Consider the following 142,511-nt stretch of genomic DNA (forward strand, 5'->3'; position numbering starts at 1 on the left):
GTATACGATTTTCAAATACCGTGTAGTTTTCAGCTACCCACTGTTTGGCACATTTATTTGTATGTGGCACTAGATTACATTGAAGGAGAGTTATTACGACGTAAAACAAACGTGGTACACTTATATTAACACTATCCTAATATTTTTTTATGCTTTTCGCTTTTATTTATTTGAGAAATATATCGCTTACCGCTGAACTATCTACACTGTCGATCTAATAATATGAGCAGTCCGGAGAGGGTAATCGAATGAAAATAATTCTATAAATATAAACTAGTCGACAACTACTCTCAAGAATAATTTAGTATTTATGCACAACATTCATAATGTTTAAAAAAACTTCAACAATCTTTGGCTTTGATCCCTAAACCAATATTAAGTACGCTCGACTCTCATATTTCTCAGCCGATCCACGTTAAAGAGATCTTTATAATATCATGTAAGTAGTAAGTACGTTAGAAGACTATCACATTTAGCAACATAATTTTTACATAATCTAATGTCTTTTGTGATCATATACGATTAAAATGATATAATGTATGTCTTCTCTGTCTCCTCTTTTATTGTAAGTTTCTTAAAGGATTTGATCCCACCGGTTGCAATAACTGCGCCGCTCTGTGTCAACGCAGCCGTTTGATCTCACGGTCTGGCCATTACCGCACCGAACGTTGCGTCAAACTAGTTTTCGCTAGTTAGACCACGATAAGTGGCCACATCGTGAGAATGTTGAGTGTAACACCTAAATTTGTAGGTTTACAATTATTTTATATACAAATATTGTCTTTAACCCTCTCACTCTGTTCGCTATTCTAAGACTACGCTACATCAGCGGGTCCGAGGTCGATTCAACGCAACTAATCCTACGCCGACACTCGCTTTAGTATAAATTACCATTTTGAACATTACATTGCGATCTGCCTGTACCGACCGTAACCAAATAAATCCAGCCGTTAATTGAACTTGATCGCTTAAGTTCATAATAAATTCGATCAGCCATAACCCGATGTCGCTCCGTGATCGGTGAACGAGTGACGTCATTCGCCGTTCACGGCTGGTCGTCAGTCATTCAAAATTTAAATATGTCAAAATCTAATCATCAATTTTCTCTCGATAATCGATTCTATGATCGACACGTCGCCCTCCAATTAATTAAATAGTGGAGAATAAATATAAGAATATCTAAAATACTTATAAACTCGTAACAAATGTAAACATACATTCAGCTATTTGCCAATTGCTTCCCCTCAGAGATTGGTCGCGTCATTTGAAGAAGTATATCGGAGCCAGAGTCCCGTGGTGCTGGAGGTAGTACGCGCTAGGGCTCTGGTCGCGGAGCCCCATTCAATGGATCGGAGCCTTCACGATGTGATTCGGGGCGATGTAGTGGTAGCCGGGCAGGGGCAGGCCTGCTGTCTCCATTGTGATCCTGAAACGCCACATTACAATTAGAATCTCTGAACCGTCTGGAAACATTATCTCAATAAAACTAATACTTTATTGGATGGATTGAGCCGGTATAGGAGTAATGTTTATAGAGATTATACTAGGACGCAAATTAAAATGTAAAGGAAACTTCTTACCGGGATGTGGGTGATCCAGTGAGCTGAAGGATGGGTTCTCGGTGAACCAAAAGTCAGCGTTTCAGGTATCGCGGGAGGTGTGAGCCTGAGTAGGCAGGATATGGCTTGGGTCTTGAAGGAGACTTTACATTTAATATTACATATTAAACCTGCTTAATAAATTTAAATTAGGTAGAATAAAACACGAATACCTTTATGATTTTATTATGTACTTAAAACAAAAAACTGTCCTTAACGTTACTAGCGAGTAATACGATTTCCTGAAAATGTATGAAAATGTTTATTACCTTAAAAAATAACATGATTTTTATTACAAAGTAAATTACAATAGCAGGCAAATGATCTGCTTTCCCACACTACAACTATTATTAAACAAGTTCGAATTGGACCTCGATTTTATGTTAGATCTAACTTATCAGATGACGTAAAGGCCAAGCGAGGGTGCATCTTTCTAGCGCTACGAGACTAAACTACCCTCGTTTAGCTTCACCTCAAAAGAATACAAAACATTCCATACTAACACTACGAGAATCTTCCTTAAACACGATAAAAATTGAATGAGCTCAATTGTGCAAACACACGTAAAATCGAATAGACTATTAAGTGGATTTAAGAATTAAACACTTATATTGGTAAGATTAATGACGAAATAAACAAAAGCCAATCGAAACGCTAAAAATTGTTACCGTTCCTTATAATTTGTTATACGTAGAGCTAAAGAAAAACTTAAGACGCTATATAATTTGATTGGCTCTTGTGAATTTTGACATTAAACTGGTAAACTGTTTAAAAAATCGATCGAATTTTACTGTAACCAAGGCGATCGTTTGTCTATGATTATTAAGACGATAAAAATATTTACGCCAATTATAAATATCACTCGACTACACTACTTAAAATATATAGAGTCAACATGTTATCTGCAGTAGTCAAACCATACTTCTATTTGATGTTTTTTTTATATTCGTAGTCAAGAAAATATATACATTAATTGTACATGTAAATAAGAAATAAATAAGCTTCGTGAATCGATAATTTTTTCTTCATCAACCTTCATCTAATGAAGTATAGTTTGAAGTCGTAACCCTGTAGTTCGGTTTCATATAGACTCTTAAAGATTGGCTTCCACCGAAGATAAGAACCATTACTCACCCTGGTGGTGGAAACCGACCCAAACGAATCCGCTGAGAGCGTGAATTACTAATGGATAACGGCAACATTAATTTCTAGAAATCTTTGCCCAAAAAAAAAAACTAACCGGGCTTTTGTATGAAAAACAAAAATTTATAATAGGAAAAACTTCCAGTAGAAATATATTTTTAAAATAAATATATTACAATTTACACGTCTCTCAGTACGGCTGTATACAATCAAACGCAAAGCGCTCTAAACTTTACAGCCTATAAAGCTTTTCTTAAGAATACTACTACTATTGTCACAATCCCTAGTTATTGTTATTTTTTATTGAGATGCCAGGTAACACTAGTATTTAGTTTTGAAGTAAATCAATCTTAAAATAAGGACATCATTGAGTGTATGTTACACGATGTTTCACTTATTATCGTGATTATTTCATAATTATTTTTTCTAAGTCTTTATTCTTAAAAACTAAAATATAAAAAAGAAATTTTGGTCCTTTCGGACACACACATCTTTGGATGAGTTCAGTTCTGATTTTACCGCGTATTAGCGACGTAAACCATGACATAAGTCGACCTTTACAATGATGCTTTAAAGTATTTTAATTTTTGTAGTCAGGAATATATTTTAACGTTTCCTTTGTAAAATAATCTGCTAATATCTATCAATCATCAAATATAAGATCAACTTCGTTCCTGTTTTCAATAGTTTCATATGTAGGTTAGTGGTCAAAATATGTTCCTAACTAACACCCCAACAATCTCCATACCTAAGTTTCTAATAGGGACTGAATTTCTTTCTTTCTTTTGATGTTTTAGAGGGCTCGTCGTCCTTGCGCCTCGAGAGCTTGCTGTCAGCGGGTTTCACGGCCGGTCTAATGAGAGTATCAAATTATAGATATCGAAATTCGCGAAGACGCACCCCGCCCTTCGTCAACCCTATCCGTCCCGTATCTATGTTCCCTATCTACTTTTAAGCCATTTGGAAAGGCATCGTTAGAGCGGGGCGCGCTTTCGCGGTCGGCTTTCCCGTCACCGCCTATGAGGGAGTTAGTAGGGGCTGTATTTGTTGCGCTCTTTGGAGGTCTTTGCGGGTTCGTCGTCCTGCCTGCGGTTGAACTTGTGCGAGCGATGCACGCCGGTGGTCTGCACGGGCGCGGGTCCGCCGGCCAGCAGGTCCGTGAGCCCGCCGAGCGCCGAAAGGGAGCTGAGGGCGCCCAGCGCCCCGCTCTTGCTTAGCAGTTGCGCGAGCGGGATGGCCGAGGCCAGAGGGCTAGCGGACCCGCTCGAACTCGACCCACCCTCGAGATTCGCCTTCTGCAGCTCCACACTGCGGGAGCGGGACAAGGATACCGTGACGGGACGCTTCGAATCGACTCCGACGCGAGACATTGTTAGGGAATACGGATCTTCTCGATTCATTTATTTTTCATATGATGTACAAGTACATTTATCGCGATATAAATACAGGTAGCGCAGTTGTAAAATAATAAACAGTAGCTAATGTATTTTTGAGTTACATTTGAAATTATTGGACCGGACATTTGATTCATATACTAAGGAATATGTGTAGCAACAAAGAAAAGCCATTTAGTTTATGATAAGACAATTTATCATAAAGATACGCGTAATACATAAAATGTGTTTAACTAACGTTGTCTCGGATCAGATCTAAGCTTTATTCAGACCTCGAAACGCCCCAATAAAGGTATAGATAAAACAGGAATAATACAGGATATTTCAACCGTTTATGGTGGACTAGGCATGTACAATTGTGGACGTGATCAGGTAAAAAATTCAAATGGATTTCCGGATGGAAATAATTCAAGGATAATTTTGTTATTAAAAATACTTAATATAGGTGGGACTTACCTCATATTGATGAGATACTGCGCTAGCGCCACTGAGTCGGGGTTGCCAGTTATGGTAATTGTACGATCAGTGCTGCCACCCTCGCGCTCTTCACAGTTAGATATCCTGATCATTGCTCCGGATATTTGACGAATTTCAGCGATTTTGGTGCCACCCTGTAATTTTTTTCAGAATATTTTTGTTGAACTGTTTAAGATCTAATTAAAACTAACGCATACAAACGATAGGTAATTTAATTATCTACATACGACGTGTCTAGTGCTTTTCAGCAATTTATACTCTCATCATAAAAAATACATTAGTCTAATCGCACCGTAACTTTAAAACACCCATCTCTTTTGAGCACAGCGTAAACACAATTTGACAGCAAGGGACAAACTTTAGTTAGAGGAATAGGAACTGTCAAGGTATGTAATTTAAAATTTCAGGTATGTCCTTGATACTAGACTAAAATAATTATATAATCTTGGCTATGTATGAGTATTCTCTTGTATCTAAAATACAATGAACGATATTATTATACGTAGGACAAACATTTATTGATGCATTAAAAGAAAAAATTACCTTTCCAATAATGCAGCCGATTAGCTCATTAGGCACGGTCATTTCGTGAGATTGCTGGTTAGTCGCGGGTTGGTTACGACCCTGGTTGGAAGTGCGTAGCTGCGATCCCGCTAAAGCGGCCAATGCTGCAAAAACCATTTATATATATATATATATATAAAATTCTCGTGTCACAATGCTCCTTCCCATACTCCTCCGAAACGGCTCGACTGATTCTGATGAAATTTTTTATCCACATTCAGTAAGTCTGAGAATTGGCTACTATCTATATTTCAAACCCCTAAGTGAGAAGTGGACCCCAAAAAAATGTTTATGTTTTTTGGATAAAATTTATTTCTTAATTTTTTTTATGATATAACATACAAAAATACATACAACCCTTAATTTTCACCCCTCTTCTATTAACCTCTATATTTTATTTGTTTATTAGAAAATTATGACTTGAATTGAGGTTTATGTAGAGAAATATTCACAGAAAAACCTAATAAGTTTTCATTCCGGAAAACCGAACAGTCTCTGGGGTAGGATAGCAAAATGTTCCGTGTATGTACTAAAAAGGTAGGCCAAGTAAAATCACATTAAGGAGAAACGAAGTTCGCGGGGAGAGCTAGTAATATATAAAATCTACGCTCACTCAGACGTATTTGTATCTAGAAAGTAAATAAATTGAATATAATGTTATATTATTAGTTGTTACGTTGTTTTGGCGGTTTAACTAAATCGTAAAAATATTGTTTTAGTATAAGCAATATATCTAAAATCGTTGTTATGGATTTACTACGCCTCAGGATATGAAATGAAATGAAAAATGATTACCTGCTGGGTTTAAACCACCGGCGTTTCCTGGAGCCAATCCACCGAGACCGAGCGCTGCTAACCCCGCAAGTGGAGATTTGCCCAAACCACCCATCTACAAATTACATAAATGTCATTATTATATGAAACAACAGTCATTTCAGCTTGGCAAAAACCGTTTGGCCTGAAAATTTACAAGTAAAATATGCACCAGGTTTTACCAAGCTTGTAAACGTTTACAGCCCCAGCTGCTTGTTTTATTTTCTTCTGACATAGCCGGGATGGGATCGCTGGATAACAATACAACCTGAAGTACGCTTAAATCAGGTAATCTAACATTTATTCGCTGCTCACATCACCTGGGTTAACTCTACTGTAGGAAAGGTTCGTTATGGACTATTGGATTAGGGCTTCGTATTTTCGGTTTCAATATTGCCAACCACATTGTGAGCCCAGGAATGGTGCTGCCCGATGTAAGCACCTTCAATAGGATAATGGCATATGATCACTAATGACGTAAAAATCGCATAACATCTCATGCGTTCACGAGGTTATGGTTTCAACAAAAATTAATGGACAAAGGTAAGACAACGAGGAGAGGTGCAGTACGGGATTTTGATAATTATGATTATTACATAACCACAGCGCGCGTGAATTTTATAAACATAAAAGCATTTATCACGGCGATGCCAGAAAACAAACAGATAAAGCTTACTGTGAATATAATATAACAAATTCTTATAATAATGTTTACGATGCTGAAAGAAACTAAGCTGTCTAAAGGATGGTACTAAATACTGGGCGAAGGGGTCGTGCAGTACTTTAGGGGATAGTATTCCTAAAAGCTTTGGATGACTAAACATACTATGGACCACATCACCGGGGTATCTATTTAGTTAAAGGGGCAACGCTACAGGGGTCTCGATACCAAACATCCATTTCGTGGGTAACCGGGGCAGCACCAATCAAATTTGTCACTCAATGTTCTACACAACCTCATAGATCCTTTAGCATTAAATTGACAATACCCGTACATACAAGACATTAGGTACAGGCAGGATTGTTTTAACGTGATAATCGACGCCTTGGTGTTAAATATATACGGATCATTCAGAATGGGCGTCTGATCATCAATTCTACGCTGACGTCCTATCGAATAAAAAGCAGATAAACCATGCTTATCAATGTATTCTTACACTTCTTTAATCTCTTATAACGTGAATCGTAAAACAACGTTCGAAGGCGCAAATGAGACGAACGCAAATACTATAATTAACTTATGAAAACCAAATATTTTTTGATCTGATCATTAAAATATCTGGATTCCTTCAACTCTAGATGCAAAGTGTTTAATAATTCTGGTCTTGTTGCTCAGAAGTGCCGATTCGTGGAACATCAGCGTAGGATCCGACGTATGCGAGGTGGGGTCAAGGGTTCTATGAGGTCGCGACTCACAAGGTGGTCGTGCAGCGGCGGCGGCAGCAGGTGATGAGGCGGCAGGGCGCCCGCGAGTGGCGGCTTCATCTCCAGCAGGGGGAACACCGGCGCACACACCGCCTGACAATGCCCACACTAGCTAATCTTTTATATATACCCTTGCGCCCATCATAAGTTTTGCCTATGTACTTGACGAGGAAACACTATCCCTCTTTAAATATATCATACACAAAACTCTTTCGCACTAAATTAAGTACCTCCTATCTGTTCTATGTTTACCTGCGACCTACCCAAATCTTACTCGAACATTCCGACATGATTCATTAACGAACTAAGCCGCAAATAGCTATTTAATGTTTACAACTTTTACGTCATTATAGAAATAAAAACGTCTGACAAAACATGCTTAGGGGCTTCACAAAAATCTAAAGGATTATTATATATAATAAACCTTTAGATTTTTGTTTAGATTATATTATCTTATGTAAGCGTATGTAAACTAAATCTCTTTTAGTACATAAATATTGACAGAGAGTTCGCACTTTAGAGTCGTGTTATGAATAAGGCTGACAGTTGGCTTATTGTTTTCGATTCGGCTAACTTTGGACTCCGCTAAAATAGACACCTTAGTCAATTACTTCGAAAACTTTAAAAGCAAAAATTCTACACTGATTGCCAAGCAAAAAACTTAACAAGCATGTATTCAAATATACTTGATGTATGCAAATAACTTTCATGTTCCGCATAATCTACATAAGCTTTTAAAGTTTCACAAACAACTAAAACAAAATCAAATTATTTTTTGAACAAACATTTTCTTTAAAATTATAGTTATGAGAGAATCCTAAATTCAATAATATGCTATATATAATAAAACGTATAATTCTAATTTGTAGTTACTTTTGGCTAGAACGACACTGCTTTATAAATCTGAGCTGCTGCTATTTAAATGGATCAAAATCAATACTTTTTCAAAAATAAGTCAGATCTCACAATATCATAACAATTATTCAGCATCTATTTGAAATGATCCAAACGATTTAAGATCGACCTAATTTGTTATACAGAAACCTCTTATTCATTAAAGTCACATCAGTTTAATTGCCCTTTTTTTGACTCTTTCTGTCAAATTGTGTAAACACTGTGATAAAATGAGACAAAAATAGTATATTACTTTAGTTAGAATGATTGAATTTTTGATTCCCATATTTTCAGTTCATTCTTTAATTTAAGTTCCAAACTTTTTAGTACGTATACGTACGTACGTACTTGTAAAAATATTTGCTATCTATGGTTGTCTGTAATTTGCTTAAATTTCACCACAGTTTTTTCAAAGTTATATAAGTTTACTACATTTTATATATGAATACTTTGTATGTTCATAATAAAACAAATTGTTTAAACATTCGATTTTATTACGTTGAGTAGCATGTAACTCATCTTACGAGTTCTATATACATACTTTATAAATCATATCACTTGGCGCATTTCAAAACTATTACTGACATTGAGGACGGTAAGTACTTAAATATGGATCGATGTACTACTTACATCTTGCGCGGGCACAGCATAGTTTCCTTGTATGGTGTAAGCTTGTCCTCCGGCCAATATAACGGGCCCCGCCACGTTAGGCTTCGGCCTGTATGGGATAGTTGCTCCCTTTGGTGGACTCTGCAAGATAACATTGCATTTACTGCCTTTGTCTCCGAACGAAAATATTATGATATACATAAATAAAATTATATTAATATTCCAATAAAAAATTTTTTCAAAAAAATTTCAAAAATTATGGTTAAAGATGTAACAAAAAAATATTTTCTTGTTGACATTTGAACTTGCTGCTATTGTGGAACACAAACATTGCGTGTTCATTATGTGTAAATTTTTGATGTCATAGGTTAAAGACACAAGAGCTACTATTGTTGGGTTGTGTACATACACAAAAATCTTTTTTACACAAACGTTATTCAGACCAAAGTTTATATGTACTATATACATCTTAGGAAATATAAAAAAAATATTAAAAGGGAATTTAGGCTATTTAATATAATTTATAGTTTTTAGCTGCCGTCGCGGCTATATGCTTGTACTATTGTAAACGATACACATTTATTACCTAACAATGTGGAAAAACTATTTGTTAGCAAATATATGTACTAAATAAAATAATTATACTTTTTTTAGATTGTTAATTATCTGTCATGTGTCAAAACTGACATTTTATTTAATTATAATATTGGTAATTTGTTGGTTTGAAGAAAGAGTCTTGGCTTGTCACTTGACTTAGTACAAGATTTTTTTGGTTGAAAAATTTGTGGATTTTAATTAACTTTTATTAAATAACAAACTGCAAATGTTCTTTTTATATTTAATTTTTATTGGAATTTTATTTTATTATAAATAATATATTTCATTCATCATATATACATAGAATATTTCTTCTTTTTTCCTTTGAAAACAGGCTCTTTATTAAATTTAAAATCATACCGAAAATTATTTGATATTTAAATCATAAAATATACTAATTGAAACCCTAATTCCACTCATTTAACTGTAGTACTCTTTCTGTCAAGATAAGTACTCAGCTGTGTAGTAAGACTAATTTATTTTGTACGAAAATTGACAACGACATTGATGATCATTCAGGATATAAATATAGATAATATAAAGACTTACCTCTAACATAACACAGCATATGTGATAGATGCATTGCGTTATCGCATCACATGTACCACTGATCGTAACGGCCCTTTCTGTTGAGTTTGGCAACATTTCACTAGCAACCTGAAAAACAAAAATTATATTTAAAGACAAACAATACAACCTGGTTCACCGGTCAAGTCTTCAGCCATTGAACCCATACTTCAATCAATTCAATTGCACTTTTAATTAAAAACACATAGTCTAGTCTATAAAAAATTAACTTTATTCATAAATATATTTGTAACAACAAATATAAATATAAAAAGTAGTCTTAATAATAAATGTAATCAAACAAAAAATCGTGTAAGAAGGTAAGTATGCATGAGTGCATGAGTTTGTGATTGTTTGGTATGAGCGACATAATACACTCTGTATTTGAGAGTGTGGCTGAGACATGTTATAACCGTTCGCTGTATCTGGGTAAGTTTTTGCAACCTCACCAGTTCACATCACAACTTCAAATCATGTATAATGTCCATATACTTCATGTTAATAAACGGAAACATTCAAATCTATTTAGAAAATTTAATTTTTGAAACTATGATCTGCTATTTTCCAATTGCACTACAATATGGACGTGAATACACGACTCAAAAAAAAAAGGTTTCGATCTTTGCCTCAAAGTTTATTTTGCTTCTGTGATAGTTGTAGTTGTACTCATTTTTGAACATTTTTATAAATTTATAAATACCGCGCATTCAGAGTGGGGTATTACGTTCACGTAGGCCGCGTGATAAACTAAGGTGTAAATAAACATTATAATTTAAATGGTTTCATCATCAATTCAAAATTAAAACCACAGATTTAGAAATATCCTCTCCTAATATAAACGCTTACTTTTTCATATCAAGCTTATATGCTTTACAGTAATATTTTGTGTCGAGCCGGGTTAAACTTTACATACAAATTCATGACTAGAATGAACAATACAGACAGTTCTTAACATATAAGGAACATTTGGAGATAACTTACCTGTATATTAGCGCCGGTGACATCTCGGATCTCCTTAATCTTGGAACCACCTTTTCCAATAAGAGATCCGCACTGTGAAGCGGGTACGATGAGACGTAACGTGATGGGTGCACGAGAGCCACCGCCACCTCCCTCATTGAATTGTGAGCACCACTGTTTTTAACAAAAATAAAATGAATACAACAATTTGAATTATCAATGATTTTTTATGTTATAAAAGCCCTAAAGAACAGGGAAAATTTTATCTTTTATAACCTGAAGTAAATGTCTAATTTATTTACAAAACTAAGTGTTTTACACTTGCTCTAATTGTTAGTGAATAATCGTACAAAGTAGTGATTGATAATTTTTCTTTATGGAAAATTAAAAAACCATTATTGTTGTGTCTGTTGTAAAAAACCCAGGACCAACATCAGTGTTTTTAAGCGATGTTTATTCCTCATAAATCTCATAATATTTCTACACACATCCCTTTACATATTGTCTGTTGTGTCATGTCTGGTATCTTAATATACATTATATATTAAGTAATAAAAAACTTCTCATAATAAACATTACAAGATTTTAAAAATTTACCTCTTCAAATTTCTTGCAGATAAGTGTAAATGCTTTGAATATAGCACTAGTTGTGCCTGTAACTGTGACAATGCGCTCTGGACATGATCCATCTGATATGTTGATTTTCGCTCCAGACTGAAATATAAATTTTCTCATGAGTACACAAAATTTCTTTTATTTCTTTGTATAAAACAAATTTGTTTAATTGTCACTGGTACAAAGTGATGGTACCTGTACTTTATAAATACATATTACCACCTTGGGTGAAACTAGTATAAAAATACTATTGTGGTGTTTCGCATGCATCTTTTTCACTGACATTAATTCTAAAAACAGTATTTATTTACTTTATACTGACCTCTTCTCTGAATCGCTTAACAATTTCTCCTTTTTTGCCAATAATACTGCCAACCTCCTAAAAGAAAACAAATTAAACTTTAATTTCAACATGACTAGACTTAAACAGTTTTAACATGATAAAATAATGCCATTGGCAAACAGTTTGTGACAAGTGCACTTGTTATTATGTTCATTAGATTTATAATGTACAGATTTTCTCGTCTAATGTCTATATAGTTTAGAGTCGAATCTTTGCAATAATAGACGCATCAGGGATTCGCGAAGACAGTTTTATTGGCTGAATAGTGGGCATCAGTCAGTTCCTGGCAACATAGCAAGCTGACTCCAACAGAATGCAAGGAATGCGTGAACGTATGTCTAGGCGTCGAAGCCGTGCATCTTAAACGACACAAATAGCAAACGAAAATCAACGACACGATGCAACTGCACAGAGTTCAAAGAACTGTACTAAAATAACGTTAATTACCAACTATAAGTACATTGAACAGGTGCAAATTTAAAATTACTAATTAGAAAAGTTTAAGAATTGAAATGAAAAAATGGACCTTGAATGGACAAAATGATGGTTTTGGGTCATGGAAATGATATTGTGTAAATAATCAAAAGAAAACAAATCAACATGTTTGATGAACAGAGCAAGTGCCGATCGTTGGCTTGCTGCCAAAAATACTCTGTATTGGATTACAGCCAATTAAAAGTAAATATCTAATCCTATAATGTAGATAAGTAACTAACATCAATAAATCTTCGGATGACTAAGAAATCTATTTTCACAGACTTGTGCCTAATATATGTAGCTAATAAATATTCTGTAAGTTTAACAATGTTTTATAATTGTAGCAAATAAATGGTTTATTATAAGGAGTTATGACTTTTTATGAGAATAGATAGATGGAAGTGTTAATAACTACAAAATTGGTGAGAATATTATTTTTAAAGTAGTACAACTATTTATTATTTTCAGACTAAGTAGTTTTAAAAGATATCTAAAGCTAGCAGTAGTTTATACTTAAACATGACATTTTTACTAAATTAATTTTCATTGGTTATCATTGGAAACAGAAGGTTTCTCTCATTAATAAAACTTTGTTTCTTTTAATTATACTTTTAGATGTGTTATTAATGAAGTGTTATGTGAGTTTATTATTTAGATTAAAAAGTAATAGATAGTTGTCTTCTATTTTTTCATATGGTTTATGGGAATAGATCCTTTAACTATTTTTATTAAATATAATAGTAAAGTTTATGTTTGTAATTTATAATTATGATACATAAAAGGAAACAAAACTATTTGTTTACTCTTGCAATATAATGTATTATAGTGAAATATTGTAACATTTGATAACAGAGAAACAAAGGTATAAAAATTTCATATGTACTATGTGTATGTTATTGCTGATAACAGAATTCTTATAAATTAACAAGGTATGGCTATGTTGATAATATTGCAAATCATGCAGTTCTAAATAATACATATCAAGTACAAAAAATGAAATGCAAGTAGGTTTAAAAAAAAGAAATGGGACACTATTTTGTTGTATTGCCAATTTCACTATGTTGATCTATTAAAGCATCATTTCTTACCTTCCCCTGCATAATCAGTCTGATAGTAAGGGTGACTTTGGAGTCTTCCTCGTGAAGAGTAGGGGCTTTCTCCAGATCCATGCTGGAGGAGATATCCGAAGTGTCTCGTGGAATTATGGCTTCGTACAGGGCTACGTGTGGGCAGGGGACACTCCACTCAATCTAATGGCTGGGACTCTGGGGCTCTTGGCACGCACTGCAGGCAGGGTAAGCTGGAAAACAGGCGCACATCTCAAAAGGAAAATTCACAGGTGTCGAGCGTTCTAAAGGTATAGGATATGTGCACTCTTTATTGTTTCAAAGCAAAGCTAAATAGTAAGTAACAATAATTATTTATTTACAGTGATAATTGGCGAGAAGCGCAACGAAATGAGGACAGCTAATGAGGGTCTAGACACTGTGTGGTTCTAATTGATCACAAGTAAGACCGGATTCTGCGGTTGCAACGCGAGCCGTCGCGGTCCGCCTCTGGGAGTTAGGAACCGTTACTTGAACTCGGATACTGGTTCGCGACATAACCTTAGCATTGCGCCTCATGGCTAGCCGACCGGGTTATCGATCCCGACAGGCCAAACAATTTTTTTTATTTCCGTTGAAAGCCAGTCGTCTTACCTCGTAATATACTTCGTTTTTTATCAATAACATAACAAATCGTAACATTAATACTATCACTGGATTGTGTATAAAATCACACTTATCACAATTAATTTCAATCACAAAATATTATAAAACTAACAACGACGCAGATGACGCGTCGGAGTGAAGTTTGCCTTTTCATTTTCAATTGAGTTGAATGGTGTCAAACGTCAGATTTACGTGTCATTTCCAAATACCTACCACAGAGCTACTAAGTATTACAGAGTATGTTATATTAAACTTCGTGGTTTGCGTTGCGGCCTTATCCAAATAGGTTTAGAGTTATTAAGCGATAAAAGTTAGGTGCAGAGTAACTTTGTTTAGTTACTCTCATTATTAATTACTATTTTCTGTATGAACGCTTGTTATATCTAAATGATTTACGGTTACTTTTATATACATATTTGGACAAAAAATCTCATAATATCATGCACCACAAATAGTGTTAAAAATTCTTTAATTTCTGTTTATTGGTCCTTAAAGATGATTATCCTGTTGATATTGTTACCTGGTTAATATAGGCACTTAATGTCACTTATTAGTAATCCACAAAAAATATTGAAACTAATGCATTAGGCAACTTTCAAAAGTTAGGTATTTTAATATTTATTTTATATTTTGAGGGAAATCCTTGATAGTCGAAATAGTACATGCACAGGACTGCTATGATTTTCATATTGAATATATTTACTTTATTTCACATTTAAAGTTATAAAAAATTGGACAGACTCGTAATTTCCGACATAGTAGCTAAAGTCGGTGCTGTAAATATTTGTTAAAAATGCAGGGTGTTTTCAAGCGAGGATCTCCACACTAATGGACTGCTTCATTTCTTGTTTGTACGCTGTAGGATCACAAGCGAAGTGTACCTAACGATGTCTCGTGAAATTCAAATAAATTTCTAAATATAGCCTTATCTTCTTTTGAAAATTTATTTTTAAAGTATCATGCTTCATCAAGTGTTTTTAAATAGGCGCTCAATACTTTTTAACTATTTGCAATTATAATACGTGTTTTATTGATTGGTGAATTATAGTACTATGATGTACTTACATAACACTACTTGCAGAGATGCTACTAAATTTAGTAAACAATAAAGGCGTTTTTTAAACCTTTTAGAATATTACCTCTGACGTTTTCTTTATATATTGGTAATGGTATTTTAATTCGCATATTTATAGGGACCATAGATAACGTCTTTTCGCATAAATCATAATTTAAGAAACATAACCCTTGAAAGTAAAAAGAAAGGCATTGCTAAATGACTACTTTACGGTACTTTTAGTACATTTCTATGCCAATTTTATAAAGAATAAAGATTTGTATTTTTGTATATTATGTTACCTCAAAATTTTCTTGACCATCGCAAAAATCGCCATAGGTTCTAAAATATTTCGACGTGCAAAGCCGGGACGGGCCTAGTAATTTATAAATATGGTTTGTATAAGCAGATACACCCTTTCCATCAAAATTCATCATTGTTATTTTCAAAGCATTACAAGTAGTGAATATATTAGGTATTATTTGCGATAGATATTTAAAAAATGTTATGAATAGAAAACGCCTAATCACTTGTTATTTCATATTTAAAACGCGAAAACCAAGCGGGTGGCAACAAATAGAACAATAATTATAATCCAATGACAACGGTTAAGGCGGGTAGCAATTTATTCACAAAATACCACGTAACACATGATACCAAGTGAAGGGACTTAGTGTGAAATGTCATTATAGCTTATTTAATGAATTCTGAAAAAGGGGGATAGAAATTTTAACAGCGTTTAATCTGTAATAAATTAAACTCTATACAACTTTTTACAGCTTATTTAATATTTGATAATTGAAAACGCCCTTTAAGTATATTTATTACTCATTATGTATTTACTAATGTAGCAACTGAGCCATATTCATTAAAAATACCAAATTATTTGAATAATAAAAAAGATATACTACATTAAAGTCTATGTATACAGCCACCGCGCCGCTTTGACTGGAAAGCATATACTATTTTACTCATTTATAAACCTAATTATATTCTGAGCCACATCGAATAATTCAGACGACAAAAGATAATAAAAGATTCAGAAAAGAAATCGAAATGCCATCGTCCACTTTCTTAAACTAATTAAAGTTAATAATCCCTCAATAAAAAGAGCTAACTCTTAAATTAGGTCAGTGGATTTTGTCATCTTGTATACTCCGCTGAACCGTTTATGCAAATGGATTCAAGTGAAACTGATTTTCTTCAGGAATAATAAATGTCTGATTTACTTTAAGTTTTGTACTTTTTTCAGCCGTCGAAAAATGCTTGCAATATGGTAAATGCAAACATTTCTCGAACGCGCAATGGAAGTCGATTCAATATACTTGTGAGAATTTTTACACAGGTTATGAAAAAAATCCATAGACAAAATTAGGAAAATTTAATTTGTTGACGGCGTCCGTGGACGTTGGGCGTACAACACAAATTCCTGTCTTGTGTTCAATTTCCAGCATCAAAATAGTTTAAGTAGACACAGAAAGACGTTTGATTTTTGTCTAGAGATACCGCAGACGTATGTACTGTAACTGATCAAGCGCAGGTCAGATAACTTTAGAGGAATCACAGTAGAATTTTCAATAAATTTTCAATCGGGTTTTCAATAAAATATAAAATACTTTCTGTAGTTGAACATACTACCATTGAAGCCAATGTTCCACATTTCACCTATTATTTTCAGATAGTCCAGTAAATATATAACTTCCGAGTTATATTTTTAACTCGATCTTACGGTGAATAAAACATCGTGAGCAAAACGGCATGCATTCAACGACGGCATGCCATAAGTCGACGGCGTGTGTCAGAGTAAGCATCTACCTATTAGAAAAAAAAACAGATCACGATCTAGCGCCACTGTTTTAGCTATTGTGATCTACAATATCATCTACAAATATGTAAATGTAGGTGCGGGTTATTACCTAAACTCATTACCGATCGGCATTCCAATTACAGTGACACATCAACTATAGTTTATATAGAATTCTATTAATAAACAGGAATACTAGAAAGCCGCATACATGAATGCGATATCTGTATTGAGAACTTAACTGCTCACACGGATTCCTGTGGCTTACAATGAGATACGTACATTATCTAGGTCTTGGCATCTAACTTACGACAGATACGACAGTTACTGTCTGCTAAGGCAGCGTATTATGAGCGAATTCATCAATACACCTGCTGTGATCAGTGTTTGGAATTACCGCTTTGTTTAGGCAATAATAGTTACGGCGGGTATTGTTATATTAAATTGTAAAATTATTACTATAGTGGTGCCGAATGTCTACAGAAGATTTTAAATATATATGACATCCAGAAAATTGTCTTAATCGTAACATGAAGTCATATGGAAACATTTTGAGTTTGTTATTTTTCTTCAACAATAATTTTACATTAAAAAGAAGCATAATTGTATTGAAAGTGCAGAATTAGTTATTTAATGTGGATTAAAGAGTGTGTTTAATTATAATTCAATATAGGACAAGGCGCATTTCTAAACAACTTCTAAAGTATTACAAGTTATTTTATCTTTAACAATATAAGAAACAATATAAACGCAGTAATACTATTTCCAATAATAATTAATTGTAAGAAGTGAAGCCATCAGAATGCTTAGGCTGATTACCTACTTCACAATTGTGCTTTAGTAAGCAACGTACATAATTTTGTATTCATTGTATTATTGTTTCTAGTAACAATGTCATGTAAATGTAAGTTAATTACAGTTTTAACTAGTATGTCTAACGAGGTATAAACAAAACGTGGGGTTCTAATCTTTGAGGTTCTAACCCCGGCTGTGCATCAATGAAGTTTCTATGTGCGCATGTAACTTATCGTGAGGAAACAGGAATACTTTAGACACAACATGTCCATAGCGTCTGTCAGAAGGCTGATCACCTAATTGACTATTAGAAAAAATAAACGACCACGAAAAAAATACAGTAATCTGAAGCCCAGACCAAAGAGGTTGTAGCGCCATAAGTTTTTGTTGCGGGCGCATTTTCTTTATCATTATGTAACATATGGGCACCTATTGGAACCCGGAGTCTTTAGACAATATCAAACCAATTTTGTTTTGACTGTCCTAATTGTAAAGTTTCTCAACATCAATGTATCCCATTCTCTATTATGTGGAAGAAATAAAAAGTTTAACAGGGATAAAGTATTCATTATCTGTTAAAATATAAAAGCCTTTTTGTTTCTAAGACTTGAAGTATATTTTGAATCCCAATGGATTCAATACACTCGTAAATATAAATTGATTGATTGGATTAGGAAAATCAGTGAGTTTGAAACAAAATTGTAGCAAATATGTATTAAATTTTGTAATGCCCGTAAGTAATTTTATTCCCAAGTTTTGATTAATGACGGTTCTTGGGTCCGCAAACAAAGCAAACATAATAAGCCTTTCAAATATATCTTGATTCCCATTGTTAGAAAATTTGTTACAATTGTTGTAAAACTAACATAATGGCTATAATTTCAATTAAATTTTAAGTATCGTATTAGTTGTCTCTTTTATGTTTACCGAAAGATATAGTTTTATTTCTATTCACGGGAAACAATTTACACTCAATAAGTACTGGGTACATTCCAATGATAATTCTTTTCGTAGGCTTTCTAGTACTAGACGTCTGTCTATTTAGAGTATCTAAATTCAGCAGATCTGTCCTGTGAGCTTCAATTTGGACTGAAAATTCCCTTGAGTCTAAACGCTAAACTTACTAGCATCACAATTTTCACATTCAGTGTGCTAATTGAAATATTCGTATTTCTAACCTTTAAATTAGATTTGTTTTAAGCTCTATATTAATTGTTTTCTTTAAAAACCAAAACCAATTATTTTACTTAATAATTTCCATAATTTTCTTATTATTTTTTCTTACTAATGGTTATTTGAAAAAGTTTATGAAGTCACCGAAATTATTCTTTAAGCTTCCGGGTCGTTTCGTATTATTATCTAAGTGTTAAATAAATAAAACAATATAATTGAATATCAATGTCAATTTATTAACATTGTTTATTAATAATTACTTTGTATAATACTTATAGCAATTGAATTTTTCATTAATATTTTCATATATCAGAACACGTTTGAGTTTAAATACCGCAGTCTACAATATAAACTCGACCAAATTGTAAACAAGAGGTTGGTTGGTTGGTATGTTAATTCTAAACTGTGATGAGAATAACATCACTATCAATATAGGTATTGACATAATATACAAATTTATATTTTAAAAATATTTTTGTCTTTTGTGTCGTGTAGATATCATATACTTCGCGTGATCTGTTGCAAGTTACGCCCTAACAGCTCAGTGATAGTTCGGTCGCTTTCTAAAATTCCTGACTCGAAAATTATGGTGTAGTAATCAAAACTTCAGACAGAAGTACCAATGAAAACATAAATTTCGTTTTAAAGTTTTAGTTAAAGTTTGGTAAAGTTTAGTCTCAACAAATAAGATTTTTCAGTACTGAAATTTAAACTAGTACAGATAAAAAGAGATTATAGTTTTAAACGTATTTCCCCCGCGTCGGATTTCATATTGCGGAGTCAAGGAATCCGATTAGGTTCATCTTTGTCCAGAGCTGACTCTCTTGGCCATCAAGAAACTAAATCCCGTAATTGTCTTACCTATGTTTATGTATGCACGTATAAATTTTATTCCCCTTCGCTCTGAATATTTGTATTTACTACTCTGTTAGGTTTACTGAGTACTCTGTTTGCCTTTAAGTAATTTCAAATTTGCAAAGGGATCAGGTGCAGAGAAGAGCAACGGACAGTTGGCAATTAAGCCCTGATATATTTTTTGAGTATGAGAATGTATCTGCATGAAGTTTTTCTTATTATTATGCAAATAAGCAAAGTTCTTTGTGATTTTCAATTATTTATCACTGAGACTCAGGTTTCAGGCAGCTTAAACATATTTTGCCAGTTGACTACTGAATTATAGAAGGACGGTTTAAAATGTAGCATCGCATTGTTTTTATGCCCGAAATTTTATTGATTTTTCATATGAATACTTTCACTGTGACCATTCAAGTTGTATCGTTTCCCTATCATCGATATAATTTCTATATAGAAAAATAATTACGAAGAATATTATGACACAAATAAATCAGAAAATTGAATTTCATTTTTTATGTTCTATAGAACCTACCTATAAACGTAGTAAGATGGTAAATAAATGTGTTATGTAAGATATTTAAATTGTCGTGATTCCAGTTGCCGTCAGTAGGGAAAAGGGTATTTCGAATGAAGGAAGAAATAATTACCCCATAGACAACTTTTAATTCACCTGGTATTCGGGCCCGGAAAAGAAATGATCACATACCTCAGCCGAAATGAAAAGCTGCTTGATTTAGCAGCGCGTTAAACCGGAGGCCCAGGATCTTATTAACATTACTTTTTATATCATGAAGGGAGCTTAATTGTAACAACGCAGACAGAAATTTAATTAAAGAGTATATTTAAGAGGTGCTAACTAGCATGATTAATATTTAGTGTTGACTTGTTGTTGCATCGTGCGCTAATTTATTCACTTTTCACGGACAAAGAGATTTTTTATACCAAAAATGATAATTATAATCTTCAAACAACGGTATTTTAATTCCCTCTGAAACCTCTGTCACTGTTGAATTTCTTATTCCATTCTTTCTTTGATATCATTGTTTTTATTTCATTTTAATTAAGTCATAAAAAGTTTTGTAAGCGAGATCGGAAATAAATTAAACGTTTTTACGAATCTGTTTTCAAATTATTTTGATCTGTACTGCTATCGTAAAATGTAGCAGATTTAACTCATTATAAAAATTGTTCGAGTTTAAGCGAATTAAAGATATTTGACGAGCCCAAAAATGTTTAAAAATATGTATTTACTTTTGTTTTGTTTCATGTTACTATTTGTATTAAAATTATTGAGTAGTTCAATCAATGAAAAATAATGTCGGTAGAAATTCAATTAGTTGCTCCACGTATCGAGCCGTTTCGAATACAAATTAATAAATCAGTGGCGCTACAAACTTTTTAGGGCCTCAGATCTGTATCTGATTCATGTTCATTTGTTAATCTAATAGGCTAGTAGGTGATCAGCCTCCTGTGTCCCAAGCACGCCGTCGACGTTTTGGGTCGAGGGAAAGCCGGTTTCCTCACGATGTTATCCTTCATCGTTTGAGCGAATGTTAAATGTGCTCATAGAAAGAAAAGCTGGGGATCGAACCTACGACCTCAGGAATGAGAGTCGCACGATGAAGCCACTAGACCAACACTGCTCTAGCTGTTTTGAATAACGACTTTCAAAAATTGCTTAAACATGAATAAAAAAAATCTAAGTAAATGCCAAATTTATTAGGAATAAAAAGTAGAATTGGGACAAAGAGTTCATATCTGGGACGTGTAATTTGGAGCGAGAGCCCGCGGCTATGGGTGCGTACCCCGTCTTTACAACACACATAATTTGTGTTCTTTTGCCTGTGTTTCTATTTAATTAAATGTGTATTAAATTAAAATGGAAATTTTAACTCGCCTGTTAAAATTTCCATTTTAGGTTATTGGACATTTCTGTCAAATTGTTTTAATTTAGTCGTTAAATTCATTGTAACATTGTAAAAGATATATAGGATTGTTTCGATTTATTTACAAACTTTTCTAATTTTTGTTTAAATAATAAATTATAAATTTGGCGTTTATAATATAACGTTTATGAGTAAATACCACCAAATCAAAAGTTCAATTAGAGGTACAGAAGGTCCACCTTGTTTACTATCATTTAATTAAAATAACACAATTCTAAATTGGAATGTGATTTTCCATGCTCGTGGATTGTTAAAATGTTATAAAATATAGTGTATTTTATATAGTGTATTTATCATTTTTACTCTATCCGAAATCTGACATAATCACGTAATTCGGATTTCTCTCGAATTAATTGGTGTCTAGACTTGTGTTGTCAAAACATAGATACCTAAATCCATTTCAAAATAATCCGAAAATTTCTGTTGTGTCCAAAAAGGTAATATTTTTGCTAAACCGCCTATATAGGTCTTTTCATAGAGCTCCCGCTCCCAAAATAATTCTAAGATTGATATTTTTCTTGGCGTACATTTAATCAACTTACACAATAATAAATATTTTGTGCTCATACAATACAAAAGGCTACAAGTGAATTCGGAAAATGTATTTATTTTATACTATTCGAAAATAATACGTAAATTTAAACTGAATGCATTAAAGTATACAGAGGCCACATTTTTCCACTCACTAGTCAGAATTCCACCGAATTCTTCAAGATATTATATAACACAATATAACCATTTTCATTATTATTTATTGTATTATACTTTGTGAGCAATGTGATAGCGTATTTAGATTGTTACTGAAGTTACCTCTCAATTTATCTCTTTTGTTTGAGTCAAAATAAGCTTTCCCGCAGCAATGGGTAGGCCTTAATTAAATCACTATCGCCACAAAAAAGCTATTTAATAGCATTGATATTATATTTTAAAGTAATCCTGATTCTGACCTTTGTTGACTTGTATCGCCAGCTAAATAAATGCAATTAATTAATCTACTTCAATATTTCAATTTTAATATGTATGTCAAACTAGTTTAAAAACATAAAAAAGACTCGACGTGACTTTTAGTGAGAAAATATTCCATTATTGTTCTTGCACTGATCCATATTACAATAGCTGACGTATATGACTCTTGAAAATGGCCTATTTTGTTTACCCGTTGAAACAATCCAGAAAATCCGAATAAATCGTTAATAATCCATCCATCCAATTAAATCAACATTCTAATTCCGTTATAAAAACAAAAATCTTCACATCTGAACACTGCAGTGCGGAATAAAAGGTGATAGAAAGTGTTTTGAATTTTTTTTGACAAAAGTTCTTTCGTATAGCCATTATTTGCGCTGTTACGAAAAGCTGCAATCATAAAAGATTCAATTTACCTTTGTAACACAACGCGACCAACGGCCAGTGCTAGCTTTTATAACTACGATTACCTATGTGAATAAATTTTATTTGTTGTTGAGTATTAAAAGTTTGTTACATTTCGATTTATATTGAGCTTCTGCTAGTATATCTAATATTATCATATATTGCCAAGAAGATTATTAAAGACGACCTTGTCACTTTAAATAAATAATTATGCAGAATATCATACGAATATATTTTGAATATCGATTTTCATATTCCAACTACCATGAATAACATGAATTATTATGATGAACATTACAAAAATAACAAAATCAAAAGGACGTGCTTGTTTAGAAATCTATGCATTTGTTTTATAAAATCTACATAGTAAATAATTACGTAGCAGTAAATTTGCCTACAAAAAAGTATAAACATTGGGCGCAGGAAATATTTGTGACTTCCTACGAGGGTCAGAAAAGGGTCTGGAAGCTAGACAGATGTCTTTAAAATAAAAGGAAAATGAGGTGTATGTGTATTGAGATCGGACCAATAACCCTTAGAATATTCATATAAAATCTACATTGACTTTTCAAAAGAGTAAGCTTAAGGTTTGTTTGATTTAATGTGGTAATATCTGGACTTACTGATCTGAATACAAAACTAGTTTTAAAAATGCATATTCCTTAACTGAGGAAGGCTTCTAACATAGTACTACAATTACGCCACCAGTGAATATTCCAAGCCCTGGTATAATTTTGAAATTGAAACGAAAAAAAAAGAAATTACTTGTTATGTTTTATTAATATTTTATACCATTCATATTATTTAATAAGAGTCTAAAAGGCAGTCAATAAAAGTTATCATAATATTTTATGCATAAAAAATATGAGTGTTTCAAAACCAATATAAAGTTTTGAAAAACGTATAAATTCACTTAGTGAATGCAAACCGACGCAACGCTAAGCTTCCTTTTATATTTTATTGATACTTTCTCTATAAATATTAAAAATCTGTTTTTATTAGTTTAAAGTTGAGTGCAGTGTATGTTAAAGGCGGATTATGCATAGTTTTTCAATCAGGGGACTTTGTTTTGATACAATTTCGTTGAAAGCAAGTTAACATTTTTAAGATGTTTAAAAATTCAAAATAATTTTTAAAGATTCGATTGTTTTGACATAAAAATTTCCATACAATCGTTATTAATAAATTATTTAACGATTGTATGGATTTTTTTTGCAATTTATTTACTATTGTAAAAACGGTGAATTTTAGCTAGGACAAATAACGCTGGATTATTCTCTGAATAAATTATTTAATACGACTGTTAGTCACAAAACCCTCATCATTATAAAACTAGCAGATTCTAGATGCTCAAAATTACATCATTTTCCCAAATTCTATGGTTTTGAATCGCACATGTTAAAGTATACATACTTCAGTGCTTTAACTCCCTAATGTCACGCCTCCACCCTAATAATTTTCCACCGATCCCGATACTTTGCGACCATTTTCCACCTCAATTTTCCAATTATCCTACCTTCAGAAATATCTTCAAACATAACATATTTTTTAAAATGTGCATGCTAAATTTATAACTGTTTCAATAGTCAAAATATAAATTTACGTATCGATATAATCTTCTCTGTTCCATCAACTTGAACCGCATTAATGATGCAAATTGGTAAACATAGTGATCGTTAGCAGGTCCCGAAGACCACTAAACGAATACCCTATCAGAGCCTCGTTCAACTGTTTCTATAGCTTTTGAATTTGGAAGCCTCTAATCTAAAACTTGTAATACTTACATATAAATGAGATTTTGTCTACACAATAGTGAACTTAAAGGCTCAGTTTGGAGTACCAATTGAATCGACGAAACCATCCGAACTTAGTTTTAGAGAAGTGGTTGCAATTTTTAATTAAAACGCAGTTGTTTTGAAAATAGTCGGCTGAATAGTTGGTATTGTATGTTATTTTATTCAATAAAAGCCTCATTTTGTTATCTTGACCTAATCTTGACAAAACCGTGATCTACATTGGCTTTAATAAAATATTTGTACACTTCTATATTATTATAGCATTATCAGAATTTTCTTTTACTCTTTTTATGATCCTTACTTAGACTTTGCGTTATATTTATTAAGGTTTATTGCTTATTTGTATTATGTAAATTAATGTATTACATACATTTTTTAAAAAATATATGTCACGTACAGCATGGGACAGCATTAAAATAAACATTTTCTTTGACATCACAGCTTTCTCTAGTCTAAAGATTCGATAAAACAAAGAAATATGAATAACAAAAGACAAGCTTGAGTTACGAGGTAGAAACAGAAACCGGGCTGAGCGCATTGGGAGAACAATTCCTGTGGTTCATACAGGCTAGCGTGCTCGAATATTACAGCTATTAATAAGATTCCAGAGAGCAGACGCCAGCCGAGAAGAATGGCGCACCAAACAAAGATACCGCGGTAACCCAATAGCCATTCCTAGCAATATAAATGTACGGAAATATTAATAAAAATATTATTGCACGCTAGCGATATCCATTATTAATGTTTTATTAATCGGCGGCCATTTTACCTCTAATATACACAATATTAAAGGAAAAATGACAGGCAACAACAGACACAGACGACCTCGTAAAATGATGCCTTTTCAAAATATGTACTTATGGCTTCTGAGTATTTGAAAATATGGGTAAAGTTTCGCTCTACTGAATTCGGAAACATCAAAATCAGTTTAACGAAAGTTAACCGACCAGTGTACTCCTGTCACTGGTTGACGTGACACGGTTAAATACGCGAAATTGAATGTTCCTTTATGTCGAACATCGCCCAAATGGACTTTTCACATGAGCTAACAGGATCCAGCATATTGGCTCCGAAGATCCAATTAAACTTTTCATCAGAATTCCGAAACTAATTTTCAGTAGTTTGAGTCAGCGCCCGGTCGGCAGGTAAGTTCGCGATGGGCACTGCCAATGGCATACGTGGCCCAATTGTTGATCAAGCTTAATTATGTCGCTCGCTCGACGAAATTGAAATTAACCTATGGCTTTGTTGTTATTTAATAGAATTCTGCCAACATGACCAAGCTATCGCGATTTTAATAGCACACACGCGGCCGCAAACAGGTGCTTTTGAACAAACTTTGCGCTGACAATTTGCAATGAAAATAGTTTTGACATATCGTTGACTCTGATATTCCAGGACATTATCGTTTTGGTTTTAATATGTTTTGATTCCGTTTTGAAATATTTTCACGTACAGGTGCTATTAGTTTTAGTAATTATTTAAATTTGTGCAATCGTTGAAGTCTTTATTTTACTTATAGAAGTACGAATATTTACACACAATATTGGTTCCTACTATTTTACTGTTTAAAGTATTATCATACAGTTAAGTCGAATTATTTTCTCTTTTGATATAAGTTTAACCACGTATTTGTGAACAAAACAGTAAATTTAGTCTATAAACTTTTAAACTCCAGAGATTCGGTCAAAGAGAATACTAAATATTATTAATATCAAAGTTTAGTCAGTGTAGTGTTAGCTAAGTTTAAGCGGAGCGTTGCGCTCGATCTCGCTCCACCCTCGCCTCAGAGTTTCATTGGAACATACCTCTTATTCAATTTGTGAGCGAATCAGTTCCGCCAACCCGATTATCTTTTCATGTCACAATTTATATACTCACGAGCATCTCGAATTTTCGTTATCCCTGCGTTTATTTCCGTTTATATTTTGTAACATTTATAATTCAGGCAATTATGCACAGTACTGGATATTGTATTTCTATGCTACGAACCTACGGCGTAGCACTCCTGATTAAACATTATCATGCCGTAGAAAGATAAAGTTAGTTAGGTTAGCGGATATTTGTCACATTCGAATTTTGTTAAAAAAACATTTTCAGCAAAGTTTTGAAAGCACGGTTAGGTTAGATTTGAAAATCGCTTAATAAATTTAATTCTCTCCAGTTGGAATAAATTAGATAGATATGCAATCAACTCGTGCTTTCGATAAGACGTACTTGGCGCTCGTTTGGAGAACCTCTTGCCCAAACCCATCCAGTTTCGTAAGTATTTGTCCAATAATTGCGAGTTGCCAGCTACGCGCCTGGAATAAATATCCGCTCTCCCCGTGAGGAATTTACGATACGCAGAAATCTCAAAGCATTTCTATATTGGACAAAAAACATGACTTATTGTTTTATTAACGAAATTCTGGGACTACTGTTTATTTATGTATCATGTTTTTTTGTGTACATTAATATAAAAGGGTAGAAATATGTCTCATTACGTATATATGAAAGCGATTTTTATTGAAAAAATACTTAAAGTAAGTACGTTAAAGTAAAAACAAATTTCACCAAATTTATTGCCTATCGTTAACTTTATTAAGTATCCCAAATTGTTTGCTACAATTAGTTTTAAACGAAGTAAGCTTTAGATTAAATTAGTTTTGAGAACAATACAACGGTAAAGGCACCAGCGTTGGTTTTGATTGCCTGGCGCTCATGTTTATTTATCGAATCGTTTACAGGAGCTTACAGTAATTACCTGTAAACTATATTGAGATAATATTGCTCTCTTTGGAGGTTTGGCAGGCCTAGAGAAATATTAAGATTAAAGGTTTATTCTTAGGATGTCTTTAATATATAATCACAAATATATATATCATATTATCTAAATTAAGTACAGCAAGTAGAGTAGTCTGTTCCGACACGGCACTCTCTTATAAGATGGTGGATATTTGTAGTATACGAAATATGTTTACTTTACTGTACAAATGAATGGTTCTCTAAAGGTTTCGACCCACGACTTACGGTACAGAATCTCACTGCTACTTCATAATATCGTATTAAGTTTAAAATATATCTACAATAGACGTCCCGATACAGTTCCATAAGGTGTATAGAATACGTACAATGTTCTGTGGTTATCGAACACCTAACAACAGTGACAAGCATTTCCGTAAGTCTCCTAACAAAGGTAACGCAACACTGCTATCACATTACGAACGACATTCTATATGATTTGTATAGGCTTCCTGACGAGTCGATACTATCTGTGTTGATATTGTTGCGATGAGAGACAGCATCCACGGTGGTACCAAGCATATATAACAATGAGTTGGAAATATGTTATTGAATACAAACCCTTTGTGTCGTGTATTGAAAAAATATTCATTTATTTAACTGGTTCAAAAGTTTTATATTAGTATTTGTTTAGTTTACTCGTAATGTGATACTATACGTGTCCTTTTACATCGAGGTATTTCCTCTAAGGAATTTCAATATTACCTACAATAAAAAAGTTAAATTTAAAAATCTTTAAATTGAAACGACGAAACTTAATATTACTTCGTCGTCAACAAATTATTAACTATAGAATATTAAAACGTAACTAAAGAGATACTTTTACTCACTATAGATGCGGAGATAGGACTCGGGGTACATGATAATTGATGCCAACGTCTTTGTCAACAGTAATCAGAGCTGTTGATTGAAAATAAATGACACATTCAACGAATAGTCCAAATAATGCAGTACAAAGCTTGCTAAGTGAAATTGTTGCAAAAGTTCAAATACATAACTTTTCTCATAGTAGGAATAATACAAGTTTGTAATTATTTGATGGATGAAGTAGAATTTTAATTGAAACATAATAGCTGAATATTTTATCATGGTTGAGCTGAAAATATCAGCACTGAAATAATACGACTTTAAATTTTGGCCCGTTTTTAAGGTTTTATGTGCAAACGAGATACATTTAATTGTTATTGTGAGTTAGAAAATTTGCCGCCGTGTAATTGTGTAAAAATATATATTTGAGTTTAAATTTTTTCACCTGCACTGCACTGGATAGAATGTATATGTATGATCTATAGGTCAGCATTTTTACTACTAAGTCCCAACCAGAAACAGTGGTTACGTTGGAATTTAATTAAGTCTATAAACTTTTGAAGGCGCTTCGGGTTTTTAATACTTCAAAATTATACCAAGGAAACAATATCAAATTAAGTGTATCGATTCTAACTGTGCAACTGCTAAGGTGTAATAAAAAATAAATACATCCCAGTCCGGATAAAATTCTCCAGAAGCGTTCATTACTTTTATCTAATTTAGCGGAAAATCAAATCTTTCAATAGCATTATCCCGGGACCGGTCGGTGTCAAGCGCCGCCTTCACAACTACGAGCATATAGTTATTAGGAAATTATGAGCAACATATGTTTAACATACAAAAGTTTCTCATAATTTCCTTCTATTTTTCTAAGTGGAAAAGTTAAGTTACTTTTACTTTTGCCACCCACCTACCGGGTAAGAAGTCACGTTTGTTTGAAAAATACATCAAAGATTAAATACTGTACGGATATGAAACTTATTTATAACATACGGATATATTAAATAAATTATATTCATTCATTATGTTAAATAGGTTAATCAATGTTATTGTATTTTAGTTAAAAGTGTAATAAGACTTAGCTGTAGAATCATGAAATTGTGATACTTTGCATAAGTAAGCTTTTACGAAATATGCTGAGTTATTCAAGGGTTGTATTGGAAATGTTTAATGGCGTGAAACCTTTTGTTTTCAATTACATTAAAGGATCAGAGCAATAAATACCTTACATTAAGCGGATTCAAAAATCCACGGGATAAGGGTCACCTCATAAATATTTTGACGTGTTACAAACCGTAAATATTTTACATGTATATTTTTTTTTCGAGACCCCAACTTTGTATTTAAGATATGATTTAAAGATATTGATATGATTTAATGATATTCTCACGCTTGATTTGAGCAGCAGTAGATGTAAATTTAGAGTGATTTAATAACTAGCCTTACTCCTAATCAATTATTTAACAAATTGGTTGTTTTTAAATAGAGGAACTGGAAGTGCGAGAAAAGTAATCAACCAATTTTTAATTTTCTAATAGGCATAAGTGAAGCATTTGCCCTAACTCAGCGTGCGTAAACCCAGAACTGAGCATCAATGTTGCACGTTTCATGAAAAACACTGAAAAGTAAATGAAACCAGGTAGATTATAAATCTTGGAGTCTAGGGAAATCTTGCTTAAGCTGTACCGCACAATGACGAGCGTGTATAAAATTTTAACTATTCTTTTTTAAATTCACCCTCCACTGCCGACTCCTGAATGAGAATATTTAAATAAATTAAGAGATGTGTTAAAATTTAGGATTTTCAAAACATGGGTTTCCAAATCCCAAATTATAACACATTTGATAATAGCGGTATTGTAAAGGATATAAACGAGACTTTTAAATTTAATTAAACATCACATTAACTGACCATAGTTACAGTTAGTTAAGTTTTTGATGTTAGGAATAAACAAAACGTTCCTAACTTCAATAAGAATTATTTTTTTCGTGCTGCGATCAATCCATCATCATAAAGAAGTTATTTTACCAAAAGCAAGTTTCAATAAAGCCTCATAGACACAAAGAAGCGTCGAAAGTTCCGAATAACTTCCGGCAAGATTTCCGAGGGTTAATCAACTTTATCAAAAGGTAAAATCACAAAAAGCTCGTAATTTCCGTGATATTTGTCTGTGGTTGAAATCTAAAAGCGAGCTTAACAAACTTGTCACTTAACATTAATTTACGAGGCCGTTTATGACATAAATCTACAATTAAGTAGCGTTATTTTATGTACAATGACATACAATACTTATTGAAAATAACAATGCACCCCGGTAAGCTTAAACAAAGGTCTTCTATATATTGGCGTCTAATTATTTCGACTGTGCTAAAACACAAAGAAATATCAAACAATAATAATAGAGGAATATTGAACGATTAACCACAATATAATCCTCTACCATTTTTTGTATTAACAAGATGCTTTTAAGCATGCATTAGAACAAAGTTGTTTTTTGGTTTTAGTTTGTTTTTCTTCCACAATGTTTAAAACAAAAATAATTCTTACAATTCAACAAATATAAAAATTATCTTATATTGAGACATAATCTTTATGCATCGTGAGTGGCTGACGTCATCCAATTTTAACTCAACACAGCACTCACCTTCAATTCAGGCTTGAATATGGATAAGCCGTACTATATATTTGCTACGGAAGCTTTTTCTTGGTACTAGTTTTACATTAAGATTTTATTGGATTCTATCCATGACTTTGGATTCTAACTAAACGAACAAATATAAACAAACATTTTAGAAATATTTGTATTTAAAGTAAACTTAATTACATTAATCAAATTAAGTTATATTTCCTTTATATAAAAAAGCATAGACTTGTTATCAAATTGTTTTATAAATCTTCAATTCATTTTATTTTAAAATCTACTAAATATAGGGGGAAAATATAAATTAAGCTCCTATGAATATCCGTTACATCGTTATTTTTACGCCAATTTCACCAGATGTGCGGTTATTTGGATTGCGTGGAAATTTTAATTTCGATGTTATTCTCGCCAGCAAAAAATTAATCCATTCAAACGTAGACGAAATTGTAAAATGTTCCCCCCTCGATTTGTATTAATTGAGTTTATGTACCTACTCAAACACTGGGATATACAGTAACGGATAATGTTTGTTGTCACGTAGAAGCTTCGGTATATCGATATTAGTATTTATTACACCCCATCGTTGATATAAAGCGCGAAATTAACAATATTAGTGAAATTATTGCATAACTACTTCTAAGAATGCATGAGAGATTTATAATCAAGGTATTAATGTTCTCAACGTACAAACAGGAAGCATTAAGCTTACAAACTTGCAAAGCTTATCATTAGGTATTAACATTGTCTTTAGTTTCAAACATTCTCTCGAGAAATTTACGAAAGCCTCATGGGACCTGTAGGTATATTTTGATAGAAATAATTCATCAGTGTTAAATTCAATTTTGATCATGGTTTTGTGAATTTATCTTATGTAATTACAATAAAATAAGACCTTAATTGAATATAAATATATTAGTTAATTATTTTGTCAAAACAATATGAAATTATTTTTTTGTAATTAATTATAAAGAAATATCTGTTTGTAATAATTGTAATAAAATTATCATTTAACTAACTTTTTGTTATCAAATTTATTATAAACCCACGGTGCTATAGACGTTATAAGATATTATTAGAAAATTGCGTTTAAAAAATAGAGTTATGTTTAAAATCTTATATGCTATATACACATATATATATAAAATTCTCGTATCACAGTGTTAGTTCCCATACTCCTCCGAAACGGATTTTTTTTAAGTCTGAGAATCGGCTACTATCTATCTTTCAAAACCCAAAGTGATAAGGGGGTCACCTCAAAATTATTTTTTTAATTATTTTTTTATGCAGCATACAAAAATACATACAACCCTTAATTGTCACTCCTCTACGACCAACTTCTATTTTTTCTTATAGTAGATAGATTATTTTTATTGAAGTAAAAAAGTTTCCTTGAAATAATAAACATGGCAAAACGACGTTTGCCGGGTCAGCTAGTGTATTTATATATATATATATATATATATTTCATAGTCAACATTGTCAAGAGATATAAGTACTTATAGTGTTGTTTAGTGCTGCTATGTGCATAAAGTTTGGCCATTGCCAACTTCTCACTTCATGTTTTATGTTCGTTTCTAACGAGTACACACAAAGTTCATTTGGACTAATCTAGATTTACAATAGCCAACACACCTATTGTAATAACGGATAACGAACAGTTTGGAGTTTTAATTAATGTAGTACCTAACTCTGGGTCTCGTTTTACTTGCAGTTAAGTTTTTAAAGATTCATCCAAAATATGGAATTCGTATTAGTAAACCAAGATGGTTTTTAGTTAATAAATTTATTTATTAAGTGATTTACCTAAGTATCATATATTTATTGATTCTCACCTTTTCCACAGCCAATAAGATTATCTGCAACAAAAACTCAGTTTAGAATTTTAAATAAGTTGCATATAAAATATTATACTTTCAACATCAAAAAAATGTTCTGTTATCCGACAACTTTAGTGTGGAACAACCATTTTTTCTAAAATTAGTTAGTTTCCTTCCCAAGAAATAGCAACACATTACTCATCTTAATAGTACCTTTCAGAATCAGTTGAACAGATAATGTCTAACTTAAATTGACTACAACACAACAAGATAAAACATATAATTTTAGTTTATTGAAATAGAATACCTTAGTTTTACTACAGAAAATAACCGTAAAATCTTTTAGTTGGTATCTAGGTACAATCAAAAGTTTGGCAAATCGCCCGAAAACGTAAACGAATAGGTAAGTCTTAGCTGTTCAAAACCTGGAATCTGAAGTAAAATAGATGTTTTGGGTGCACCTAGGACTGATTGCGAGATTTATTTACTAGTCTCCGCTGTAAATTCATTCTATAAATAGTCTGAATGTGGTTTCTGGAGTACTAGTCAGTTCTAGTTAATTCAATTCTAGTCAATTAAACATTTAATACGAAATGTAATAATTTTATAAAGAAGTGTCTATAATTATATATATTATCAATCTTGCGATATTGTCTCGAAGGTAAAGGTTGCATTTTTGAATTGAGCAGCGTGCACACTGGACGTGTTTGCAACCATAACTATATTTTATCTTTCTCTCAACAGGTCTCCAGGAGCTTTCCTATTTAGTCGAATAGTAATTTCTGAGGTAATGTGTGGATAACTATTTAGTCTGAGATTGTATGGAGTAGTATCAGATTACAGTGGAAAAATCTGGTGGAGGTTTTAGTCGCAGGACAAGCAAACACCGATGAAGACTGAATAGATTTATTAATATTAAAATCAAAATATGTAAATTCATAAGATTAGTTATTAGGTGTTAGAACTTGGTTGTTTGAAATAAAGACTTCATTCAATGAATGTATATGGAATGGAATAACCAAGTTTTATTACCTCTTCTGTGACAGTTGAACTAGATATTTATCGGTTAATTATTTTTTTACCTTTTTGATATGATAAATAATGGACAGGATAGATAATAATAATACGATGTTTGAGTTTGTAACATTTATTTCACAGAAAACTTTTAATTCCGATACTTGAAGTGAGGTGTGTACTCTGTGGTTCTTCTTTCTGTCGATCCACCGTCCTAAGTAAACCACTCTTTGACAAGTGTTTACAAACAGACCAATAGGCTGACAGAGATTTCTTCGGTAAATTGCGTTTGCTCAGCAAGTCCGCAAATAAGCCTATTTATGTTGTTATTTACTTGTACAATTATGAATTATATATAATTTTTTTAATTTTCAACAAGATAAGTGTATATAAAATATTAGTAAGGTTTCTTGCATCACTTTGCATCAAGTTTGTCCACTGGTCTATAACAAGAAATGAGCAGCTTTGGCTTTAGCGTGCGACTCTCGTCCCTGAGGTCGTCAGTTCGATCCCCGGTTTACCAATGAATTGTCTTTCTAAGTACGCATTTATTGTTTGACTGAATGTTCGAAGAAAATCTGAAAACACTTCATGTGGGACTAGGCTTGCCTTAGACCCAAAAAGTCGACGGAGTGTATCTTGGCAAACGATCATGAAACAGATACATAAATCTGCAGCCCAGATGTAAAAAGGTTATCAGCATCGGTACTCAAATTTTTATGTAGTTCCCGTAGTATCAATATGGGATAAAAAAAACGGCGCTGCAGGGAAGTGATCTCCCGCTGACTACAACTACTATACAGCGAAATATAAAGTAAATATTGTAATAAATTCGTATCTAGTAAACTACACATTAAAAAAATAAACCCGTTCGATGATATTATAATTAAATTTTCAATTATTTTGTATCACTATCAACTTTAAACATTTGATGACTCTAAACAAATAAAAGAAGCAAGGGATTGATGAATATCCAGACCAAGCTAGTCCTAAGTAAACTTTCCCTGTAACCTCTAGCTTTGGATAGTACCCAGATAGTTGGAAAATTGATATTTTCACTTTTAAAAACCTTTAAAACAGTCTTAACTAGTTTCTTATAGAGAATGCTAATGCATTGAATCGGAGTTTTATATGGTCTTTGTATTTGAATATTTTCCTTTTTATAATTAAGTATTTGTTTCTGAAATAAGGATGAAATCTATATCAAAGTGTGATTATGTTATACACATGAAAACAACTGAAACTCTATTTTGTGTCGCAAGTAAATTCCTAGAAAATAATTGAATTTTAAAAAAGTTTGCCAACAAAAGCAATGTAAGTGAAAATGACGCGTACGAAATACGAAACAAGTTTAATAAAGCAAATCGTATTAACTGCGAACTAGTTAAGCCTTTTGTCACCACGTTTGACGTGAGAATAAAGTTTATCACGTATACAAACGTATTATCAGATTATATTTTCACTGTTTAACGTTCGTACCTGTTGTTAGATGGAATTTTTTTATATCTGTAACGAGACATTATGGTATGATAACATATAAGTTATGGCATTTACAATAATCATAATTTGTGCTTTGTATGATTTGTGCTAAGCCAACCAGTAAGTAAAACTAATGGATCAGTCATGTGAACAAAATTCACTTTCAAATTCTTGTGTGTACAACGGTTTCTTCACTATTTTATCTGTCGCCATAAGAGTCAGTTTTATTTGCGCACGTAGAAAAATATGTTCATCGGTGCATTTCGAATGTATGACCTCTGGATCGTTTAACTAGTAAAAACTATGAATTGAATGTATAATACAAAATTATGACATGAATAGCGCAATAACTAGTTCTTTACTTTATAAATCAAGTATAACTCCTTATAATTTTTTATGAGCATTATTTTTTATTTTTGAAGAGTTGCAGTTTCGAGTTAAAATTACGCAATATAAACGCAGTACACTGGAGCGTAAATTACGGAAGCGTGGACGAGTTAAGTACCTCACTGCTGTAAAATATGTAAAAATAGTGCTCCGTCTACCTGTATTTAAACAGCTGCGGTAAAAAAATCACCATGTTTTGTACGGAAATATAAATAGTGTTGAAGTTGATAAATCAAAGTGTTAACTCTATGTATGTATGTCAAAATGTATCACTATGAACTTTTGTTTGTAAAAACCAGCAAACACCAAATACAATATTAGTAGAGATGGGCTCTGTAACTTTAAATAGCTATACCGATCTCAATAATGAGTTTTTGTTCGCAATTTTGCAACATCAGATCTATATTGACCGAACTACATCATCAAACTTGCATACAAAAACGGGATCGGTATCGCTCTCGCTATTGGAAGTTACAGAGTAATTATATTAGTGATATAAAGATACACTTCCAAAGTCTGTAGAATTAACCTACAATCATATTTTTTTAAATAAAAAAATACAACGAACGAGTGATATGTTTTTTATGTATGCAGTATAAAATAAGACTTGTCAATAAACAAAACCCTATCTAGCCCCTGGGGAGAAGTCATGACTCCCATGATAACCTCTTGGATCCGTCCTTGAAATAGTAATCGCTGATAAGGGCTTTCATATTTAAGTTCATTACTGTCGATAATACTTATTTAATTGGTAATTGTACTTGAAAGTCTCTTTATCCCAATACGATTATATGATATTTCACAAATTGAGCAACTAATTTTATGAGTTACATATCCGATGGACATTTTGATGGATCCGATTGGGATTATTTTATCTTTCTGTATTTGGTGACGTACTTTCTTGTTTATCAGGTTAATAAAGCTAGATGAATAGCTTGTTCAAGTGAAACATAAACAGACATTTCAAAATAAATGGCGTATGAACGTTAGGGAGAAAATACCCTTTTGAAATAAAATAAACCTTTCAATAAAACCGTTCGACTGATTTCGACGACAATGAAATTTTCTGGAAATGTTGAGCCGTGAACTTTACTTTTCATGAATGTAATATTGCTGAAACGGCGTTTTTATTTAATGTAGATTTACTAGAAATTAATACGGGTCGTGGTTTTATTTTGGATTCACAGTTCAATCTGAGGCAGTATATGAATTTAAATTGGCGAGTTAAATTTAACTTTTAAGCTTTATATTACATGGTACAGAAATAATCTTTTGCAATATCGAAATCTTTAGCATAATATTTAGAAATGTGGTAATAAATCGTATCTAATTTGTTTTTTAGCTTTTAAGCCAACTTTACTGATGTCATAAGTTATACCGTCGTTATAAAAATCTATCTAGAAAACAAACTATAAAACCCAAGTTACTTCTGTACTTTAGAGTGGAGCATTGATAAAGTTTTACGGGAATTTTACTTCGAAACTCGCCGTAATAAATCGTGGCACATTCGCTCCGAGTGCAATTAAAGCTGCAGACATGAACTAGAATGGGTTTTCTTAAACAATAAACAGGGAAGAAAAATTCTAATTTCAATTGCAGAAATCACTCAGCGGGCGAGCTGTAATGCGCGAAGTAAAACTCTCAACCTCACCTGTGATGTATTACACTGCATTAAACTATGTAATGGAGGTCGGTATTCTAGATAGTTTTATTTTTCAACGTGGCTTTGCTGCGAAAACTCGTAATTAACGTGGCTTTCACGAGGAACCGACCCCCGAGCTACCTCTTATGGGATTGTTAGGTTGACGTGCACACAAAACTACGACCCTATTGTTATCAGAATAAAAAACTGGACGCCACGACTTCGTACAAATACTGAAGCAGGATTTTTAATTATTCGTAGACACTTGACAGAAATCTTTTAAGGTTTTTATTTATCTTACTCTTACTCTTACAGCATTACGTACGTACTCATGCATTATTTCCGTATACCAGATATAAAGCTTAAAAGTTAATTTGACTCGCCAATTTAAATTCATTGGATTATTAACAATATAAGAGGGGACACAGTTTAAATTTTATTTAACAAAATTTACAACGCTTTTTACTGCCTAATAAATAAAAGTACAGCTATAAAAGGATATGAAAATGAATTCAGTGAGTTCCCTTAATGAATACAATTTATTAAAATCTAAATAAAAGTATTACGACAAAATTCAATGAAAAAAAGCTGAGCGAGATCTATTGCAACATAAAACTTTTCATAAAACCATAACGCAAAACATTCTTCAAGCAGCGAGGAGCAGGCTTTAATGAGGACACGTACCTTGGCTTTATTCAGAGATTATATCATACCTTCATAGCCTTTAGGCTATTTATGTATGTTTTTTATTAAAAATTATTAAGGCTTGCCTTAGTGAGTTGCAAATTTAATTTACGCATAATAACCGCTTAATGCAAAAATAATATTTTTAGTTTAAACCACCGCTGTGTAAGATGTATAGATGCGGGTTTTTGGGTCATTTAAAAGATTCTAAAGTTTTAACTTTCATCAATTGTAAATTTAGTATGATCGTAGTGCTATACGAATTATAACGTAACACACATATTGTGTATGCAACAATTAGTTGGTATAATTAATACCTGAGAGAAATTTACTTGACAAAGAGAGTAATAAAGGAATATCCTTCCAGTTTCCATTGCATCTCATTCCTCATTTAACCGTTCACCAGGTGTACATTAAGCCCGTTGGATAGAGCGCTGTGGCTGTACCTAAATTGAATTTAAAAAATATTACAGTCCCGTGAACTGTTGGCTGCATTCCAAAAGACAATACGTATGAAGCAACCGTCTTGCATATTCATTTTAAGAAATGAATACTTACAAAGAAAAAGAAGCCGTATTGCATCTTATTATACGGATGTACTGTGTACTGTAGATGGTCTTTTGTTTTGTGTTGATTACTGTAGTCTATCGAAATTCATTCAATTGATAATTAAAGTCAATTAATAAACATAGCAGGAGTTTTCCAATATAGGCCAACAACTTGTCAAATAAATAGGAATCCTTGAGAGCTGAACGCGTGGCTAAACAATGTTAAAATAAACTGAATTGTTGATGTTTTAGAAGTAAGCAAAACGCCCTTATTGCTAAAAACTTTTTACATTAGACTGAGTTGAATCTGTTTATTTTGTACCGAACTTAATTTTCAACTACGTCGCGTAAGATTGAGGTTTTAAACTCTTTGCTTTTGGAATAATTTCAATAACACAGCCGTATTGAAATTAGCCGAGCAACTTTTGTTCAAAGTGATTCTGATATAATTGCAGGTATTTTATTACTTTGATCGACAGGGGCTTTAGTTCCAGACTATTTAATTACTAAAAGCAAAATTAAATAAATCGTTGTTAAAGTGTTCTTAATAAGTACCTAAACTTGTATTAAAAATATTGTTAGAAAATTCAAAAACGAAAAAAGCAATTTTTGGTTGTAAACTCGATTAAGCTTGGAAATTGGTCACTGAAAAATAGGAAGTAGGTATCCAATGTCACAACGTAATGGGGTGGCAATATTTTCACATTCAATTTGGCGAAAAACCCGGCAGAGCACTTTGTTTAATGCCGCTAGAGATGTCGCCTGCGTTCCAGCACCTGAATATAATTACTCAAACCATTAATGATTCTGTTTATTTATCCATACCTTCTTGAAAATTATTTTTTATCACGTTTCAATTGACAAATGTCTCTCTAGTTTGACTGGGATTTCCTAAAAACGTTTTTTTTAAAGATAGAAAACACTAGGACCAATTTTTATGCAGCGACTTCAATTTATAATCTTAGTAGGTACCTATTTATCAAAAAATATTATAGAAAATAATCTTGGGCTGAAGGAGGGTAAACATTGTATGGTAACTATTGTTTTTGTAAATAAAGTATTGAACCGAATAAAGCCAAATATTGTTATGTTGTTACATTATAATATTCGATTATTAGGGATTTTCAATTTCCAGAGGAAAGATTAATAAGATTTCTTGGACGGTTAGGGCGATAATGAGTTTGCAGGATAACAGTTTACCGAGATGAGCTTTTTGGGATTCCTCGCTTCATTTAGCTTGAGGTTATATTGATGGAATAAATTTTACGAAGGCTATGTATTCAATTTGTACTTGATGGACAACGGATAAAGAAATCCGACTTTATTTAAAAAAAATATTATACTTCGTTTCTCATTTAAATATAAAATTATATGAACGTGAAAGTTTATTGTTACTTACTTTGAATGCTATGTATCGACAAAATTAATTAAGAGATACAATTGATAAAGGTGTCATTAATTGGGCCAAGAATTCATTGAGTATTTAAAATAACCAAAATGATTAAACGATATATAGAATTAAATTTATTCCCGCACTATAACTTAAAGTCCAGTATTAAAAACACGACCTTCGAAGAAGTGATGTTCTCATCCAAATTCTTTCATTTGTCTTTGAAGTAAATATGATCAATACATGTTCATCTTAATTGACCAGACAATAATATAGAATCTAAAAAAAACACAATATATAATGGAAGGTTCTGGTTTTAAAATTCCCTTTGCCTTGAAATGTAGCTGCTAGCTAGAAGTCGCTGCTGACAAGATAAAACCCGCTGACATGCCACTTATAAAGGGCTTAACCCTAAATCATCACTCATTTCTATGCTTTATCAGTATAATCTAACCAATTGGCGGCTTTTCTTGTATAAAGTGGGGAAAATTTATAGCTTTATTTTCTGAGTTGGCTATGAATATTTAATTATTTAATTAACTTCTCATTACTGCTTTAATTGAATGTGGCCGTATATTGGTAGGGCAAATACAAAATGCGTCCTTTTATTAATATTGAGATGTACTTACACTGAATACGCAATTGTAACAATCACAAACTCGGAACCTAAGTACATAAGTCATTGCTTAAAACAAAAGAGGATAAATAAAAAGTGTTTTCTTAAATAATATTTACTGTTCACTTCCAGTTCCGTAAATTTAAAGTACATGCTACGTTAATGAAAAACAATCTATTATTATGCTCTAATATTAAGAGCCTGACGTATAATTGGGTCAAACAATAAAATCGCCATATTAAGTAGCGTTGAGCAGTTTTAATCACGGCGCATTTTCGGGAAATTAATAAGACCGTTAATTTTCTCCTAAACGGGATTCTTACATAGTATAGCGAAGCTCTCAGCGCCAATTTTCTATAATAATTATGAAATTGTTTAATTAAACTTGAGTTATGTTCTTGTCTTTATGTATATTCATAATATATTTCAGACGTAACCAAGATACGCAATATTAAAAGATTATTATTATATATTATTTATGAGGCATAGTATAAACCATATATGAATTAAATATCGTAACTTTTTTAACGAAAAGCAGAAATTGTTTATTTTATTGTAATTGTAATAATGTTAAAAACGGGTCTGATGTGTTGATTAAAAACTAATAATCTGTCCTTATGTTTATTATACGTGCTATTGTTGATTACGCAAAGAAAAATAAATTTATTCGTGCATGGTCGATGTCTGACAACACAAGTACAGGATGGACCGTCGTATACTCTAACCTTACCTAACACTCCTGCTCCTCCACTCCTCCATTTTATGTTATATTAAAAAAAATTCATTATCCTCTCTCTAGCATCACACATCGTGAAAAACAAAGTGCTGTAACCAAAAGCTCATCTAGCGAAATTGCCATCCGCTCGCTCATTACCGATTGAGCCAACCACGGGATCCGATATCCCGGCACGTGACAGGGAAATTGAAATCTCTATTGGTTAATCGAAATATTCAAAGAACGCTTCAAAATTGCATTTTAATTACACTGTAATTGAAATGCAATCAAATAATTTGTTAGTTGTAGATTTTCGAACTGCTGTAATAACTATATTGTCGTTAAATATGTCAATACTTATACGTATAATTAGTTGTTACCGACTGCGACTACGGTTGGAAGGATCACAGAAATTATTTAGAAAATGCTCTAGCTCTATTATTATAAACTGCACGTTTGGTTATGCTAAAGTACGAACATTATTATACTCAAAAAAAATTTTTTTTATTTAATTCACGATTAGATACATCAATCCTATACAAATCTTTATTAATATTTCTGTGTTGGATTTTAAATCGCCTTAAAGAGTATAATGTATTTATCTATTTTAAAGTTTTATGGTCTGTAAAAAACAGCATAAATGTATAGATTATTACATGTGCCTCATATATCGTTATATTTTAGAATAAATATTAATATTACCGTACAAAAATTTACAGACTACCGATGGCACCCTCTTATTATGAACCAGCACGATTTGCTACTTGAACACGTTTACCGGCCACAATTTCTTAAGATCCTTTATTGCCTTTATTTTTATCTATATTTATGGCTGGAAATTCCACGAAAAATAAAAAGGTTTAACATTTTTAGCAACATGAATAATTTTGTTCTTTAATTGGCGTTCTAAATTTGCATATTATAAAGGAATTTAATCGGTGAAAAGATTGAAACTCAACCCGAGAACTTAATCCATTTTACACAATGAGTCACTATTACTTTACGCTTTAAAGTGATGTTAGTTTTAATTTGTAATTACTTTCTTATATACATTACAATGGAAATCTAAAATCATAACATCACCTTACACAACGTAAGAGTAATACATATATAAAAGACTATTTAATGTGAACCCATTAATTAATGTAAGTAGAGTGTTCTTTCACAAAGCCATTTCAAAATGATTTATTCAATGTTAACTGTTCCAAACGTATCCCTCGCCGGCGAATCAAAATATTGCCGTGTGAGGCAGCCACGTGTGTAAAGTGAAACGATTATAAATTACTAACGAAGTTGAGCACGGTTTTCCTGCATGACAGAAAGGTGTAAATGGAGGCAAATTCATCAATTTATATGCGAAACAGGCTGCCTTTGAGATAGCTTTGATGTTAGTACTCACAAAATTCTATTAGTTTTCTCAAAGCATCCGAGCGTATCAAGATTTTGTAACGATAAAAGCACAAATCAGTTTGTAGTATATAATATTTATTAGTATCTATGTGTTGATTACATTAAATGAATCGGGATAACTGCATGTTACTTAAGCAACTTCCATTTTACACTTACTATTCCAGTGCCACTGTTATTATAGCATATTATTGATATTATAGCATATATAGCATAGCCTTGATATTTGCTTGATTAATCAGAGATTATTTTTATATAACTTATTGACTAAAAATCACTTTTTATTTTACCATATCTGCAATAGGGCTACGATATCATAGATCTGCCTACTCTGGGTTTTCGACTGGAGGTCGACAACCATAAAATTTAGGATAAATCAATTCCAACTTACGACGTCCGTGTTTAGATTCGCATGCTTAAAACATTAGGTTAACACTGCTCTTACTTTGTACATACAGTGTAGTGGAAAGGGTATACATTTTTGATCAACAAAAAACAACAGTTTTGAAGTCACTTGTACAACCTTAAACAGAAGGTAAATTGTACAGAAGAAATAAATAATCTGAGTCTTTCCCCTGTGTTCTCGAATTCTCTCACCGCATCTACATCATGTTTTATCTGTACAGCGTTTATGTCTTCATTATAAATTAATAGAACGTTTTTATATTAATAATAAAGACTTATTACGTGGTGAACGTTGAGGTTCATTAAAATCTCTTTTCACGTTGCTTGGGTTTAATTATCCGTTTTCTTTGTTCTGTTCGGCCTCTTAACTGCATAGTTTGCTGTTTTATATCTTAATTTTGAAAGAATTCGACAAATGCGAATAGGAATTCACTTGAAAGCCATTTAGTGAATGTAAACATCAAGTTTGAGTTGAGTTTAATTTGAGTCTTTTTGTTACTTAAATGTCAATGTATAGAAAATAATTAGGCTGCAGCAAATGCATGCAAAACGAGATTAAACGGTCTCTGGGTAATCGTCGGCGTTCATGAATAGTGGACAAGATATATAGAGATTTAGATAAACGGAATAGTTTCTAGTATTTCTAACTTTATTGTTCGTGAATACCATAGTAAATAAATGGAACAAACATATCATGAACTGTCAAAATATGTTGTCTTTTAAATTTATGCATACATATATAAAAATAATGATTATTGCTATTAAATATACATAAGTTACATTTAGCCGTAAGATAAAATAATATCTAAGGCATTTTATTTTGTATGGAGCAAAAGGTATGTTCAACTAATGTTTTATCGTACCATCCGCGCCGTCTAGGACAGTGCCAGTCCTCGCAAGTCTGTTGCCGGGATTCTCGAATTTGTACGCTGTTTTCTTAAAGTGGTTTTCACAAGTTGTTAATTCCTGATTAGCATTGGTTTGGACCTTCATCATAATCTGGTACTACATAATAGCGGTATCTCGAAATATAGCCTTGAAAACATACAACAACGCACTTAGAGGTTTTGGGTGGGATTTGGCTTTCTGTCATTTTAATTATTCAGAAATTAATAAATTATTCATATTAAAAAATTACGATAAAGTTTAATTTAAAATTATATAAAATAATTTCTCTCTAAAATATAATTTCGCCGTAAATATAATTTCAACCCCATACTGCAAGCGAAATAAGATAAGCCTAGAGACAAAACACAATCTTCACGGATCAAACGACATTTTAAAAGCATACCAAGTGGACAGAAGCCAGTACTGTGTGTACTGTATAATATATTATTAAGAAAACTTTTATGTACAAGTCTAAAATCCTGACGTCCTGGGAACAATGCGACGTTTGAATAGTTCTATAAACAAGTTTGGACGTCCCTATTGCATTGTTTATGTCCTAACTATAATATTAAATATGAGACGGTGAGCTTTTTTTAAAGTTCGATGACGTAATTCAATAAAGTTTTGCTTACCTTACTAAAATAAGTAATTTTAATAGAAAGACATTGTTTAACATATATAAACGAATTTATGTAGTACACTGTAGTTATTGGTGGGTAAAATTTTAAATTATTTATAAAATGAATTATTGGAAATCATTGAAATGGGTTGATATATCTTGCCATGTTTGTTGATTGTTACAGTTTAAAATTAAATAAATTCTATTGTTTGTGCCAAAAAAAAATATATTTTAATTAAAAAATATACTATATATAAATATACTAAATTAGCTTTAACAAAATTGGGGTATCAACATTTTTATGTATGTACAAAGCTTCTATAAACTGTTAACTTTATTTATATTAAATTGTACCAACGATAGCTTTACAAAGCTTTGAACACTATTGTCGCGTCTAAATCCGTCTGGTATAACTTATATAGCAACATTGCGGTGTCGCCTATCTCAATGACTTCCTATGTCATTCTCCGGTTCTTGTCTCATTCGAGTGAAACAAGGCGGTTATTCTGACATGTTACCTGAAATTCGAAATTTGAATAAACGATTTCATCGGACGAACAAATTATTTATAGTAGATTACTCTATGGATAACAGTAGATTAAAGAATAAAATAACATGCTAATTACAAAAAAATATTGGCATTTCTTCAAAGAAAACGTTCATTTAATGAAAGTATGCGTTACAAGTAATTCTTGACATTATAATATATTTTGGTTACTTTTGAAACAGTCGTTTGGTAATTTTGTTCTAGATTTTGCCTACGTGACATTTAAAACGATAAACTAATAATTACTTAAATAATACATATATTTTTCAAATAATAAACAGCCTTAAAGTGGCTGTTAAGAAGACAATGAACATTTTTGAGTGTGAAGTTTCAACAAAACAAGGAAGCAATCTTTAATGAGTTTTGTTCCTTAATTATATTGACGTCACTTGTCCAAATTAATGGGCTTCAACTGAAAACTTTAGCCTTAGAACTCTTAACGAGTTTTCCCGCCATCGTTAGACGTTTGAATTAAGAAAAATAGTTTGGTATAGATAAATGAAGATTTATGGCTTTGAAATGTAATCGTATAAGATAATAGCCGAACGTGTTACGCAAGTTGTCTGTCGGAACAATTTGTAAGGGCCGTTCTTTGAAACGTCTCGCTTTGTGATTCTCGTGAACATAGCGTGAACATTTTGACAAGTGGAATTTGTTTCGAGGGTAGGATACCTGATGAATACCGCTGAAATTACGTCTATAAATAGCTCTCGGAAGTTCAAAATTTCCAATCTCGAGTTTGTTTTGACAGGACGTTTCATTGCGACGTTAATTTCGTGGCTGAAATCCAAACTAATAGTATCTATATCTGTCTAATACGCATTCTCACCTTCCTCTTAGTCATCCTTGTTTTATTTTGATCTCAAAGCCTTGCTCATAGTATTTTGGCATAACTACATACAAATCTCAGGCACCAACACCCATAAATAAAAACTAATGATAACTAGTGGAGACGGAAAAACAATTTACATAAGTACGTTCTACGTTCTAAAACAATAGTAACGGTAGGGATGACAAGTGATACACGCATTTTTCCGACGTTTAATTTCCTCCTGTAAAGTTTTAATTCGAGACATAAAGCGCGCTTAAAAGCGACGTCTGGCAAGTTTCATCATCGTACAGATGCGTCGGTAGGAAGCTTACTTTGCACACAAAGCCTACAAGTACAAAAGGCTCAAGCTCCGCTCCATTTTGTGCCTGACAAGCTGGGAAGTCGAGGAATGAGCGCGTCAACTCCCTAAACTCTCAAATTTTTTCAAGGTACAAACTTTGCGATTAAATCTTCAAAACATTTTATGGTTCATTGTTGGCTATTTACGAAACAGGATTTAATGATGTTTTTCCTAAATCCTACTGCTACGCATTATACAAAAAAAGATAATACTTTAAAAAGATAACGATCTCGAACCCTATTTCGTTAGTTAAATACCTAATATATAAGATAATTATATTAATCTAACTTAATATGCTAATATGAAGGCTTCATTTCCTACATCTATTACCAGATTATTTTAGCATAAATGTACGCATTATCAGTACATTCTCTTAATATGACAGGGAACGTGACGTTGAGTCTCGAGGTGATCCCGTAAGTGCTGGTGTCGCGAAGACAGGAACATAAATTAAATTTAACTTAAAACGTAGTAAAAGATGAAGTAGGATCATGTCGCCGTCATCGTTGCACTTACTGTAATTGATGCAGGTGAATTTAACTGCGTTAAACGGTAAAGTTATTTGAATAATCGTGCAGAAAATTTGAACTTGTTATATATGTTTACGGGTTAAGATAAAAGTATTCATAGAGACAGTTTTGGCTAAAATTACTAGAGCCGTGGCCTATTTATCACTATTTAAGCCTCAAATATTTGTTCTATCGCGAAATATGCTTAAAAGCAGAATATCCATTGCGCTAAATAACCTCCAGCTATTTAGCACGAAAAAAGGAATGCACTAAATCGGCCTTGTGTCAGATGGACAGGCGAAATTGTGACGACGGAGGGTGAAAGATGGCTAGAGATAAGAAAGCTTAAAGATAATTGTTTGTTTATTTTTGGAATAAAATAAAGTTATGTCATTATTAATCCAAACTATTTAGTATTCTCGCAAACCAGATTTCACTCATGCAATATGTGTGGTGCAAATATGTGAATCATATCATTAACCTGAACGAACCTTCATCACAGAACTGGCGAAGCCTTGTCTGCTCTAACATTATTTTGGCAATAATATCATGATGCTTTCAGACGCCACCCCACCCTCCGCATCTGGCAACGTTGAGCTACAGAAATAGTTTTAGAAATTCATAGTCTATTATTGAACGTGTACATTTTCGTATTTAGAGCGTCGGGCTTTTGTGATTGAAATTTTGCACCTATGTCGCTAATGGACTGTTTCCAACACTGATTCTGATTCTTCGTTGATTTAAATTCAAATGTTCTTGATTACCAAGATAACTTATTGAAGATTTAATCGCTTTGTAGTATAAATAAAAGACTCACTATTTATAATGACAATTACTTTAATTTTACCATGGCCAGTTGGTTTATGGTTATGTTTATAAAAAAATACATTTGTATTGTAGTATTAAATGTTAATGTTAAATAGTACAGTTTTCATTATTCTTGTTTGGTGACATAATATAACCCAGAAAATAACAAAAATATTGTATGGGTAATTTGTATCTAATACAAGTCTTTGTACTAAACAATAATCAATAACCTTCCCAGCTCCGATTCAATTGGATTAAAATGTTCAGGTGGTTTGACAATACACTTCCGGTTTCGGCGCCGGTTCACTCGGTGGCGATATTTGTTTTATTTTCCCATTACACTCAATACAATCTTGTTTATTAAGAACTTCTTACATAGATACGAGAACATAACGTTAAAAAAACTTACTTTATTCCAATTACGTAAATAATTTATAATTCCCATTATTTTAAAAAAAACATTTAAATAACATCTGGCTGCGTTATTATTGCAAGTTCTTTTTAGTTTTGCTTGACGGTACGAGTTCTGTATGCAATGCGGAGCTCATAACGTGGCCGCAAACTAAACACTAGATATTTTATTACAATACTCATATGCTTATTTAGCATAACTATACTACGCTATTGTTTAGAATATTCTGAACACATTTACATTGTAACTAGCCTATAGAAAACTTATTAGATTTATGAAGGAGTTAAATGTTTTTAAATTTGACATTTATAGTCGATCTATATTATATTTTTCACTAAGTTTGGTATAGATACGAGACGGTCTCTAATACGAATTTGAATCTACAATTTTTAACTAACTCTGTCATTTTTAAACGAAAATTACTGTACCATCGTTGTGAAAATACTATATATACCTAAGAGGCTGTTCGCAACCCTAATAGCTGAATATTCAGTAAAAACGGAATTGAAAAGTCTGTCTTATTTGGTAGTAAATAACGTCTTCTCTAGAATGTCGAACAGTATTCAGTAAAAATAAAACCATGTCAACCAGGGAAGCTCTAGAAATGTAGAACGAAAGGATGGATGCTAAGGTCGCCGCGCTGATGCGTAAATAACAATCCACTTATTGTTATTACTGTAACGCAATTGTAAGCTCAACTACATTAGTACAACATTAACATGATGTAGACATAGATTATAAACCGATATGCATTTCGAAAATGGCGATAAACGGCATAGTGTTGCCTGTTATCGATGGAGATTTCTGTCAAAGACAAACTTTGTTGTATTTATATAATACGATGTTTGTAGTCTATGATTGCGATATATAATAAAATGCTTATGCCCGAATACAGATCAGGTAATTTCTGCCCTTAATCTTTGGTCTCCCACTTCGATCGGACCTATCGAGTCTTTCCTATCAGTTTTCACTGAATAAATCATCTGTGTGCCAGGACGGAGGGCCCCATGTCAAGATATCAATAAAATAATACAGGAAACATTATAATTATTGAATTGATTGAAGGTATTTAAGTTTCGTGTTTACGTGAAATCTATAATTAAAATCCATTCTCCCTTGAAACAGTGAGTAATATATTTTAAATGTTAAATCAATTACCAATAAATCATGGCGAGAACTAGGAACAATGCCAAACTGCATAGTGATATTCATTTTAGGTCTGGCAACTAAGGGTCCTACCACCTGCGGTGTATATCATTTTAATGTTAAATGTCACTGTGGATAAATCGGTCTTCGACATTTATCATCGATGATTATAACGTGACATGCACTATCGTGTACGTATTCAGTTCTCAAGTCTATTTAGTTTGTTATTTATTAAAGTACACCACATTATATAATAAAAAAATAATCTAATGTTCTAAAATATATGACAATTGCGTGGATTAACAAAAGAAGAATACAGATTAGGTTTTCGCCTAATGCAGTTTAGGTGAATGATGGGTGCACAACGCTCTTCTTTAAAGTGATCAAATATAGTAGTCTAGTGGAGTAGAAAATGATTGCCAGATATTAAGCTGGCAATTCTGTATCTAATGTAAACTATTGAAGAGTATTAGGTTGATGTTACTAGAGATCATTTTTTTCCGCTAATAAAAATGCATATTATAATAATGAGTTCGAGGAAATTGAATTATATTATCTTTAACCAATGCTATTAATATAGCTGTTAATGTTATAAAAATGAATAATTAATAGATCGATAAATATTAAACATTAAAGTTTATCTTGTAATGAATTACGCATTTACTTCTATGTATATGTACATTTTAGGATACAGAACGAAGAGGATCACCACATACTATATATTTTATAGGTCCTTATATTGACGTTTGAGATCAAACGTTTATTAATGAACATGGCACTCGAAATGCTTAATTGGTATTAAGTGTATGAATATCTTTAAATACACATAAATACCTTATGAGAGGAATTATCATTCAAAATTCGTGCAGGTAAGTCATCAGATACCATAAGTTTGTTTTGACATACACAATTTTTAAGATTTTAGAGACAATACATGACATTTTCTCTGATCATATAGCGACACTCGTCTCCATGGTATAATGACGTAAATGTCTGCCCGGTGTGACTCAGAAATGTTCAGCTTCAGCATATATATATTTGAATAAGAACGATGAATGTACTTACGTTTTATATATTTGGGCAACCTCTTCACAATTACAAGCACTCGTACTACCCATTCACTAGTTTTTGCAGTTTCTGTAGGGTACAGCTAGCTTAATGTATTATTGTATTAGTAAGTATGTTTTCTTATGTAAGTGAATATTGTTGTTAATAAATAATATTTTTTTTTACATTTTGGGGAGGAAGGATGTTGTACGGTTCCTCCAACCTAAAGAGAGGACCCTCGATCAGTCTAACCACTGTCCAGCAAGGTGGCCGGAGTGGCTATGTTCGTTTCCTTAGCTCCTGGAATAAATTCGATAGCCTACTTTATAGTATGACGTGTCGTAGTGATAAGGCAGAGTGGCACAGATTATATGTCGCTACTTTTTTTAAATACTACTCATCGTACTGTACATTTTTAGGCGATATTCTCTGAGTAGTTTTAAAGAACCTAAATGAAATTGTAAACTGAAGACTGTTTAATGAAAATTGTAGTGCATATAGATATAGTCAGTTCAGTAACGAGCCATGCAAGAGAAACAAGTACAAAAGGGGTGTTTAACTATGTAAAACTTTGAACGTGTTCCACAAGACTCACTGTATCGAATAGAGGATTAACTAATTTTACATCTTCCTAATTTATGGGTAAACAAAGTTTTCGTGTAAGTGTATTAAAAGAGGGATAAGATACAAATTTAATTATTATCCCAATATTCTATGCTCTGTCTTCGTATAGGATTAAGCCTATTCATTAAACAGGTATATATTTTTTATTAGTTAAGGTTTGTAAGCGTATGAAAAGGACCGGAAATATTTGCTATACTATTGAAAATTATTTTATCATTTTCTTTCTTACACCATACCGTTTAATATAGTTTGAATTGAATACGTTACCGTTGTATCTTATCTTTTTAGAACCTCGATTTAGTGTAAATTTGTGAAGAGTTTCAATTTGTGTGTTTTTGATGATTCTGTAGATATCATATATCATTATTTTTTACTAAATAAATAAGTGTTACCAACTAGAAACTATTATTGCAGCTATGTACTTAATTAATATCGAGTTTCAGTATATAATTCATACTTACTATTATTCAGTTTTTTTTTTATGTAATAGCAGGCAAACGGGCAAGAGGCTCACCTGATGTGAAGCGATACCGCCGCCCATGGACACTCACATTGCTAGAAGGCTCGCAAGTGCGTTGCCGGCCTTTCAAGAATTGGTACGCTCTTTTCTTGAAGGACCCTAAGTCGAATTGGTTCGGAAATACTTCAGTGGGCAGCTGGTTCCACATAGTGGTGGTGCGCGGCAAAAACTGCCTTAGAAAACGCTCAGTTGTGGAACGACGGACGTGGAGGTGATACGGATGGTATTTTGTATTTTGCCTTGACGTCCGATTATGAAACTCAGCTGCGGGTATTAGACCGAACAACTCTTCTGAACACTCCCAATAGTAAATGCGGTAGAAGATGCAGAGATACCCAACATCTCTACGCAACGCCAAGGGATCAAGCCGCACGGAAAGTGATTGGTCGTCGACGAGGGGAGTAGTGACAAAGGGAGTTTTTTTTGCAAAAAAAAATGTAATAGAATAGAAAAAGTATAATGGCCCTGCTAATAAATGCTTTTTAACGATATTTACTCAATTAATAAAGAATTTGTCCATAATACTGCGACAACGGAGCATAATGAATAATGATAAATGTGTAAAATGAATCTAATAGTATCTATTAGACATTTATAACAATTTATAAACATTTTGTTCTTGGGAATGCAGCTAAAAGGCATGCGAAATAACAAAATGTTTTCACTAAAATAAAATCTATTGCTTTCTATTCAGTGTACCTGAGGCAACCTGGAGTAGAACGAATTTGTTTGCTCTAGACAAACTATTTTGTGTCAGGCTGTGAGTGGCGTCTATCCAATATTGCTTTTCGACACTATACTTTAGTTATGTATATACCAGCAGTTGTCAACAACTATATTTGCGTATACACATTCTATACAACAGGGAATAAAGCACTGTCCTTGTATAATATGTTATCAATTGACATTTAAATTTAAAATTAATATTGTTTTAGGTCATATAAATGTTTCCACGCGTGACCATGCTTGATATCAAGCGAAATGCCAGGTGTGAGAATGTCAAACGAAAGTGGAAACGATATCGCGTTCCGTTTGATTCTGATTGGTCAACAGCATCTGTAGTCAAACAATTGACACGCGACATGATGCGTCATGATATTGTGTTCAATCACATCAATCATTTTGTGGTTCATATTGTTTTTAGTAAATTTACAAGCGAAAAATGTTTTTTTTTAATGTTGTGAGCCTGAATTCTATCGTTAGGTAATATACAGTATATTGTGCTATACTGACAGGAAATTTTAGAGGTAACGATGCTTTTGATCCTCGTCTACATTCCTCGCGAAATTAATATTTGAACAATTCTTCTTGATTGTATTTTGTAAACAAGTCCTTTATACGACCGACGTCTTACATAACAAATAATCAAGACAATATGAGTTTTATTAAAGAAGAAATGGACGATTCATCTAATTCAAATAAATGTCACTCATTTTTCAATGTTTTGTCTTTAATCTGTTTTCTTGTTTATTTTTCCTATGGCTATTGATAATCATGTTTTATATAAATAAAAGTTTGAATTAGGCCTTCAAACGGCAAATGTTGAATTAATCCTGAATATTATCACAACTTCAACAAATACGTCATATTTATTAAAAAAAAACGATTAAAGGTCTAATTTTACTGAGTTTACTTTTAGTGTAGGTTAAAAAGTATTAGCCGTCAGATCTTAGTAAAAGTTAAATTAATGTTTTAAGTTGCCTTATAGTACAATTTATGTGGAAGGTATTTAGGTATGTGTTTCAGTATATACCTATAAAACAAACAATACCGGTGTCAATACCGATTTCGTAATCGATCGTAGGTATACTTTTTTCATTTGATTGATTTTACGGTTATGGTGGACGATTTTTGCATATTAAGCATTTTATATTCCGTTCAAATGTCATTGACGAGTCATATCTGAGAAATCCCTCCCTCAAAGCGCAGCAACGCACCCACTGGGTCTCAATCTGCTGCAATGACTGGTAAGCTAGTTTGATCCCCCATCCATTTGTAATACAAACCAATTTCCTGATTCGATATTCGTGTAGCCATAATATTCCATAGAGTAATTTATTGTTACATTATGCTTACATTTTATTCATGGTAAGAATGCATTCTGTATTTTATCGTAGAAATCATAGCTGCAAACAACCACTACATTTGTTAAGGTGAAATGTGGGTGTACTTTTTTCTCGCTATATTAAAATAATAGTATTCAATGCACATTTACAAATACCTACATAATGTTAATTCCAACAATGAAACTCGAATCGCGAATTGACGTAGTGTAGCTACTTTTTATATTAATTAAGAGCCAATTACTCCACACAAAAGATTTCTGACAAAAGAGACCGTTTTGACTACATTTTTTCGTTTGCAATATACGGTGCTATAAACATTTTAAATTATGTATTCGTGAATAAATTTAAGAAAGAATTATCACCTCCAATGTTGGTTTCGATTTCTGCATAACAATAATATTTACGGCAATATTCATGGTTTAAACTAATAATAAATCAACAGATAAGACGCAGCAATTTATCAACCTAGTCTTAAAGTAGTTACAGTAGGGCATCAAAATTTTCAAAAATACGAAGGTATTTTTGAAAACCTTTGAATTAAGCCTGAATATTCACATAAAACATGATAATGCTTCATCATAAAGTATAGATTATAATAAATGAATAGCCATAGGGAATATACATTACATCGCAATAAAAATCAAACGAATGAATCTCTCGATAGCAGACATATTGATTTTTAATTTGTGTTGTTAAATCTAGATTGCGCAATCTGATTTTATTAATGGCGCTAGGTGAAGGGTCGTACAACATTAAGTTAAAGTTAACGCCAAAGGATAATGGACCTTATGTTCAACTTCCGGCTGAGAAAATATTAACTCAAATTATTACTGAGTGCCGCTCAGCTTATGTTCTGTAAAACATTTTAATATTTCATAGTTTACTTTTACAACAATGCTAATATACTCTAATGATCAATTAAGGAAACTACTTAAGTTTCAGGTGTTTTTAAACATCATAATATTTTTCTTAAATAATTTTATGGCCTTCAAACATGTCACTTATATTACAGGTCTCATATTAATATTCAACTCTATTAAATATACAAAAACTGTGTGTTTTACGAGACAGTTTAGGTGTTTCGGGCAATTTAAAGTATAATAAAAAAAATCATAAAGCCTATTTAAAGACTGTAGCCAGACATACAATCTGTTACGCTGAAGATGCTATTAGGGCCGCTAAAGATATAAACAAAATCTCGACCTTAGCCAATGAAGGCTTCGGCCGGCCAGTCAGTAGTTAGACTGCTCAATGAATAGACTGCTGGGTGAACAGTACACCATCCTCTACAGTACTATAAATATCCATTCCTTTTTGTTTTAATACTTATTCACTGAATGTTTAAGTAAACTGATATTATATGTATGTCAAATTTTAAACAAGATTCGACTGCATTCAAACAGGATCAATACAATTATCAAGAATATATAACGAGTGCTTCGTATATCATAAAAAGATTTATACATATAGGAATAGCTCTTGTCTGAAAATAGTGCTTACATTAAAGTATACGCAAAATAGATTGTTTGCAGTTGCAGGTGTTATGTTTATGGCACCAATTACTTACAACTAAGAGTGACGAGCGGGCCATTGGTTTGACATATTAGTAACGACCTAACACTACTTTGTCACCCGTGTAAAATTGTTTCTAAAGGGTATAGGAACAAATAAATATTTGCATCATCTTAATTTGTGGTTTAAAAACCTGTAAGAGTTTACAACGTGTATTTTTTGCGTACATATGTGGATCGATTCTGATGATTGAGGTCCCTAAGATTTATTCCCCTATAATAAATATATTTATTCACCAGTCAATGAACTAATTAGTACATAAATAATTTAATTCTCATTTTAAGGTTAGTTTATTTTTGCTCATATAGAAGCCCTGGAGTTTCATGTCTACGTTGTAGACATCTCCAGGTACCGCACTGCACGATTTAATAGTTTCTTGTAACAACAGCAAAGGAGTGAAACTCCTTGCTATCTACCATCTTCTCTAGACAGTTTAATATGGGGTTCAATTATATAGAGATTTCCTTGACAGGCGTGCCCTCCATTAGGCCACATCTGACTATAGAACAGGTGGGATTGTGGCCTAACGTCTGTCCAGTTCGGGTTGGTGTCTATCAACCTAATAGCACAGTAAACAGTAGTCTAAACACCAGTCGTTAATAAAAAACTAATAGAAGAAGTATTATAGCAGCCCACATAATATGCCATTGGTGTTGAAGAGACATCCTTTGGTTTTGTAAAGTTAAATGTTAAAACGTATAATATTACAAAAATATTGAAAAACAGGGCACAGAGGTGACATAAAGTTCTCAAATTATAAGGGTTTCCACTAACAAGCACACCTTAAGTATCACTTTTTCCTTACGGGCAACCTCAATACTACAGTACCTACTCTCGTAGTACCGTCTATTATAAAGGAATGATATTTTTGTATTAAAAAAATTTAATACATTTTCATACTAATAATCTATTTACACGGCTCTTACATTGTCTGTATCTTTTAAATTATCGGTGTCTATTTATAGTCTTGGGCAGAAAAGTATGTTCTGACAGTTAGATTTGGCGCACCAATTAGTGTCAAATTTGGCATGATAAAAGACAATAAACATCTACCAGCAATATTAATCGCCGATAGAAGAGACCTGAAAATATATAAATGCGATTTGCTTTTAGGACAAATTACCTATATCCCTTTTTAAGACAGCAATATAACCTTTTAACAATAATTACCTAAAAATGCTGAGCAATTAATGCCAGATCTGTGGTGACAAACAGTGATGCGATCCTTTGTATTCCAAATTCCGGTAAATGTTTGTTGACAACTTAATTAGCAATAATTATCCGGTGGGGAAATGTTTCGCCGATTATTCGTTATAATCTGTAATAATACGGAAACGTTATTAAAAATGCATTACAACAACGCAGAATAATAATAAGATCTACAGACGTTGCCATTAGTCACAGATATAAAAGAAATTACACTCGGACTAAACGCGTTATTGGACATTTATGCTGTTTAGGTTTCTTTGGTTTGCCTGGCTGGATATAAACATCAAATAATGTAAATAAATAGTGTTAAATTACATTTTATTCTAAACTTGAAAAAACTCGTTACCATCAAATTTAAATAATCGTATTAAATTAATATTATGTATACCAATTATTGCGTCAAATTCTTGCGTTATACAGAAAAATGTTTTATACAGCAAGTAGGAAACAGTGGAAGGACTTTCCTGCACTTAAAACTAACAAGTACGAATGATTGGCATAAACAGTTTTTAAAAGTTTTTCACATATCCAAGTAATGTAAATGAAGTCTGTAACAGGCAGGTGTGAAGTATGCACCAAGTTTATGATTTAGCTCACTGTGGCTTGTTGAAATCTCAACTATCTTCGCCTAACTTAGCAATGTGTTTACCTTAAATAATTAATAATATATATATATAGATATTGTAGATTAAGGCAACCATTGTGCACCCAAGGATAATGTGGCCATTTACTTGAACAAATACGTGGATTATAGTAGATTTGTAGATTCCAATAATAGATTTTTTTCAGATTTACTGATTTAGTTTATAAGTGACAATTTTATCGATGGGTTTCTGAGGGCCCTCGGGTCTATAGATATTAAAAAAAAAAAGGATTTTAAAGCATGAAAAGCGAAACAATTTAAGGTTATTTTATTCCATTTTTAAATATCACGGATTTTTATAAGCCGGTACAATTGTAAATATCGTTAATTTTGTCGTATGACATAACTATTGTTAGTACGATCATTAATTAGTTTATCTGTATTTTTCAATTTTAGGATCATTGATATTATTACTATAGTTCTGTTAACTGTCCACTGTCTACTGTCAACCAAAGTATTGGTTTGCGTCAACCATAATGCCGGTTGCTGTACAGTTTAATATCATTCTACCTGTTATATCTTTTATATACATATTAATTTAACTAAACCAAAACCAATTTATTTCTCCGGCGTACATAATCATAATATTTGTTCTAGTCATAACTCATGAATATAAAAAGGCTAAACTGGCAGGATAAATACAAAAGCAAAAAACAGAGAGGAAAAACATTGAAAATAATTCCACCCTTTCCGAAAATATTAACAAAACTTAATAAAACAAAACGTACTATTTTGAACTGTAACAGAGAAGTTCCATTACAATTTTCTCGGGACACTTTCGGAAAGCGAGTCGATCTGCAGAGCTAAATTAGGATTGACGCCGACAGGTTTTGTAAAAGCATTGCAATGTTGAATTATTAAGCCAACTCCGGCAGGCTATATTCGTAGGTCTGGCAGTCAACCGGCTATACGTGGGTTAATAGTCCGTTTACGGATCCCTCATTTTCAATTCTGAGTTCTGACACGCCAATTAAGTGGCAACATACAATGGGAAAACTTTCGCTAGTTTTTTTTATATTTACGAACTGTATTGAATGTTTTATTTGATGATATTTGGCTATGGAGTATAGAGTTCCACTATTTAACCAAAGTAAAGTATATTACCTTAGATGTATACCCGACGATTCAACCCATACGATAACTATATAGCCGTCTAAAGCGTCTAAAACCGTCTTTACTTAGAAAAGCAGAGAACACATAGAAAAGCATTTTTAAATTTTGGTAACGAAAGTATTATTTTTAAATCAATAATATACAATGAGGGAGTAATTGCATATAAATTACACTAATTAATTGTCAGGTAATAGAATGAATAGGGCTGCATACGAACAATAGACTGTACTCCAAGATCAGCCAAAACATTAAGATTTAGGCTCGAGACTTAGTATGAAATTAAATCCATATATTGACTTGTAATGTAGCATAGGCGGGAAGGGAAATAAAGTATCCCGGTGATGGTAATTAAAACGCAACAGCTAACAGCATGACGCAAACTATGCCTTTAGGAAATTGAGTTCAGAGCGTATTGAGAGAGGAAAAGTTTGGAAGCAATTTCGTGAAAATTTAATACTCTTGAGAACTTACTAGAATGAGGAATTTGTAAAATGAAGCCAACATTGAGAATGTCTAATTTGTTACCAGTCATGAATAATATAGAGGGAAAACTGGACCCTTGTATTGAGATGAAATATTATTTTGTAATGATATATTTTTTCATATTTCTATTATGTTCTAAGAATTATTATTTTGTTATTAATATGTTTTAGATACATTAACTGGTTTGTCAGATTGCCTGGTACTGGATTAGTTTGGTTGTTAAACTCGTTACTAAACATTTGTTTTATAACTTGTTTTTTCTCATGGTGTCCACGATATATTTAGATAACCATCATTATTCAGAAATCTAGTTTTCGTATCAGTTAAATTTTTGTGTCCGATATCCAGATTGAGCATTCTGATAAAAGAGCTAAGTCTGGATATAGTTACTCCCCTGACACTTTGAAATCGATTTTCCTTTAGTTTTCATAATTTAATTTCTTGATTTATAATCTTTTTCTCTATCTGTGTGTGTGTATTGGTTTTTCTTGTACCAATGACAGCCGATTAGCAAGCTTTTATAAATGAATAAATGTGTTATATTTATAAATGATTACATACTTGAAATTCCGCCCGTTAGAAACAAATAATAACTTACTTAAGTTAAATAAACAAAACATTTATTAATGCCCATTAAAATTGATATAACGATTACAAAATGAATTCGCATCAATTCGCTTCCTTACCTACTGAATCTTATTAACTGATAGATATTTCACCATTGACATCCGATCTTCAGCGGGTCTTAAATAAGACAATATAGACTGATTCAATAACTTGAGACTATTATTCAATGGTGTGATAGGGAACGTCTTGAATGACTGAACAAACTAATTACACAGTTAAACTATTTACTTTGACATTGTGATTGCTTTGTCGCCTTGTCTTGGAAAACTGAGATCGTGATATTCTAGATATCCAAGATTGTCTTTTATATGATTCCTTTCATTGATAAGTAACAAAGATTATTCCTAAATGAACTTAACGTTTTAATATCTTTCGAAGACATTAAGAACCTTCATAAAAATGTATAGTAACGTCTTTATAATTAAACATATAAAAGTATTTTATCGATTTGCGTAGGTAAATATTATTCGCGTTTATGTCCAATGAAGAATATATTGAAATAATTAATATAACTAAACAGCAGATTTTTAATATGGTTCCTAATGAATATGAGTCCTTAGTGTACACATATTGTAAAAATATACCAGCGTTACATTAAATTTACTTTACTCCAAAATAAGTTCAACCAGCTTGTGACTCACGTATTCCCAAGTCAGTTAGTTAAATGCTACGTAAAATGTATCTCCAGTTTTGATTTAAAGCTTGGAGGCAGGTATAAATTCAACCGCCATGAATCAATAAACACACACATAGACTCATGACGTGTGGGCACGTCACACAAACTTACTCGTAGACGATGTTTTGACGGCAAGCTGAATCTCCTATTAGGCATACACCGTGAAAGCACGAAAAACCGAAACAATTGAATGTTATTTCAATTCCATTTTCAAAATGTCACGCTTCTGAATTGAGTTGATTTTGACAGCTTAACATATGACATAGAAGGATTCTTATTGCGACATTGGTTTATCTGTAGTTTTCCATTTAAGGATAATTGACAATGAATAAACTATAGTATAGTCCTGTGATAATTTTTTTGCGTCAACGATTCCAACTGTGGTCGTGTTTCAATTGAGTTTCAAATACTGATATTGACCGCAACTTATGCTTACCATATAAAAAATATTATTATTAATTATATAATGTTACGAATACCACAAACAATAACCGCATTCAATTTGGTTATATAATACTCGTGTTAAAATTTTGAACAATCGTATTAGAGGACATATTTAAATGATAATTATACTGAAAAAGCATATCAAACTGATATTTACATTTTATAAGTATTGGTATTTAGGAATTATCAACACAACACAACTCTATTTTACCAAGATCTTGGATTTTTTTTAAAGCCAAGAAAATTGTCAGTGTCATTTAAAGAAGATAATTTTCAACTTAGCCTCGGGTCATAATACCTAATTAAAATAAATTCTGTCTTTTTAACCCAACTAAATTGTTAAACTTATAATTTTTTACGAAACCTATGTTCTGGTGGTCAAAGCCACAAAGGTTATTTAATAGAATAACATAATGTATATAAATAAAAAAATATTCAAAACCGCTTAAAAGTTATTAAATTGAAAAAAAAATACGTATTACTATATCAACGTTGATTATAACGCTTTTATTTTCATCACGGAGAAAATTTTATCATATTCGATCTCGTTTATCTGTTCATATTTAATTTATAATGAGAAAACGGGCTGGAGATATTTTTCAATTTGAAGGGTGGGTAAATACGCTTTGTCAATACCTAAACAAACATTAATTTTTCAAATCAAAACATGTGTTAAAAAGATTTTTAAAGAAGTCTTTTTGTACCTGTGTGGTAGTGTCTTCGGTTATTAAACAAAATATGAAAACTTAATTGCCACGAATTTTGAAAATTGTTATAAGATTATGAACATTATGATTTTGCTCTTGCAAAAATATACTTTAGGTTTTATGTTAAGGCTCCGTTACTTATCTATCGAATAAAGTGATATATCAATCATACATACATGAATGTGTCCATTTTGGGAATCAGTACTTCACGCAACAACAAAATTTAACAATGTATAATATATTCTAATAAAATAGTACTGTGTAATTCGGCTTCCAAGGTTTAGCCCAGACTTTAGCTTTATTTTGTAGTATATGTAACATCGGTCGTTGTTATCAGTTACTTAGCTACGACGGAAGTTAAATCCTCTCCGTCCTGATAGAGTTTAAATTTGTGGGAATTTGCCAAATACTGAGAAACGAATTTACTTTCGTGGAACTTTATAAATTGACTAAAAATAAATATAAAAAGCTCTTTATCGAAATTTGAATTTACTTGTTGTATTATATTGATTATAATATACCTCTTTGATTGAGTGATTAACATATTTTGTGTAAAAACCTATTGATGTTAATCTTTTTATAAATCGTCTGAGCGAGTTTGTAACTGAACTTCTAGACGGAACGAATTTGATGAATTTTTTGTATTTGTTTTTAGTTACGATAATGGTATGTGGAATTATTTAAAATAAATGCGATCGTGTGTGGAAGTATATTAAAATCATCTAAAACAAGGTTTTTGTAAATTGCATAAAATAGTTTTAAAATACCAAATAAATTAATTTACATTTTAAATTTGAAATACGTGTAGAAGGCGTTGATAAGTTTATTTAAGTAAATCTTGTTGGCGGAAAACATGACACGGTGCTTTCCGGAAATGAGGTCATTACACGAACAAAAATACAGATTAATGGCGGGAAGATTATGTTTGATGATCTGTCGATCTGTAATGAGTTTTTATCTCCCTTCTTAGATACACATGTATACAGTATAGCTAATATTTTTGTCATATATATATATGTATGTGTAAAAAAATTGTTTATATAGCTCTTCGATATAGCCTCGACTGTCTGAAGGAAATTGTTAAGGATACTTTTAGCGGATGTTATTGCAATAAATATATTTTTCTACCTCAATCTAGGACTAAAGTACTCTTTTAACCCTTTCTCACAAATTCTGTTTAGACTGTGATAGAAAGAGGCAGTATTATTTTCTGAATAAGGTGGTTGTTCAAGTGACGTTCATTAAAATGATTTTATACGTGAAGAGATGACGTTCAATACTAAAGGCACAAAAACCTATTATACCAAACAAAATACCTTTTATTAAATCTCGTACATATAACTTCCCAATAATTCCAATAAATTAAATAACACGTGCAAACAGCAAACTGCATTTAGCAAATGAAATTACTTATTACATGTATTCCCGAGAGGTGATCTGAAATCGGGCTGCTCACAGTTTGAACATGGAAATTGAATATATATCTATAAGTCTTGCATTTAATTGTGAATAAGATACATTTCAGGCGGTATTTTATCAAATAATTTACGTATTAAAAATAATCTGATTTCTAAAATAAAATCTATATCACATATGGGAATCACAACTATCACGGAAAGCTAAGGTTAGCGCTCCGCGAGCTTTAGTAGAACTTAGAATATTTCAGTAAACAAACGAATTACGCAGCATCCAGACCTTCACTGAGTTGCTCTTCATCGTGTGATAGTATTATCAAAACGTCGACGTCAATAGTAGTAAACTTGTGATTATTTTATTCCTAGCTATGTTCAGAACGGAAACCAAAGTTGCGTGTTTAGAGATTTAGATTATTCTAAATGTTGCAAATTTATTTGAAGTACGTCCTAATGGAATATCTGTCATATCTGTCACCTTAGTTTAGTACAGATAATAACGCAAATTACCTCAATCTCACAATGAAAATTGCTCGATTAACCGTTAGACTTACAACTTGACAAATAATACATTAAAGAGTGACGTGACGTGAGACTGATCTTGAATTGGATTATCGTGATTCATGAGCACTTTTTACTTTTCATGTATCCAGTATCAGTTTAGTTTAATTTTTGTTCCTGTTTAGTGTCTTCTTTGTAACTATATGTAATATGTATTTTTGCACTTCTTCCCTACCTTATGTAATTTAATACATTTTTTTTTCTTTACTCACCAGTTGCCCTTCTTTTAATTTAATTATGTTCAATTTTTAATATATAAAATAAATAAAGTTAAACTAATTATTTCAAAACAGTTTCAGGTATCGCTACAGTCCAAACATGTCCCAAGGGGTTATCACTTATATAATAGAATGTCTTTGTTCTTTCAACATCGTATCAAGCATATCACATTGGCCTTAAGTGACTGTTACAAGTTGGAGTGTAATTTAATTTGGAGTACCTGAAAGGCAACTAAATGTCAATAGAAGACCAAATCAATCTTAATTACTTGCGGTAACATTCAGAGTTCAGCCATTATCTAAATGAAAGTAAGAATAGAGGTTACTATACGCTCATTTTTCTTTTCGTAAAATGATTATATAATTTTTAGTTAAAATTATCTAGTTGCATATTTAACTCAATATTTAAAAAAAATATAAATGCTATGTTTTAAAAACTTGATAGAGAAGTATTGGCCAAGTGGCTTCAGCGTGCGACTCTCATTTCTGAGGTCGTTCTGTGCTAATCAATCTCATTTAACTTGTTCGTACGGTGAAGGCAAACATCGTGAGGTAGCCGGCATGTCTCAAATAAATTGAAATCTACGATACATCAGAGAGATCAGTACCGGCAGATCACCTACTTGTCTATGAAATATAAATTATGAAGGAAACGGATTTGTATTTTGTATTAGTTGGGGTTGGGTCGGGTCGGGCTGTAGCGCAACTGGATTATATTAATAAAAACTTGATGTACATTAATGTTTGGTATACCAGTTATTGAAAATATGTCTAGAACGGTATATAAAAGATTCTTGCCTAAAAGATAAACTGTTATTGAAAAGATTTTTATCCATCTCACGCTTTTTAATTGCTTGAGTAACTAAACAAAGCTTATTTCCCAATACGCCTCTATTGTCTATCGTCGTATACGTACTACATATATCATAAGTATTAAATAATATTATTACTCCATTAAGGAGTCATTGAAGTAACATTAAACAGATCGGAAGGCACAATAAGAAGAAATACGTAAATGGCTATTAGAGATACTAAGCTCAGCCGATTACCGCGAGTAGCTTGTACATTTTGCCGGGTATTCTTGTCTGAACAGAGTACGGTTTCGGTTTTACTATTTTTATTTCAGAGCCAACTTTACCGCTGCTAAGCTGAATATTGGGAATTTTCAACGCGATTTTCCTCACTCTTTTGTATATGAAAATATTTGTACATTAAACTTATAAGCCGGATTGAAACAGAAGATTCGAGCTGAAACTAAGATATAATCCAAGCTAGCTTTATATTCATATGGATTATTTTTGTTATGGACGTGGGTGAAAATGTTCGTGATTCCATAGGATGGATGTTTTATTACGTTTTATTTGTGCATGTTATCGATAATCGCTGCTTATTTCTTTATATCAATTGTGTTTATATTGATGGCGAAATATATTTCATATATTTTACCTAAGGGCATAACTAATTAAACGTTGTAAGCACAAACGAAATGCTGGAATAATGAACTCAGTGAGCTTACTCATATAAACATAACAAGCGGGTTTTCAACTTTCAACAACGTGGCAACATCCGATAAACGGCAAACAACTGGAAAAACAATTTGAACAGGAACTTCATTTGAAGTATTTTTTACTCATAGCAACATAGTATTCGCTGAACAAATTATTATGGTGTTTATCTACAATTTGTTTAATAGGCTAGTTGATATCAATGTTTATATAATTTATATCTACAAAACTTATTCGAAAAAAATTTCAAATTATAGAATCAAAAAACAGAAAAAAGGTTTTTGTTTCTGTTTTGTGTTTGCTCGTTAACTCTGTGTCCGTAACCCTATAGTTCAGCAGAAAAAAAGGCTTTTAGTCCGCGCTATCTCAGTCGGGACGATCAATCAGGGTCGACTAAGCCGATTAAGTTAATAGAGGAGATTTATAGGTGACTATTTGGGTCTTATTGCGTATGCTGGCTATGTAGACCTAATGTTCGGTTAGTTCACAAACCGCATTCACCGAGCAGCGCAATTCTACTCTAATTTCATACTGAAAACAAACAATTATCCCAAACCATTTCATTTGTGGCTGCATTTCGTTACTGCGAATGGATTTGGGACGTTCTTACGTACACTATTACGCCCTCTAATTAGAATTAGCGACTATTACACATACTAAGCTTTTCACATAATCTGTTGGGTTATTTTATCCTATTACTGTGTTTCGTTAGAAACCGTTGGGGAAATGCTTAAATAAGTTACCGTAGCTGTGACTACGAAAGTCTCAGCGGAAGTGATTTTACTGTGCTTTACATGCCATGGCATGCTTTTTGTTTAGTGAACTGACATAATTTTCTAGAACCTAATACATTTTTGCCGAATGTAAAGACTTGAAAATATTGTAATTTTGAATCATTTTCCTTTACATTGTCGGTACTAAATGGAATCATTAAACCAAAGTATCAATCAGGTATGCAGAGAATACGAACAGTTGGGCGTTTGCAAGTAATTTGGCGTAAGGCCAGAGCGTCCCTTGACCTTTGGGTTCAGGGGGCCCTACGTGACTCGTAAGCAATTCACAAGTTTATTCAAGAAAGATTTACTCCGTACAAAAACATTCAAACGATAGAAACAATAAAAAGCTACATGTTATTCGTTTAATATCAGATGTCTGCTTATTCGATATTAGGATAACGTAGTCAGTAGAACAAAGTCAGTTTACTGATCCAAAGAATGAGACCAGAAAAACTTCCTCCTACATTATAAGGAATTACTTTACATACAAACAACAGCAAATAATAAAGGTATTTTTCACTCAACAATTTTCATAATTGATGCGAAAAATAAACAAAGGAAAAGTTTGGAAACTTTGCGAGAGCGATCCCCGAGTGATATCTAATTTTTACGTCAAAGATTCTTATGAAATAACCTAAATATAAGAATAAGCGTGTCTTTATTATATTGTTCTCGAGAGGGGAAATTCTATGATCAGCATTTTATGTGGCTTGAGATATAAAGGGTGCACCGGAGCGAAGATTCTTTTTGTGGGAGGTTAATAAATATAATCTTCTATCACATTATGTTGTACTTGGTTTATTTTTGTAATACAAATTTCAATGCTTGCGTAAGTCCGTGGAATTATGAAAATTAAATTGGTAACGATTTAACACTGTGAGATGTTTGGACTGCTATATTGAAATATTCCATTTTACACGCCACATAGAGATTTTTTTTTAAATTGGCATCTGGTTCTTAAACGATTTGTGATATTTTATTTACGTTGACCAACTTTGATACTTTTACTACCTTTTGGAGCTTTGGCACAGGCTATCCACAGGCTTACTGAGTTGGTAACAAAAATGAATTATCCTATACGACGAAAATGGGTACGATTCGTCGTCGTAAGTACGCCTTGTCTAATAAAATCCAATTAATAGCCAAAGAGAATTCTCTGTGGACAACCAGATCTAATAATAATCAAATATTTATTATATATACAGACAAACCTATACACTGAATGAATGAGGTTAAGATTGAAGACAAATATCATTATTACAAGAGCTAGTAACCATCAATAATCGACAAGCTTATGGAACCCCCTTAAGGTCCCTAGATCCCTAAAGGTAGGCCTCACTAACGAGCCAAGCTCAAACAATCAAATGCTAAAATGAGGTAGTCACACTGCTATAACACTTCTCCCCTTTAATTAAAATCTTTAGTCATCTGTGACTCATTATATTTGTTTTAAAATTGATTCTGAAGGTATACAATCTTGTAATGATACAATGAAGTATGCAATTATTATTTTCTAATTTTATTTGATCCGTCGACGTTGAATTCGTATATTTCATGAATTGTGAATTCAAATAAGCAAAAAATCATCGCAAACGTTATATTAACGTTGTAATCAGTGAGGCTGATGTGTGTGTGAGACTTTAGAGAATGTACAAAATATTCCAATAATGAATTCGATATAAGAATATAACATACAGTACGAGTTCTTGAGTATGGTTTGATTTTAATGGATGAAGGTGCCGTATGATGATACCCCTAAGGTGGAAGGAATAGGCACATTTTATTTTATAGGCAGCTTCTTGTCGTTGACATATAATATTTCTTGAATAAGTATTAATTGAAAGGCAAAAATACATCTGTGCACAACTAGGTTTAATCTACTTCACTGTGTAAAACTAGAAGAAAATGTGTCAAAACTTACCTACAGCCAAAAGGTATCTGTTCTGAAACAAAATAAAATAATATTAATATCAACAAGTTATCCCAAAACTTACAGTAACTTGTATGTCTAAACCCTATCCATAATATTGAAACATATCACAGATTAAACCACAGGCGCCACATTGTTATCCATAATTGCATTATCTACAAACCTTCCATATATGTTTAGTACAATTGGGTCAGAAAAGGCAGGGCATAAAAGAGGCAATATACTTATCATGTCGTTAAAGTGAGTAACAGTTTATTGACCCTTAAAACGTGTTATCGTTACATTTGCATAGGGCTCAAGATATCCACAGCCCCGCACTACCTCACGTTTTTACGATCTCAATACTTCTCCTACGTGTTACGATAATTTATCACATATGGCTTCCTGTATACAACTGGGTAATACACTATAGTAATGAAGACTCGCTGTATACCAATAACGCTAAATGTTTAATCTCTGGATGTAGGGCGTAGTGTCTCGATAGAAAAAAAATTAAAATTCTTAATTTAAAGGTAACATACCATATAAATTAACGGAATATCATAACTTAATTCGTACTAATAAAAACCTTTACAGTTCTATATATTTTTTTAGTCATATTTTTCGGTTACACGTCACATTTTTCCATTACGCGCAATTTTTTCTTAACCCTACCACGCATGATTCGAAGTACGAGTACTTTCTCCGGCCGAGTAGGAATAGCATGTCGTTTAACACCGATAGTATTAATTCTATTACAATTCATGAAATTCTGTAATAATCTACTAAGATTATAATATATAGGAGATAAGGTAAAATTAAATATTTGTATTAGTTGTATTCAAGTCTATGATAATAAAAGCCTATTGTTCAACTTTACATAATTTAACTTTTTTTAACCAATTTCTGTAAAGTTGCATATAGTAGATCATTTTTCGAAAAATGATTCTCTTTCGAATTATCTTATATGATAAGATTCACTTCTTACGTGTGTACACTAGTACACGCACACATTTTTTTTTTAGTTATACGCCATGTCAGTTTCGATGTTTTCCTTCAAAGAGAGAAAAGAAAGGACTATTAGCGCACAGCCAAATGCAAAGTAAAATAACCAAACATATAAGCTTTATAGCTTAACAGTAAAGTAGCGAAGAAGTTATTATAACATATTAGCAATGTAACAATGAATTTGCTTGGAATTGTTAAAGATTCTAACGAACAGTCTTTTATTTCGTAATAAGAGAGGCGTTTGGCAGATAATGAAGTTGTAAGATAACTTTTATAATTTGGGGATGTTTAATCGTATTTAAGCGCTGTTGTCGCGCTCCATTGGGACAATAATCCTCGTTTGGATCTTAATTTATCTTAATTAATCCAGCTTTAAGGAACAATTTACTAAACAATGGTAATTATTAAAAATTGAGTTTCGTAATTAGCTCCTTTATGACGGTTTTTCCCAATTAGCGGAAATTAAAATTCTTTGTATAACCTGATTATTTTTAATTATCCACGGCTTATAATATTTCAAACTTTATGCAAAAACATATCTAGGGTATATATTTATTATCATGCTAAAAAGTAACAAATATTCTAACATTCTATAAGATAGAATTTTAGAATAATATTTTCAATACAGTCAAAATCTTATATGTTATAAGTAAGAAAGTATATAATATATGCTTACGCATCTTTCTTTTCACGATTATTGTGAATAATAAAGGAACCTATATAAAGGACAGTATATAAGCTTACATTCTATCTTCGGTCGGTTGCTCATCTATGAGCGTCGTGGTGAACAAGAATACATCTGGAGCGAACCATGTGTTTCCGCCGGTTGCCGTGACGATGAGTCTTTCACTTGATCAGCCCATCTGGTAGGTGAAAAGCCACGTAATCCTTTACTTTCAGTGTTACCAAGCACGATCAGTTTATCAAAGTTCCATTTAAGTTGATTCAAGATGTTTAATTTTGATAAAATATATTAGTTTTTATCAAAACCCATTAAAAAAGGTATACGATTTTAAGACAGTATATTAGATCAACATATATCGTTTCCCAGCCCAATACAATACCAGCATTTAGCTACATGCTAATGTATCGTAAATTTTCACGTAATATTAGCTACAATTCATGTAAAATTTTCATACTGTATTCGCGGTTAACTGTTTATAACCTATAAATCATTCAAACATCACCCGAGAGTGGCTGAGCCAGATAGCAGAGGTTTGCGATGTAACTCGTACACATAGTATTTTGATTGCAAGTGCAGCTATCGGTGAACGACTATCTATTTACTTACTGAAATATTGCTTGTAATTTACTAATTTCCTTATTAAAAATAAATTATATCACTGATAAACGTATCAATATTTATAAACTGTAAACTTAGTATTTGCGTTAAAGGTAACGTCAGGATCGCTAAACTTACCGACAGCGTTCCTGAAGTCACTGTTTTCATATACCTTACATGGTCTTGTTGCAGTATACATACTTAAAATGTTGTAGTCACAATCAACACAGGAGCGTATACAAGACTTTACAGGAACATGTTAATTATTTTATAATTTTCAGGGGTCAAAAACGATTGAAATGGAATTAACATTAATCGGGGCTCTTGTTAACGATTTTGCAGGTACAGTGAATAGCTAATGAGCCTGCATTCTCTTTGTTACACCACATTCATTTCCAGTTTTCATCGTTTACAAAAAACTGCTTTGTTCAATGCCCCTTTCAGGGAGACAAACCGCCTCACAATTATAAGCTTAACGTTGATAGAAAACAAACGAAAGATCGTATCGCTATAACTTCTCCTTTGCGTATATTTTGAATGAAAAAGTGCATCCTCTACTATTTATATACAATAGACATGTAATAATATGACGCACGCATCTTTTAAAATATGGTATAACAGATTAATGTACTAGAAACCATATTGAGCAGTTTTGGCCTTACGTCTTTAACATGCTACTCTCATCCCAGAGGTCGAAGGTTCGAACCTTAGCTTGGCCAATTATCTTATCGTTCCGCATCTCTCCGCATTTAGCACTCAGCCGGCTGGCCCTACTTGCCTATTAGAAAAAACAATACATCTCGAAATCTGTACACAAATCTAAGGCCTAAACCTAAAATGATGTAACCCTACTGTTTTTTTTAAAACTAATGGTTATAAATCTTAGACGATTTTATAGCTTCAGAAAATTTTTGCTTATTTAACGGCCCCTTTAAAATAAGCAAAAGTTGAAGAAAATATTATCAATCACATAATTATTTGCCAGAACCGTTTAAAATTTCATAAAATTCACGTTGATCTTTTTGTGAAAACATTTATGTGGTTTGATCCATAACGTATTAATATTTGAATCTGAATTCCGTTAATATTACCATCATTATAATAAAATCATGTACGAATGTATTTACAAGTATTAAATTTCATTATAATTAAAACATAATGTATTATTTACTTACACCTGCAAATTCCAATTTGCAATTCACTGATGTATGATTAATTTTATGGTAATCATAGATTGAGTGGAATATGTATGGTTAAATAACATTTAAATTCAATTAATCGTTGCGGTAGTTTTATAATACAGAATGTTTGATTACTATTTTTGCTGCAATCGAATTAATAAATATTCTATTTATTAATAAATAAATATTAGTTATATATCTGATGCATCTGAAAATACCACACACAAATAATGAAAAACTATTGTTTTTTAGTTTACTTCAGTAGTAATTAGTAAATATCATCATAAATTCATGTATCCTTTTTTAGTTTACTTTTTGTTCTTGTTTAGTTGTGTAATATGTATTTTGCACTTCTTGCCTACTTTATCTAATTCAATATTTTTTTATTCTCACAGTGGCTGCATGTAAGAGATCGCTCGAAAGCGATAAGGCCGCCAGTCCTTTCATTTAATTATGTCCAATTTCTTGTAATGCAACGAAGTGGTAATAAAAAAAAATACTATTTAAAAAGTAGTTTATAAAAGTCAGTAACGAAAAAGTTACTAAAACATAACAATATTCCATCCTATATATCAGAATCACCTAGTTACAATGTTCCACAACCGTAAGTTTCAACGAATATGTGGGTGGGGCTGAGATCTATGATCGAATACTATGTATACTAGTAGGTACTATCTACGTCAGTAAATTAGCATTCCGTCCCAAAGCATATAATATAAGTAAACATACTAACGTTACGTTGTAACAAACCAATATCTGCTTTAAAGGAAGATATCTAAAGTAAATTGAATGTTATCTTACCGCAAGGAAATATTACAATAATGTCACACACAAGCAGCACACAAATTCAATCCTTTCTCAAAACTTATGCATTACAGCATTGATAAACGCCGTCTAATAAAGTTATGTGAAGTGACGACGTCAAGAACATAGTACTGGTGCTTAGGAAGTTATGAATGGAGTTGTATTTACTTACAAAGTTTGCTCTGCTAAGGTTTATTGCTACGGTGGATTTGTTAACAGCCCGTGGGGGTAAAATTTGTGTTTAACTTCTGAAAGCGATACTAAGTGACCGTTGAATTGCTTGTATTTGAATATCATTTGTACAGGCTGTATTATTTTGGAATATTATATTTGTATTGTCTTTTGTTAAAATAGCTTTTACACATTAAGAAAAACACTTTTTTGAACGGATTAAAGCTTAAAGTTTTAAAAATAATACATAGCTTTAATCCGTTCAAAAAAGTGTTTTTTTAAATATTATATTTGAACGGCTGTGCTGTACAAAGTCCTAAAGATTTCTTTCAAGGTTATTTATTAAAACAAACATTATAAAGTAATTCACTATATTCTAAGTATATGTTTGCAGTAAATAATAGGACCCCAACTCCAGGGAACTAATTCTATATAATAAAATAAACGTAATAATATGTTAACATCGTCTACATAGACTAGTGCGGTACTAATACAAAGTCATAGTAAATTAGCAAACATAAACTAAGATTTACTTAAAGTATAAATATATCACAAAATAGCGAAATCATGTATTCAAATACACAATACATTCAAAGGCATAATTTGCAAAAACCTTTCTTTAATAGAGCAAGGGTCTTTTGTAGTTTCTTTGTACGTCAAAAATAACATAGGTCCCGACGAAAAACATTATGTACATAAGTAAATAACATGTATTTAATCCGATAGAGCTTGAAAATTGGAAGAAGTGGTTCCCACGCTCTCCCTTTGTAGGTTATTCGTTTATTTGAATTGTTTTATGAAGGTTCCAAACTATTTTCGACCTAATGGTCTCTAAATGGTAAATGGACCTAATGACCCTAACATAAGCTTAAACTTAACTAAAACGTCAGAAGTTACGCTGATCGAATTGTTGTTTGAATACAGAATACAGCAAGTCTAAATTTAAAAAAAAGTTAGTACATTAAACTAAATAGGATTAAAAAACAGGCCTGATGTTTACTTCTGTATTTTCTACTTCTACGAGTCGGAAATAAAATAAATATTGATGTGGATTTTGTGTGATATCTTAGTAACTGCTTCTAAGTGTTTTATTTTTATTGAATTCTGATGGAGATAGGAATACAGAAAGAACTATATTATCATTAAAATGAGACGGGTAAGGTATATCGTGAATTCGATATATAAAGTCATAATAAACGTAACTAAATGAACTGCACACAGCTTATAACATGGTTGGTCAATTGCTCACGTTCAATTTAACGGGTAACAAGTCGTAAATTTGTATTACGGACAAACCCAGGTTACAGCGCATATTAAGCGGTAGAGCACACACACATAGATTACACGGCCGCAGAACAATCCCTAATTTACTTGCTCACAGAGCTACAAATGGACTAAAATATTAATGTGGCTTCACCCTCGCTTTGTGATTACTCCGCTAACTACGGATTATTTCGATAACTTTTATCGTCTTTACTTTTGCATGTTTAGAATATTAGATCATACAGTTTAAAATATGCTTTTAATTAAATATGAACATGCTTCTAGACAAATCTATATATATATATATATATAAATTCTTGAGTCATAATGTTCGTTTCCATACTCCTCCGAATCGACTCGACCGATACTTATAGCTACTATATGTGGGTATACTAATCGGCTACCATCTAACTTTCAAACCCCTAAGCGATAAGTGTCTACCCCAAATTTTATTTTTTTATGATACAGCATACAAAAATACATACAACCCTTAATTGTCACCACTCTACAATCAACCGCTATTTTTGATTATAGTAGGTAGGTTATTTTTATTGAACTAAAAAAATGTTTCCTGGACATAATATACATGGCAAAACGATGTTTGTCGGGTCAGCTAGTATTTTATATTTATTCATAAGCTAATTCACGACGTGGAAAGTCTAAACTAATGATAATAAAAAAGACTAGACTACGGCGTTCATTTATAACTGTACAAGGGATAAGGTAAATAATGCTTTTCTATATTTCAAGAGAACCAAACAGAAGTTTAAATTTTATATGTTGTGGCAGCTTCAATAAAACCAAGTTTCAACTAGGCATAAAATGTATACAATTTCGCGTAAGCAATAACAATGGTTATCTCTAATTAAGGTAAAATGAGATGAACAAGGAATTGTTCGCAAATTAAAGGGCGAACGTTTCCTCGACAGGTTAAAGGGGTGTACCCCTACATTATAAATTGTCAGTAACTCATGTTTTTGTAATTATTCATTAATATGATTCATTCGTTACCGAATAATGATGCTTCATAAAATAAGGTTTCCTTTTCAGATCACGTTACATTCGTTGATGAATAAAAATGTTCTTAAATATTTTGCTTAAAAGGTTCGCTATAAAAAGTATTATTAATAATCTTATTCTAATTATTTCGATATTTATTAGATTTCAAATGCTTGTATCGTAAACTTAGCCTAATAATTTATTGTTACAAAAAAGATAAACAAATACTTTTTCAATACTGACAGGGACTAAAAGGACACGAACAGGTTTTTATATCCGTCATCGGGAATGGTGACATAGACATATTAAATCCTATATCTATCACACCTGACAAGTAAAGTAATTGAATTTATCTAACACTGTAGTACGTTAGTTTATAATTGCTCTATATTTTGAAAACAAGCTTCAAAATCTCTCAATATTAGATTTATATGTAAAAATGGAGAATACATCTCTACGTGTTCTAATTGGTTATACGAGGACCCCTTTTAATAGGTTGTTATAGATGTCACAAGCACGATCTAACCCTCGTGTCCTACAGGTAACCCACCAACTTACTGGGTTTCGAAACCAGTCCTTGTAATCCTAATAGTTTAATTAAGTTTCGAATCTTTGAAATCCATTCCTTTTTGTGTTTTAGTGATTACTAAGGTAACATGTTATGCGTCAGTTATATTTTCTCTGTTTATGCCAATTCCCATTCATTGTCTTAAAATTATTGAACAAAAGCGCGTTATGTTAAATGTGTAAATTTTATGGATTTTGTAAGTAATTTCTTAGAAAATGTATTGTCTATCTTACTGCTTAAGGGGTCTACCACCCACCTTACTAGTGGTATTATTATATTGATTTAAAATAAAATAGTGATGTATCTTGTCTCATCACGCCGTAAATACAATGAACCGAGAGAAACAAAATCCTCTAGTTAATGCAGTTATTACACTGAATTCGTTTCTATGAATGGGATAGACCGACCGCATTTTGCAATAGTAATTACAATATTATTTAAAGCGTATTAGTCAATGAAAATAACTTCAATAAAGCATAATTTTCAGGTAAAATTGTTGCTATTCATGAATTCATTTTCAGTTCAATGTACATTACATTACAATGTTACTTAGTTTATATGTGAATATGCGTTTTGAATAGAATAAGGTTTAATTATTTAAATTAATTAACAAGTTGATGTTGAACTTTGCACACAAAATCAATGTTTTACATAATTCCCTAGAGCATTTGACGAGAACTTTCGCTGTGTTTATCGCGTAATTTTGACTCGTGACTAATTAAGTTTGTTGCACTACGACTTATTGTGTAAGAGTTTCTATGAAGAGGATGTGTATAATTATAACTTCGTTCTATAACTATAACATCTATATCGAGTTTGAGAGAATCTATGCGCCAATGATAAAGACGGCTACTGCAATTCATGCTCACCCTTTTCTGAAGATTTACGAGTACATCTTCCATGGAGGAGCAGTTCTATTCCATTTTCCCAACTCACCTTCAATTCAATACAATATGCTTCGTTTGTAGAACTAATGTTTTAATAAACTTAACCTTATTAATATATTTAAAATTTATTCATAAGCTTAAGTTAAAAGTTTTAACCTTTTTTAAGATGCCTATAAAATAAAGTACACAAATTAGAAAACTTACTTCACAACTTATTTAATGCAAATTACGTTAAAGCTTAACTAACTTTATCGGACTTGATTCTTCATTCAAGTTATCCAGGTAATGTTAAATTTGCATAGAATTCTCTTTCACTAATCTAAAAAAAATATATTCTTTGGGAAAATTTAAGGAAAATAAGTATTTAAGGATTCGGCCATTGGAGTTTGAAGTAATTCTTAAGACCCATTCATAGCGTCGCTGAAATTATATCTTATTTGACAATTTTCTTAAGTCTTTGAAGTTGTTCTCAATTGAACGTAAATAAAAATTTCAAAGGTACATTATGAGTATGAATTTTCTATTTCCTTCAGTCGCAACATACCTTTAAAAGTAATTTTATTTATTATATATTTAAATGCAATAATCGAATGGTAATTATGAAGTCATAAATTGGATTTCAAAATGTTAAGTAAATCGAGCAATTGATAATTGACTGACGAACCTTGTAGTCACAGTGCTGGCCAATATATTTCCGTCTCCATTGACCTAACTAAGTATATTTACGTATACCTGATATATCGTTACTTAAAACATAAATATTTTATTCTTGTTAATTAAACTAAGACATTCTAGTTTCTAACTTTAAAATTTGCTGAGCGCTGTTATAGGTGAAAAGAGAATTGATTCAATGCAGAATTTTTCACGCATCAAACACCGTAAAATAAATAATTCAGCACCCACGCGCACTTAAAAAATATATTTTAATATAAACAGGTACGCTTTAAATTACTAAATTAATTTAACTGGAAGCCATGTTAGCCATGTAAATTTAATCAGGTCGCAAACAAATGACGAAGGTGAGCATTATGGTGGATGCCCGGACATCGTTTATTATGAAAATGCGGCTAACCAACGAAAATATGACAGTATTAATATAAATTGCACTTAGTCCGCCACCACAGTATGGAAAAACAAGTGCTACGAGAGCGTGGGAAAGGAAAACTGTGGAACTTGATATAATCGTCCCATTAGCGCCTTTACGTGAAATAAAGATGAATTACATGCACTATATATACTACACTACAATATCCAAAAACTCCTTTTTAGAAAGACGAAATGTAACACATTTAACACAAGAACTACGTGATACTCCATACGTTAATAACTGCATCAATGTTAATTTAAACATAATACATTATTGAGTATACAAACTAAACATTCTGATATAGAATTGATAATTACTATTAGCATATTGGACATAAAAGTAAACGTCAACTATCAGATAATAATTCACTCTATTCGCTTAATGGCTTATCTATAGAATAATGGATTTCGGCAATTAGTAATTCACTAGAATACATTTAATGTTTTTGTTTCAATTTGCTTTCGATCATTGAAAACTAATATTGCAAATTAATACGAATAAACATAACGTTCAAACTCTGCTGACAGTCGTAACATATTATAACAAGTACACAACGCCATTAAAATAGTATTGCCGTAAAGAAAATGTGTCAATGCGACAATAATAATTTCTGTTTGAAACGTGAAAGCGGCGAAGTAAACATTATTTTTCTTTTATGTTAAAAAGTATCGAGGTTTCTTTTGATGCATTCTCTTTTATTTTAATCTTGTAAAGTTAAGTATCAACTTCTTATGTATAGCAATAACTATGGTACTGTCAATAGGCCTATGAAATCCTAAAAATAATTTAATATGGCGAATATTAAAATTAAATGAATTAATTCTAGTCGATATCGATCGATATATTATTGTTATCCCTATTTTGTACTATAACTTAATTTCCCAGGTCGTAACCACAAATTATGGGGATAACGCCTTGTCTACATCAGCACGTCACGACGTTGTCAACGTGGAACGGTACGGTATCGCGACGCGGTGCGTTGACGTGACGTGAAAATTTATGCTACCGTAACGTAAAAATCGTCATGATTCCGCCATGTTACACGTCGCCGCGCCTTGGAAAATTCCGGTACATTCTTCACTAGGTGCCGGAGAAATAGCAGTCTTGTACTAGATTCACCCACACACGAAGAGATATGTTGGAGAAAAAAGATGTGAAAGGACAATACTGGGTGCATCCATATCTTTCAATGATGAATGTGATGGGAAAAATTTCACTAGAAAATACGAGGCGTTGAAAACATGTGAATACAAGTTTTGTAGTTATTTTAGAATATGTGTATGAACTTTTGAAGAATTATTAACAAGAATCGCAAAGACAATGAAACATTAACTGAACGGGCGCATCAGCCACACGTGGGCTTAAGAAGACGTTGCCATACCGCACCGTTCCACGGCGACGACGTCGTGACGATGTGGACAGGCCCTAACGCCGTTTTAATGTTTTACATGTACGTGTATTTGTTTGTTATATCACAAAATAACGAATTGTTATATTATTTGTCACTTAAAAATTGTCACACAAAGTAACAGTGTAAACCAAATAAAAATAAACCGTCTTACTTAAAATCTCATTAAACTCAGTGTTAACAGTATAGTATATTTTACAATACACTTTAACCGCTGAATAAACTTAATTATTGCTTACTTTTCATATTTTTAAAACTTATAATAATATAATTAATTTTCTAAGAGGTAAAAGCTTATTTCGATAAAGCATTACAAACAGCTTCCTAAAATACCGAATCTGTGTTGTTCAATAAGTTTTGTAATTTATTTATTAAAGTCGAAGATAAAACAATCAGTTCAACAGGAGAACAAAGATTAAACTCTAAACCCCTAAGATTCCAATAACAGTTCACTGAGGTGATGAAATTCAAAACCTCTCCAGTCTATTTGATGTCGCGTCGAGTGGGTATCGACATGGACTGACGTAGCGCTCAAAAGTGGGACAGTAATGAAATTTCTCACTTGCAAACGGTATTAAAAGTATCGCAGTTCGTAACGAATGTAAATTATTTGTTATGAATAGAATTGCGATAAAAATACATTTAACTGTAATACGAATATTTTCTGTATGAAGAGGTGATAATAAGGTTGCATAAATATGTGGTCCCGCAAAGCGTGAAGGATTCTATGAATGTACGAGAACGGATTTTAACTAGTAATCACTTCACTCGGCTCAGCAATTGGTCAAAGATGTATTAACGCTAGATGTTAGGTTTCCAAATTAAGCTTAAAGTCAAATCTTAGAGTCAGAGTTAACAAGGAAATAAAGAGAGGCGATGCGACAAGCCTAATATATTAGATTAATTTTTTTAGCTTAAAACTAAATATTGTTAATCAATTTCTAAAGACAAGCATTATCAACAATTACTTAGTAGTATGTGGTAGTACGAGTGAAACTACAGATTAATCCCGCTATATCAATATATTGGAACAGCTATTGTTACATAAGCTATGTTTTCCTAGTTCACACTAGACTTGTATTCCCTCCGATAGCCTGAGGCTGACCACAAACCACAAACTAACAGTATACATATTATAGTAATGTGTTTTGCAACTGCAATATTACGATACTATATACTTATATTAATGACCGTGATAACCCGTAATGTATTTCAATTAAGCTCTATCAATTGACAATAATGTCTACTCGTTAATGTTAAATGTAAATCAACAAATTGAAAAAGCGAATAGATAAATACCTTGTATGTGAGACACGGCAGTGGTAAGTATATGCTTATAGATGGATATCACACTCTATTCGATATTCAGGTGTATGTGGAAATATAAGCAGTAATCTTTGGATGGTTGCAACCAGTAAAAGTCTCTCGGGTACTTCAAACACTATCGCATTCAGAGGCTCTCAGAGTTGCTTTCGAACACTTCCGTTTATCGAGGGCTATTTCAGTGCATTTTACTGTTAAATGGTTACAGAACTTATTTTTGAGTCGACTAGTCTGGACTAGCTTGCAATTTTTTTTGCCTTCGTGATTAATACGGCAATCATTATTTAGACATATGGAACGTTGAGTTACTCAAATACTCGATGATACCACATAGAGCATAGCTTATACTTTATTGCAATACACGCAATATATTATACACACGTGTGTGTAGGTTCTTTCACCCTTCATAATATTAACAAAAAAAAAGGTAAGTTGCTAATCATTTTACACATATTCATAATATAAAAAAAAATTCATTGTTTTTTTAAAAGTTCGGTGTTCGGTTCGGTACTAAAACATAGAATATAACTCCAAACGTCCAATCACATTAACTCCAGCATTAAAAGGGAAATTTTTCTAGTCCATTGAGTGGAGAGTTCATAAAATATGCTAATCAAGGTAATAAAATATTTAGATATTCGCTTTGAAATCGACTCTGTTCAAACTGATTTCACAAAAAGCTTCAACTCTGTACGGACCCTTTGGAAATAAATGAAAAAATCCTAGCTTTTACCCCTTTTATCCTTTTTATTTTGAATCCTATGAACGTTATAAAGGAAATGTGATCATAATCTACGATGTCCATGTTTGTGACACATGTATATATATCCATAGGAAAACTTGGTCTGGAAAAAGGAACATTTTACGAAATTGTTATCGACACAACAAAACTATCACCTGAAGAAATCGATAATATTTAATATTGGAATTTTGAGTCGTTACATTAGCTTTAACAGATACAGAGTAACTGAAAATTTTCAATATTAAAGAATAATCCTTCCAGTTATTGTTTTATACAAGTTTCTAATGACTAAAACTTTTAAGAAAAATATTTTCAAAACCTAACGTTCATTCATTATATTTAAAATAAAAAAAATCTAGAACTATATTTTCACCAGCATCACTCGAGCGTAAGTTTGTGCTTTTAAGTTTAAAAATGGATTTCCATACAACCTACGTAAAAGCATAAGGCATGAACCTTATGTTTTGGATGGAATATCCAAAAATATTTATTAAAAAATTACAATTTAAATTTAAAGTTTTAATCTTGTGCGACCTAAACTGTATGTTGATGATTGAATCACTACTCAGTGTAGCATCAAAGCAATTTATTATAAAACATTTTGCACTATTACATAAATGCAACAAGACATAATCGTTTAAAGTGTTATCAACATATTGAAATAATATATGGCCTCTTTTAGCTAAAAATATTAATAAATCAACAAGCTCTTGGATGCGGAGATTTATGACATGTCTTGTTGAACATCGATTTAAAGTATAAAATGAAAATTCAAATGTTGGAAGTTTAAATAAGGGTTCATATAAATTATGATCGTACACGTTACAGAGTACTAAAGACGTTGACACTCTGACGTTAAATATACAAGGAAGATAAATTCAGACGCTGTAACATTTCACTATACTACTTCACGCCAAACTTCTTCACAAATTAGTCACTGCCACGACCGCGTATAAATAACTCAATGATGCCTGCACTTCTCGAAATATAGTTTACAATGTAATAATTATGCATTTTAGGTTGGACGAAAATTCATATTTACGTTTTATCAGTTTAAATCCGTGGCTAAAACGCTTACGTATCTATTTATTCATTGCTAATTGCAAGGCACAAAATATACACGGTTTGACATAAACGTTAAAATAGCAAACGCATGTCAACACTCAATTTGACTTTTGAAGTTCTGTTTACTATAGACCATTTATTTTGTGTTTTTATAGTACCAGTCTCTTTTACAAACAAGCTGTATGTTTACGGCAGGTTTTGTTTTCATCAAGAACCCTGCGGCTACAATGTGAGCGATAAGGAAGTAAGAAGACATTTGATATTTCTGTTTATTTTACGTACAGTACCGTCTTTCTATAGATAAGTCTTTAATAACACGTTAATGAGACGGCAAAAAATCCAATTTACTCCGAGGTGTGCCTAATCGTTGGAACAATTTTTAATTAAACAGAGCGACGCGTTCGTCAAACACGACCGGGCACGATGAACAGAAACCTATTTTAATTTACTGAAGGTAGGTCAGATGAACTGAAATGAAAATAAAGTGCACGATATCGGAATTAATCAAAACTTTCCAAAAGAGTTGAATGCAACTGGAGAGGCGTTTGATTAAATAAGTACGAGCAAGTAACTGATAGGTAGAGAAACTTGCACCCAATCATTGCACTTTAACTATTCAATTTCTTAGACGTACTTTTCACATTGACTTGTTTTTAAGGTTTTAGTTATACCTCTTTCGTTTGGTAGTTTGTTTAAATTTAGTTATTTGCTGTATTCAACTGTATGCCTCTCCGTTATCGGGTTTAAGAATAAAGACTGCCTTATCCCGAAATTGCTAAAAATCACTTATCCGCAAGCGTACATATCTTGAATCAAAGTTTTCGCTTATTAATATTGTCTGATGAAAATTACCAATGCGTTGATCGTTACCATTTGCTTTCACTACAATTGAGATAAAGAAAGAAACACGAAACAAAAAAGAATCATATTCATATTAAACGACCTTACCTTTATATAACGAATACATATAACTTTTATATCTTCGTTTTATTATGTAAACAACGATATTTTAATAGCAAATATGAAGCTTTTATATTTTATGATAACTAAATCTTTATGGTTAATAACACATGACACATAAAAGTTAAATGGTGCACAAGTGACCTCCGACCCGAGTCATATTTGTGTCATATGAATTTTTAAGTTCCGGTTTCACCGTTCCATGTTTATTCCTAAAGGACATTACGTTTTATCCAATCGGTTTTAGTAATTGACTTTTAGATAGCGTCGTATCGATTGGATATGGAGTCATATTAACTTTTAAACGCACATAAAATTATACGCTCAATATGTTTGAACGCATACGAATTAATCCGTTAATGCTTCATAAAACATTCTACTGTTTTTGTTCTTACCAGAACTAACACAATTTTTTTCATGCTATATGCGTTTTTTATTGATTTATTATCAATATAAAATAATACTCACTTGTCGTTCATGGGGTGGCTAGCAAAAAAAATTACTTTTCATAGCGTGTCTATTACCCGTCTTATTCGTAGAAATCATGACCATGTTTAGATCGTCCATAGTATGTAGTAGATCTATAGATTGACCGTTACATTAAAATATTCCGTAATGTATTCTACTTGAATTTTTTTTAGTGTAATAGGAGGCAAACGGGCACGAGGTTCACCTGATGTTAAGTGTTACCGCTGCCCATGGACACTCACATTGCCAGAAGGCTCGCAAGTGTGTTGCCGGCCTTTCAAGAATTGGTACGCTCTTTTCTTGAAGCCTCGACCCTAAGTCGAATTGGTTCGGAAATACTTCAGTGGCCAGCTGGTTCCACATAGTGGTGGTGCGTGGCAAAAACTGCCTTAGAAAACGCTCAGTTGTGGAACGACAGACGTCGAGGTGATACGGATGGTATTTTGTATTTTGAAATGAAGTATGTTATGCGTAAATTTAATAAGGGTTTCTAGTGGCAACCAGCACTTGTTTAATTATGAGGTACAACACTCTCTCAATGAACATGGACATGACGTCAAGTACCTTAACTAGGTCAAATGTCACTGGAGGCTGTATTAAGCGGTAATAGGCTGCAAAATTAGCGGATGAGTTCATCAAATATATTAACAATGTCATCAAGATATCAATTAATAGTTCCTAAACAAAATTTATAAGCTTATGCGTCTTTGCTTGCCTATAAGTTTTTTGTTTATGTTAAAATTTAATATAAGATATCTAATCCATATTTTGTCTATTCAGAAGGATGTTTGAAATCATAAATTGCATGGAATTATGATATTAAATAAAATGAAACATAGACAAGCAATATTTAGAAGTGTATGTTTTTTCTCAAAAACTTTTCTAAGCAAAATGCATGGTTTATATTTTTTTATACCCTGACTTGAGTTGCAAGCTCAGTCTGCTTGGTGAAAATCCTTTTCAAATTTAAAAGACCTTTTTCATATTTTCCTGAAGCAATAAGTGAAATACAAGTTAAACGATTGAATTAACAGCCACGTATGTCGAATACACTCCTTAATCATTGTAGAATATTATTTCCTTCATATACTGTATAAAAATATTTATGAGACTAAAATTTTAAAGAAAATAGCGAAAATTTTAAATGGTCCAATTTCATTTTAAGTATGCGTAATGAATCTCGGGCACTTTTCTTGCTTGCAAGAGAGGCATAGTTATAATAATTATAGCCTATGTTCTACAAGGCTGATTGCTTTTGTTCACTCTGTGTGAAAAATGGACGTTTTGTTTCTTTCGAATTTTCTACACAGACCGTCCGTGTAAAAAAATCCATGAAAGTAATTTAAACGTTAAATTAATAGCTATACGGTTTTAAAAAAAATCTTCTGAATAACAACATTCTTCTTCAACATATATGCTGAGTAACGTATAAGAAAAAGAAAATTAAAAAAGACACGAATAAATCTAAGTTTTTCGTCTTTTGTCTAACACGTAATCACTTTCGATTCCAAAAAGCTTTTACGTTGGAACGCACGTAACCTGTAGGTTACGTGCGTTCAATTGTTGACTGTTGGAAGCCAGGATACATTTCATTGTCGACACGGCTTGATGAATTGTATAGCAACCAGTCGAGCGCAAGGAAACCTACACTTTGCATAGCGTCTACGAAACAATGAATGACTCAGTTTTCGCTATAGCCATAACGAGCTTTCTCAGTCTCAAGCCAGCTCATACACTCAGTTTTGTGTTCGTTATTTGAACTTTAAGTTCTTGAAGTGTACCTATTTAATGTTTTTGTAGCGTGAATAACTTCGCTACCAATTTTAGTTCGTATAAATGTTTCGTTTTGTTTACGTTTGTTAGGGTATTCAGGGGTTTAATAACGCTTATGTACCGTTGGTTTTCTATTTTTGTGTCATTAATGCTTTATAGTCACCGAGTTATAAGGCTTTTGAAGAAAAAACATACAAATTTTTTATTTTAATGTTGACCCACACTAATTGCACTTCATGCAATAGTTACGATTAATAAAATGTTTTTAATTAAAATATTTCAAAAACTATTTCTACATATTTTGTCTCGAGGATAAAATATTTGTATAAAAGGAATAAGATTTTTGTATACTTCGTAATATTTACATATGTATAATTGTAGCCCACATACTTAATTATTTAAATAAATATCTACACAATGTCCTAATAGTAGCCGAACAATACACACTGTCATATTATTATCTACAAAAACCGTACCTCCATATCATTATCTGCTACACTCAGTATAAAAAGGTGCTAGATAATAAGATGTTTTCTTTATTTTCCTGCGATTGTATTTTTTCTGAAACGAAAGGCTCCTGTAGGAGGGATTTGTTCGGATTTAGAGGGTGCCAATCTCCAGCGGGCTAACCACTAGCGGTAACTGAATACATTGGGATAGAAAAACCCGCCTTTTCCTTTCAACAGATTTTAAATTTACCCGAATATGTTGCTTATCTTTACAAAATCACTATTTTTGTTTAATGTATAGATAGGAAATTCCCTGTTGGGTACAGGTTTATTGTAAGTTACTATGGTGATGAAAACAATTATTCAGCTTTTGCAGCTAAAAAGTAAGAAAACATATTCAACCAGCGGTACCTGGGGCTTATGGCTATTATACTGATGGCAATGTTTGTAAACTTAAGCAAAAAAATAAGATGTATTTAGATAAATTCACTTTAATCTTAAAAACTTAACTTACAAATAAATCTTATTTCAATAAATATTTCATACATTCCTGAATATTACTCCAAATTGATACAATATTTTACACTATTAAGTTTATGTATTGTAAGGAATTTTAACCAAGTATTGGAGCTCATAAAATACGAATTCATGGAGTCTAATAATAAATTTAATATAAATTAAGGTGAAACAGAATACTTTTCCATTAAATATCATAAACTCACTTTTATAGAGCTAAGCTTTTTAGTAAATGTTTAACGGATTTCGGCGCGAAACTTTAACAATAGAAAAATTATGTTTGTAATTCTTTTGAATAATAATAATGCTAATAAAAGTACACCGTATAAACTGTCCGTCGACCTAATAACCTCTCTAGGGGATAAAACGTGGAGCCATATTAATATCCGATTATGATAATGAAGACAAAGTTTTTGTAACAAAACAAAGGCCCAGGTGGCAGCACTCAGAAAATTATGCACAACCATATGGGGGCTAATCCATCAAACGATCGGGATCGCTGGCTTTCATTAATCATTCTCTATTGATTAATGTGTCACCATACAAAATAGATATTATGACTCTCAAAATTGATGAAGTCTTTCCTGATTTTAAAACGCTGGTGATAAAATAGATGTAAGTGAATTTCTCTTTGAAATTTTCGTTTCTTAAATAATTTAGTGTTTGTTTCCTGTAAGTCCTGTATGTTTCCACAGTTCCTGTATGTTTAAAGTGAATCTGTGTTCGTCTCCTGGTAATAATTACTGTTTAACCAGGAAACGAACCCACCATCGAAACACAGAGGTTGTGCTTTACTATTAGTATATTATATCAAACATTATGTTTAACAAATAGCTATCTTTAAAGGTATATTTCTTTGTCCTATGTTATCCTATGATTTATTATATAACAGAAGCTCGTTTATATTGGTATAAAGCATTTATGATGCCTTATACCCTAAGCGTGGCTAAGGATAAAAATGTTCCAGTATAAAAATGGAAATTCTTCATGCTAAAGAAATTTTATACTCGTCAGTCTCCATAGACGTATGTATTCCCAAACGAAGCTTACTGTACTGTAATAAGACTGATTTATGTTTTAAAAATAAAGAGGTGAAAAGGAAGATGATAAGGAAGGTAAGAAATGTTTAAATCTTATTATGCTTATAATTTAATTCTATTATATTTGACGCCTAAAAACTCTTAAAATATTTTATAACTAATTTTTTAAATATTTACTATCTATTTTACTTCTCAATGACAAAATCATTTGTTGTTATTATTGTTTAAAATATTTTAAAACTTGAAATTATTATGTGATTTTTAAATATAGTACCAATACATAACACAGATCAACAATTAAATGCTTTGAAAATACGAGCATTTGATGACTGATTCGAAGCAGCGCCATCAAAAATTAAAACATAATATCTTGTAGAATTATATATATATATATTAGGTCTATATACTCATTCTTCTGAACCGCACACATATTTTCAAAAATATAAGAAAAACCCCTATTACGTCGTCTATTGACGATTTTCAATATCATATTCATTGAAACTATCTAGTACTGATAATACGACAACTTGCATTGAGATTGAAATTGCATTTTAGACTGAAGAGAATGTTTTCTCGGACAGACTTGCGGGTTATATGTACTGTATGAAGCCTGAAGCCATAGATACAATACAAACAGAAAAATCATGCACATCGCGACTGTTTTGTGGCCCGGGAATTCTAAAACCCACTACTACCAGCTAGCGCGCCGTGACACGCTAACAGCCTTGTTCATTTCCCGCCATGTATCAATAAGCATCCTGTTACATCTGCCACACGTGCGCTAGTTTATCCAACGGGCTAAGAAGTCGTAAGCAACAATAAAGAACTAAGTTTTCTACTTTAATTTTCAAAGAGGCATTTGACTTAATTTATTGATGCAAAGATATAATGACAGTGGCAATGAATTGTATACACGATTGTTGGTATTGCCTTGTATTTTAATATTGACGTACTTTTCATAAAGCGCAATCTTAAGGACGTTTAACTTAAGTAAACTGCTGCCTTAATAACTACAATAGCCCTTCGAACACTGTTTGTACAATATCTAAAGGTAGAAAAGAAAATACCATAGATCCATAATTGATTTAGACGTTTAATTTATTATCACGATCATTTTGTAAATCCGGAAATCACATAAATGATTATCAAGGTCTAATTAAGTAGTGATGGATGTATTATTTAATCCGTTGTGCGTTGGATTGTCGTTATTAACCCGAAACATCAAGCCGACGGCGAGCTGGCATAATTAATATTGCAAACGTTGTTACCAGATGGATGAAGCGGTGTGAGGGAAGGGTGGCTTGTACCTAATACTAAAATTTTTAACGTCCATCATTATAATTTCTATACAGAATATAACATTATAGTTGTCTTTCATTAAATACGATAATGAAAAAGAAAAATTTTCGATTGGTTACTAAATGCTTGATTTTTAATGTGACATAGTAATAACTTTGAAAATGGTTCTTAAGGTAGGCGAAGTAAATATGTCGTTCGTTTAAGCATAATTATTATACAAAACTCTTCGAAATACAAATTGCTTTAATGAACTTAGTGGGCCTTTGTTTGAATCTATCAGCAATTACTTGAAACATTTTATAAAAAAAGTACCGATAGGATTCAAAAAGCTTTTTTATATTTACAAACAATAAAAGCTGCGTTTCAACCGTTCTATCAAAAATTGCAAAAATAAATAGTGGCTGGCACTGTAACCATCTATTCTGCGTGCATAGATTGGTATTAAATGGGTGTTCTGATGGAATTCAAATAACATACGTACACACGTTCGAAATACATTTGAGCAAGCTTCTCATAGTATCAATTTCTATAGCATCATTGATTGGCATTATAACCCGGCACGGCCTGAGAGATCTACATCCGTTTCACTTAAAATTTTCTCTATAGCTAAGTAGGTGAACAGTCTTATGTGTCTGATAGGCCATCGATGTTTTACATAAGATATACTATTTTCCTCTTGTTTAAAGCTCACCTTTTAAACGTAGGAGCACTCAGGTTTAACATCGGAATGTTTCCAATAAAATAAAAAGGATAAAAATTTCAGTAAAATGGAATCAATTATGAGCACGTATTATGGGACTGATATCATTAAAAATATTTTTTTTTCTTAATGTAAAGGGAACTAATTCCGCGGTATTCCGTTTAATACTAACCAAACATGTAACATAATAAGCGGTAAAAAATGCTTTCGTCTCATGAATGGCCAATGATGCGACACATTTCTCGTTGAAACCGGACGTAATTAATCAAACAACAGAATTAATTATAATAAATTGATACGCGGCTTATTGTGCGACATTCGAGGTATGACAATTTTATGCATTTCATGCTTTTATAATATTTTAAATGCATCAATACTATTTTGCCGAATAGCAATAGCGTTAATAACCAAATTTACAAAGATGTTTTATTTGTAATTTATAAAAAGTATTTTGTGAAAAAGTTGAAATAATAAAAATTAAAATCATTATTTTTGGTAAAAGTTACATCTTAATATTGAGTACAGTTTGTATAGTTTTGTAACACGCTTTCTTTTACGTTATGTAAATTGTAATGTAATGTACTTTTAACCAATAAAAGCTGTATTAATTATAATTAAATATATTTAATATAACTTAAAAGTATTTGATATAATAAACCTGTACTTTTTTCTATTATTAAAAGCAGATGTTTCTGATTTTAATGATACCCACCTTTAAATTAATGATTATCATTATGAGGTAATGTATCCTGACTTTCAACAATACATTACGAAATAGTGGGTGTATACTAATGAGGTAAGTTGAGGTGTATGCGAATCATTATACGTGGCTGTTCACCGCACGACGTCATTTCCACGTCGCGGTTACCACGCATCTAAAATTCCTGGAAATTCACGTGATTTCTTCGTATTCAACGGGCTTACTAAATCTTAAATCCACTAAGTAAAGCTCATTGGGTTGAATTTTATTATTGGTCTATTATTTTTTCTCTAATTTGTTTATCATCCCATTTGTCCCTCCTTTCAGAGGAACGAGTTTTGGATAAAACCCGTTGATATCGAGATTGAACATTATGATAAACGAGCTTGGTCTGGATATCCTTAGTTGTTCCTCTCAGACTTTGAATTCGAGTTTTGTTTTGTTTTCATGTTTTTTTTTATTTGTTCGTGTATGTTACGTTTGCTTTTAAGTGCTGGTCACATTAAAAATTATATTTTATTTTGTACCAATGTATTAGTGTGTCAAGCGTTGGTTGCCAAGTTTTTTTATAAATAAGGAAATCTAATATAACATTTAGAACATATCTCGCCCAGAATTTTATTGTTAAGCACTTTAAAGGTCGGGTTAATAGTGTAATTAATGGTCTATTGTATACGTAAGCTAAGTATTACTTACATGTGTTGCAGTGCATAAATAAATAAATCATTAGTGCTACAACCTATTTAGGTCTGGGCCTCAGATTTCTGTTTTATGATGATTTGTAAATTGAATAGGCAAGTAGGTGATCAGCATTATGTGCACGTCGTCGACTTTTTGGTTCTAATGCAAGTCGGTTTCCTCACGATCTTTTCTTTCACCGTTCGAGCGAATGTTTAATGCGTACATAGAAAGAAAATCCATTGGGATCGAACCTACGAACTCAGGGACGAGCGTCGCACGCTGTAGCCACTAGGCCAACACCGCTCACCGTAGTACATAAATAAATATATCAAATACTACTTCACTTATTACAACATTACTTTATTAAAAGCATAAACTCAACCTTAAGTCGTAGAATATCTCATTTTTCTCAATTTTAAACCTTAGTACACAAGAATATAAAAATCGTATTTATTTCCATTAGCCTAAAATTACAGACAAGATCATATCTAGTTATGATACATCAGGCCCAGGTTGATGACCTATAAAAAGGGTTCGTGTATGCGAAGTAGTTGTGATACGGGGTGGATGCTGGAGTGTGTCGTTAGTCAATGCCGAGTAACAGGATACATACTGAATTTGTTATTCATGAGCGATCTTTCTTTTTCCAACACGTGTTTTAATAATAAAAAATTATGCTATTGTTCTACTGTAAGTTTGTGGATAAAAAAAGTGCTACAACTAAATACTAGACGAGTTTACTAGACAAATTTATTATTTTAAATACTATACTAACTCATGTATTATATCAATCAAAAATAACTAAAATAAATAATCATTAAAAGTAGGCCCAACAACGACGGCCCATCAAAACAAAATAAAATCAAATTTCTGGTTGCGAAAATATCTTTCACCTAACATCTGAAATAACAAAGTCAAGCTCAATTTTCATACGATATATAGTTTGTTGCTTTATAAGCTTTATTCGTCTTGCAATAAATTAATAACATTTTAGCCATTGTAAAGCTAATATTGAAACTTACATAGAAATGTACGGTAATACCTATGCATGACAATTCAAGCGTGTCATTTAAGTGAACGAAAGAGCAATATTCTACCAAAAGATATTGTGAGAAATACTCTATATATTTTAAATGTGTACTATAAAAAATAAAGTCAAACAAACGCTAAACCTTATAACAATTTCCGTCTTAAACTGTTACTGTAGACAAGCTACATTAAAATGGTATACGTATAGTATTTCTACAATGGTCAAAAGATATTTCAATTTAAACCTGTTGTTCCTGGGATTAGGGAGTTTAACCAAACAATATTATCGTGTCGTATCGATGAACGATTATTCGATTAAAATATGTTTATATATGATTGCTTTTATATTACACGTTAAGTTGTAAAAAGAAGATTCTAAAGTTATTTAAATGAACAAAAGAAACAGTGCAAAAAGTCTGTCCCAATGGTAACCCATTCTTTATACCTTTATACCTTAAGCTGACGATTGTCATGAAATATTTCAGTGTCTATTAGTCCACGTCACATGTTATTATTAAAAATATTATTTAATGTTCACACACATACGAGTTCAAATATGAAACACAAATTTTGAAATATTTAATTATAAGGTTCGACATGGGCGGTGCGGGACTAAATTCCCGGAAGAAAAAGATTTTAATTGATTGTAAATATATTAATTGAAAATTAAATCATTCAAATAAACAAATATTTTTTTCAAACTACGGAGCGTGGAACTTAACGGAAAACGCATTGTAACAAATGAATGCAAGAACTAATAATGCAGTGGGTATAATAGAAAAGTTGACATGTGATTCTCAAAGCTGAATTGCGGAGGTGTTGAAATCAAAGAACACTAGAATTTTATTAAAGCCTTTGAAACGCTGTGAAATGCAGATTGTGAGTATTTCCATGAAAACTGTGTAATACTACCTCCCAGTAATAAACGTTACTTCTATTATTATTAAGTTTCGACATATTTGAAAAATATACAACATACAAGATGTACCTAAAATCTTAAAATGTTAAACTTTTTTAATATAATTGATATTGAAAGAAATCACTTTTTTACCGTATTGAAGCTATGTCTTATTATAAACTTATAATTATTATATATATTATAATGTGTAAAAGCTATGTTAACAAAAGACAATACTATAATTTTTACTATCCATCTTTAAGTGTTATGTTTCCTCTAATAATTTTTCAAAGTGGCCACTAATCTACTAAAGGCTTATATCTTTTTTCAACTTAAAGCATAAATATGTATATAAGTCAAACGAGACGTTAGACCCGGAACCATTTAATAATATTGATAACTTTCGTGGTTGATGTTCCAACCCAGGTGAAGTTTAATAGACTATCGAAAGAAAAACAAATGCATTCCCATCAATCACTGTTATAGGAAAGTCAATTTCAAGTAACAAGGAATTAAATACGGATGGTTGACTCCCCTCACGTAAGGGAAAATCATATTTAATAGTATTACTAACAATATTTTTGTGAAATACGAATACATTAAGTTCGTTTTGTATTTATTGCAACTAAGCGTAGCTTTTAATGCCGAAGAATTATAGTTATTAAAAATGTTTTCATGTTTCATAACTTTTAAAAGGAATAAAAGTTCATTATTTACCGAGTCACGATTTTTTAGTTAAATATTTGGATTTAAAATACCAAGTAAGTAAGATATAATTACACTTTATATCATTTATTTACCACTAAATATGTAAGTTGTTCGCGCCTTGTACTCCTCCAAGTTTTTCTTTGCAAGTCCGCCGAGTTTATTAACTTTAAAAGGCTAATGTCAAGCTGTCAGTGCACTTAAAATAAAGAACAATTTGTTAGGTAGAAGTTGTATACTGATAACATAGTTGTGAAGTTTGCAGGGACTAAAACGATATATTATTAATAATGGCATCTTTGCAATGATACGTAAAGCTTAATAATTTATGACCTTGAAGCCGCTCTGTTCAACATACACTTAGTAAAGTAAGCTAGCTTGAAAATTTGAGATGTAAAATGAAATAAGAAATTGTAACTATATTACCTTCGTCAGTAGAAGGTTCATGAAAACTTGGGAATTAATATATTTTTTACATCAAACAAGAGTGATAAGCGTCAAAACAGTTATGCAGCTTAGAATACACAGACAAGAAAAATGTGTAAAATTTCCTAACCCCATTTTGTAGGTAAGTCGCCTGTCTAGCCAAATTGTAATTTTGTCGGGTACCGAACTCTCACTCTGTTTGGTGCTATTCGTAATCGCTAATTAAAATACGATTAAGTCTATAGTTTTAATATTATTGCACCCTTTAATTTCTATTATAGACTATATATACCATATATATAACATTTCAGATTCATATAAATAAAGCAACGTACTGCTATAATTCTTTGAATCTAAAAGCCTTTAATATAATAACTAAAATATATTATTATTATATGATCAAATCGATATCATAGCAATACATAACTATAGATCTGAGTACAACGTTTTGTGTTCATACAGATTACATACAAAACCGACATAATGTCTCATTGTTATCCTGAATACACACGTGAAGCCTAGAAAATGTTATGGCATTTTCCAAATATCGCAGGTAGGAGAGGAAAAATTAGGCAGTCCTAGAAGCGCTTCAGCGTGTTATTAAAAGCGTACATGCATACAAAAGAGTTGGCTTCATTGAATACTTGACAATATCAATCAAACATTCTATATACAGATTCTTTCTATGCGATATATTATTATAACTAGGTCTAAGCTTAAAGATAGTGGTCCAAAAATTGCATTCTCAATCTTCAAAGACAGGCATTTTCAGTCTCTCAAATATTTCAACTGAATACCGGATGAAAGACGCGATGTTCAAGTTATTTCAACGTTTATTTAAGGAACTATCGCTATTAGAAAACAATGAATTCTGCAGGCGCTGGGTCTCCGAAGCCGCGAAGGCGACGATCGTAGACTCGCTCACTTCGCTTGATATTGAGACGCCTAGAAATTCCCGCTGCATCACAGACACGCTGAAAACTCAATGAAACTCAATCCCGGCTTTATCCGCACTTTAACGGCATCTTCCCGGCATAAAAATGAAGAATTTCAGAGATTGGAAAGCGGTGCATAATCTTGAATTTATTATAAGTTGTAAACTCCATAACCTATTCATAAACGTTTTAGTTATGAAAACATTTTTAATATTTGCTATTTTATCTTTGCTAATTAACTAAATACCTCTGCCGATATTGTATGCATAAACAAAAGGAAAGAAAACATTGCTGTCGGAAAATGCTCGAACTTTGCTCGAACGAGCTTTGTGAGCTTTTAATGCATCTCTGGAAAATTAGTCCGGAAACAGTTTACTGACGCTAAGTGCTTGTTTACAAATATCGGAGGACAGGGCTGTCGGGAATGTTGAGAGCAAATTGTCCAACTGGTTGACCTAACACTTCATAATCCTAACGACTTTATGTAAAGTTCTATTGCAAGCAAATTGATATTCTACATAGTAAACTTTTTTATTGTTACGATTGTATGGTTAGTATAAAATTTACATTTTGTTTATTTTTTATTAAGTAGCATATAATTTTATTCTTCTCTGGTAAAACCAATAACTGCGTGTTATATTACAATTATTATTCATTTTGAAGACTTTATTTTTACTCTATATTCTATTGGTAAAGATTTTTTTCCAAACAGTTACATTCATAAGATAAAATTCGATAATATTTTTAAAGAAAAATAACAATTTACTTTACCACTTTTACTTTACTTTACGTTTGTCAGGAAATCACACACTAAAGTACATCTCTGTGAACACTTTATGTAGTAGTAACATTCTCAACAGCCTGTGTTCGGACATTCGTTAAGCTTTGATTGACAATTTTATTGGACGCAACGAAACCGCTTTACGTTAAAACGTTAAATGTACACCGTTAAAAGTTTCTGAACAAAAACTTTTTTAATCGACACCTTTGCATTTATTTATATGAGTATATAAAATTAGTTTCAAGGTTCGACTGCTGGTTAAGAAGTGTGTAATTTTGGTTTATATCAAAATCGGGCGTTACTCTTTCTTATTCCTTAACTGTAAGGTTTTCGTTTTTGTTACTATTTTAGAAATTTTGCCCTTTCTGTGAAAATAACGGCTGTTAATTAATGTCTAAGATTATGATTTACTTATTACTCTTATAGGACTCGTGTGGGGAACTTTGAGTATAACACACTTATTTCAATTGTATTGACTAAAAAATCTAAAAAATTATTTATTCTATTAAGCATTTTATTTAAAACATAAAATCACTTTTATAAACAACTGTTATCCACTCTATCAAAGATAAACCTTAGTCATGATTTTAAAATAAAACAAATAAATACATTTAGAAAAGCGGAGTTATTTTCCCGTGTCACAACCCGTTATACTTCCATTTCTCAAATGTATTACATTCTCAGACCTATATCTGTATTAAAAGCCGTATTCTCTTAAAAGGAAGAGCGAACCAATCCATTACAGAATTTTGCGAAGCAATTGAGAACTTTTTATAGATGTAACATTAATGGAAAATACAGGTGATCTCATTTCGTATGAATTCGAAGGAATATTTACGATGAGGCTAAATTTGCGACTCGGAACATAAAATATCCTTAGATTCGCGTTATTTAAATCGACTTAAAGTTTAATGTAATTTTTGAAATATAATAGCTTGACTTACTTGATTAACCAAAAGTCTTTTTGGGTCGAGATAGTTTCAGAAGCATAGTAAAATAGGTAATGCATATGTTAGTTACTATACACTGGTGTAAAATTTCCACCTAGTAGAACTACTTATCTTATTTCACATTGTTAAAGGAAGTAAATGTCTAGCGGTTGAGAATGTGACCCTAGATGCCGTAGTTTCGACTACTGTGACGGGAAAGCAACAAATATCCTTGATTCAAACGTATGACCTGTCACCTGTCTAACTGCTAGGATATCTCACCTACTTGCCTACAAAAATTATGAAACAGAAATCCGTGGGATATAAAGTTGTATTATCGATATTTATTTTATTTATCTTGCACATCACACATGTTAAAACGCAGACATACAAACAAATATAGAATATACAAAAAAAACGTGTGAAAATGACATGAGAACTACGCATCATGCGCAGCGCTAATCATGCATTATTTAACGTTTGCATTTGTAAACGTCATTTCGAGAATAATTATGTCAATGATTAATAACAATGACGATTTATGTGCGATATAAATAAGTTCAACCTGCAACTGATAGTGAACGCGGTAGTAACTTACATCTTGGCCATAGTCCCAGACAGCAACGACTGACTATTGTAATATTTATTAATCTGCCTTGCATGTAACGTTTAATTTTGTTTGATTTTCAGTTAGGGAATACTATTTTTATTAATACATTTTACTTAAAGCGTATTTAACTTTTTAGATAGCTTTGGTTACGTATGGTACGGAACTGATAAGTTGTTGCCTCAAGAGATGAAATTTTTTTTCACTACTAATATAATCCATAATAGAATAGGTTTAGAAATAAAAAAATCATCGAAACTGCCTCCTATTATTATTATTATTGTAGCATTGATTATATATGCGTTGGAATATATCAATATTATTTGTAATAAAGCAAAGTATAAGGTCACTCTTACACATAAGTTACAAATGTCTAACTTACCTGAAATATATATTTAAGTTATAATGGAAAAAATGATAAAATAGGAAACAATGACACATTTTTGAAGTTATGAAAATTGTATTATTATCGTTTCCAGCATTTTTGCAGCAGCAGATTTGATCCCGCGACGGCAGTGAACCGCGAATGGAACCTGAAAGAGGCCAGTCACGCGTGCTCAATTGACAACTGACGAAAATATCCGGCCGTTTAACGAAAACCTAGCAAAAATCGCTATTGGCTAATAGACCTGGAAACTCATAAATACATACGTTTATTACATCACGCTCTGTCAATACAATTGATAATGTAAACTTTCTTTTTTGTTTGTTTTTATTTGTTTTAATGAAGTACGTGGCCCCTATACATAAGGTAAGAAGGTATCCCAAAAATCAAAGTAAAGGGTGCCTCAGCACCGATTTTAAATTTAAACACAAATTTCTCAATAACCCGTGGGGCTAGCGGAAGTGGAGTAGTAGCGTTCGGTAGGTGATGAGTGCGTACTTCATTTATCTTTATATTGCAGTGGTTCTGCCCGCACCACGTGTACCCAGTAGAGGCGTACTATTGCAAAGAGTTTTCGTTGAGTGAAGCACAACGCAAGTTTTGTAGTCGCTTTGAAATGCGCTGTTTATGTGACACCCCTAGCATTCAGTTATGTCGTAGAAAAGTTTAGAGCGACAGGATGTTTACCGAATCATTCAATTCGCCCGCGAAATAGACCTACGCAAGCGATTGAAACCATCGACCTCGTCGCCGCTGTGGTCGCGGAGCATCCACGAGAATCAGTTAAAAAACAGGCTGCCTTCTTTGAGCCTTCAAAATTCAAGTCTCAACGAATTTTGGCCTTAGGCTTAACATTATATCCTTATAAGATCAGAATAGTCCCAAAAATCTAACCAGTAGACTACAGCCAGCGAAAAATGTAGTGTCAGAAGATGTTAGAGATTTTTTCAGAGGAAAATGGGATAGTGTTTATTTTAGTGATGAGTCACACTTACACCTTGAAGGGAACCTTAATCGTCAAAATGCCGTTACGTCATCAAGCAATTCAAAATAAAAACATCAGACAACATTATGCAGACCCAAAGTTTGTATGGTGTGCAATATCGGCGAAGAAAATCTTTGGGCCATTTTTCTTCAACAATGACTGAGGTGCAAGAGGTACAAGCGAGCGGTAAATTGACATTTAAATTGTTTTTGTACCGCAGCTGAAAGAAGAGGATATTGACCAGTCAGTATTGTTTCAGCAAGATGGGACCGCAGCCCACCCAGCTAGGGTCTCCATGGACACTAAAAGCATTGTTTCCGGGATAAATAATAGGCCGCTTTGGAGACATATTGTGGCCACACAGATCTTCCGACTTAACCCCAACTGACTTGTTTTTGTGGGGTTATCTCAAATCAATAGTTTATGATACCCTTCTTACGAATTTTGACCAGTTGAAGACTAAAATAACGACAGAAGTGAGAGTTGACAGTTGACAGTTGACGTCCTGCGGCGTGCTACTACAAATTCGTCCGCTTTGAAGAAGTTGGTTGGAAGACATCTTGACGATGTAATATTCCGTACATAAAATCCACATTAATACATTATAACTTCCTGCAATTATAATATTACCAATACAATTTGTTTTTTTTTTAAATAAAAATTTTCATTTTAATAACGGCGCTAACACCCTTTATCACAACCTTAGTTTTTTTATCATGCCCGACGGCCAGGTTTCGTCAGCCTGAATGTACAAAAGTTTAATCCTAAATAAACGTTATATTATTAACGGTTATTTTATAATGTTTTATGTACATTGCGCGCTATATACAAATATTTTCTTTAAATTATGACACTACCTTAAAGTAATCAAACATGATTGAAAAAGAGATGCCTTTTGCTAGTTCTAGAATTATTACTAAGTGACCCAAATACCTCAATAATCAGCCTAGCAGCAAACAGTGAAAATACCTCAAATCAATACACTACGTTCGCCCGAAGCCTGCTAAGTTATTTAGCATGCAGTCGACACATCAACCGAGTGAAAATGCAATATTCGCCTTGTCCATGCGGAAACACGGTTATTTTCAATCCCCTTTTTTATCCGAAATATGTTTCATACATCCTTTATTGCCGTTCGATATTCTAAATCTGAATAGATTGTGAAAAAATATAATTTTATGAAAACAATAGACGGGCGTTAAATGTAGCATAGGTGCTGTCATCGTTTATTTAGATTTATTATGTACGAACCATATATAGTTAATTATTCAATCTAAGGAAGGGTTATAGTATATTCATATCTCTCGTTTATGAGTACGTGAACTAGTTAGATCACTCGAAGTTTCAAGTGCTTGTTGTAAATAGTGATCAGCGAAATTGCAATAAACCACTAAAAACCTTACTAAAGACACAAAAACTATATTCAAACAATTTGTATTCTGTTCTAAAGATATGGCTATTATATCCACTAGGGTTATAGTCAGACGGAAACTATTAAAAAACAGTTTCTCAGCCTTACTTTGTAACTTTGTTGCCTAAGTGTTTAGATGTGTGTTCTGTTAATCGTATCTATTAGCAGTTAGCACAAATGTACCGCAAGCTTGGATGTGTCTGAGAACCTGTCTAATCCTAGCCTTCACAGGTTGTTGACACTGTCATACTAGGCTCTCGGATAACCCGCCCTTACCGTTACGTTTCCTAGTACACTTTTTCTTTGATAATTCCTATTAAACCTTCAAGAATTTAAAGTAAAAAGCTTTGTCGACGAATCGCTAAACGACGAAAGCTATAGAGTAGAAATTGAGGAAAAATATGTAATTATTTGTTTGTCAAAAAGCTATAAACGCAAAACCGAAAACGAATTTTTTGTGACAACTTGACAGATAAAAATCACCTTGAAAAAAAAATGGCTTAAAATCATCAAAATACAAGAAAGGATCTTTTCCCGCTAGATATAGCCTTACGGCATCAATTGCAAACGAGAGTTATATTAATGTAATTATATTCGAAATATATCCTTAAAATCCCCGTTTCTACCCAAAGCTAGAGATCAAACAGAAAGTGCGGGGTAGGTAAAATCCATATAATAATTATGAGGTTCTTCAAAAATTTCTTCCTTGACCCAATACAGAGCACTCGACCCTCGCTCTTACTTGAGAATCTAAAGCGACCAACTGATCAATATAAAATTCATCGCATTCGAAACTTTATGATGTGAAAGCAGTAAAATTGCTTTTACAACTCACTTCGAACTTGGATGTGATGAAAACTCAGGAAAAGCATTTCGAAAGCAGGTTGGCCTAATTAAGTAGTCATTATCTTGGAAGTATGACCATTTTATAGACTTGGTCTGGGCATCTTGATTTAAGCGATGAGAGTCCATAATCTTAAGGAGTTTATCTTTCTTATTGTGCATGCGATTTCCACCTCTGTTATTTAATTGAAAACGCATGTTCAATGTTGTTGATTTGAAGGCACATAAGATATTTGAAAACATTTAGATGCAATATACAAAGTTTTGTATAAAACTTACAATAGTTACATTACATCCCACACTCTGATCTGATCTGAAACAGACAGAAAGCCTCCCATTGGGAGGTTACTTTACACAGGTAAGCGATGTTGGGTTGCCCCTCTTCTTAGATTTAAATATGGAAATGAATCTTAGAAAATTAAATTGCAATTTAATGATAACTACATAGTCCACCCATAAGTTCTGTTACAAAGTAAAATGCATTTGTTTTTAATGAAGCACTGTAATATTATTAAAATTTATACCTACATATTTATTAAAGTCTCAGCAAAACATAAAAATTATATTCTATTCGAAATGGCCAACTTTAGCTTCTATAAGGCCCTAAATCTGTTAGGCCACGACTTTACGAATTTACGCACTGTTTCCAAGGGAATTTCGCCAGTGTTTGCTACAAAAAAATGTAAGAGACTCAATGTAGCTATAATAAAGTCCGGAACGTTGGTTTCAAGCCGGGCTTGGGTAGTTCGTGTTTCAGGTTTAACTACTATACTTAAATTTTTAATTAATAAATAAAATAAAATTGTAACTTTCCACTTCCAATAAAAAGTAGAAAACAAATAATGTTTTTGTTCATTATAGAAATGTGGCTTTCAATTCCAAGCAGTTTTCTCTGAACATGATAGACCAGTTTAACAGCAAATACGCTTACCAACATCTGAACGCATTACTTATTTATTAACGCATTCTCAAATTGTTGAAAAATAATTGTATCACAAAAAAATCGTGTTCAAAAGACCTGAAAAGATTTTAAATAATTAACTTAATTTGGTTACATAAGCACTGCAGTTGTTATACGAAATAATATTTTAATTGTAAAGTGTAAAAGATCTATAAACCTTACCAAAGGAAGTTTAAACATCACATACTGAATGAAAACAATTTTTTAACCGAATTAAAGCTTTTTGTATTAGAGGACACCGTAAGTAATTTCTGCAAAAACCCGTCATCTTTTAGTCGATACCAGCTCCGGGGAAATAAATACAGATAACACAACTTTCTTTACAGCTGTGATACTTTTGACATTCAACACCTTTTGTCTTCAGGCACCGTGACCAAGCATGCTGTTAAGCACGCGAAACGTCGGAAAATTTTAAATTTAAAATTATGTAAATAATTATAAGTTTATAATAATGTATATAGCTTTAATCCGGTTAAAAAATTGTTTTCTTTCAATATGTAAAAGCTATGTTAACCAAAGACAATACTACATCACATACTGTCAAAGGTAAGTACTTGAATTATAACATTCAGGTAGTTATCTGATATTGTTTTTAACGTTCATCTTAAAAAAAATACGCATCGTTGCATAACTATAATTAAATTTTTTAGCAGAAATATAGATTCTATAGAAAAAAATAAAATGAACACACGCGAATTTGTTTCATTATTGTGTTTGTTTAAAAAAACATTTTACTTGTAAAGTTAATTAAATAATGTTTGAATTTCAATACCATTGCATTAAATTTATCACATCCCTGCACACAATAACATGTCAATAAGATTTCTCGTCATAAAGCGCAGTACACATCAACCGATATTCAATAAAATATCACAATGAGAGAATATTTGCAGCATCTAGGTCGACAATAACTCTCAGTCCCTATAGAAGAATTCGTCTCAATTTTTGCGACCCGAGGCGTATATAATTTAACTCGTGGCCCTAAAGGACAAAGTTTAGACGCGTTTGTTCTGTTTTCAGAAGTTGATAACTCTGATGTGTGAGCGTTAGGTGGGCAGTTATTTGAGTGCGCTCTGAATTTATTATGTCCCCTTTAAGGTAAAGTTGTGAAATATGACACCGCAGGTTATTAAATAAAAGGATCATGGATTACAAGTTATGTTAATGAATATGTTTAATAATTGCAAATAAAGCTAATAATAACTGTCATATGTTTGAGATAAGTCGTATTTTTTTTGTTAATAACTAGTATTCATGGTAATTATTATCCACGGTCTGAGGCATGGAACAGAGGTTTTTATACGTCTGTTACATTTATACCTTAAGTAAACGATCAGCTTTCCGGACGCATAGAGTTCATGACTTACGGGTTTGTACGTTTTGCGCGTTAACTACTGAGGCACGAAGGCGGTATTTTCACCGTTATAGTAGTTAAATATGCCTTAACTGAAACTTCATTGTGCGATTATATAATCGATTATTGAGTTCAAAAGCAAACACCACAATGTAGGCCCTTTAAATAGAATCTCAAATATAAACGTTTTCTTTTGAGAAAGTTCAATTAATTTTATCAATGTAAAAAAGAAAATAAATTGTAAACTTTGATATTAACAATTAGAAAATTACTTTTCAATGAGCGGTTTCCCAATTTGAAAACCTTAGAGAACAAAATTACTTCGTTTAAAATTTGTAATGGACAAAGTTCAATTTTCGGAAAATTGATTATGAGATGTATTCAACTGGGGGAAATTAGGTTTGTTGGAAACATTATAGGATAGAATATGCATATATTTCAAAGTCTAGTAAGTATCATATTAAGTTCAATATGATATCTTAAAAAGTTAAGTAAAAATTTTTGCGAATTTTTTGCTTTCAACGAGTAAAACTTTAACATTTGTAAGTGGCATTGGCATTGTTAAGTGCCTATCTTAAACCTTATTCGTTATTTTGCTGATATTTTTTCTGCCTAACAAATTTCTGGCATTCTTATGTATGCTTATTTTATCTTGTATATATTTTGATTGTATTTTTAATATTTTTTTTGTAACATTTATTTAGTTAAAAGAGTATGCAACATATGACATAGATTTAGTACTATTTACGATGTGGTAAACTTTACTAAATAAATAAATTAACATTATATTTTATGAACAAATTTTAATCATTGAGCTGATGAAGCATTGGCTGAGGCCAATCCGTTTTTGATAAGAAAAAAATATTGTCAATTTTCTGATTAGCTTTCTGTGCTTTAAACAATTTTGGATTTAACATATTCCATTTTTATCACGATATTTGTGTTATTTTGTAGTATGTTGCCTGTTTAATCTGTTGTGTTTTGTGTTAATGGTGGACAGAAAAACAATTCTATCGCTGCTCAGGTGTTATTATTTAAATTAATATAAACAAGAAAATCCTAGCGTAGTCTGTTCCTAAATACTTGGGATTTTTTCTCTGTGTGGAAAGTGCTTTTATAACATATATAATAATTTTATTTATTAACCGTTACTTAATGTAATGATTATACGATGCGGGACAAAATTATTCTGTGTAATATTGAAGGTTTACCGCTTTTGTTTAAAACTAGACTGTTACATGAGTTACACTTCAGATTCCACGCTCAACGAACTTACTCTCTCGTGAATTGGAATTTTTAATTGTTACCGAGTATGTTTATTATATCAGCTTATAAAATAATAAATAGTACAAACTTTATTCATGACAATTAGATTGTGACAAAATTCATACATCGCTACTCCCCACTGGGAGTATTGTATTGTAGTATTGTTAGTAATTAGATAACAATTAGTCAGTGGTACATGGTTAAAACAGTTTTTTGAGAAAAAGTAGGAGTAGTGTTATAACTGGTTAAACACAAGTCTTATATGTAACTGTGTGAATAGGTATTTGGGAGTAAGCCTGTAAACATATTATTTTAATATTTTCTAACTTCCGATCAATCCGAGGTTCTAACACAAGACTTTAGAATTGCATATTAAATCCAACAGCGTCTCATACACCAACACGTAGATGGGGTGAGCTACGTATATTTCAAATTTCATATTTGTTCAATAAGTCCATTGATATCAATGTATCAAGGAGACTTGAGTCTTGAAATCTATGTTTGGGACTTCGAGTAGAAGGAATAGAATAAATAAATATATATATATATATATATATATATATAATTTTTTACAAATTTAATTGTTATAATTTTTGATACTGAAAATTAATTGCATTATTATTATTTATTAATAACCAATACGTTAATCCACAGTTTAATTAAAACATATTTTTAAAACCTCGTTGAAAGCTTTTGCACTAGATAAACTTGTTTATTCGTTCCCTCGAGTGTCGGTCGCTAATTAAAATTTCTCATTTCAACAACCAACACTATGAATTTATTAAAGCGTTGCAAATTACTTAGTTACGTATAATATAAAAACTGAGACGCTCTGAAGTGCTGTAAATATGCAAATAAAACTACGACTTTCTTTGACATAAAATTATAGACATCTAGTAAAAAGAGCTACTTGAAAAGCGGATATTAAAAAGCAGACGGAGCGAATACTCACCTACTTGACAGATGTAAATGAGACCGGCCGGCTTGAGTTGCGACTTCGCGTACTACACTTTCCACGGCTTCAATCCGGAATTAAATACACCCACAATAATCTGTCAGCGTATTCACTAAGTTCTGAATAGTCTCAAACCTACTCTAATACTTTATACACAGAAGAAAACTTTTATTTACAATGCGACGGCTACCAAAACAAAAGATGAATTTTCCAACTTTCCAAATTGGTTGTTTTGGGAAAATTCAAAACGATAAATTGGTTGGGTATAAGATAAGGTTCCTGACGCGCTAAGCTCAAGTTAGTACCGGTGAGGCTTGGACACGTCACGGAGAGGAGAGGATCAGACACACGACCGAGGAGACCGAGTCGACGTGAGTGACGCTGAGCCTCCCGCCCGCCTAGCCTCGCGCGCTTACGAGCAAAAAGGATGCAGCGAGCGAAAGCCCGGACCAGCGAATATCGTCGCTCGGATGTTCTCGCCAGAGTCTCAAGTGCTCTTCACTGTTGGCACCGCGCGCACGGAGAGGGAGGGCTCTCCATATCCCCGTTCTGGAAAGACCTATATTCATCAACCATTTACAATTGACTTTGAAGCTTAAGCGCATGTAAAATAAGCTACATTTTTGAATAACCGATGGGAGATGAACACCTGACGTTCGGCATCATATCGAGAAGCATATGCCCCCGTTGGCTAGGTGTAGCAAATACCATAACGAATACTTTGGCTGAACACGCGCCATATTATGCAACGTTACGATCTTGTATTGTGTACTCGGAAATTTTTCTTCTTTGGAGAGCATGAATGCGGCTGCTTTGTACGGATATGATATTATTCAAAATTTATTCCACATATAGTTTTGAAATTTAAAAGTGAAAAACAAACTTGAACAAACTATATTTTTTAGAAACATATAACGAATATAATAGATTTTAAGTAACTTCTTACATAACAATTGCTTGTCCATATAAATATTTAGATTTCGTTATTTAAAATTAGTAGAAACATAAACGCAGCTTATTATCAATTTTTGCTTATATACTTATAAAACATACTTGGGTTAACATTTTTAGCAAGATGTTGTAACTTATTCGCACGTAAACCTTTATATAATTATGTTTATTCTATGTTTTGTTTAACTTTGGTCTATGTATACTTTCTGTTAATAAATGACCCTAGTTCACGTAACTTTCGTAGGTTTATTTGGATAATTGATTCGAGTTACGCAAATACTTCATCCAAAGATAAGCTATGTCATGTTGTCCAAACTGTATTTGAGGAGGTGGCCAAACTGAACCCCAACACCCTTTTGGGAATCGCATCTATTTTACTTAATCTCACGAGGGCAATATTTCTTAGTCAGATATAACTAAATGCGAACAAAGCTTTTGCACCTATTTTAGGGATTTAGTGCATGACTGCATTTCAGAAGCTTTCATTATTTAAATATTCGGTACTAGACAGTTTAAACTTCCGTTAGTTATTTGTGTAATTTTTTAAACCAACAACTTTTATATATAATCCAATAATGTTGCACTTGATTACGGTCCGTCTAAACGTGTTTTGACTGTTTATTTTTTTAAGGCCTGTCAAAAATAACATACAATTCTGATTCGGTAAAAACTCGAATCTCTTGCTGCCAATCGACTATGAAGCGACGGAGGTTTATGTTTAGAATAAGTACTATAAACGGATATATAATAAGGATATTTACTCTTCTTAGTTTTTTCATGGTTTAAATAAACATAAATCTAAATGGTTATTGAATAACAAAAACAGTACTGCACGTTCCTCGTCCACGCAATCATATGGTTAGGTAAAGACTACTATTCAGCAGATTAATAAATATCTAGAAAAAATCCTTAAACCTATGTGAATTTTCAAGTAATGAAAACAACATAATAATTATTTATTCCGCATTTTCTTCATAATAACATCAAGTGTAAAATTGTAAACAAAAATACAAAATATAGGGAATGTAGACATTTGCAGTAAATTAAATCGTTTGAACATATTAGTTTTATTGAGTTTAAAATCGTTCATAGAAACTATATAGAATGTTAATGTAAGGGACACGCGTGACTTTGCATGACACCTCGCAATCTGTAGCGATGCAAATCGATCACTAAACCTCGGGATTTCTGACGCATTCAATGATTTCACGATCATATGATACTCGCATTAACCGAAATTCATGTCAGCAATTGACAATAGCTTAGGGCCTCCGTATTCACAAAAATAACGCTCGTCTAGGACAGATACAATTCTCCATTCACAAGAATCAAATCTGACTGAAGAATACTTATTTATTTATATCGTACTCCTACAGCTTACATATATAAATAAATTCAATTATACGAAACATATATCCAAAATATACATAATGTCAAATATTACAGAAGAAATAAACTATTCAAAAAACGAAAATTATTCAATGTAATTAAACAATTAATACTTAATTTGGCTGTGTTGTGTGATAATGTAAAAGTATTGGTATGTACGTGAGTATGTGTATGTGGGGTTAGCTAAAGATGCAGGTGATTTTGCGCTATGGATATTCCTAATACTCCTCTTAAGCATTTTCCGCGATAGTTGAAACAAGTCAAGGTTTAAATATTGGCAGCCTGGACATACGTTGTATGCTGTGTGATAGAAAACAGAGTTTTTGGCTTTGTTAGGTGTTGATGTGAGGAACGTGAAACAAACCACGATCACGAGTCTTGTAGGCAGGAACGTGGAAGGGCTTATTTTTATATGTCATTGAAAACTCTCAACTAAGTATTCATCAATGAGGTTGTACATTACCGAATCATGAAAGGGTATCAGAAAAAACCTATGATCTTGATATTATTAAAAAGTTAACAGTATATGTATGAAATTGTGTAATTATATACAAGGAGTGTTCGATAAATAGTGATAATGCAATACATTCTCCTTGGAAAGAAAAATAAATAAGTACTGGCAGGCAATAGATACAACAAAAATCTATCTGTTGGTTTTTACAAATAAAAGTCATTTGTTTGCGTCGTGTCGGAACGTCTTTTCAAAAATTGGTAAAATTGCGCGTTATTAATATCATATCTCATATATTCATATCATAAGCGTTATTAATATCATATATGAGACATGATATTAATAACGCTTGAAAATTTTTACTACGGAGCTGGTAAATCAAGACTTGAAACCAACATTAGGTGCAAGCTCCATATTATACGGTTGCGCTTCGGTATTCTGAGTTCAAGTGAAGAAAAACTTACATTAACGACGATCCCCGCACGGGACAGTGTTGAAAACAGTGTCTTGGCGGATAGTAGTATTACTGTTTATTTTATAGCATTTGAAGGTAGGTTATTTGAGAGGAAATATAACTTTAGAAAACGAACTAAACAACGACTTTGACTTGCTTAAAACATATGATATCTTCGATTAACTTTTATTTATACTAATAAAATTTATAATGAAGATCTAGATAATGAAGAAATATTATTATAACTAGCAGTAGAAAAACTGATAGGTCGCAAGATAAGCAATAACGCTTTAGCCTCTAGCCTAATTCTTAATATATGTTAATAAATGAATAACTACATTGTCTTATAACCGTTGCAAAGCTCGATCATTCCTTAACAAGGCACTTCGATTCAATATTCCTTTAGTATCGGGCTTGACTGCATCCTAGCAGTGGAAATTACTTGCTTCACTTAATTCACAACATTGTTTACTCGCATCTTGCTTAGAAACATTATTAATGGTACTATAATTCAAGTTTACAACTTTCAAGCTGAATATTGTTCAATGTAAGGCTTAAAGTACATTGAACATGTGAGAATGGTAGATGATATCTAAATATATGAAAAATAATGAACATATATCTATGTTAATAGTTTGAATGATCTTTTATTAAAGTTATTTAAAAAAATGAGCTTATTTGCTAAAAAGTTACTACCATATTACTCTTTATTTCTGTTTTGTATAGTAAAAATTAAATTTACGCCGATAATATGAATATTAGCAAAAATTATGGGGTTTTTACCCATACTAAATTTACAATTGGGGTGGGAAGTTGGGGTTGGTGTTGGTGGGAATCGCTGATGGAGTGAGGTCAGCATTGCCTAGAAAAAGCCAAAAAAAAACCTTCTGCTGTGTTACGTAGTGGAACACTAGTATAAGCAGAACCCCGACCAGTCCGAGTCATCCACGTCCTAGTCGTCCACCCTGGGACCTACTGCAGCCACGCTCACGCGTGCCCACTACCTTGAGCTTCAGATGAGCTGAGGATGCAGGACAAAAGGCGAATATTCTACGCCTTAAAACAGAATCCACTCACTAGGGAGGTAACCCGTATAAAACCGAGCATGTCTGGATGCTCTAAAGTGGCAGCCCCACTATCAGACTAGGGCACAATGGGTTAATCTCCTGCTTGCCTGAAAAACCAACGATTCAAGAAACCGAAACAGTGAGAAACCGGACCGATCTTTTACCGACGACCTTTGGCATTAAATCACGGACACGAATTTCTTTTTGGAATATAAAAACGCTAAGTAACGACACTCGACTAGCACAAGCAGAAGCATAAATGATAAGATATAATCTAAAAATACTTGGTTTAAGTGAAGTGCGTAGAAATGGTTTTGGCGAACTGAGAACGTCCAAAGGCCTAACTCTTCTTTACTCCGGGAAGGAAAATGAGGATGACGACCTTGAATATGGCGTCGCTTTCCTCCTCTCTAACTCCGCAAAGAAAAGTCTTTTGGACTGGAACCCGATCTCAGACCGAATCATTTGGGCCCGCTTCAACTCAAGAGCACGGAAGATCTCCATTGTGCAGTGTTACGCTCCCACCAACACGTCTGCGGAAGACATCAAGGATGACTTTTACAACGCTCTAAATGCCACACTTAAAGGTATTAAGAAACAAGATATTGTGATCGTCATGGGAGACCTTAACGCAAAAGTGGGAAGCGAAAACAGTAACTTTGAGCGCAACATGGGCTAACATGGACTCGGAGTACGGAACGAGAATGGTGAACGGTTTATAGAGTATTGCCAACACCTGACCATCGGTGGGACACTTTTTATTCATAGAGATGTACATAAGTACACATGGAACTCCCCTGATGGCTCCACGAAAATTGACCACCTTGCGATCAGTTCGAAGTGGCGCTCGTCACTCCTCGATGTCCGAAACCGAACTGGCGCTGATATTGACAGCGACCACCATCTGGTTGTAGCCGAAATGCGACTCAAGATTGCAGTTGCGCGACTAGCTGGTGCCCCTGGTAGAGCTGGAAGAAGGTTTGACGTCACTAAACTGCGAGATCCTGAAATTTTGAACAGGTTCAGGCTTGAACTTCGTAACCGCTTCACCGGACTTCACGCCGACGATGACTCAATAGACGGAGAGTGGAAACGCATCAAAGTGGCCTACACAGAGACCAGCTCTTCTGTCTTAGGTCATACTAAGCACTCGCGCGTGGATTGGATGTCACAAGCTACTTGGCAGCTGATAAATGACCGTAGGGAACTCCACCTAAAACTGCTAGGAACCAACGACGAACTACTACAAGCCGACCTCAGACAGCAGTATCGGGAGATTCGTAAAAAAATCTATCGCAGCTCGCGAAAGGACAGAAGGTTGTGGGTTGACGGTATTGCTGACCACGCTCAAATTGCCGCTAACACCGGCAACATGGGAGAACTGTATAAAGCGACTAAAATCTTGGCAGGAAAGATAAGTCAGCATAAAAAGCCTCTAAAATCAAAAGACGGTCAACTTATCGTAACAGCAGAAGGGCAACTACGACGCTGGCGTGAACACTTCGAGGAAACCTTTCGTCCTACAGCTACGCATGGAGGCATGCCAGACACATTTCCACCACCCAGGCCACTAGACATCGATATCGAACCACCTACACGTGATGAAGCGGAGAGAGCGGTCATGGGTCTTAACACTGGTAAAGCACCAGGGCTTGATTTAATAGCCGCAGAAATGTTAAAAGCGGACTTGGCTACTACCGTCGACACGCTGACACCTTTGATTGGGAAAATCTGGGCCAGCGAGAAGCTTCCGGAGGACTGGAATAGGGGCCTTCTTATTACTGTGCCCAAAAAAGGTGATCTAAGCCAATGCAGCAATTGGAGAGGTATCACCTTGCTCTCGGCCCCTTCCAAGGTTTTCTGCAGAATTATCTTGGACAGGTTGTCTGCAGCCGTCGAGCCTCTCCTTCGCATAGAACAAGCTGGCTTCCGGCCTAACCGCTCGTGTACCGACCAAATTAACACTCTTCGTATCATTCTCGAACAGGCATCAGAATGGCAGAGAGAGATTTATCTTACCTTTGTTGACTTCGAAAAAAGCTTTCGATACGTTGAGATGGAGCAGCATATGGTCGCGACTCTCTAACATTGGTGTCCCGCCAAAGATAATTAACCTAGTTAAGACCAGCTATAGGAACTATTCTTGTAGAATGATTCACGATGGTCTCGTCTCAGACGATATTCAAGTGCACGCAGGCGTCCGGCAAGGCTGCTTACTCTCGCCACTACTTTTCCTGGTTGTTCTCGACGGGATTATGGATCGCATACATCAGAACCAGCGTCGCGGAATAGAATGGGGATTAACCAACATCTTAGAAGATTTGGATTATGCCGATGACCTCTGTCTGCTGAGTCACACGCACCGCGACATGCAATCTAAGTTGGACGACCTGGAACGCGAGGCGGGATTTGCGGGACTCAAAATCAACACCCGGAAAACGAAAGAAATGCGTGTTGGAGTTGAGAATCGCACCCCAATGCGGGTGGGTGCAGAGGACATAGAAAGCGTTCAACAATTTGTTTACCTCGGAAGCATCGTGTCTGAAACTGGAGGTACAGAAGAGGACATCACTTCGCGCATTGCCAAGGCCAGAGCAACCTTTGCACAACTTCGGCCTGTATGGCAGTCACGGATGTTGACGCGTCGAATCAAGGTTAAAATATTCGGATCCAACGTCAAATCTGTGCTGCTCTATGGGTGTGAAACGTGGAAGGCCACCAAACACATCTCGCACCGACTCCAAGTCTTCGTTAATCGCTGTCTTCGCCGTATTCTGAACATCTACTGGTCTGAAAAGATCTCTAACGAGCAACTTTGGGAGCGCTGTCGAGAAACCCCGATCAGCCAGCAGATCAAGCGACGCAAATGGAATTGGATAGGCCATACACTCCGAAGGGATCTCAATCATATTCCCAAGCAGGCGCTTGATTGGAATCCGCAAGGAAAGCGGAAGCGTGGCCGTCCCAAACAAACCTGGCGCCGAACAGTTGCGGACGAGGCAAAGAGAGCCGGAAAGACTTGGAGCGAGGTGAAACACGAGGCTCAAGACCGAACGCGATGGAGACTCACTGTGGACGCCCTCTGCCCTACCTAGGGGTTATAGGACATTAAGTCAAATTTACAATTAAGAAACAACTAACAACTTTATACCGTTTATTATTTATACCTGGTTGTATTTTTATGTCGAGTAGTTTAGTGTCGTTATAAGTTTTGTTTCGTATTATTTTCTATGTTATTTCTATTCTATGTTATGTTTGGATTGTCTGGAAGAAACTGCTTTTGGTAGTAAGACCGCCTATTTTCATCCTGTGTAAATAAAATGTAATATTACATTTTATTTTTCTCCTATTTTATGATGTAAATAAAGTGTTATTACTAATATTATAATCTCCTATGTATGCGAATGAGACACATTGAGTTATTTATAACTACACATTTTACCAGTGCCTTTCATTGACTTTATTTCTCATATGAAATTGAAAATTTCGTAGCATTTTTTATAATTTAACATCGTGTAATTCCTAAATTTGGTTGGTTTCGTTCTAAATTTAAAATCCATTCAAAACAAGTGTCTGCAAGTACAGTATTAAACGGTCTGTGTATTGGGTAGCACGGTCCACGTACCGGATGTTTCGAGCTGAAGTTAAACTAACTTCCGCTTTCCCGGTAATCACATTTCCTTAATGTTTCTGGCCGAACTGAAAATATGCTCCCAACCTCATTGTTTACCTTAACAGACACGATTTAACAAAACCTGTTTGCGCGCAACCAACTCAATTAAAACTTTAATGTTTAACACATTTTTGTATCATTTATATTTCATAAATTGTAAGGGCTCGGGATATTTTTTAAATGTTTTTAACAAAAGGGGTTCATTATTTTGACTCTTACAAATAAGCTTTTAACAGACAAAAAGGTCCATTTAGTTCTCATTTTACTTATCATTTGTGGTGTGTTGGTCAGGTGGCTTGACCGTGCGCGGTGCGACTCTCATCCTTGAGGTCGTACGTTCAAACTCTGGGCTTGGGACCCGCACCAATAGACTTTTCTGTGTGCACGTGCAAATAAAGAAAAACATCGTGAAAATATCGGCAGTTGACCCAAAAAGTTGACGTATGTAAATTGAAACACATACATAAATCTGAGGCCTAGACCGAAAAGTTTGCAGCGCCGTTTTTATAATGAGTAAAACTTGTGTTGGCAGTTGCTTGTATTTTAAAAATCTCACCTATCTTAAGATCCAATTGATGATGGTTATTTATGTAATCATTATCTCTGTGTCTTCATTTAACACGGAGAAGATCCTTAATGCTTCGTTGAATTTAATTAGGTGCATACATTGTTCAAATCGATATATTATGTCATGGAATTGAATTATATGAATTTAGTACAAAGCACATATACAATATCGATCTTGCAATGGCTTTACACCCTCATAGTTATGTTCAATCATACGAACTGCCTTTCATGAACAACTAGATAAGACTATTGTCCCGTATTTTATCAAGCGTATTTAGAACATCAAATATTTCAGAAATTTAAAAAAATATATTTTCTGTGGGGAGGGAGGGATAAATAAAATCGCATGAGGTTATAACTTAATTTATACCTCAGTGAACATTTTTAATTGGGTCCGGTTTCAATTATAACGTACGTAGTTTAAGTATTTAAGAGTGTTGAGTGTCCATCTATCGTACACCTTAATTACGTTAGTCTATAAACATTAAAATAATCTATATAGTTGTACTGTAAGCTTACAGATAAATATAGCAAACTCAGATGGTCAAGTCCGGCGTGCCGTCCCATGAATTTAGATTGCAGGTTTATATCTGGCTCAAAATTCATCCAATGGCCATAACTACACTCGGCTGTCGAAGGTAATCCTATTTTAATCATATCGACGGATCACTATTTGAAATCAAATTATATGGTATTAAACGCCCAATTATTTCTATCGCTACTGCCATTACTGGAATGAAGAGAGAATTATTAATGTGCTCATTTCTATATTCATAGTTTCGATAATCTAAACGTTATTCTAATACTATTATTTGATTTAAGGGTTAATAACAAAAAATTAAGCATGACAAGCTAGAACTTTTTTTATAGAACAGGGGGCAAACGGGCAGGAGGCCTGATTTTAAGTGATTCCGACGCCCATGGACACTCTCGATGCCAGAGGGCTCGCCAGTGCGTTGCCGACCTTTTAAATTAACTTCGTTCGTAATTTTAATCATTTATAACTTCTTAGTTTGACCTCCTTTAGATTATCCTTAACATTCAATTTTTACGTTAATTAAGAAAAAATAAATTGTATTTAGTCGGTTTATATGGCTCCAAATCATATTATATAGCAAAAACATATTCATAACTTAATAAAGAATCCAAAATTAATACCAAGTCACTATAATGGTTGCTATATTGGGAACAATGTAATAATAAGTGAAGAGTGAAACAGTAACCGTCACCAAAATGCTATTATAAAGTTTATAGAAACATGAAACTACATCGCCCGCTGGTAGGAAGTAATGATATCAGGAGTTTCAAAGCGTCTACTTACTCTTCTTAACTTTATCAAAAGTCTGCTACGTGATAGTTGTCATACGTTCTGAATCGGGCACGCATTTTATAGAAATATATTATTAACTTTATCAATAGTCTTGCTTCATAGAGCTATAGCACATGTGCTAAGGAATTTGAATACATATGTTATAAAATAGATGAGAGCGGGTGTGAACTTATTTATACGAAATATACATTTTGATTGTTTTTACGGAAACCACCCAAGGTATTTATCACTCAATAAGCTGGCGGGGCCGTAGAGTACAATTTTGATTTTTTCCCCTTTAGAGTAGAGACCCTTGGACCGTTGGGTTCAAGTGCACAAGTTCTAATTAAATATTTTAGTTGGCACTTGGTATACCAGTGACCCCAGAGCTGGTGCTTTCCTCGCTCAACGAATAAATATCACAATAAAGCGAGGAAATACTGCCAGCTGTACTAATTACTTTTATCATTACCTACATCAGGTTAAGAATATTGTAATTGCTGTATATTTGTGTTTTGTAAATAAATATTTTTTTTTCTTTACTCAATATATGTAAACAATCACTACGCCAAGGGTGTGATTGCGAAATCGTCCGTTTAAACCCGATTATTAGTTTTTATTTGCAGTTTTTATATAACGCCCATAGCACTTCTAGGCGGATAGATAAGCACACAAGTGCTTACGTGCAAACTTATAAATTTTATGAGAAGATGTCGAAATATTAAAAGCGTAGTTTAAGGCATTACCGGAAGTAGTGTAGGTTATATTTATTTAAGGAAATCATTTTTATGATAACAACTTAGGGTCCTTCAAGAAAAGAGCGTACCAATTCTTAAAAGGCCGGCAACGCACTCGCGAGGCCTTTAGCATTGAGAGTGTCCATGGGCGGCGGTATCCCTTAACATCAGATGAGCCTCCCGCCCGTTTGGCCCCTGTTCTATAAAAAAATACTTCGGTTAAAGATTTTTCCTTATAATTATCTTTGTTTAACAACACAAAATAATTTAAATGGAATGTCTAACGAGATAAATACGAATTTATTATTAATTAAAATATACACAATCCATAAAATTCCTGGGATCCGGTTGTAAAAAATTAAAACCTCGAATAAGACTGTAAAATATTTATTCCTTATAAAGTTTTATAAAAATCCAGCAGAATATTGTTAATACCAAAATCGTAAGGTGGCGTTAATATGACATCATTAAATAGACTATTATCATAATATGGAATATTTATCTGACAACCTGTATCGTATTATATAAATAATTATTATTACATAATTGACAATTTTTTGGTACATATTTGTTAACTAAGTTTTATTAAAATACCTTTCCTTTCCTATATCAATTAATAAGGAACTATATAGACCTGCTTTGGTCATCATTACCGTCTTATCTAAATTAATTATTAGCACTGATCTAATTCTCTTGCGTTATTCCAATACAAAGCTTTAGTAAATCTAAATGATAGTTAGAGATTGATTGCCCCAATTACTGTTTATTGGCAATCAATTCACAGTTGTCTTGCGGTTTGTATCTTTGTACCCATTTTGTCCAGCTCATCGGTAAAGAGAATTTCAATAAATCGCCTGAACCGATAAGCAATTCATGCGGAAATATTCCACGTGGCAGCACATCTTTTAAACGTGACATTTAAAGGCAATATTGATAATTAAAAAGCAGTACACGACGAATAATTAATTTAATACAACGGCGACAATTTTATTTTACGTTGATCATTTTTAAATGCCACGGGGTACGTTACGTTATTAATTATTCCAGGGCATACTTAGTCAAAATATGCAATGTATTTATATGTGTTTTTTATATAACTGGGGGCTAATGGGTCGGAAAAAAACGGCTTTTAAGAATTAAAACACTCGTAAGCTTCATTAATATACATCCTAACTATTATAATATATAGTTTGTTTTGTTCTTATTATAAGAATAAAGAAAAGCGCGAGTTACCAAGGCATAACCCTTGGTAATCGCTGACGTTGCACTCAGCGATTTCGCCGACTATAGTTTATTTGAAAGTTATTATTGTATTCGTATTATTTAGATTTAGATCAGTCTTGTAGTAGATTTCAAATTGTAAAGACATATAAATAAATAAATTCTTTTTTTAATGTCTTTTCGGTCTGCCTGAACATAACTGGCGCAGTCGGTAGGATTGCACGTTTAACTAGGAAAACCGCGAATCAAACTCTTCAAAGTCCCCTGGTAAACGGCGACTCCCTAGTCGCGTTACTGCAATCCAAAGGAACCTCATCAAGGGCGGTCACCGAGATCCACGCGGGTACACCTGGAGCATTGGGCGTTCCCTCGTGCTGCTACGAGACTCGACAAGAAATGCAGTTGCTGGTCTGGTGAGTACTCTCGCTAAGCCAAGTTTCCTGCTCTATTTCCTGTCCTAGATATAGTTTTATTTTTATTTTTTTTTATATATATAATTAATGAGTGTTTAAATCTAAAATCGGTTTAAAACTTTAACATTATAACAATAGGCTATTGTCTTGTTCTCACATCGGACGGGCATTCCTTAGCGTCACGTTACGCGTATTGTTAAGTGTAAGCGGATCTACATAGAAATTGTTATATTTTATAACTTTATTAATTCATATAATTAAATTCAAAATATGTCGCTATTAGATTCACCGCATTTTAAAATTTTGGTAGATCTTATTCCCAAATATGACGGAACTAAGAAATTACTTAATTTTTATATTAGAGAGGTAGAAAATGTTCTCGAACAAATAGAAGTCGCGGGGAGGAACCATCCCACATTGCTTAGCGTAATAAAAAGTAAGTTGAGCGGTGCGGCTGTAGAGGCAATCGCTTATGAGACTAACTTAGATACGTGGAACAATATAAAGACAGCTCTTATTCGTCGCTTGGGCGAACCTCGCAACGAAATTCAAGTAATGCAGGAGCTTACGAGGTCGCGTAAATTTAAAAATGAGAACGCCGAGTCCTTTGGCAAACGACTTCGTGAGTTACTGGACACCCTGTTATCTATAGGAAACCATGCTAATAAAGGTTATTACGAGGAAATGGTAATTGAACAGTATGTTAATAATCTAGATTTCCATGTTTCATTAGGCGTTAGAATAGCGAAACCAGATACACTAGAAATGGCGATAGTGGCAGCTAGACAGGAAGAAGCGCGACTTGCTCTTAACAAGCCGGGCCCTTCGACATTCTATAACGGTACGTTTAGGCAAAAGGAACCGAACTTTCCTCAACATTCACATAACAACAGGTTACCCTTCCCATCTCGACTACATCTTCCACCCACACATCCTCAATTTAGACCTGATAACTATGTACCTCAAGAGAACAATATGACCCCAGAACAACGGCAACAGCTAGTTAAGTCGTTACTCCCATGGAAGAACCAACAAGGAGGTAGAAGCTCTGGAAACTTCCGTAAATCACTCAATATTCCTCAACAGGGTCATCATGCACATAAAAATTCGGATGTCACCATGCGGTCAGTGTCAAAACCCCAAAAACCCCCATATTTAATTGAAGAGGTATTTTATACTGAGAATAACCCTTATAATTCGGACCCGGAGTTCCAAGGTACATGTTATAATTGTTACAATAGTCTACAGGACGAAAGCGATGTCGAGCCAAATTCTTGTCAGGAGGAAGCCGAATACAACCCGGATTTTCACGAAGCTCAGGGAGAGGAAGATCGGAGGTAGTGAAAATCAACGTCCAAAATACCGACCATCTACCGTACATAGAGCTGCCGGAGTTTCAAGGTAAGTTCTTAGTAGATACCGGTGCCAGTCGGAGTGTTGTTTCATCTGATGTTATTTTTGGCAATATTTGGGAACAATTGGTTGAGTTCGAGCCTTTCGAAATATCCACCGCACATAGTAGATCACGTCATAAGTACATAGTACACCTCCCTTTACCACCAATTTTTAACACAGATACAATTCATAAATTTTTAATTTTCGACTTTGACCCAAAATATAAGGGACTAATAGGATGTGACTTACTGAAACATTTAAAAAGTAATATTGACTTAAATCGAGGAATATTACGTACAGAAACAGCGAATATACCAATTTATTTTAATCATCCTTTGCGTAAAATTAAAATTGAGCCCAAATGTGAGAAGGTAGTAAGAATAAAGACTAATTATATAGATGGACAGTATATTCATAACAAACACTATTGGTCTGAAGGTTTGGAATCCCCCACAGCGTTAGTTACAGTTAAAGCCGGTTCTTTTAAAACTACTGTTGTTAATAGTACTGACGAAAACATGTTTATTTACGATAAATCCCCTATAGAGTTGGAGGCTTATTCTGAAACTAAGAACGAGTTTGTAGAATTAAATACATTAAATGCTAACATAGACGTAGATAAGGAGCTCTGTGACAATTTGAATAAAATTCGAACTGGTCACATGAATGAGGAAGAAAAGCGAGAAATTACTAGGCTTTGTTATCGTTACCGCGACATTTTTCATTCAGAAAATGTACCATTAACTTTTACACATGCAGTTAAACATCAGTTAAGATTGTCAAATGATACACCAATTTACGTTCGTAGTTACAGACAAGCCCCAAAACAACGTGCAGAAATACGTAACCAAGTTGATAATTTACTAAAGCAAGGTATTATTAGAGAAAGTATTTCACCATGGTCGTGCCCAGTGCATATCGTACCTAAGAAACCGGACGCATCTGGTAAAGTTAAATGGAGACTAGTAATAGACTACAGACGACTTAACGACCGGACAATTGAAGACAAATATCCCTTACCTAACATACACGACATACTTGACAGATTAGGACGTGCTCAATACTTTACTACTCTTGATCTTGCTAGTGGTTATCATCAAGTGGAAATGCACCCAGAAGATATAGAGAAGACAGCGTTCACTACTGAACGAGGTCATTATGAATTTTTGCGCATGCCATTTGGACTTAAGAATGCACCTAGCACATTCCAACGGTTAATGGACCATATTCTTAGAGGTTTACCGAACGTTTATACATACCTGGATGACGTTATCATAATAAGTACGTCATTACAAGAACACATAGAAAGGCTGCGTGAAGTTTTTGAAAGATTTAAAACTCATAACCTTAAGGTTCAGCTAGATAAGTCGGAATTCCTCCAAAAACAAGTAAATTTTTTAGGCCATGAACTTACAGACGAAGGACTGAAACCAAATAAGGACAAGATCAAAGCTGTACTTGACTTCCCGTTGCCTAAAAACCAAAAAGAAATCAAATCATTTTTAGGACTAGTAGGTTACTACCGCAAGTTTATTAAAGACTTCGCAAAGTTAACAAAGCCTATGACAGTTTGCTTAAAAAAAGGCAGAAAAATTGTGCATACGGCAGAATTCTTAGAGTCATTTAATAAGTGTAAACAAATACTTACCAACGATCCGATATTGCAGTACCCCGACTTTGACCAACCGTTCATATTGACAACTGACGCATCTGACTTTGCTCTAGGCGCTGTGTTATCTCAGGGTAGAGTAGGATCTGATAAACCCGTAGCTTATGCGTCGCGTACTTTATCAGACTCAGAGTCGCGTTATTCCACTATCGAAAAAGAGCTTTTAGCGATAGTGTGGGCAATAAAATATTTTAGACCCTATATCTTTGGACGTAAGTTCACAATTTATACTGATCACAGACCCCTTACATGGTTGATGTCGCTAAAAGATCCTAATTCAAAGTTGACGCGCTGGCGACTGAAATTGGCGGAGTATGACTTTAATGTTGTTTATAAGAAGGGACTGCAAAACACTAACGCAGACGCACTATCTCGAGTCAAGATATTTCATCACAGCATTGATTCACTTGCAGTAAACCTTGACGATAATGAAGACGATTAATTAATTGGTCGAATATTTGAAAATGTCCGTATAACTCAACAAAATGACAGACAGACTGATGACGAACCGATGGCAGGCCCGAGTAGACAAGATGATAACTTAGACCCAGACGTACAACTAGACCCACAGAGCCCCTCAATTGCAGAATCAGCTATTGATAAAAATCAACTAAGTGAGGTAGAATTAGTTAGTACTAATAATACCCAACCAGATAATGAAAATAACGGTATCCCTATTTTATCTGACGCAATCGATAGGCAACTAAAACAATTTCATATTAGGTCAACCCCAGGTACCACTTACAGAGTAGAAGATAGGTCAACCAACCGACGCACTGTTATTAAAGACGTTTTTATTCCCGTAAATAACACAGAACAGGAAATAATTCGGTTTCTTAAAGAGCACACCATTGCAGATCGCATATTCCACTGTTATTTTTATAACGATGAATTGTACCCAAAATTTTGTAAAGTTTATTGTACCACATTTAATAATCGAGGTCCAAAACTTATTAGATGTACCACGCGCGTTACGCTAGTTGAGAATAAGAACGAACAGGAAGCGTTGATTAGGAAGTATCATGAAGGTAAGACAGTACACCGCGGTATACAGGAAACACTTAAGCAATTGCACAGAAATTACCATTGGCCTAACATGTTACTTACTATTCAAAGGTATATTAACCAATGTGACATTTGTTTGAAAGCGAAGTATGAAAGAAACCCTTTAAGACCCCCTTTAGCAGTTACTGAAACACCTCGTAAGCCCTGGGAACATTTATTTATGGATTTATATTCAGCAGGAGGAGGTACCTTTCTCACTATAATAGATAATTTTTCAAAATTCGCACAGGCAGTTCCGTTAAATGCATGCAGTAGTATACATGTAGCCGAAGCATTATTACAAGTTTTCTCTGTTTTGGGACTCCCGCATAATATTACAACAGACTCAGATAATAAGTTCGATAATGACGTAATTAAGGAAATTTGCTCTCTACATGATATTAACATTCATTTTACAACCCCGTATAACCCTAACTCGAACTCACCAATAGAACGTTTTCATTCAACTATAGCTGAAATAGTTAGAATTCAGCGTATGATTAATAAAGACGACCCAATTCAGTTAATTATGAAATATGCCATAATAGCTTACAACAACGCTATTCACTCGGCAACCGGTTATTCACCACACGAGTTATTATTTGGTCACACAACTTCACGTAACCCATTGGAGCTGCACTTTCCGAAGGAATTTTATCAAGATTACGTCCTAAAGCATAAGGCAAACGCAGAAGCTATACAGCAATCTGTTACTGCCCTAATGTCAACAAATAAAGAACAGGTAATAGCTAGGCGTAATAAGCAAGCTGTAGACATCGTATTCAAGGTAGGTGAAACCGTATATAAACAGGTGGCGAAAACAGCAAGGAACGACAAAACTAAACCCGTATTTAAAGGTCCGTATAAAATTATTCACCTCCACCCTAATAATGTAGCCGAGATAATAGGTAGTCATCCAAATTCTAAATCGATTAGAGTTCATTATAAACTCCTTAGAAGGCCCCACCTTGTTCCAGGATCCTCATCGCAGGAGCAATCATGCTCTGTTCAAGAGGTGACGTAATCCTTAATCCTGTTAACAACAATCCTGGAATCCTTTTGCTTAAACAAGGGCGGTGAAACAAATAGATATTTTTAATTTAGCATGTGTGTATAACATGACTTATTTGCAGTCAACCATTAATGAGTTAGCGACATTATTCGCAAGCATAAATACCACAGAATTGTATACAATGCATACAGATCAAGTGCAAAATTCTTTTAGAGCTCAAATAGAACATAATCTATCTTTAGTGAATAGAAAAATTGATTATATTATTCCCCAGAATGTTAGGCGCAAACGAGGTCTTATTAACGGTTTAGGCTCAGTTATAAAGTCCATAACAGGTAATCTAGATCAACAAGACGCTCTTAAATTTGAAGCTGATATTTTGGCCATTAAAAACAAGGTTACTTCTATGCAAAAGGTTCAAAAGAAGACATTAGTAATAGCCGAAAACACGATAAAAGAATTTGGTCTCCAATTAGATAAAATCAATGAAAATCAGCGAAAGTTAGTTATGTATTTGGATAATACAACAAAGACGAATGATGTGCTAGCTAATCACGTTCGTAACTTAGACATTTATGTTCAAATAGATTTTAGTTTGCAAATTATATTAGATAAGTTAATGATATTAGAAGATGCTATAACATTTTCGCAATTAGGTGTTATGCACCCTAGTATTATAAGTCCGCAGAATTTAATATATGAATTATTACAGCTTGGAAATATATACAATTTAGAACCAATTACAGATTTAAATATAGGAAATATAAAAGAACTAGAAAGGTCAATAACAGTAAAAGCGTATAGTACTAAGCACTCATTAACATTTATTTTACAAATACCTTCTATTGATAAAAGTATATATGATCTTATTCATTTATATTCTATCCCTGATACCGAGTACCTCACCATTATACCCAAATCCAAATTCCTTGCACTTGGAAGCGATGAGTACGCATACCTCGACAACAGCTGCAAGTCGATCACCGAGAGCGTTCATCTCTGCGAGTCTCTGCAAATGAAATCCTTCACAAAATCAGAAGATTGCATCGTCAACCTCATAAAACACAAGAATGCCAACTGCAGCCGTGTTAAGATGGTACTAGGTGACAGCAAAATCCAAAAAACGCGGGACAACACGTGGCTGGTCATACTTAAGCGAGAAGAGATCGTAAGAGCACAATGTGGGACCAACACATCTTACCATCGTGCATCGGGAATCCATCTTATAACCGTAACAGAAGATTGTCGCGCAGAAGTTGCGAACATGACGCTGCAGTCACATGTCACGAAATTGGACTTAGACGAAATAATACCATTGCCCCAAAAACAAGACTCACCTGTGGATGTCGTGCGGTATCAAGTAAAATTGCAAGATCTGGAATTAGATAACGTTCGGCAATTACTGGACAAGGCTGAAGATCTGGAGAAGCAGGGTGATATTAACGATTGGCCTAAGATGATGGCAACTCCAAGCTGGACAACTATCATCCTCTATCTATTACTGATATGTGCAGTATCATGGAAAGTGTATAAAAAGTTATCAAGCAGATGCACCAAGAACGCACGGAAGATCACGCCTACCAGTGAGGACACTGGTGGAAGCTGTAAAATCAGCTTCTCTCTGAAGGACGGAGGAGTTACCAAGGCATAACCCTTGGTAATCGCTGACGTTGCACTCAGCGATTTCGCCGACTATAGTTTATTTGAAAGTTATTATTGTATTCGTATTATTTAGATTTAGATCAGTCTTGTAGTAGATTTCAAATTGTAAAGACATATAAATAAATAAATTCTTTTTTTAATGTCTTTTCGGTCTGCCTGAACATAACTCGCGCGATGTTTTTTTGTTATTCTTGGAATTTGTCTTGATAGATTTATTCTTTTAGCGCAATTACACACATTTGTGTAATTCTAATATCATAAGATCATTTTATTTAATTGCAAATCCTATCTTCTTTTTATTTTCAAATATAGAAAAGATTGCTCACTTTGTCTTTTGATAGAGTTGCGGCGATAGCTTTGGCGAAAGAAAAATTAAATATCGTAAAAATTTTATAATACTAAGGACATTGTATAATAAGTCGGATATCATTGAATAGGTAAAAAGTTTTTATGTAGTTGCATTTTAGTTTTTAGTAGAGAATACATAAGTTCTATTGATTAGAATAAAAAAATTAAAACAATTCATCTATTTTTGAAACAATCATAATTCAGTTACAATAAACCAAAAAGCCATTAAAGGCTTTTTCACAGATTTCTGATTCACTCATTATTTTTCTCTAGGTCATAAGCGTTATGTTTCTGACACACCTGATCACACTCTGATATTTCGTTCTAAAACTTTACCGTATGAAAAAATGCTTTACCGAGGTTCTAATCAGGATCTTAGTATAATACTTGTTAAACATTTAAAATCAACCAACCCTAATATAATTTAGTTCAAATAGGTATTTGAGATAACATTGAGTATATTTTAGCATGAGCGGGTTCGAAAAATATCAATTTGTTGGCTAACACTGAGCCGGTAAGATGTACCCGCACGTGAGGCAAATACAAAGAACCAAGTTCAGATTTGTTTCGCTTGAACGTAGCGGGAAATGGAACTGAATACTTAAGATAATTTAAATATTTGATATGTAACTTTTAATCTTAATTTATAAAACAAAGTTGATTTTTTGTAAATAATGATTTACTCAAAAATTTAAAATGTAGAATAACATCACTACTTACAAGGATAGACATATATTAGGTCCTTACATATGAAATTGGCGTTTTGTATGGGAGGAACAAAAAGTCGAATCTTTTTAAATATAATATATTTAATTAATCAAAGTATGAACCATTGTTTTCTATGCACTTTTGCCATCTCATAGGTAGTTCATTGATCCCTTTACTAAAAAAAACAGTCGGACGGGAATAAATAAAATCTGTGAAGGCGATTTGGACTGCCCCATCAGAGTTAAATTTTTCCCTTTGCAAGAAGTTGTCCAAATTTCGAAAAAAATGGTAATCTGTTGGAGCAAGGTCCGGGGAGTACGGAGGATGTCTTAGACATTCCAATTGAAGCTCTTCTAATTTGGTAGCCGTCTGTTGTTCAGTGTTTGGTCTAGCGTTGTCGTGAAGTAGCAGTGGCGTGGAGCGATTGACCAGCCTAGGTTGTTTAGCCGCTAGCTTTTCCATCATGGTTTGCAATTGCTGACAATAGACGTCAGCCGTAATAGTCTGGCCAAATTTGAGAAAACTGCAATAAACAATACCGGCACTAGTCCACCAAACGCTTACAAGTAACTTTTTTGGGGTTAATTTTCGCTTGGGGTAGGATTTGGCTGGCTGGCCAGGATCCAACCATTGCGCTGAGCGCTTCCGATTATCGTAAAGAATCCATTTTTCATCACAGGTAATGATTGGGTTTAAAATACCTTATTTATTGTGCCGGTTCAGTATTGTAATGCAGCAGTCGACGCGCGTTTGCCGGTTTGCTTCAGTCAATTCGTGACGTACCCACCTTTCAAGCCTTTTAATCTTCCCAATTTGCTTCAAGTGAATTAAAGTAGTTTTATCACTAAAACCGCAGCCTGCAGCTAATTTGGACGTGGTTTGCGATGGATCCGCTTCCATAATAGCCTTCAATACTTCATTATCGACTTGGGTCTCAGGCCGTCCACGGGACTTGTTCTGCAGGTCGAAATTTCCAGAACGAAAACGTTGGAACCAAAAACGGACTGTGTTTTCTTTTGCAACATGACCGCCATACACATCATTCACCCTTCGAGTCGTTTCCGCAGCACTAGTGCCACGGCGGAACTCGTACTCGTAAATAATGCGATACTTTTAGTTTGCCATTTTGTAAAATGAGTTACGCAAACAGAAAAAAACAAATGAATGACGGTCATCGAAGCACAAATATATATTTACATATTTGAGTAAATATACTGATATGAGTAAATAGCTGTACAAATTTGAATTTGAAATTCCTAACCAAAGAGGAGGTATTTGAGGTCAAAGTGGCCAGTACGACAAAACGCCAATTTCATATGTAAGGACCTAATATATTGGTTGTCAAATATGTAAGTATATGCGTGCGTTCAGAAATGTATCATCTGGAAACTAAGGAAAAATTTGAAGCTGCTTTAATATACAACAAACTAAGGCGCATTGTAACGTTGAGATTTGAAAATAGTTGATAGTAGTGGACTTCATTATTATTACTTTCAAAAGTTTCTTGCCAGTTCTTCTCGCCCGCTCTACGCCCTTGACTTGCGAACTGGCAGTAAATGTAAATTTACAATTAATATTACTTTTTTTCTGACGTTCATAAGTGTACTTATTTAACTAAATGAATGAATTTATTTTGTGTTTGAGTTTCAATCATAATTTAAGTTCAGCTTATCTCTAACATGAAATAAAACACTTATGAGTATTAGACGCGTATATGCAGCTCCAGAATGTGACTGAGAAAAATCGAATCTTCTAGTATACCTACTAGCTACTAGGAGCTTAGTCATTAATTTTTTTATTAAATATCTATCGTATAGTTTTGTTTTTACACTAAAAAGCTATTATGGTAATATATAAGTGCTTGGAGTCGAAACAGCCAGGAGCATGTTTCTCTTTAAGAATTTCCACCTGCGTCCTTCTGCTTCACGTTTTGACTTAAGTGCGGTATAGGTCTTAAATATTCACGGAATTCTTTAGCCTATGTGAATTTACAGGTAAAATAAAGAAAACGGTGCACATAAATAAACAAGCTTGAAAATGAATAATATACAAATGCATTTTTTTTAATTTGTAGATAATGCAATTTTCTATTTTGCATTGTTTGACGTTGTGAATCAGCTGGTATGCTTTTGGATTTTGATTATTCTTTAAGATACCTATTAAATAGTTATTTATTTATTTATAATACGATTCAGGGTTTCGAGGGGTGTAAAGAAGTATTTACACCTCCCGCAACTTTTTTTTTAATAAAAATAAAAATCAGATTCTTTGCAGTTATTGATTATAATACATATTTGAGACAGAGAATAGCTAGAACAAAACTGCGTTTGTTGTGAGGGCCACTATTCTTAATATTGTGAGGGACTCTGTTCAAGGCATTGAAATAGCTGGTTAGCCATTTTCTAACGGTAAAATGTTCTGTAGCTCATCTTTAGTCTCCTTGTTATAAAGTTACATATATACCTAGAGCAATACTTCAAGCTTCAAAGTCTACGATGTAATACAAACAGTACTAAGAAATGGAAAAACAACTTTTCCTTGTCTTTAACCGTTATATCTCCTATAGGGAATCCACTTGAGACAAGCTCAAAGACATGCCGTTATAACAACTCCAAAGTGAAGTAAAGTGGACGATATTTGATTCAGTACGCAATTGGTCCTTGCATCGAAGGAATTTCTAGTTTCTGCTTTTATTAAACAAGTTGTGTTACGATTTTCTGGTTACTTCGGTACACTTGGATGAAAAGGTACCTTCTCATAAGCCAATGCCATAACTTAAGCAGGATCTTCTCGACTGTACGACGGGTCATAAAGTATTTACACAGAAAAATATACAAGCAAACGTAGCTAAATATATATATGATAAAATACAAAAAATATCCTTTATTCGAGTAGTCGATTACATAAATTATGTTATGTATATAATATATGTCATATAATTAATAATAAATAACACTGTTATTATATATTATGATTAACATTAGTACATGAGCTCCTATGTAGTAAAGGCCTCCTCCAATTTCTTACATATTTTGTCAGCATCCTCACCTCCTTCGACGCAATCCCTTTTATTCCAGGTTTCTGTTGGACTACTCTTTTTTCTTAAAAGCTCGAAGCTCGTGGTTAGAAATACATATATACACAATATTAATGATATTATATTTTCTTTAACAATTTTAGTCATTTCATATTAGATAGTGTATTAATAGATATTTTTCCTTTTAAACTACTGCAAGTAGAAAATATCTTAAACACATAAATAACATAAATGTGATCATTCATATAAGCTAAGTTACAGATTAAACTAAATGTAAGTATATCTAAAGAGCATTAATGAGACGCTAAATCGTAAGACTCGCTAAAGACGTTAATTGAGAGTTGGTGCTTTTTTTCTAGAAAACGATTCCCACGAGACAGCGCGTCGGAGCTTTTACTTAATGCTCAACTATACTTAGTCCTCATCAAATACCAGGTTTTTACTTTTTTATTTTCGTTTATAATTACCATTAGCTAAATGCTACTGATTCAAGTTGGTTCTTGAGTAAAATTCGTACTACGGTATAATACTAACCTTTCATGCTTTTTTACCTTGTAGAGGTTTCTTATTTTTGTATGTTATATGTGAAGTCTTCCTCAATGGTGCACATTATGCAGAATATTTATTGAATTTTTAAAGCCTTAAAAATACCTTAATTCTAAAATATATGCTCAAAGTCAAAAATAATTTATTCATGTAGGTAACACAATGACACTTATGAACGTCAATAAAAAGGAAATATACATTAAATGCTTATAATTTTACATTTATTGCCAGTTCTCAAATCAAGGGCGTAGAACGGAAGAGAATAACGGGCAATAAACTCTCCACCATTATTTTTAATCGCCAAGTTTTTTTTATATTACATATAGTTTGTAAGGAACTGCAACCAAAACACCATGTTCCACATGACATCAGCAGGAGGCATGCTGAAATAGGAGCACGCACCTACATTGTCGTGGGAACAACACGCAAATACATAGTCAAATATAACTAACATCACTGCATACACGAATTCAAGTACGACCAGTCACCACAAGTAGCACCCGTTCACGAGTATCATGCGTGGCCAGCCATCGGCCCACTCGCCATATTATAGGGAGAGAGACAACCCGTCGCATGGACAAGGAATGACTTTTAGCAAGCATGACAATCCTTGAAATGTGAACTTGGCTACATAAGAATTTGTAATGTTTTGTATCACATAATAGATAACCCAAAATGATTAAATTGTTTTCTTCAATTACAGCTCCAGGCTACATATAAAAGAGGTCGGAAAACGCATGTTAGGAAGTGGCTGGATCTTTTGCTTTTTAAAGCAATTGTCTATCATGCGCCCTTTAATTTTAATAAACAAAATACTAAATTGTTGGAGCGACGAGCTTCATTTATTTATTAAAGTACACTACATCATATATAATGCATTTTCTACAGCATATATTACAAGCTATTCTAAAATACATGACAATTATGGCATAAACTTTATTAAAAAAACTAAACTTTAGTTTACTAGTAATTTGTTAACAATGCGGGTTAGGTACCAGATAGGCGCATTTTTATTTTTTTAAGTTTAATAATTTAGTATTAATATGATAATAAACGAATCGTGTCAGCAGGGTAAGTTCGACTGAAAGGGGGCAAGCTGTTGAGTGTGATACCTCTTCAGCCTGCGACTGATAGATAAGTCACGTATTCATTACGCTAACTTTGAACAATTGTGTGCTCCATGCTTCCGCAAACTCGTCTCATGAGCTTATATACGCGAATATGTTTAACTGCTGTTTAAGATAAGCTGTGTTATCGGAACTATACATAGTAACAAAATTAAAATGGGCTTACTGTTTTATATTTTAATGCTGTAATTTGTGATTGTGTGGGTTAATAGTTGAATGTTATTTAAGTGGCGCTATATTCATTAATTACCCGACGTAATTAACACGTTGGTTACATACTTAGGAGAACACTATAAGTCTTATTTAAACGACTTTTTTACCCTGACGCGTATGCAATTTCCATATGATATATATAGTATATATTGTCACAAATTGAAATCGTAGGCTTTTCTAGAAATACCCTCATCAAAATCAAAACTAAAATATCTTTTATACGAGCCTATTTCCGAACGAAATCATAAACCGTAATAATAATTGGGCATGTAATACATGTTATGATATAATTGGCAGTAAAACCCCCGGTAGCCGGCAATCGGTCTCTGTTACCAGCCTCTGCGGCATATTATAACCATAGTCTGAAGTATTCAAACAGTGGTATATACGAAATTGTCTATTAAAAATCATAGCTTCTACATATGGGCAGATATCACAAACTGTATTTGTAGTCCGTAATACTTCGTTCAGTGTAAATTTTATTCAATGTGTCATTTATTCATTTTACACCCAAACAGATGATCAACCAACGGGAACTGCATCTCGACTTTCTGATTATGTTATATATACAAGGAGGCGGTATCACTGAATTATGATAATTTATTTGTAGTCCATCCGAAATCTAACAAGAAGATTCTACTGTTAAACTCTTTATTTAAAGCTTTAAACATTAAATATATGAATTGTAACAATTAGTCTCACCTTTCATTCTCCTACCCGCAAACGTACCTAGTACCTAGGAACTATATAAGTACCCTCTACAAAATAGTTTATTATCAGTAACACAGTTGTGACAACACATTGACTGTCTTGAGTACAATGGTAAATAATTATCCACCTCAATACCGAAAAACACTGTTTGCCCACCAAACAACCCAAAATCCTCTCGGCTAGTACATTAAGATCTTAAACCAAATTATAAGATCACGTAATAATTCTTTTATTTACAGAAATAATAATGAGATATATATTACTACATACACAAACTCAAAGCAGCCGGTAAATGTATAAAACTGCATACCTTAGGATAACTAGGCTTCCTACAACCTTGGTCTTGACCTGAGATATATGCATCTGTTTTTTTGATTAGTCTAATATACGATTTTTTGATCGAAGATATGCTGTTTTTTCAGGATATTTTTTTCGCGTTCAGTGTTAATTTTGCGTATAGACAGAAAAATCCATTAGTGCACGGGAATTTGACCTCAGGGTCGAGTCGCACTCTTGCACCAAGCAAAAACTACGAGTGTATAAAATACGTACGAGCTCGACCGTTAATTGGCTTTACTGCTAATAGTACGAACTGTGAGTACGGAGCACATTAATTTTTCACATCCGGCCCCCAGCATATAATTGAGCTTTCCCACCTTCGCTCCACCACTGAGCCCGTTTTCAACTTAATTTACGTGCCTCTGCTCAGATTTCCTGGACTGTGAATTTTCGAGCCTCCAAGCATATGTTTGATACTGGGTTGTAGATTTTAACCACTCTAAGAATGAATTTAATTAGTTTTTATTAAATTAAAAAGAACCTAACGAATTTTGTTAATAAATAAATATACTTGTTTTCAACAAACAAGATATGAATAGAGAGTAATTCAACGTAATGTAATGCAATTAAAAATATTTTTAAACGTAATATAATTTTTATTTTACATAAATACTTTCAACTGATAACAAAACGTTTATGTATCGGCCTCTACCCTCAAAATGTAAAACAAATGAAACATCTCAAACAAGTATATAACTATCATCTTTAACATATATATCATTGTTAAATTTATATAATTCATAACATAGTACTCAGATCTGTGACGAATCAGAACATGTAAAGTTAACTGTAGAATATAATAGAAACAGAAATCATAAATAATTCTCTAACCCACTCCTTCATAATATAGTAGTAAAAACATTAACATTTCCTCGAGTACCACAACTTGAGAAAGCCCAAGAGGATGAAGAATTAACGAAGCAACTTATTTGGCCAAAAGCGTAAGATCTCAAATTAGCAGCCATTGATGTAGGGGATTACAATCAATCAAGTCTCCCGTTACGGTAATATTATTCTTTCCGGACCCAACTTTCGAACATCAAGACTAATAAATAAAGCATTAGAGGATTTTTCCTTTTGTTTTGTAGGAGTGTTATTATACCTTTCGACTTCTTTTATGTACAATTAGTACTACAAAAATGTATATATATAATTTGTTAACAAAAAAAAAGAAATTAGTTTTTAAAGTATAGAAGTTAGGTTAGTTAGAAATCCGAAACTATAAATTGATTGTTGCTAAAAATGTGTCGTGTCCGAAACACAGAAACTGTAAACTTTTTAAAACTTAAAAATAAAGTCAGTATTTATAACACTATAATCAACTGTCTATGATCAACTGTTGGAGAGCAATATGCAGTATTGAAAAATAACTTATATGTATATCGGTAATTAACCAATCGTTGATTCTAAAAGTCATAGAAAACTGTTGTTTAAGCGTAAAAGCGTAACAAAGTACACGCTTACTTTCGCCGCCATTCACCCTCGACCTCGAAAACTCAGAAAATTTTATATGTATTTAATTCTATGTTAATTCGTATATTATTCCAATAGAAGTTGTTTGCAATTTATTTAGTATCAATTTTGAGTAAATAAACGTGGCGCAGCATTAGAATTGCCAATATTTCTTACATTCAGCTTACCTGTCGTAACTGGAGCAATTTCAAGAGCACAAATTTGGAGCTAACATAATAATTATGTCTCTAATAGAAATGCTGGTAACATAAAGCCATGGTTTAACGGCGACCAGCTGCGTCTAGCGAGTTGTAAGTGTTCGACTTTAGATTGTGGCCATACTGATAGAGGCTGTATAGAATTAACATATACCTACAAAAACTGTGTGAAAGTACTTACACGCAAATATAGAAATAGAATTATATAAAAACCTATAATAAACTTAAAATAACAATTAGTTATCAGGTTCTTTGTTGACTTGCATTTTTATTCAAAAAAATTACTTATGTTTCCCAAATCTTATGTCACACATAAGAAATTGCATTAGACACAATCAATTTTATCACTTCGTCGTAAATTTTTCATTACTTAGAAACCCAAACAACACTCGTATGGAACTCCATCTTAAGAGAAGATTATGAGAAAAGACAAATCACGATCGCAACAAGTGGTATTTGCGACTTTTGAGAAAAGAAAATTACCTGCCTGTTGACGACCACTGCTGGACATAGGACTCTCCCCTTAATTTTCAGTATGATCTGTTCCTCGTGTTTTGCATCCAACGCCTTTCCTCCATCCTTACAGGTTTTCTGCTGCCTTTTTCTCGGTCTCCATTCTAGATTTTTTTCCCCATCAACCATCCGCTCTTCATGCACCCATTGAAATCTAAGCGTATACGCACCTTTTGCTATGTCAGTGACTTAGTGTCAGTTAGTTCTTCTACAGATGTCTACCATTTCTAATTAAACTGTGTAGAGAATCACCAACGAGAACGTTTTGTAATTGTGTATCAGGCTTGAAGTAAGTGTCAGAGCCATAATTCATCACTGCTAGGACGCACTGTGCGAAGACTTTTGACTTTAAGTCAAAGTGGTGAAGCGAAATCGCTGCGCTCTCGCCCTCAGTTTTACCCTACGCGTACTATTACAATGCAATTTGTTTCAATGTAATTTAACTGCTCTTTGTATTAAAGTGATGGGTGTTTAGTTGCATTTGCTGTCTATCTGACGAATTTAAGGAAGTTACGTAGTAAATAGATGTTCAATTTGTATCTAAGCTAAGCTTTGTAAGTTTCTAAGCTTTGTAAGTTTGTAGTCATATAGTGTATAAATAAACTAATAGCGTATTGATTTCACGAATGATTGTTATGTTACGTATGTGTAGTCCTGACTAGTATAATCAGTCCTTGTATATATGTCCCCGATTGTATCTTGTAGGTTCCAACTAGAAAAAACTCTTCATGTAACTTGAAACAAAAAGTTAGCTATTGTTGTGTTTTGTTTTTTTTTTAAATAAACTACGACGAATTTAAATTGAAAACGATAGAATGTCTACATAAAAGAAATCAATTAGAAAAAATAAATTCCTGTTGAACGTCGTTATGAAAAATCACAAAAGACAGAGTATAAATCTTTCACAAGGTACAACTTTTTATTACAGTGTCTAAAGTTAGGTCGCTATTCATTAATGTTTCATAATTGCAATGAAAGAACATTTTTACAACTACTTTGTACAAGGCTCCAGGCTATGAACAGCTACAATTTGGCTGAGAAATTATTATCCGGAAAATGTGTTCGTAATAAAAGGCAAGACATTTGAGCAAATTGTCACGGTCGTTAGTAGCCTCAACGTATTATTGTTAGAAATATCGTTCGCGTATTAGTGAAGACTAGGACTTCTAGAATAATCATTTAGCACGATTCTTAAAATTAATTAATATTTAATGAATATTCGTCGTTGTTAGTTTATTTTACCAAACAATATTAAGGTCAAAGTGATATTTAAAACAGTTTTCCCTCTGAATCAATTTAAATAAATATTTTGACATGTATAAATATGCTTGCAAGTACCCCAAAAATTCCAATGGGAGCTGTGACGATTTTTCAAGTCGTCTTACATTTTTGCATCTGTTTTGTTGATAATTATGTTTTGCCTTTATAGGCAAGGTAATGGTCACTTTTCTATAACTCGTTTTTCTATAACAAACATCGTTGGTTTTTGGATTTAACGAGTATCGCGTTACTGTAAGAGAACGAATATATTAGTGGATAAGATACATTCAGCTGGGATTCGAACGGCAAACTGATTTATAAATAAAATAAATTTAATAAAACACATGTGTCATAAAATAGTTTCATAGATTGTGTTTAATCAAAAATATAGGATTTAGTACATGTGTTTGACTTATGTGTCGCCTTCGTTTTGATTATTTTATCAATATCAAGAAATTTAATCATGCTGAAAGTAAAAAGGTTTTATAACAAGGAAAATTTCGACTTTTCTACCGGCTACGTCGATCCCTTTGAATTTCACAAAACTTGCTACATGTTTCTTAAAGCTTTTCAAGTTTGGGATGGGGCAATACCTAAATGGACGTAAGCATTTTTTTAGTTTTATTTAAAGCACTTTAATATAACGAAACATTCAATATGTTTAATTACTTTTAACTTTATCTATATCTAGTCTTGGAACATTAAATATTGCTTACGTAATCGAAAGCTTATTTAGGAAAGCTTTTCTGAATAAGTTGCTTACTATGCAGGCATAACATTTCGTAGTTGTTTTTATATTCTTTGATTAGTTACTGCTTTTAGCAGTAACGACACCCATTTACATCTCTTGTCTTCTTTTACTTACATTTTTTCTCCTGTTTTGTTATATTGGAATGTAAAAAAAATGGATATTATTATTATTTCCATTAAAGATTGGGTCTTGGTTTAAGATAACTTGTATGATGTGATTTTTTAATTTTGTGCATTTTGTAATCGGTTTCTATATTATTATTTGGCTTAAACCGTGTTGTAAATAACAAATTATTTCACTTTTATTTTAACTTAACTTAATATTACAGATATTTGCTGAAAGCTTTAATACTTTTCTGCGGTCTGAGTGCAATAACCCTATTAAAATTTGGGGTTTACCATGGACTTGATACCCGCGATCTCCCATATATGACAGAGGCGGGAACTTATTTTCTGATTATGATTTACAAGCTTTTGATTATGTCATGCACTGTTTTCAATTTGCCAGACTATCACAATTTATTACAAATTGTCAGGGAAGATTTTCAATATGTGTGTGACAAAGGGAAGATATACAGGTACATCTTCAGTTTGTGTTTTTAATAGAGACCAGTGGATGTCTTTTATTTTATTCCTTTATTAAAGACATGTAAGAATTTATAAATATAAAACTGTAAGTTATTTGCAAGGTAAAACTAATAAGGAACGGAAATATTTATTAGCTGTTTGAGGTTTATACAGGTTCATTTTGTAAACTTAACTAAATCTGTAACTCTGGAACACGGAGCAATCCTGTAAGCGGTTGGCGTGAGGAAAACATATAAAAGACTGATTTTGTCTCAAGTGAGTCCTCTTAATCCGAAAAACTACTATTTCCAAAAGTCAAAGTAACACCAAATTAATCTACCAAATTATCAATTTGTATTATTAATATTTGTTTATATTATATGTTGCAATGAATCTAATTATGTGTTGCAATTATTAGATTTTCGGGTTAGTATAAAAACCTACTTGAGTGACCTTCACACAAATAGGTAATTTAACTTGATCTTTCCCAGCTCTTCCTTAAAAAATGTAACACTTTTAAGGCGTTACAAATTTTATCGAAACTTTTTTCTTTAAATAAATAATCTTTAAAACAAAACAACGCGGCATTTGTTTTAATTATAATCTAAAGCTTGCGGTCCTTGCAATGTTTTTCTTTCTGAGGTAAGATTTATTAAAACTTTAATATATTTTATTATAGGGAAAGATTTTTTCAAAACCAACTTAAAATCTGGAAAATCTGTCAAATCAGCATAGTTTTTTTGGTTTGCATTGCATTGGGAATGATGACATTTTCGATAGCATCATTGATATGGTATTTAAAGACTCATGATTCTGAAAATGGTACACGACCCTTGCCTTTTCCGATCTGGGCCCCTCACGTCGATATTGGGAAGTCACCACTGTATGAAGTATGTCTTATATATTCAAATATCTGTGTCGTGACATATGCTTTAAATTTTATATGTAAGTATTTTAGAATTAAATTAAATTGTCTATCGAGAAAATATATTTAATTTATCTCATTGTGAGTAACTTTTTACGAACAAATAAACTAACAATAGTTTAACAGTTATGATGCAGATCCAAATATTGTGGATAGGCGAAATAGCTACCAAGGCTGACTTAGTTATTTGGAGTATTGAAGATCTTATGAATGGAATTCGTCCGGCTCTCAACAAACAAGAGGAGTTGTATTTTTCAACTTTGCTAAAACAACGTATGCAGGAAATTGTTAAAATTCACAAGTCTATGATAGAGTAAGTTAATTTAAATAAATTAAACCTTTAGTATAAAAAAAACCTTTATTTATAAATTAATATTCAATCGTTTTAGCTCACCTAATTAGTCTTATATAATTTTCCATAGTATACGTTACAATATATCTATTTTAATATATATAAATATATATATATATTTATAAGATTGTAGTAACAGCTAACATAAATGAATATAACACAATATAAAAAACAATAATTAACCTTAAAATATAATAACTAAAATATATTATTAAGAGTTCCTTTAGGCAAGGTTCCGAAGATACTGGCAGCATTCCCCCTTTGAATAGCTAGACTATTTTTTTGTGTCGACAAACCTTTTTGCTATTTAGTCTTTGTAGACCATAATAATACTATTATTATTGGTAGTAGTCACAAATCTTGATGTTAATTAAGTAAAAACAAAATATTGTAACTGCCATTGTGTCTTCATAAATTCTTTACACATAATCAACCATTATTATCAAGCTAAATGCGCAATTTTGCGCGAAAAATTACAAGATACTCAGATTCAACATAGTTTTGTGACTCTTATATACGTCATACCTGTCATAGTCAAATCAGCTGCGTTATTAACAATTTCTAAGAATGCCTTTTTATATCAGGAGTATAAAAAATGATATAATTTTGGTAACGAACAAAAACACTTTTATTTACACAATATGTAAATAAAGTAGATCATGCCGATTTTATTTTTCAGACTCATGTCCAGCTACGCCCGAGTCTATACAAAATTATTAATGTTTGAGCAAAAAGTTTGCGCGCCCGTCGTTTGTTTGAGCGCCTACGGTGCCACCGAGGTCTCACTTTCTATCTGCTTTTTAATTCACTTAGCAAAGAAAGCTTGAGAGAATTTATGGTATCAATTTTTATTTAATAATAAAATCACTGTTCTCGTCTATAGGGAAAATATTATTTTGTTTTCTGCGATTTAGAGGTAATCTTTATACTAAACAGTTAGTGTTTTGTTTTGTAAATCTGTTATGATATTTTGAGTTAAGTTTATATGCAGATTAAACTTTGAAATCGCTTTATATTTTACGATCAAGCTTAAACAATGGATGCTTAGCGTTGCAGCGTGTTCTTTTAATTTTCAGTCTTCAAACACTATTATCTGATATATCAGGTCAGCGTCTAACTTTAAGCATCACATAAAAGCTTACGAAACAGATAAGCCGTTGCTCACATACAAGAAAAACGCTAATTTGCAAGTGTTACCATTGTTTTTGTTACAACGCTTATAGCTTATGCACGCCGCACTACACTAACAATTACACTTCCAACAGAAAATCAAGTAAACATTACCAGTTATATTTTATATATTATTACAGATTATGGAAAAAACTGGAGAAATTAATGGTATATTAATAATATTATGTATTGCAACTATTATATCAGTATTTATTCCAAGTTTTTTGTGCAATTTCCTTTCTATAAAGGTAAGTTAAGTGTTTCTTTGACATAACCAAGTTTATTAGATCTCGTAAATTGAAGAAATACATCGTAAGGAATCTGCATGCCTAAGACCCAAAAAGTCGATGGCGTGTGTCCGGCACAGATAGACAAATCTGGGGCCAAGACCTAAAAGGTTGTAGTGCCACTGGTTATTTTATACAACCCTTCTAGGGTTGTCGTTTATCGTGCTTGTGAAAGCCAACATAAAACTCTTCACATTATTTATTATGTTAGTAAAACAAATAATTTCAATATAAAATAAAAATAACATAATAACTGCTAACATAAATATAACAAAAACAATAAATAACCTTAAAATATATTATTTAAAAGAGTCCGTTCCGTCCGTAGGCAAGGTTCAAAAGATACTGGAAGCATTCCCCCTTTGAATGTTCCTCGTATGATGTCGACTAACCTTTTTGCAATTTACTTTTTAGTACTTTTTTTTCAGGTTAGTTCTATTTGCTACGCGTGCTGGAATATTCCATTTTGGAATGCGACTCCAGTCATTCGTCCATACATAGTGCTTATTATGCAACGATCGTTGAGACCATTGCCCATAAAAGCTTCAGGATTCGAAGAGGTTTCAATCGAAACATTTTCGAATGTAAGCAAAATGTGTTAATGTATGAATTTGTATACCGATAAAAATCATTTTTTTTTCAATTTGTACACCGAATTTGGTGCGAGAAATTAAAATTAACATTGATTGGACTAATGAAACTTAACAGCAATAATATTCTAAAGATAGAAGAGAATATTTTAAAGATACCAACTTTTAATTTTAAAAAACAATTTTGGTTTAAGTATCACTTTTTAGATGCATATAAAAAAAACTATTTGCAGAAAATGGCGTCCGCCTATTCATTCTACAATATGTTGAGGCATATGAAAATTTAAAAGCACAAAATAATTTGCGTATTTCTGATTACGTATTTAACATTTATTAGAAGATAAACTATTAAACTGCACTTGTATGGAAATAAAATGTGTATTATTTATTTTAAAACGTCGTCAGAGACATACCTTGTACAACAAATGGACAATATTTACAACGTGCAAACATATTCATTTGTACTTTCTGTAATAATCAGGTTAAATTCAGGTTGATCATCGTGATACAAGATATCAAGAGCCACTCAGGGCATAAATGCGAACAATAGAGAACTCAACGCTGTATTGAATTGTTTTCAAAACAAAACAACTAAAATATGCGTCCATATGCTGTCATATTACTATAAGATATTGAGAAATACCGAATAAAAACATTGGTCAGAGTAATTTCTCCATTTCTTTCATTGAACACTTTTCTTATGGAATCATTAATCAATGCATTGCAATTAAAAACAATGATTACTACCGGGGTTTGAAACCGGCTCCCTGACCTCCGAGTCAAATGCATTACGTCTCCATTACGTAGGTAACACTGAAAATATTTAGAACTGTAGTTATATATAGTTAGAAACATTGCTAATGAAAACATTTTTTTTAATTTCAATTTTAGAACTCTTTGGTAACCTAATATAGTATTCATTTGTCATTTGTTTTTGTAAATTGGCGGCAAATCAAAAACTCATGTTACACGTGAAAACGCCAAAAAAATTACGGTTAATGATTTATTATGACCTTCGTTGTGGGTTTACTCAACAAAAAGACATAATAGGCTGCGATTAGCATTTCTTAATGAAGTCCCATCTCGTGCCACTATTTACAATTGGTTTAACGAGTTTATGCGTAGACGTAGCAATCTCAATGATGATCCGCGTGAGGGACATCCTTTATGGACGTATGATAGAGGAAGATAAGAGCGTGACCTATCAGCAGATACGGGCAAGCCTAGGCATTGGTATGAGTCAAGTTCAAAAAATATTACACAAACATTTAGGCGTCAGGAAACTTTGTACCAGATGGATTCCTCGTACTTTAACCGACGGCCAGAAACACCTTCGCACGGACTGGTGTCGCCAAATGTTAGATAAGTTCAACGGCGGTGACTCAAATGCTGTATTTGATATCGTCACAGGAAAGCTGAATATATTACTACGAACCCGAAACCAAACGACAATCAGCTCAGTGGGTGTTTCCTTTCGAGGATCCGCCACCTAAGGTAAAGAAGGAAGAAGTAAAGATGATTGCCTCATTCTTTAGTCGGAAAAGTCATTTCGCGACAGTTGTGCTAGAAGATGGAAGGTTACTGTAGACTGGTATGTCAATCGCTGTTTGCCTGTTGCCTTGGAAGACAGCAGTGCCCTCGAAGCAGGGTCCTTCTTCACCACGACAATGCCGCGCACTCTGCAAAACGGACTGTTGAATATTTGAATATGGCAGGTGTCAAGATTCATTCACCCTACAGTCCTGACCTGGAACTCTGCGTCTATCATTTATTCCCAAGAACTAAAGATAAAATTCGAGAATTCGTTTCACGAGCCCTGAAGATGCGATGAAAGCGTTAGGAAGAATGTGCCCACTGCTCTTCCAGTGGTTACATCGAATGTGACGATGTGTAGAGAGGAACGGAGATTACTTCGCAAAATAATAAAAGTAATGGCAACTTTCTACATTAAGCCGTTTTTCATTTTCCTAAACATTTTCAGTATTACCCAGTTATTACGTAGAATCTGCGTTTGAGTTTTGAACGCGGAGTTTCATTAATTCAAACTCGTCTACGAACTCATTGATGTAGAAAAATCTAATAAGCATCAATACGGCTTAATAAACTAACAAGCTGACATTCTGAAAGGGAAAAACGTGAATATTTATTTTTATGTTCGCACTTCCGATAAGTCAGAATGAAGAGCCAATAAAGACATAATAAACAACACATTTCCAGCGCAATATCGAATATAACACGTAAATTATCACACTCGAGCGAACATTGAAAATAGACAAGGAGAAAAGAGGCGGGCTTTATCCAATAATAATTCTCACTTGGATCGCTCTATTTGCTCGCCGTCGCACGATCTGATATTGAATATGGATAAAGTGAATTATATTCAGAGTGGCGGGTAGCGCCGACTCGCAGAGTTTCTGATAAGAGGATTACTTACAACTTATAATTGGTTCTCCCTATTGAAGTGAATAAGAGAAAAACTCAAGCATCTCTTCAGGTCTAAGATAAAGATCGCAATTTTTCTTTAACTTTAGTTTATGATCTGTAGTACTTCTTAATTGTCCCGACCACTTACTATTTGTTTTCTAATCTAAATCGGGGTAAGCGAAGTTTAAGACCGACAAAACTTTGAGGTCAAAGATCGGGGGTTCTTTCAACAAAGTTTATAAAAAATTTATAACAAGTATCTTTACTTACCAGACTTTTAATTATTAGTATAACCGATTCTCCTGATATTTAGTAAATATATTGAAGTCTGGTAACATTATTTTTTTCCTCACAAGGGTCATAAATAAACCTATGATACATCCAACTGGGGTAAATTACTACTTGACATGAGCTGAAACTGAAGCAACCAACAAACAACCATAAAATATTACAAAAACAGCAACAATTTTACGTTCATAATCCCTTAGTATTATGTAAAAACGGTATATAATGCATGTTCATTTTATTATCCATTTACGAAGCCCGTTGTCGGATGCAAACATGAAACAAGATTAGCTTCATTCGCACTTTTATTCCATTACCTTCATACATTTAGCTGCACATGATTTTATTTATTACTTAAACGTAAATTGATAAATTTAAAGTAAAGTATAATAAAGGAACTTTTAGTTTGAATTTGCTTTGACTTTACAAGCAATACTTCGTATCGTAAGGGCTAAGATAATTATCAAGATAGGTTCCTCCTGCCTCATTTCATCAACGTAGGATCCGTATAAAGTCAAAATTTAATCCGCATCCCCTTGATGGCTAGAAGAATGGCATGCCTGCCGTAGGCTTATTTGCCCTATATACAATCCTAGTATGCGCACTAGGCACTTTATTTTACCTAAAGATCCTGTTAATGACCTTATTATTTAGGTGTTTTCTTCTTTAAAAAAAAATTGTACAGTACGTGTTCAGAAATTTAACAATAAAGATTATTTAATTGAACATCAAGATATCATTTATATAGGTAACTTAATAAACAACAAAAAAATATGGTTTTAAAATCACATTTACTGCCATTTCTGCAAACGGCATAGAACGGAAGAGAAGAACTAGATAGGCACGGTCTTTTAAATCGGTATGTTATTTTTACAAAATACAAATATTTAACAGTAACCATTGTTAATTATTATTGAGCACAACAAATATATTTTTCGTACTCAATATATGGTTTCGAAACTGTTTTATCGAGTATTACTCACAAGTAGTATTAAAAAAGTAGACAAATTAAATGGCCTGTTAGCAGTTGAGAGGTTGGGTACATGTTTGCTGCTAACACAATTACCACTGCACTGGCGGCATCCTGCAATCTGAAGCCAATTCAATTAACATCGGCTTTTAAGTTCATCTATTGTCGGACATGCGAGCAATGTTTGTAAAATTTTTAGTACTCTTCTAAATTCCGTTTGATATTCTATTAGATTACCGACTTCGTTACAAATGCTGGGGTGAAAATCAGGGTGGTACTTTTTCTATGGTGGCTACGAGAGAAGCTGCTTTAGTTACTATATAAAGCTGA

At 32.9% G+C, this 142,511-nt stretch overlaps 3 protein-coding genes across 11 annotated transcripts; 2 read left to right on the plus strand and 1 right to left on the minus strand.

Moving 5' to 3' along the window:
• Positions 1 to 933: 933 nt before the first annotated feature.
• LOC123714674 (poly(rC)-binding protein 3) lies at positions 934 to 104,821 on the minus strand. 9 transcript variants are annotated; one of them, XM_045669067.1, is made up of 14 exons: positions 104,373 to 104,821; positions 67,544 to 67,560; positions 33,048 to 33,071; positions 13,565 to 13,776; positions 11,979 to 12,035; positions 11,639 to 11,755; positions 11,063 to 11,215; positions 10,064 to 10,171; positions 8,939 to 9,058; positions 7,406 to 7,507; positions 5,972 to 6,065; positions 5,156 to 5,280; positions 4,592 to 4,746; positions 1,769 to 4,049 (listed from the first exon to the last, which is right to left on the minus strand). In XM_045669067.1, exons 4-14 carry the CDS (start codon positions 13,643 to 13,645, stop codon positions 3,770 to 3,772), a joined length of 1,392 nt encoding a protein of 463 aa, XP_045525023.1. In that variant the 5' UTR covers positions 13,646 to 13,776; positions 33,048 to 33,071; positions 67,544 to 67,560; positions 104,373 to 104,821; the 3' UTR covers positions 1,769 to 3,769. The 9 variants fall into 9 exon arrangements, with proteins under 9 accessions (XP_045525059.1, XP_045525066.1, XP_045525023.1 ...); XM_045669076.1 differs by having other exon boundaries at positions 67,548 to 67,565; XM_045669050.1 differs by having other exon boundaries at positions 67,544 to 67,565.
• Positions 104,822 to 116,725: 11,904 nt separating this feature from the next.
• On the plus strand, positions 116,726 to 121,795 carry LOC123720423. The gene is made up of 3 exons (XM_045677024.1): positions 116,726 to 117,448; positions 117,849 to 118,008; positions 121,693 to 121,795. Exons 1-3 carry the CDS (start codon positions 116,878 to 116,880, stop codon positions 121,793 to 121,795), a joined length of 834 nt encoding a protein of 277 aa, XP_045532980.1. The 5' UTR covers positions 116,726 to 116,877.
• Positions 121,796 to 122,991: 1,196 nt separating this feature from the next.
• LOC123720433 lies at positions 122,992 to 138,789 on the plus strand. The gene is made up of 10 exons (XM_045677036.1): positions 122,992 to 123,160; positions 134,031 to 134,035; positions 134,253 to 134,464; positions 134,941 to 135,189; positions 135,858 to 136,123; positions 136,230 to 136,416; positions 137,135 to 137,234; positions 137,766 to 137,873; positions 138,341 to 138,496; positions 138,736 to 138,789. The coding sequence occupies exons 1-10, from the start codon at positions 122,992 to 122,994 to the stop codon at positions 138,787 to 138,789; spliced, it is 1,506 nt and encodes a 501-aa protein (XP_045532992.1).
• The last annotated feature ends 3,722 nt before the right edge of the window (positions 138,790 to 142,511 follow it).

This window comes from Pieris brassicae, chromosome 1, assembly GCF_905147105.1.
Source record: "Pieris brassicae chromosome 1, ilPieBrab1.1, whole genome shotgun sequence".
NCBI lineage: Eukaryota > Metazoa > Arthropoda > Insecta > Lepidoptera > Pieridae > Pieris > Pieris brassicae.

What these genes read in the sequence shown, in the direction of transcription:
- LOC123720433 (XM_045677036.1), top strand. Translation starts at nt 122,992, where the DNA reads ATGACGCTGCAGTCACATGTCACGAAATTGGACTTAGACGAAATAATA. An exon ending in GGGGCAATACCTAAATGGAC is followed by an intron (nt 134,465 to 134,940) that starts GTAAGCATTTTT and finishes TTAATATTACAG; the next exon opens with ATATTTGCTGAAAGCTTTAA. An exon ending in ATATGCTTTAAATTTTATAT is followed by an intron (nt 136,124 to 136,229) that starts GTAAGTATTTTA and finishes ATAGTTTAACAG; the next exon opens with TTATGATGCAGATCCAAATA.
- LOC123720423 (XM_045677024.1), top strand. Translation starts at nt 116,878, where the DNA reads ATGTCGCTATTAGATTCACCGCATTTTAAAATTTTGGTAGATCTTATT. An exon ending in CCCTTCGACATTCTATAACG is followed by an intron (nt 117,449 to 117,848) that starts GTACGTTTAGGC and finishes TTGTTACAATAG; the next exon opens with TCTACAGGACGAAAGCGATG. An exon ending in AGAGCTGCCGGAGTTTCAAG is followed by an intron (nt 118,009 to 121,692) that starts GTAAGTTCTTAG and finishes ACCTTGTTCCAG; the next exon opens with GATCCTCATCGCAGGAGCAA.
- LOC123714674 (XM_045669067.1), bottom strand. Translation starts at nt 13,645, where the DNA reads ATGGATCTGGAGAAAGCCCCTACTCTTCACGAGGAAGACTCCAAAGTC. An exon ending in GACTGATTATGCAGGGGAAG is followed by an intron (nt 12,036 to 13,564) that starts GTAAGAAATGAT and finishes GTTTTCTTTTAG; the next exon opens with GAGGTTGGCAGTATTATTGG. An exon ending in TATGCTGTGTTATGTTAGAG is followed by an intron (nt 9,059 to 10,063) that starts GTAAGTCTTTAT and finishes GTTATCTTGCAG; the next exon opens with AGTCCACCAAAGGGAGCAAC.